At 42.0% G+C, this 130,198-nt stretch overlaps 2 protein-coding genes across 3 annotated transcripts; one reads left to right on the top strand and one right to left on the bottom strand.

Annotated features, from left to right (window-relative positions):
* Nucleotides 1-11,633: 11,633 nt before the first annotated feature.
* Nucleotides 11,634-27,832, top strand: AHCY (adenosylhomocysteinase). Its single transcript, XM_082671227.1, has 10 exons — nucleotides 11,634-11,758; nucleotides 17,141-17,331; nucleotides 18,484-18,559; nucleotides 20,226-20,375; nucleotides 21,367-21,479; nucleotides 21,953-22,160; nucleotides 22,252-22,339; nucleotides 22,440-22,557; nucleotides 23,362-23,556; nucleotides 26,984-27,832. Exons 1-10 carry the CDS (start codon nucleotides 11,731-11,733, stop codon nucleotides 27,113-27,115), a joined length of 1,299 nt encoding a protein of 432 aa, XP_082527353.1. The 5' UTR covers nucleotides 11,634-11,730; the 3' UTR covers nucleotides 27,116-27,832.
* An 11,585-nt stretch (nucleotides 27,833-39,417) lies between these two features.
* Nucleotides 39,418-129,684, bottom strand: ASIP (agouti signaling protein; the record flags this gene model as incomplete). Of its 2 annotated transcripts, XM_082671391.1 has the most annotated exons (6): nucleotides 129,645-129,684; nucleotides 108,421-108,454; nucleotides 106,343-106,377; nucleotides 42,157-42,326; nucleotides 40,851-40,912; nucleotides 39,418-39,594 (listed from the first exon to the last, which is right to left on the bottom strand). In XM_082671391.1, exons 4-6 carry the CDS (start codon nucleotides 42,314-42,316, stop codon nucleotides 39,418-39,420), a joined length of 399 nt encoding a protein of 132 aa, XP_082527517.1. In that variant the 5' UTR covers nucleotides 42,317-42,326; nucleotides 106,343-106,377; nucleotides 108,421-108,454; nucleotides 129,645-129,684. The 2 variants fall into 2 exon arrangements, with proteins under 2 accessions (XP_082527517.1, XP_082527518.1); XM_082671392.1 differs by lacking the exons at nucleotides 106,343-106,377; nucleotides 108,421-108,454; nucleotides 129,645-129,684 and having other exon boundaries at nucleotides 42,157-42,380.
* Between the last annotated feature and the right edge of the window lie 514 nt (nucleotides 129,685-130,198).

Below are 130,198 nucleotides of genomic sequence, written 5' to 3'. Positions count from 1 at the left end.
AGTAGTGCATCCATATTACGGAATACTACTCAGGGGTAAAAAGGACTGAACTATTGACAGATGCAGTAACCCAGATGAATCTCCAGAGAATTATGCTGAGTGGAAAAACCAATCCCAACAGGTCACACAGTGTATGATTCCATTTATATAACATTCTTGAAATGACAAAATTATAGAAATGGACCACAGATTAGTGGTTGCCAGGGGCTCAGAAGGGGGTAGGAATAGGAGAGAAGTGGGTGTGACATGAGGGATTCTTGTGGTAATGGAAATGTTCTGTATCTTGACCGTATCATCGTCAATATCCTGATTGTGATTTTGTACATTGTTTTGCAAGATGTTACCATTGGGGGAAACCAGGTAAAGGGGCCATGGACTCTCTCTCTACTGTTTCTTTTTTTTTTTAAGTATTTTAAAAATTAATTAATCAGTTTGGCTGTGCTGGGTCTTAGTTGTGGCATGTGGGATCTTTGTTGCTGCGTGCAGGATCTTCGTTGCAGCACGCAGGATCTTTTAGTTGCGGCATGCAGGCTCTTCAGTTGTGGCATGCAGACTCTTAATTGTAGCATGCATATAGGATCTAGTTCCCTGACCAGGGATCGATCCTGGGCCCCCTGCATTGGGAGCATGGAGTCTTAAATTTTCAGTGGGAGGTTCTCACTAGGCTTATTCTGGAGCAGGACACTTTTGTTCTGATGATAAAGAAATGTATATTTAAATTATGTATCATTTTCACTTACTAAATTAGCGAAAAAGAAAACAAAAGAAGTCCACCAGGACTTCCCTGGTGGCACAGTGGTTAAGACTCCTTGCTCCCAATGCAGGGGGTCCAGGTTTGATCCCTGGTCAGGGAACTAGATCCCACATGCATGCTGCAACTGAGTTCGAATGCCACAACTAAGGAGCCTACCAGCTGCAACTAAGACCCAGCACAACCAAAAATAAATTTTTAAAAAAGATGGGCTTCCCTGGTAGTGCAGTGGTTAAGAATCTGCCTGCCAACACAGGGGACATGGGTTCGAGCCCTGGTCTGGGAAGATCCCACATGCCGCAGAGCAGCTAAGCCCATGCACCACAACTACCGAGCCTGTACTCTAGAGCCTGCGAGCCACAACTACTGAAGCCTGCACAGCTAGAGACCGTGCTCCACAACAAGAGAAGCCACCGCAATGAGAAGCCCGCACACCGCAAGGAACAGTAGCCCCCGCTCACCACAACTAGAGAAACCCCACACACAGCAACGAAGACCCAACGCAGACAAAAATAAATTACTGTTTTTTAAAAAAGAAAGAAAACAAGGATAATATAAATGATGATGAACATGCAGTGACAAACAGATGACTTTTAGAAAACGACATGGCAATAAAATCAGGAGAATCTTTAAAAATGATTCTGTCCTTTGGTCAAATTACTCTAAATTCTAGGATTTTTTTCCCCAAGGAAATTATCCAAAATATATAGGAAATTCTGCATGAATGAACAACTCATTGTACTTCTAGTAGTGAAAAAATGGAAAACCCCTATTACTCCATGAGAGTGGTGTGACATGTCCACTCTACATGCACTTTTTAAAAAAATTAATGAATTTATTATTTACTTTTGGCTGTGTTGGGTCTTCATTGCTGCCCGCAGGCTTTCTCTAGTTGCAGTGAGCGGGGGCTACTCTTCACTGCGGTGAGCGGACTTCTCGTGGTTTCTCTTGTTGCAGAGCACGGGCTCTAGGCGCACAGGCTTCAGTAGTTGTGGCGCATGGGCTCAGTAGTTGTGGCTTGCGGGCTCTAGAGCTCAGGCTCAGTAGTTGTGGTGCACGGGCTTAGTTGCTCCGCGGCATGTGGGATCTTCCTGGGCCAGGGCTCGAACCCATCTCCCCTGCATTGGCAGGCAGATTCTTAACCACTGCGCCACCAGGAAAGCCCCCTCTATGTGCACTTTTAAAAGATTATCCTCTGGACTTCCCTGGTTGTCCAGCAGTTAGGACTTCACGCTCCCAATGCAGGGGGCCCAGCTTTGATCCCTGGTGGGGGAACTAGATCCTGCATGCCACAACTAAAAGATCCCACAAGTGGCAACTAAGACCTGGCACAGCCAAATAAATAAATGAACACTTAAAAAAAAATTATCCTCAAACACATTCACTTTTCTTGTTGGAGTATAGGTTACATGTGTATGCATTTGTCAAAATTCACCTAGATAATACTTAAGTTCTGTGCATATCACTGTATATAAAATACCCCTCAACTAAAAATGAAAAGAAGGTCACATATTATATGATTGCACTTATATGACACGTCCAGAATAGGTAAACCTATCAAAAACGAAAATACATTGGTTAGTGGTGGCCAGAGGCTGGTGGGAGGCAAGAATAGGAATGGATTGCTAATGGGTAGAGGGTTTCTTTATGGGGTGATGAAATGTTCTGGAATTAGATCATGGTGATGGTTGCACAATCTCGGTGACTATACCAAAACGACTGAACTGTACATTTAAAAATGGTGAATTTTATGCTATGTGAATTATATCTCAAAACAATGGAGGAAAATTATCCTCATATAGTGACATAAAAATTATATGAGTATATTTATGTATATATAAATATATATATTAAAGGTAAAGACGACAAGGAAAAATATAAAAAATACAGTAAGCAGTGACAGCACTGTCGGGGTGGTGGGTGCAGGATTGTGTGGTTCTGTCAGACCCTCCTCTGCCCCACTTCGGATTCTCTCCACCTCACCTGCCTCTCATCCCAGGCCTGCTGGGGAAACCAATTCTGCACAGGCTCCTACTAGTTTCCTGCAGGGCATCCCCGGCTGTGCCTGCCCCAGGCCTGGCCCATACCTTTAGCTCCCCTCCCAAGGTTTCTTGCTCAGGGCATTTGCATGCATCTCCTGGAAGCTCAGGCAGGTTAATGACCTGTGGGGAGACACTTGGACCTGTTGGGGTCGGAAGCTGGTGGATCAATAATTCCCCCTTTTTTCTCTCAAATGATGGTACAGACAATGTATATCTGCGTGAATATCACGGTCTCCAAGTCCCATGGACGCAAAATTCCAGCAGAGCACGATGTATGGATTTCAGCAAGACTCAAAGAGAGCACAAACCAGTACAAACCAGAGCTTGATTTGAACACAGAAAAACCTTAACAACCAAGGGACTCTGCCATGTCTTTCTCATGTTACTCTGTATTAGCCAAACACACTGAAAATGTAGACGGAAAGGAAAGATGGGGAAATCCATAGTTCCTCTTCCTTTTGGTCCTTCCTTACTCACCAGTAAGCTGAGGGCAGAGTGCTGATAAAACGTGCACATATAATGTGCGAATATCAAAAAGTAAAATGAAGTTGTTTTGTTTTTTCCTTGGCACAATGCAGCTTGCAGGATCTTAGTTCCCCCACCGGGGTAAGCACCAAGTCCTAACTTTTGGACCGCCAGGGAAGTCCCAAAGGAAGTTTTTTGTGTGCACTGTTTACTCTTTCTGGTTAGAACAAAACACTTATGCATATACAAGCTATGAAATACAAATTCTGTTATTTTAGTGATTCTACATATGAACTGAATGCTCTTATATTTACCTTTAAAACTGCATTGTAGGGCTTCCCTGGTGGCGCAGTGATTGAGAGTCCGCCTGCCGATGCAGGCGACAAGGGTTCGTGCTCCGGTCCGGGAAGATCCCACATGTCACGGAGCGGCTAGGCCTGTGAGCCACGGCCGCTGAGCCTGAGCGTCCAGAGCCTTTGCTCTGCAACGGGAGAGGCCACAACAGTGAGAGACCCGCATACCACTAAAACAAAACAAAACAAAACAAACAAACAAAAAACTGCATTGTACAATATAAAGATGCATGGTAAAGTTTAAATTAAAATTTTTTCTTTACTTACTGTGACATTAAATAGCAAATAAGAAACATGATAAGTCAGGAGAGAGACTGCGGAAGAGAAGGAAAGCTTCTGTATTTCTGTATTTTAGTACTTTGATGGCACTCTCCCCTCCCCCTAGTGCTTTTTTTTTTTTTTCTTTTTTTTTGGCTGAGCCTTGGGGCTTATCGAATCTTAGTTCCCCAACCAGGGATTGAATCTGGGCCCTTGGCAGTGAGAGCTCGGAGTCCTCACCACTGGACCGCTGGGGAATTCTGCCACCCCAATGCTTTTTGAACAAGGGCCTTGCATTTTCACTTTACACTGGGCATCGCAAATTATGTAGCTAGCTGTGGGTAGCACACATTTCATTCAGTTCCTCAGGTGGTTCCACGGTAAGACAGAGCAGCCCAGAGCGGTGGCTAGCCAAGTGATACAGCTGTCCACCTGGTCATTCTCTGCTCTGCTCCCTCGTCCTCCCTCAGTCTGCACCCCTGGATCACACACCCTAAAGGTCCAAACTTAAACCTACGTTGTGAGTTCTACTTTCTATGAAACTCAGGCTAAGACAGATGCTTTTTTTCCCCGTTCTCTATTTTTCAACTTCTCTATGTTAGAATGAAAAATAAATTTGATTTATTGTCCAAAAGGTAAAATGTAACTACATTCATTCATTCAACCAGTCAATCAGACAACAAATTAAGCATCTACTATGTGCCAGGATGATTTTTTTGTTTTTGTTTTGTTTTTCTTGGCCACGAGGCACGGCATGCAGGATCTTAGTTTCCTGACCAGAGATTGAACCTGTGCCCCCTGCAGTGGAAGACGGGAGTCCTAACCACTGGACCTCCAGGGAATTCCCCAGGATGATTTTCCTGGGAACCCAAGGGATCAAAGTAGGGCTGACAACACTGCTGCAATGGGAAACACAGTGTCTCAGGTTGGAAGGGACTTCAGAAGTCTCAGGTTGGAAGGGCTTCCTTCTCTCCACTGAGTCACAGAAAAAGAATAATAAAGCTACATTTTGGCACACCTGATTTATAGGAAGATCAGTGGCTTCTCATGCAAAGGGTCAGGAAGAACTTTCTAAGCAGAAGGAATAGCATGTGCAAAGGCCTTCGGGCAGCACAAAAAAATCCTTATCTGAAATTGCTTGTTCATTTCTTTATTTTCCACCCCTTGCCCACTAGAATGCAAACTCCATGAGGGCAGGGGCTGTGTCTGGCTTGATCACAGCTGCATTCTCAGAAGCTAGCTCAGTGCCTGGCAGTTAGTAGAACTTGATCAATACCTAATGAATGAATAAATGAAGGACCTCAACTTCTGGTTTTATTAATATTTATATTATTATTTAAAAAAATTAACCAGGGTCTGTGCTGGATCCTGGGGCTAAAGAGAAAGAGTCCCGCCTCCCCGCAAAGATGATATGAAACAATGTGGAAAATACAGTGCTAGAGTTGCATTAGGGATTTTGTGGGAGCACAGAGGAGACATCTATTCTGACCTGGGCGGGGGTGTCAAGGAAGGGCTGGGCTTTAAAGGACAAGTGGGACTTTGACAGGAAGTGTGGGGTCAGGGAGCATCCAGGGAGAAAGGAGAGAATATCAAGGCAGGAAAGAACATGGTGTGGGAGAACCATCCACAAGTTTTGAGTTGCTATAATGTGAACTGTGCTACTGTTGGGGGCAAAGAGACAAGGTGAGGTTCATAGCAGGGACCACACCAAGGAGGGCCTGGAAGGTGCTTGGACCTTCTCCTGAGGCCAGCAATCCCCGAAAGTTTTGTTCAAATGAACTTAAACTACATACATTAGCAAATATGTCCTTAGCTGATATCTCCCAAAGCACGATGTACACTTAGGATGGATTTTTGTCAGTAATTGACACCATTATTCTCACTTGGTCTGTATGTCTGACCTTTGTCTGAGGTCAGTGTCATGTGAGGTAGCAGAGACTTCCTGAGGGAAGGGGGTCCACACCTGGGAGGGGTGGGCAGTGGGGTCCTTACCCCCACCTTTCAGAATTCTGCAGTACACTGTGTGTGTAGTGTGTGCCTCTGTCAGGCTAAGCAAACATAAATATCATGTTACCAGTTTTCCTATATTAGCCCCACAAAATGGACAATTGGCTTCAAAATATTCCTGCAAAGAAATGGCAAGTTCCAGATAATGCTAAAGTCACAACAGCGAACAAACAGAAAAGGGTGAAGCTGACAGTTCTCCTCCTCCTGTGAACTCCTGTCCTTGTCAGTCATGTTGTAAGGAATGTAATAGTATTTGAGAAAAAAAAAACTGATCAAAAAGACACTTTAGAGACCACTGCTTTAGGCAACCGGAAGCCAATGAACAGTTTTAAGCAGGAGGAAAATATAGGCATATTTGTGTTTTCAAAATATCACTCTGGGGAATTCCCTGGCGGTGCAGTGGTTAGGACTCCATGCTTTCACAGCTACGGACCCAGGTTTGATCCCTGGTCCGGCAACTAAGATCCTGCAAGCCACGTGGTATGGCCTATATATATATATATATATATATATATATATATATATATATATATATATATATCACTCTGGCTATAGGGTTGAGGATGAATGGGACACAGCTAGGCTGAATGCTTGAAGACCAGTGAGGAGGCTGGTGCACTGATCCAGCTGGGAGGTGATGAAGGATGGAATTAGGCTGTTGGTCATGGGGAGGGGGAACGGATTTTATAGCTCTCTCTCTCTTTTTTTTTGGTCGCACCGTGGGGCTTATGGGATTTTAGTTCCTCCACCAGGGATTGTACCCTGGCTCTTGGCAGTGAGAGTTTAGAGTCCTAACCACTGGACTGCCAGGTAATTCCCTATAGCTCTATTGATGATGATAAAATGTGCAATTACTTGGTGGAGGGAGGTGCCAGTCAGTCAATCAGATGAAGGACACAAGAGGTAGTAGAACAAGATAAGGGGGCCAATGTCCACCTCTTCCATTTACCGTTGTACTAGAAGTCCAGCCAGTGCAGTAAGGCAAGAAAAAAAAGACAAAACAGTGTCAGGATTGGAAAATAAGAAACAAAATTATCCTTGCTTACAGAGGATATGATTGTGTACATAGTCAACACGAGTATTTAAAAGCAAGTAAGAGGGGCTTCCCTGGTGGCGCAGTGGTTGGGAGTCCGCCTGCTGATGCAGGGGGGCACGGGTTCGTGCCCCGGTCCGGAAGGATCCCATGTGCCGTGTAGAGGCTGGGCCCGTGAGCCTTGGCCGCTGAGCCTGCGCGTCTGGGGGCGGGGCCGCAGCAGTGACAGGCCTGCGAACCGCAAAAAAAAAAAAGCAAGTAAGAGTTCATCAAGGCTGCTGAACAGAAGATCAATCTACTAAAAGCAATTCATTTGTAAACATCTGCCACAAACATCTAAAAAATAAAAAAATTTTAAATAACATAAAAAAACACCTAGAAATCAATCTAACAAAATATATTCAGGATCTTTATAGAGAAAAATAAATAAGTTTGTTTTAAAAATTTATTTATTTTTGGCTGCATTGGGTCTTCGTTGCTGGGTGGGTTTTCTCTAGTTGAAGAGAGCGGGGGCTACTCTTCATTGTGGTGTGCGGGTTTCTCGTTGTGGTGGCTTCTCTTGTTGCAGAGCACGGGCTCTAGGCGCATGGGCTTCAGTAGTTGTAGCACGCAGGCTCAGTAGTTGTGGCGCACGGGTTTAGTTGCTCCGTAGAGTGTGGGATCTTCCCAGATGAGGCTCGAACCTGTGTCCCCTGCATTGGCAGGCGATTCTTAACCACTGTGCCACCAGGGAAGTCCCGAGAAAAATAAATAACTTTATTGAAATACACTAAAGAAGATCTAAATAAATGGAGAGAGAAAAAAACCAAAAACACAAAATAAAATAAATAAGTGCAGAAATGCATGTAAATATATATGTATATAAAAATATATATCAATATATACATCAATATGTACCATGTTAATGTTGATATACTCAATGACATAAAGATGTTAACTCTCCCCCTAAGTAATTTACAGATTAATACAATTTTAGTAAAAATTCAGAAAAGCTTTTTTCCCCCAAAACTTGACAAGGTGACTCTAAAATGTCTAAGACAGTGCAAGATGCTCTTTTTTTTTTTTTTTTTTTTTTTTTGCTATACTGCACGGCTTGCAGAACCTCAGTTTCCTGGTCAGGGATTGAACCCAGGCCACAGCAGTGAAAACCCAGAATCCTAACCACTAAGCCACTGGGGAACTCCCACAAGATACCCCTGAAGAAGAACAAGGTGGGAGGACTTCCCCTACCAAATCAAGATTTATTATAAATCTTTAGTAATTTCAACTAATTTGATTTCCCAATTTCAGATCAATGCGTCAAAATAGAGAGGTAGGAATAACCCGTGGATTTATGGACACTTAATGTATGACAGAGATGGCTCTATAGGTCACTGGGAGAAGGGTGCACTATCCCATAAGTGGTGCTGGGACAAGTGCTTATCCTTATGGGAAAAAAATGAAATAGAATTCCTACCTCACACCACATACATATTTGAACTATAAAACTTTGGGATAACAATATAGGAGAAATTCTTTATGACTTTGGGGTATATAGGTTTTCTAAAACAAGACAAAAACCGCCACTAACACTACGGGCAAAGATTGATAAATTTGACTATATTAAAACTAAGAATTTCTATTTCTCAAAAAACAACAGAGAGAGGGTGAGAACACAAACCACAAACCTGGAGAAGATATTTGCATCACATATAATTAGCAAAGGACTATTATCCAGAATATGTAAAGAATTCCTATTGGGCTTCCCTGGTGGCGCAGTGGTTGAGAATCCGCCTGCCAATGTAGAGGATACGGGTTCGGGCCCTGGTCTGGGAAGATCCCACATGCCACGGAGCAACTAAGCCCGTGTGCCACAACTACTGAGCCTGCGCTCTAGAGCCCGTGAGCCACAACTACTGAGCCCACGTGCCACAACTACTGAAGCCCGTGTGCCTAGAGCCCGTGCTCCACAACAAGAGAAGCTGCCGCAATGAGAAGCCCATGCACCGCAATGAAGAGTAGCCCCTGCTCGCCACAACTAGAGAAATCCTGCGCACAGCAACAAAGACCCAACGCAGCCAAAAATAAAAAATAAATAAATTAAAAAAAAAAAAGAATTCCTATTAGCTGAAAAGAAAAACAAACCACCTAGTTTTAGACAGGCAAAGACATGAATGGAACTTTTACAGACAAAGACTCCCAGATGGGTTATAACATATGAACACATGCTCTACCTCATTAGTCACAGTTGTCAAAGAAATGCAAATTAAAACCACAATGAGAAATCATTTCATACCTGCCAGATTGGAAAAAAAAAAATTGGTATGCTGATAAGGGCATAAAACAAGAGTTTTTATCCACTGCTGGTCAGAGTATAGACTGATGCAACCACTTTAGGAAACAGTTTCATATTACCTAGTTAAGTTGGACATGAGCATATCTGTTCAAGTAATTCAACTCCCAAATTCTATATCTATATATATCTATATCTATATCTGTATCGATCTACACACATACATAAGAATGTTAGAGCAGTATTCTTTGTAGTAGCAAAAAACTGAAACAGGGACTTCCCTGCTGGCACGATGGTTAAGAATTCACCTGCCAATGCAGGGGACACGGGTCCGATCCCTGGTCCGGGAAGATCCCACATGCCGCGGAGCAACTAAGCCCGTGTGCCACAACTACTGAGCCTGCGCACTCCAGGGCCCGCATGTCACAACTACGGAGTCTGCGTGCAGCAGCTACTGAAGTCCACGCACCTAGAGCCTGTGCTCCGCAACAAAAAAACCAACCAAAATGAGAAGTCCGCAAATCACAACAAAGAGTAGCCTCCACTCGCCACAACTGGAGAAAGCCCACACGCAGCAACGAAGACCCAATGCAGCCAAAAGTAAATAAAAAACAAAAAACAAAAAAACCCTGAAACAACCCAATGTCCATCAACAATAGAATGAATAAATAAGTGGATTAAACAGAAATGAAAATAAATGAACCATATCTACAGTATATACATGAATGACTCTCAGAAGCAATGTTGAATGAGAAAGCAACTTGCAGAAGAATATATTCAGTATGATTTCATTTATACAAGGGCAAAACACAGTCAAAACTAAACAGTGTATTATTTAGGAGAGTCATAGAAGTAGTAACATCCATTTTTAAAAAGCAAGGGAATGATAAAGACATTAAACATTAATCACTGTAGTGGTAACTCCAGGGAGAAGGGGCATGTAATTGAGAAGCGAAACAGGCAGTGTCTGGGGTAAGGCAGTGTTTTATTCCATGAACACTGGGATTACCTGGATATAAGTGGTCACAATAGCCATAACTGTGGGTGAGATGGGCCTGGAAGATGGAGCAGAGTAAGAGAAAAAAGGAACATCAACACTTGAAGTCGCTAGTGAAGGATAGGAAGTTGCTTAGGCCAGAGAAGTTACCCTGTGGAGAGTGGGAGGAGAGTCAGGAAAGTGGAGGCCAAGGGCACATTGTGTGCAGCAGTGAGGTGAGTTGGGATGCAGGCTGAGGCACATCCTTTGGATTCAGCCAGGCTCCCTGCTGACCTTGGCTGGAGCAGTTTCAGCAGAGACCTGGGGGTGGAGATCACACAGCTGAGGACTGAGTGGGTAGTGAGAAAGCACAGACACAGAATGGGTCAACTCTGAAAAAGTATGAGAAGGAGAGGAAGGAGATAGCAGCTGGGTGGATGCTAGGGCAGAGGGTTCCTAGAGAGATGTTAAAGAGTCTTCAGGTGGCCGATTAAAACCACAAGGAGATTTGCACACCCATCAGTTTAACAAAAATTTATGTCAGACTGACAAGTGGTGACAGGGATGTGGAACAACAAGCCCTCTCAGACACTGCTGGTGAGAGGATAAACTATTTTGGAAAATAATTTGGCAATATCTAGGAAAGTTAAAAATGTGCCTTCAGCTCATAAACTTCACCCTTAAGTACACTTATGGCCCAGAGACACCAACTCATGGGCACTAAGAGACAATGTTCATTTTTCCATGTATGCAATAATGGCAGACTGACTATACAACCCGAATGCCAGCAAACAGGAGAACAGATAAATTAATCATGGGATGTAGACAATGAAATTCTATACAGAAGCAAAAATGAATACATTCAAAGTCTATGCATGGCTCTTAACAGTAAAAAGCAAACTGCAGAAGGATAAGTACAGTATGGTACCATTGTTTTTTTTTTTTTCAGTATGGTACCATTTATATGAAGGTTTTAAACACAGAAAGAATTCTATGAAGCATTTAATGATTTATACATATGTAGTAAAAGTATAAACACGCACACAAATTTAACTAAACTCAGGATAGTGGGAGGAGGGTGGAAGGTCTAGGATGTGCTAGGAACTTGACATATTGCAACTTAGAATCTGTATGGTAGGTATCATTCTGCCCACTTTACTGAAGAAGAAACTGAGGTTCGGGGAAGTGAACTGGTTGGAATTTCAGTTTCACCCGGTTCTGACATCAGTGTTACTGGTTGAACGAATGAAAGAAAGAACAGCCTCGAGTTAGTTCTCAGGCCTATCCCCATCTCCCTTCGCTGCCCAGGGCGGGAGGTGGAAGGACCGCATGGGAAAAAAACTGCGCTCAGCAGGGACCAAAGTTCACTCCGGCCCCGCCCCCGTGCGTTTGCCCCGCCCCTATGGCTCAGATCCAGCGGGACTCATGAATATGCAAACCAGGGGAAGATATTTAAAGGCGCCGGCGCAACGCGCAGGCCCCTAACCGGCGCCGCCTGCCCCGCTCCAGTCCTCAGCCCGCGGCTCGGCACCCTTCGCTCGTATCCATCACTCCGTGCGGAAACGCCGCCGGCATGTCGGACAAGCTGCCTTACAAAGTCGGTGAGTTCCAGGACGTGCAGTCGGCCGCGTCTGCCCCGCCTCCGCTGGGGGCCTGTTGGGGCGGCTGCCGCGGAGCCGACCCGGGGTGCTCAGAAGGACCCCCTTGAATCGCCGGCACAGCGCGGTCTTGGCCGCGCGAGGCCGTCTGGGGGTTGGAGTTCTCCCGCCGCCGCGAGCGGGTCTTCGGAGGCGGCCGCGGACTATGCGTCCCGGCGTGCCCCGCGAGGCCGGTGCAGCAGCGAGGCCCGCGGTGCAGCGAACTGGCGGCGTGTTCTGCCAGAGCCTCCTGGGGCAGGCGGGCAGCGGGCACCTGGCCACGGCCTGGGACCAGTGGCACCTGCCGGGACCTAGGGGGCCTGGATCCTGCCTCCTGGGCCTGGACCGGCTCCTTGGCTACTTGGTGGTCCCGGGCAAGTGCCCACCCTCTCTGAGCCTCCTACAGGGAAGGCGAGGGCACTGGGGCCCCGAAGGGCACGTGGGGAGAGGCCTGGAGACTAAGCCTGAGGCCGGGCTAGTCCACTTACCAGGGACTTTGGGCTTGTTACTCAACCTTTTGGGGTCACCCACCTGGCCAGAAGGTACAGTCATACAGAGAATCTCGAAGAAATTTTGGAGTGGTTAGAAAAATTCTTCCTGCTGTTCTATGGATTGAAGCTGATACACTGATAGTTAACGTTTATTGGGCGTTTACTGTGGAATGGGCATTGCCTTCTACGTTTATTATAGATTAATTCATTTTATTCTAATGGGTTTTTAGGGAAGGGACTATTACTTTCTCATCTTATGATGGGTTTACTGAAACCCAGGAAAAAAGGTAACTTGCCCACATTTTTACAGCTGGGAGGTGGTGGAGCAGGATATGAACCCAGGCTGTGCCCACCTTTTCACCACTGTATATAAGTGACCACATTTGGAATAACCCTAATGACCTTTCAGCAAAAACCAGTTCAGCCTGGCTAGCAATTTTTAAAGTAAATTCAAGACACCATTCAACCTGGAGAAAAGCATCATTCATGGAGCACTTGCTATGTATCTGGGGATTTACATTTGTTTACAGAATGATCTTTAGAGGTGGACTTTATCTCATGATACAGAGGAAGAAACTGAAGCCCTAACAGGAAGTGACTTGCAAAGACTGTGGAAAATAACAACCTGTCAATAGTAGTTTATCAAGTAGCAGGCCAGAGAAGGTTATTGTCCCTATTGTGTGGATGAAACTGAAGCCCAGAAAGACTAAGTCAAGGTCCAGTGGCAGAACTGGAATGGGGACATGTTACACTGTGGAGAGTTGGATGGGTTAGGGTTGAGGGCTTTGGGTTGTGTGGCAGCAGATAAGGCTGCATTTGGAAGTGGAGAAGCTTGGCTAGGTAGGGTTGGAGGAAGGACGCCTCCATCAGGGAGGGCACAGTGTGCCCGACCTTGCCCATATGGCATCTTCTTTAATCCTCAGGGCTCATAGAAGGTTAGGGATGATTATTCCCACTTTACAGATGAAGAAACTGAGGCTCAGAGAGGGTTTTGCTATTATGCCTCCTAGCTTGTCCTGGGACAGGTGTTACTGCAACCTCTGCAAGTCCTCAGCTCTCCTGGGCACCAAAACCCCCAGTGCCAGAGCTTAGAGTGCCAGACCCTCCTGTGCCCTTGGAGCTGAGGGACCCACGAAAACACCAGGGCTGACACAGCTGTCCTGAGGGCAGTGAAAGAGTTCTTTTTGGCTAGAGGGACAGGTGGTGGCAGAGGGGGTGAAGCTTAGGATAGGACGGGAACCATTGTCCGCTACTGCTGTGTGCCTCCCAGGAGCCTCTGGCTCTAGCCCTCCCTGGCCACCAGTCCTGCCTCTGCCATTGACTGCCTGTGGAACCTGGGGCAAACCCTTCTCTGAGCCTTTCCTCATTGGTAAATGCTGGGAGTTGGACTAGGTTCAGATTTGTTTCTTGTTTGCTAACCCTGTCTCTTGCCAGCCCCTTTCGTGGACCTTCTCTCATTCAGTCCTAACAACAGGTGTGGTCGGTAAACATTTGTGGACCCCTTCTCTGTGCCAGGCCCAGCTGGGCACTAGAGGTACAAGGGTGACTCAAGGATGAGGGTGGGACAGACATGCATACGGATAATATAGTAGTATTGTCTCCATTTTATAAGTGAGGAGATCTGCTCAATTCTCTGTCTCTGTGGCCACCACCCCAGTCCTGGTCTCCCTCCTCAAAGGTGTCCCCGGGTCTCTTGCTCCACAGATACATGCAGCAACCAAAGAGGGCTTTTCGGAAGACAAGTCTGGTCATGATACTCCCCTTAAAACTCTATAGGAATAAAGTCCTGACTCATCATCTTACTCCCTCTACTAGAGTCACCCTGGCACACTCTGTTCCTCCAGCAACAATATACCAAGTTCTTTCCTGTTTCCAGGTTTTTGTTGAGCCCCTGCTGTGTGCCAGGTACTGTATCAGGTGCTTGGGGAGGAGCCTTCCAGGGTAAGAGAGCTGCTTGGTTAAAGCCCTGAGGTGGGAATGAGTTTAGCTCACCCGGAGGTTCATGTGGTTAAGCAACTAGAGAGGGGGAGAAGAGGGTGGAGAGATGGGGGAGAAGGGTGGGCAGTCACCTGGGTAGGACCCTAAAGCCATGTGATGAGTTAGGATTTTATTCATGGTTAAGCGGAAGCCATTGGATGTCGGCTTGTTTTTTACTTGGGCAGAAGAATGGAGGTGATATATTTTAAAATTGAAAAGTTTGTTTCTCTGACTTCTGTGGGGAGAATAGTACGTGGGAGCAGGGAGACCAGTGAGGAGGTGGCTTCAGTGATCCAAGGTGATGAGATGCTGTTGGATTGCTTGTATTTGGGATGTTGAGCCAACTGTGTGCTGATGGGTTGAAAGGGGGTGCAAGGGAGAAAGAGAAATCAAGAAATCGTAAGTTTTGGGCTGGAGCAGCTGGTCGAATGGTGGTTTCATTTCCTAAAATGGGAAGATTTGGGGAGGACAAGTTTGGGGGTGAAGGCAAGGAGTCACGAGGGCTCAAACTTGACACATAATCTAGTTGGGCATCCAAATTGAGATGCTGAATAGGCAGTTGGATTATATGAGTCTCAAGTTCGGGGGAGAAGATTGGGCTGGAGATGAATGTGTGGGAGACATTTCCATAGAAAAGGTATTTCAAGCCATAAAATGGGATGAGCTCATCTGGTAGGAGAGAAGAGGGAGATGATGAATCCCTGAGGGCTTCTAAACTTTAGAGTCTGTAACAGGAAGAGGATCCAGGAAGGTGGTAGGGAAGCCACGGAAAGACAGGCATAGAAGCCAAGCAAAGAAAGGGTTTCAGGAGAGAGTATTTAGTGCTATTCGTGCTGCAGGGAGAAACATGAACATAGGTAGTTGACCATTAGTTATGGGGATTAGGCCTTACAGAGACCTTGAGAAGAGCAGTTTTAGTGGAGTAGTGAAGTCATCAAGGAGGTAAAACAATACGGGATCAGACCCCACAGAGCAGAGACAGCTCTGTCTGTTGTAACAAAGGAATGCCTGGTCCGTAACTACATGTGAGGAGGACTAGTGGATTCCTGGAGGAAGAGTGGCATTGTTCTGAATTCTTCTCGATGAATTGTGAAGTGAGGTCATCAGTTGATGAGGAAAGGTTAGAAGTTTGGAGTGGGAAAGGTGGTAAATTTACTAAGAAGATGTAATAAGATTGCTGGAGTGTCCCTTGAGATTTGTGGTCTTAATAAATGAAACTCTTGGTGTGGTCATCATTTTCCTCCTGCTGGGCTCAATGACGTGGGTGCAGTGGAGGGCTGGGTTTAACCAGGGTGGGAGTTTTGCTGAGGAGTTCTCAGAGAACAAGAGGGTAGAAGGGACAGTGGAATCTAAATTGTGGACCATGTTGAGAACATGAAGGGTGCAGTGAGGGACAGTGATAATTGGTAGGTTAAATGGATTAAAGGTTCTGACCTGACCCGTTGCAGCTTTATTGGAGTTTGGGCTCTAGACAGAGAGTTTTGGAAAGATGGGACATGGCCAGAGTCGGTTGCTTGAAATCAAGATTTCCAAGGGAGAGTATCATGGGTGATGGCCTGCCGAAGTGGGCAGGGGTGGAGTGGGTGTGTGCTGAGGCACAGTGGGAGTAGTCCCTCCCATGGGGGGTATATTGCATCTGTGAAGTTGTTTAGATGTACAGTAGGAAGCAGAGTGACTTAGTTGGTTTTATTATTTCTTACTAAATTCTCTATAGTCCTTTGCCTCCCACCCACCACCCCTTTTGGGTGATTGGCAGGATCTAAGCTCCCCTAAAGATAAAAATCACGAGGAGTTCCAGGCCCCATCCTAGACCTACTGAATTTGATTCCCCAGGGGAGACTTGTAAGCATGCCAGATGACCCTTATCAGGGAAGTTTGCAAACACTGACCTAGGGACTGACCTTGAGAATGGGCTAGTGTGGCAGGGGAGGGAGGGTGAGATTATAAGGGAGAGGAGTAGTATTCATTGTACTATGCCATTTTATATAAGGGACTTGAGCATCTGAGAATTTTGGTGTCCACAGGCGTTCCCGGAACCAATCTGCTGTAGAGACCAAGGGATGACTAATAACATCGAAGCCAGAGAATGTAGATTACTGTCAAAGTCCCAATGATCATGCTAACTGAACCCCAAACTCAGCCGTTAATCCACCAGTTACAGGCAGGGCGGGCCTGGGTAGGTCTCTATGTGGAAGAACACACTTCCTGCAGGTAGGTTGGCTGCTGCTTGCTTGCAAAACAAGGGAGACCTGAACTGCACATGCCCAGTTTATTCCTCCTAAGTTTACTAGACAAGTCACTCCACTTCCCCTGGGGCAGAGAGAGGCCCAGAGTGTTAGTTACACAGATGAGTTTCCTCCATGTGGAGAGAAACATTAGGACTGGAGAAGCATTTTTATATCTTCAAGGAGATCAAGGAGCTGTGCCGAGTCCAAGGTGTTAGATTATATCATTTATGAGTGCTGAAGTCACCAAGAGTGGTGACTAGGAATGTGGAGAGCCAGGAGCTAAAATCTTTAGGGAATGAGGACGTTGGTAGGTGGCAGCAGAAAGGGTAGCAGGAGGTATATATAGGCTGATAGCTATTTTTCAAGGGGGCACTTACCTGTGTTGTAATATTCATGGTCCTGTGTGCTTCTTTGATTAAATGTGTTCTCCCACAAGGCTGTAAGTAAGCTGTGGTTACTGGCAGGGACCATGTCTTTCTTTTTTGACTGCCCTGGCTCCATAAATCCCTGTTGCGTGGGTGAGAGAGTGCAGTGACCAGATTACCCAGTCTAGTGCTTCGAGTCCGCAAGTTGAGGAGTGCTGAGTGGCGGTGCTTTGTGGTTCGTGGGATGAGGTGGCTCACGAACTCCCATCCATCCTGCCCCTACAGCTGACATCGGCCTGGCCGCCTGGGGGCGCAAGGCCCTGGACCTCGCAGAGAATGAGATGCCGGGCCTGATGCGCATGCGGGAGATGTACTCGGCCTCCAAACCACTGAAGGGCGCCCGCATTGCCGGCTGCCTGCACATGACCGTGGAGACAGCTGTCCTCATTGAGACCCTCGTTGCCCTGGGTGCTGAGGTGAGGCCGGCAGCAGCAGTTCTTGTGCAGTGGGGAACTCCAGTCTTGTGCCCCCTCAGGCCCAGCAGGGGGTTCAGCTACAGCCTTGTCACAGTGCCCCCTCACCTCCATTTGTCGTGACTGCTCTGCAGATTTTCTCTCCCTGGGAAGACGGTGTCTGACTGCCCTCAGTTCACATTCTCCTGACTGGGGAGCTCTGATAGGAAAAACTCAAGCCCGGCGTCCTACTGAGTCGTCTAAGGACTGGCTCTCCCAGGCCTTCCTGGGATCATGTGCCTGCCCTTGGCCAATCATGGCTGCTGGAAGGATGGCGCGCTCTGATTGGTTCAGCCTGGGTTATGTGTACCAATGATTGCAGCTCTTCCAACTTCTCTGGGGGCAAGATGTTTCCCAAAGCAGGGGGCAGGGCAGAGCAGAAAAAGTCAGCTACAGAACACACCAGGGTTCAGTCCTTGTACCTCTTCTTTCTTTTCTATACTCACGCTCTTGGCAATCTGATTTTATGGCTTTAAATGCTGTCTATATGGTGATGACTCCCAGTTTTATGTACTAGCCTGGACTTCTCCCTGGAACTCCAGACTTGTATACCCAGCAGCTGATGTATCACTTCAACTTGGAGATCTGATTGACCTCTCAGTCTCAACATGTCCAAAGGAACGCATGATTTCCTTCTCTTCTTGGAGGCTTCCCCGTGTAGGCAGATGCAGACTTCAGCCTTACAGGCCCTCTCAGTTCAGAACCTGGGGTCGTCCCTGACTCCTCTTGCTCTCTTACTCCAACAACGGACCCTGCAGCAATCCTGTCAGCTCAGCCCTCAAAGTACACGCATCATCGCTTCCACTGCTAGAGGTGCATTTCTTGTCTGAACTCTAACAACAGCTTCTGCCCTTGTCTCCTTGCTTCCGTGTGGAGCCTTTTCCCTTCCACACAGCAGAGCCATGTTTTAACATAAGTTGGGTCTTGTCAGTGCTCTGGCTCCCATCCACTCCCATCCACTGGTTGCCATTTGCAACCCAGCCTGAGGTTGCAGAACTGGCTGGATGTAGATCCCGAGCCTCTCGGCCCTAGCTCCAGGGCGTTTTCTTATCCCTGTCCAGTGACCTTGGTCTTCTGAACTGTCTGCGAGCAGCCCTGTTTTGCTGGCTCTTTCAGGTGCGGTGGTCCAGCTGCAATATCTTCTCCACCCAGGACCATGCAGCAGCTGCCATTGCCAAGGCTGGCATTCCAGGTGAGGCCAGCTTGCTGCTGGGGGATGGCTTCATTCCTGCTGATGGCTTCACTGACTTTTACTGCTACAGACTTCCCTGCGGCAGAGGAGAGGCGTCATGGCCACAGAATCCTAGCCTAGTGACCCATTGGAAAGAACTGTTTTGTCCCACTGTCATCTAAAATCCTATTGAAGGCACTTACTTGCCCAGTTCAAGTCATGTGATCAGGAAGGGTGGGATCTAATGATTGGGAACCACATGATGTTGAAGAGGGGAAATCCTCTAAGGGAATGATGTGGGTCTGTTTCCGAAAGAATCAGGGAGGGATACTGGGCATAAAAAAGTCCCAGAGGTCCATTGCGTAGTATCTGATGGTCTAGGGCGCTGGGGAAATACCAGGACCAAAGAGGAAAGACTTTCTCACAAGCTGCTGGGGAAATAGACACAAGTCTGCCTGGGCTTGAGGAGGGCAGTGGTTAGCTCTGATGATGATGAAATAGGACATTCACAGTTCCTTCTAACCAGACACAGGTGGAGAGTAAAGAGTGGGGGAGGACCTCTCCAAAGACTGACCAAGCTTGGAACAGCCTGTCCCCAACTCCTCAGGCTAGTTTGGGCTCCATGGCCCTTTTCTGGGAAAGGTTTTGTTTTTAATACCATTGTCTGCCCCAGTTTGGGGGAGGGGAAGCTGGCCCTGCTTTGGCAGGTATCCTTTGCTCACAGGAGGTTCATGGGAGCCCCACACCTGTGTCTCAGTTGTCCCATATGATGGGAGGAGCCTGGGCTGGCAGTCAGGAGCCCTGGCTTCTTTTTTTTTGGCGGCGCCATGCGGCTTGCGAGATCTTAATTCCCTGACCCTAGGGGCCCAGGGATCAAACCTGGGCCCCTAGCAGTAGAAGTGCAGAGTCCTAACCACGGGTCTGCCCTCGAATTCCCAGGAGCCCTGGGTTCTGATGCCTGCTCAGGAATGCCATGCTGAGTGATCTGGGCACATCTTAGCCCCTCTCTGGGCATCTGTAAGTGATGATGATGGTAATGGCTGCCTCACAGAGTTTCTGTGAGGAAAAATGAGACGGGGCATGAAGCAGTTAGAGTAATGTCTGGCACAGAGAAAGTGCTCCATACGTGGTAGCTGCTGTTAGTAGTTTTTGGCCAGACTTTGCCTAGGATAACCTACCACAGAGGCTGCTGGCCCATCAAGTCCTTTCAGTGCATAATGAATCTTGGATCTTGTCTCGCTTGGGTCCACCTGAGTGTGGCTTCCTGCCCCTGTGCACCTCCATCCTAGCAGTAGGCATTGTGGGTAGGAGCCCTGGTCACTGGGTTGGGGGCCCAGACAGAAGAGGTAGGAAAGGAAATAATTATTTCCAGATACCTATATATGGGGGGGGGTGTCTGTACTTGGTCTCTGTCTCATAATCCATACTATTATAGATGAGGAAACTGAGGCTCAGAGAGGTGAACTGATTTTCCCAAAGTCACACAGCTGGTGAGTGCAGAACCAGGATTTGCACTCAGATTTCTCTGGCTCCAAGTTGTGTTCTTACCATTGCTGAGTCCTCAGAGGTGCTAGAGGTGGCAGGGGATGGGAATTAGGAAGGAGATAGTATTGGCTCTATCCAGGTAGGTCCCTGGAGCAAGTGCCGGTGGGGAGGGCCAGGCCCTGATGTGCCACTCACTCTCCAGTGTACGCCTGGAAGGGTGAAACGGACGAGGAATATCTGTGGTGCATTGAGCAGACGCTGTACTTCAAGGACGGGCCCCTCAACATGATTCTGGACGATGGTGGTGACCTCACCAACCTCATCCACACCAAGTACCCACAGCTCCTGTCAGGTGAGTAGGATGGGTGGGTGGGCTGGGTGCTAGTGGTTTAAACGGGGCCTGCTTGCCCGCATGAAATCAGCAGGCCTGGCAGGACTTCCCAGTGCCTCGAGCAGCAGATTCTGTGGAAGATGGGAGAACAGCAGGCTCCTGCAGGCGTGCTGGGGCCTGGCTTCGGGGCTGGGTGGCTAGGGGAGGCCTGGCTGGCCCAAGGGCATGCCAAGGCCAGGGCTGAGAATAGCTGGGAAGGCGTCAGCTTTGTTAAAAGCAGGTGGAGAGGAAAGTGGGGTAGTGTTGTGAGTGCAAAGGCCCTGAGGCAGGAATGGATAGACAATTCATGAAACACTGAGAAAAGAGTTTGGCTTGATCCTGAGAGTAAAGGGAAGTAATTGGATGGTACTGAAAAGACTTCCCTGCAAATGTACATGTTAAAAATAGCTGCTGTGGGCTTCCCTGGTGGCGCAGTGGTTGCGAGTCCACCTGCCGATGCAGGGGACACGGGTTCGTGCCCCGGTCTGGGAGGATCCCACATGCTGCGGAGCGGCTGGGCCCGTGAGCCATGGCCGCTGAGCCTGCGCGTCCGGAGCCTGTTGCTCCACAACGGGAGAGGCCGCAACAGTGAGAGGCCCGCGTACAGCAAAAAAAAATGGCTGCTGTGTAGAGGATGAGTTGTGGCTGGGACGGGCAAGTGACAATGGTGGCAGGGACTAGGGCAGTGACAGTGCAAGTGATGAGTTCGGGAGTTGTTGGGAGGTAGAATCATTAGGCCTGGTGATGGTGGTGGCTCCTCCCTCATGTTGGCCTAGGTGATTAGGTGGGCTGTGGTGTCCGTTACAGAGATAGGAACCCAGAAGGAGGAGCGGCTTTAGGAGGCAAAGGTAAGGAATTTGGGTGAGTTCAGTTGTGGGCTCTCTGAGGCTCTTGGAGTTTCATCTCAGAGGCCACCCTGTCCCTTGGGCCACTCCTTCCTAGCCTGAAATTCATCCCCTCCTCTCTTGTTCAGGCATCCGAGGCATCTCCGAAGAGACCACAACGGGGGTCCACAACCTGTACAAGATGATGGCCAGCGGGATCCTGAAGGTGCCTGCCATCAATGTCAACGACTCTGTCACCAAGGTGAACCTGTGGGGCAGTGATGGCTCCAGCTGTTGGTTCCCAGAGCAGCTCAGGAGTAGGCCCTGCAGAAAGTCCCCTGGGAAGGCTGCAGGCTAGGGGCTTAGCCCTCATTTGAGGGGGGAAAGGGGTTGTAGACTTAGGGTCATGAGGCAAAGCATTAAAGGCATTAAAGAGCCAAAGAACTGTGCAGTGAGCCTCAGAGCTGGGCATCAAGAGGTTTAACGTGAAGCAGATTCTTTGACCGGACAGTCTCTCGTAGTTGATCCGCAGGAAGCCTTCTGGACTGGCAGAGAAAGGCCAGGGAGAAAGTCGTGGGACTGAGCCGGGCAAGGGGCACATGAGCACATTAGCTGGTGGGGAGAAGTCCCAGGAGGTGATCAGCCCAAGGCCCACCAGGCTGAGATGTTGAGAGCGGGTCTGAGGCCCCAGGGCCTCTCCTGCCCCCGTAGCCGCCTTGCCCCCTCTCCTTTCAGAGCAAGTTTGACAACCTCTATGGCTGCCGGGAGTCCCTCATAGATGGCATCAAGCGGGCCACAGACGTGATGATTGCGGGCAAGGTGGCGGTGGTAGCGGGCTATGGCGACGTGGGCAAGGGCTGTGCCCAGGCCCTCAGGGGCTTCGGGGCCCGTGTCATCATCACGGAGATCGACCCCATCAATGCGCTTCAGGCTGCCATGGAGGGTATGATAGGGTGAAGGTTGGTTGTCAGCCACTGGGGCCAGAGCGGGGGCAAGGCCACCCTGGATGACGCACAGACACTGTCTCTACACAGGCTATGAGGTGACCATCATGGATGAGGCCTGTCAGGAGGGCAACATCTTTGTCACCACCACGGGCTGTATCGACATCATCCTCGGCCGGTAGGCGCCAGGCGGGGGGTCCCAGGGAGTGAAGGAGGGGGCAGGCTTGCGGCTGCTTTTGGTCCCTGACAGTCTGTCACAGGCTGGGGCTCTTCCACAGGCACTTTGAACAGATGAAAGATGACGCCATTGTGTGTAACATCGGACACTTTGACGTGGAGATTGACGTCAAGTGGCTGAACGAGAACGCTGTGGAGAAGGTGAACATCAAGCCCCAGGTGAGAAGCCCCAGCCCTGCCAGCAGGCTTGGTGGATGGAGCACCGAGGGGGGCGTGCTCGTGGGCTGGCCGTCCAGGAAGTCAGATGATGAGGCTCTGGCAACCTGGGCAGTGGGATGGGCGGAAGAGGGACTGGTTTCAGGACTGCTTAAACTGGAATCTTGGAGTGAGGCCAAGGCATCCCCATTTTTAAAGGTCCCAAGATGGTTCTGAAGTGCAGCCAAGGTTGAGTACCACTGCATTCAACTTGTTACTAGGCATGGTGATTGAGAACGTGGGATCTGTCCTCAGACTGTCCAGGCTCATGTTGCAGCCACTTTGTAATGTGTGGCTCTGGACAAAGAACTTAACCCTTTAAACTTCAGTTTCTTTATCTGTGGAATGGGGATAATAGCAGTACTTAATTTACAGGGTTGTTAGTAGGATTAAATGTGATAATTTTATATATATATTGTGTATATATGTATATATGGTTATATGTATGTTCTTAGCCCAGGGCATGTGCCAATAATAATAACATTAGCTAATACGTAGTACTTAAACTAAGTGCCTTGTGCATGTCAGCTCTTTAAATTCTCACAGCAGACCTATGAGGTCTGCCGCTCAGGGTTGCATAACAAATACTGGCTCTTATTAATTGTGTGTGCCAGGCCCTGTGCTGGAGGTTGTTCTGGGGCAGTCCAGGCCCTCTGTGGGCCCTGCTGGAGGTCGGGAGGCCTGCTGGACAGGAGCGTAGGATGAGGATAGGTGTGGACACTGGGAGCTGTGCCCACCAGCCCTTACCGCTGTGCTGCCCACTTGTAGGTGGACCGCTACTTGTTGAAGAATGGGCGCCGCATCATCATTCTGGCCGAGGGCCGGCTGGTCAACCTGGGCTGCGCCATGGGCCACCCCAGCTTCGTGATGAGCAACTCCTTCACCAACCAGGTGCTGGCGCAGATTGAGCTGTGGACCCACCCAGACAAGTATCCCGTTGGGGTCCACTTCCTTCCCAAGAAGGTAGGTTCCTACCTCCACCCCTGGCCAAGGGTCATGTGTCCAGCCCTGGGCTCTCCATGCAGGCCTCACCAGAGTTCATACAGTACTCGCCTCTCTACCCTCTTGAAGATCTTCATAGGGTCCTCCGCAGGGCAGAAATCATTCTCTCCATTTAACAGAGGAGGAAATTGGGGCCCAAAGCAGGGAATAACTCCCAGAGTGGCAGGGCTGGGTGGTGAGAGGAGCATGGGCTTTGGAGTGAGACACACCCAGGTTTGCATCTCACCCTTACCACTTAGAGGCTGTGTAACTGTGCCTCCATTTCCTTATCTGTAAAACGAAGGTGATGGTACCTCCTTAAGGATTGTGAGGATTTCCTTAGATCACAGGTCACAAACCCACATGCCCACAGGGATTGGGCAGGTAAATGGGCTGGGTGGGAACTGACCAAAGAGCACGTGCCCCAGTTGAAGAGGTTGGCTGCCTGTCAGCAACCTGGACCCACTGGACCAGGGCTCCTGACGTTTCAAAGGAAGCTAGATATGAGTATATTTATGTGAAATATTCAGCTTTTAAATATAACCAGGTTGTTTAACTTGGACGTGTTTGTAAGCCGAATGCAGCCTACAGGCTGTGTGATTGTGGCCTTGGAATGGGATGATGCCACTAACACACTGAGCATGGCACCTGACGTGTTGTGAGTGTGTGGTCAGATGAACCATGACAATGAGGTCGTCTGACGTCACATCCAGTGCTTGTCCTAACACCCCCTGCCTCCGCCCTCTCCCACAGATCAGAACACTATGTTTTAGTCCTGGCTTTTTTTTTGCCAGTGTCATGGGTGAACTTGGCTTTGCTACTTTGCCTGACTGGGCCTCAGTTTCCCTCTCAGCTAAATGGTAAGAGTAGCTCTTGCTTCCAGCCCTTGGCTGCTGGAGAGGCTGCAGTGGTGTCTTCATACCACTCCTCCCACCCTTCGAAAAGCTGGTCTGCCAACTGATGAGACGCAGGAAGAGGCTGGGTTGTCTGCCCCTGAGCCAGCCAACTCCTTTCCCCCTAGTCTTCCTCAGGCACTGTCTTGCCTGACCAGGTGTTTTACCTGTAAGGGGCTGTCCTGTCCTGGGCAGCCTGCTAGGTCCCCATGCTGGTTGTCCGGTTAAAAAAGTCTCATTCGACCCCTTATCCGATCTCAGTTGGAGGAAATACGACTGTGAATATAGTGAGAGATTGGGCAGGCCTTTAAAATGAGGCTGGGGTTGGAAGTGAGAGGCAAAGAGCTCACCTCCTACCCCAGCACCTGGCCCCATCCCGTCTTCTTCCTTCATCACTGCCAAGATACGGGTTGGGGACAGGCTTCACATCTCACATGCGAGATGCGGGAGAGGGATTATGTACCTTGGTTAACAATGACAGAGAGAGCAGCCACCATTTCTTAAGGTACTTGCACCAAGCGCTCTTGAATATCACTGATCTCTGTACCAGCTCTGAGAGACCCAGCCTACAGAAGAAGAAACTAATCTTCAGAGGGTGACTTGCCTCCACAGCTGCAAAGTATTGGGCCAAGAGTATGTCCCACCCCTGCCTGTCCAAGTTGTTAACCGTTATGTCCTCCCCAGCAGGGAGAGGGAAGGGTGTTCTCGGCTAGGCCAGGCCAAGAGAAGGGAGAATTCATTGTGTCCTCTGGGCACTGGAGACCTTCATTCTGCCTCCAGAGCTGACGTGGACTTAGGACTTAGGGCTGGGCTCTGCTCCTGCCTTTGCCTGCCCCTCCCCAGTTTCTTCATTTGTTAAATAGAAGAATAAACCCTGGCCTCCTTCTTAAGGGTGTTTGTGAGCCTCTAATGAGACCGTGAGTGTGAAACCACTTGGGAATGTAAAGCTGTCTGGGCTGGGCTGTGGTTAAAGGCTATTGTGCCATTATGGGATGGGACTTGGGGGTAGAAAGAGGCCCCACCCGGAGCTGGATGCTGAGAAAGTGAGAGCCCCGCTTAAGGTTGATCCTTCTCTAAGTACAGCCACTTGCCCTTCTTCTCAGGCCCACTTTATGCATTTCAGCACTGGTCAGACTTAGAAATAGGCCTTATCTAACCCCAGCCTCTGTCCTCCTTGGTTTCTGTTCTGTCTCTTCAAAGCTGCCTTGGAGACGATAACTTGAGACAAGTTATGGGACTTTGGAGCCAGGTGGACCCTGGATTCAAATCCTAGCTCTGTCATTAACTAGCTTTGTGACCTTGGGCAAGTCATTGTACCTTTCTGAGCCTTGATTTCCACATTTGTGAAAGGAGATGGCAATTTTTTTATTAGTCAGGATCCTTTCGGTGGCGAGTGGTAGATAGAAACCCTGTTCAAGCTGGTGTATTAGTTATCTGTTAACCGTATAGCAGTTTAAATACAAAACTTACTGGCTTAAAACAATAAACATTTATTATTTCAGTTTCTGTGGGTTGAGAGTTTGAGAGCAGCTTAATTCATGAGGTTGTAGTCGAGATGTCAGCCGGGGCTGCAGTCATCTGAAGGCTTGACTGGAGCTGGAAGATCTGCTTCACATCACTGTTGGCAGGTGGTTCCTTGCCACATGAGTATCTCCATAGGGCTGCTTAAGTTTCCTCATGAGATGGCAGCTGGCCTCCCCCAGATTCAGGGGGAGAGCAAAGGAGGAAGCTGAAGTGCCTTTTAGGACCCAGTCTCCAAGTCACACACCATCACTTCTGCTTTATTCTATTCATTAGAATTGAGTCACTCAAGGGGTGAGGAATTAGGCTCCACCTCTTTTTTTTTTTTTTTAGGCTCCACCTCTTGAAGGAAGGAGTTTTATGAATTTATAGACAAAGATTTTAAGGACGTATTTTGGAAGGCAGCTATGCTCACCACTATACCACCAGTGCTAAGGATGTATTTTGAAACAAACACAACCAGTGTAATCTAAAAAGGAACTCTATTGGTTCTGTAATGGAGGGGTCTAAGATTCAGACACTGGATCCAGGGATCAGTGGCATCAGAGCTCTTTCTCTGTCTCTTGGCTCTTTTTTCCCCCTACATTCACTTCATTTGTCAAATAGACTTGCCCCTGGTGAGCAGAGACTGATAGCCTCCCTGTTTAGGAATCCTGAAAGCCCCTGTCATGAAAATATGTCCTGTCCATAGATAAATTCCAGAGAAGCATTTTGGTTAGCTGCTTAGGTTGGTGGAGGGTAAGGAAGGAGATGTAATTGATTGTCCCATTAGGGCTGCTTGGAGGGGAGGATGTAGCTTGGTTCCCCCTTGAAGAAGGGGAGCTGAGTAGCCAAAAGCCACACTGGAGGCTGGCTGTGAGGATAGAATGAAGTAATATGCTTAACACTCCGCAGATGTCACAACAGAACAGTTCCTGCCTCTTTTGGCAGCTAGATGCAGGTAAGGGATCCCAGAGCATGGCACTGATTCCAGCTTTTTCTGTGTTTCTCCCCAGCTGGATGAAGCAGTCGCTGAAGCCCACCTGGGCAAGCTGAATGTGAAGCTGACCAAGCTGACTGAGAAGCAGGCCCAGTACTTGGGCATGTCCTGCGATGGCCCCTTCAAACCTGATCACTACCGCTATTGAGAACCAGGCCCGCCCTTTGCCTTCCAGCTGCTGTCCTTGCCTGGGTCCCACCTCTCCTCCCCAAGAGCAAATGGCACCACCTTTGAGATTGGTTTGATAATGTTCCCCATCAACTCCCTGGGGCTAGTCACTCAGTCTTTGGCCTCTGCTGCATCCCTCATACTGTTCCAAGTGTGGCAGGGGGAATTGAGAAGTCCCTCCTCCAGCCCTGGTCATGATCGAGGTACACGGGAGTTACCCACAGGGAGCCATGAGCTCAGGGGTTCTGGAACTGCTCACTCAGTCAGTCCTTCCTTAGGCTGGAAGTTGGCAGTGGTGTTCACAAAGCCCATGCACTTTACCATCCAGGCCCTCACTTGGCCTATGGACTTTTTATACCCATGTTCTTGGTTTACAGGTTCATTTGTTCCTCAGCCCATGACAGATGAGAAGGAGCTATGTCAAAGGGTGTGGAGGAACTGTTGGAATTTGAATGCTCCTGAGAGCCCGGCTTAGTGCTTGGCATTCTCTTAAACCTCAGAACGATGAGGTTGGTACTTTTAGTCCCTATTTTACAGGGGTTGGAATATATTGTTAAGGGATAGCCAAGAAAGGACGAGAGAAGTGACAGCCAGAGGTTGAGAGGGGCCAGAGAAACGTAAAAGTGCATTGTAACTTGATGTTCTCATCACAACTCTGGGTCAAAAAGAGGTTAATTTGGTTTATAATGTTAAAAGAGAGCAAGAAGGTGGGTTAATAAAAATTTTGGTGCCTAAAAGAATTTTGAGCCTTTATTTTATAGATAATCCACTGCCAACAATGTAGGGTGTAAGCCAAGGGGTAATAGTCTGATGTGCTGTAATAGTCTGCTGTGTTGCAGTGTGGGGCGACGGGCTGCAGGCACACCCTTGGGCTTGGAAGACTGGGTAAAATGAAGAGAGAACTCTTGTGTCTTCAGGTGTGTCTTTTGTAAACAGCCTGTTTTTTACCCAACCTAAGAGTCATTTAATAGGTGAGATTAACCTATTTATATTTATTGTAATCTCTGTTTGTATTTATTTCCTCTACCTTATTTTTTTCTGTTCCAATTTATAATATTGTTTCCTCCCCATTTCCACTTGGGCTTGATCCATTGCTCCTGGGGGGACTGTTGTTTATTGAGCACCTCCTGAGTGCTAGGTGCTTTGTAGTTTCATTATTCTCGCAACAAGCTTAGTAATACTATTATCCTAATCTTATGGATGAGAATGGAGACTTACAGAAGTTAAGCGTCTTTCCTAAAGTCCACAGTTACAACTGGCCTCATCATGATTCAAATCACAGGAAGGTGGGTGGGAAATGGGGTGCTCTATTTGCCTAAATTGTCATTTACTGAACCCCTGTTCTGGCCTTGGAAGTCAGAGAAAAACAAGAACCTGCCTGGGAAGGGTAACTAGGGACTATTCTAAGGGTCCTCCACTCATGGAAGGCCTGATGGGGATGCTGGGATGTTTGAGACCTAACCCCAGCCTGCTGGGAATCTCAAGCTAGAAGGAGAAGGCAGGCATACAAACAGATTTGCCATCTCTTGGCACTTCCCTTTCTCTGCTCAGCTTTAGAGTTCAGTGCCTGGCAGCACTGAAAGGCAGGAGGGAAAAGGTGATGCTTGAATTGGATTTTGTTGTTTTGTTTTTTAATATTTTATTATTTTCTTTTTATGTTTTTGGCTGCGTCAGGTCTTACTTGCAGCATTTGGGATCTTTCATTGCAGCACGTGGGCTTCTCTCCAGTTGCATCGCTCGGGCTTCTCTCCAGTTGTAGTACGCAGGTTTTCTCTATCTAGCTGTGGCGCATCCAGAGCGCATGGGCTCTGGGGTTTGCAGCATGCGGGATCTCTAGTTGAGGCACACAAGCTCAGTAGTTGCGGCGCGTGGGCTTAGTTGCCCCGTGGCATGTGGGATCTTAGTTTCCCGATCAGGGATTGAACCTGCATCCCCTGCATTGGAAGGTGGATTCTTTACCACTGGACCACAAGGGAAATCCCTTGAAATGGATTTTGAAAGAACTAAAGATTTTTAATAGGAATTGAAGGCAAGAGCATTTTGGGCAGCAGAACAACTTAAGCAGGAATGAGTTAGGGGGCAGGGAGCTTAATATAGGGGGAGCTATGAGGTAGAGGGCTAGAAAGGTGGCCTGGGAGACAGGAAAGCGAAAGCCCTTGAACACTAGGATGAGACCTTAGTTTTAATCCTTGAGCTGCACAGATCCCTGAAACAACCCTACTTGACTGAACATTCATACTTGTGGCTTGTTTTTGTATTCTCAGCCTCTGGCTATTACCTGGTATTAATTAGCGGAGAGATTCAGAGAGGCCAAATGGCCTGACCTAAGATCACACGGTAAGTGGTGCTGCCTGGACCCCACCTCAGGTTGGTCTGAGTCCTGGGCCAGGCACTTGTGTGAGACAAATGGCGAGTGTTTAAGTGAAGGTTGCCCTACTCAAGGCATGACGTTTTGACAGAAGGTAGTGGGTTGCCGATGGGGCTGTCTTTAGTATTTCTTCCTCCAGAGCTGAGTGAGAGTTGAGTACACAGGAGAACATGAGGAGATGGAGATTGAGGCCAATCCTGCCTCTCAGATCAGCTTTCCCAACCATGAGTCCACAGCATCATGCTTGGCATGCCCTTGGCTGTATCTGGCATTGAAACTCCACTTCTTCTACTATTTGAGTGCAAATGCATCTGAGTGACAGAAAGAAGGGCTTGTTTAGTCTAACTTTTAAAAGCATATGGTGTCAAGCAAAACCCTTGTCGATGGCCTGCGGTCTGATGGGCGTGAAGGGCTGAAAACTAGAGGCTCAATAGACCCTCCCCATGCTTTCTCGGGCTTGGATGCTCATCAACGTGTCCTGCCCAGTTAATTCTCAGCCTTTTTTTCTCCATGCATATAGTTGACGTTGCATTAGGTTACATGAGTGTATGCTATGACTCTGCTGTAAATAATTTTAAAACTTTGGCACTTCAACTATTATTACCAACAAACGACACAGGAACCACCTCTCAACCAATCATGACACCAATGGTCAAAACAGACCGAGATCCACTGCTGCCCACTGCCATTTCTTTTACAGCTAATTGTGTACCAGCCATTGCTCTAAGTAAGCACTTACTTATTCCTCCTGATAACCTTGTAGAGACTTGAATTCCCGTTGCACAGTTCAGAAAACAGGCTTTGAGAGAGTGAGCTGGCTTTTGTACCCAGTAGGACTCTGAGACCAGAATCCCAGCTCCTCTCAGTAGAAAAGGGGGAGACTGCTGTTCATCTGAGCCGGAGAGGTTAAACGCCTCATCCTTCATGGCAGCCACGCTCCCTTCCCTCAAATCTGTCTGCTCCCAGACTCAAGAAATACCTTTCCAGATGTCCCCTCTGTGAGATCCAATGTAGTCCCCCACATCCAGTCCCCTAGGGGTTCTGGTTTCTGTTATCCTGACCTTTTCATTTCCTCTTTGGAGGTGTCCTGCCAGTTCTCAGAACCTTTCATTTTAAAAAAAAAACACCCTCTCCTTTCACATCTGGTCTCAGCCTTACCTCTGATCTCAGATCTGCTAATCTGTCACGCGTTTGACACTGACCAGGTATCCACAATGAAAACTGATGTGTCTACTGTTCCCCCCAACTCCACTCCTGATGCCTGGGCCTCATGGGGAAAGAAGGAATTGGCCAAGGGTCCTATAGTATCTGGTCTAACTGGATTTTTTTTTTCCAGGAAAGTGAGAAGGGAGGTTAAGACCTGGGGGATTTTGTGGAACACTGGACTGGGCTTTGAAGGGAGGAGACCTGGGTCTGCTGTTGACTCACCATGTGACTTTGGGCAAGGACAGAAGTACCTACCTCAGATGGTTGTTTTGAGGGTCAGTGATATAGCATGTATATAAAGAGTTTTGGGGGCTTTTTTTAACATCTTTATTGGAGTATAATTGCTTTACAATGGTGTGTTAGTTTCTGCTTTATAACAAAGTGAATCAGCTATACATATACATATATCCCCATATCTCTTTCCTCTTGCGCCTCCCTTCCTCCCACCCTCCCTATCCCACCCCTCTAGGTGGTCACAAAGCACGAGCTTATCTCCCTGTGCTATGCGGCTGCTTCCCAGTAGCTATTTTACATTTGGTAGTGTATATAAGTGCATGCCACTCTCTCACTTTGTCCCTGCTTACCCTTGCCCCTCCCCGTGTCCTCAAGTCCATACTCTAGTAGGTCTGCGTCTTTATTCCCGTCTTTTCTTCAAGAACCTTGAAGAAAAGTTTCTTTATGACCTTTTTTTTTTTAAATTCCATATATATGTGTTAGCATATGGTATTTGTTTGTCTCTTTCTGACTTACTTCACTCTGTATGACAGACTCTAGGTCCATCCACCTCACTACAAATGACTCAATTTCATTTCTTTTTATGGCTGAGTAATATTCCATTGTATATATGTGCCACATCTTCCTTACCTATTCATCTGTCGATGGACACTTAGGTTGCTTCCATGTCCTGGCTATTGTAAATATACAAACAGTTTTTTTTTTTGTTTTTTTTTTTGCGGTACGCAGGCCTCTCACTGTTGTGGCCTCTCCCGTTGCGGAGCTCAGGCTCCGGATGCGCAGGCTCAGTGGCCATGGCTCACGGGCCCAGCCTCTCTGCGGCATGTGGGATCTTCCCGGACCGGGGCACGAACCCGTGTCCCCTGCATCGGCAGGCGGACTCCCAACCACTGCGCCACCAGGGAAGCCCTATAAAGAGTTTTACGTCAAGTTTTCAGGGCTGTGTCAGGCACCACTGGGTGGGAAGGAGCTGTTTGGAAGGCAGGAAATTTAGGATATTTAGAAAATTAAACAGTACTTTAGAAAAATCTTAGGATCTTAGAACTTGAAGGAACTTAGAGCATCTATAGAGCCAAATCCAGCATCTGTATATGGAGAAATGCGGGCCCAGAGAGTTTAAGTGATGTCCAAAGTCACCCTGCAGATCTAGGTGTCCTGCTTGCCTCTAGGCAAGAGCTCTTTCCTGCATACCAAGGCCCTCTGCCCACCTCCACGTGGCAGGTTATGGTGGGAGGGCCTTGCTAGGCTAGATGTGCTGGAATCCCTTTTCAAGTCTTGTTGGAGACAAGTAATGAGGAGCTTGGAGGGCTTGAGAGCCTGCTTATGTCAGGAGAACTACAAGAGGCAGCAGGCAGGGGTCGGCTCTGCTTTGGGGAGCTGAGGTTTCAGGAAACCTCAGGAATCCAGATTCTTATCCCTGAGACCCACTCAGGACTACCCCAGAGGACAAGGCTAGGAAATCTGCTTGAAGTGATGGAGGCAGCCAGGGGTGCTTATGTGATCAGGCCTTGTCAATCAGCTTCAGTAAGTTCCTCATGGATACACTCTCCAAACTGGCTCAAGGATAGGCACATAGCTCACATAGTTGGTCCAGATTCAACCCCAGGATTTCAGGATTTTTACTAGAAATCTGGTGTGGTGCAATACAGAGAACTGTCCAACAGTGATCCCAGGAGCTTACCCTGGGCTGCCTGCACCCAGTGCGGGCTGCGCTTGGAGCCAGATTCCCTCAGGTCTGCTGGCTTCCTCTCCCTGGCTGGAGGAGTTACAACCTCCGAGGGGTCCCAAAAGACCCCAGGTGCTGGGCAGTGGGCTTTTCCTGACAACTCCATAAATAGTTGGTACCTACATTCACACTGCTAAGTACCCTGATAGTCTGATTGCCCCCACTCACAGTTCTCATACTTGCCTTATTACAAGGGAGAGAAACAGAAGTAGCTGGGAACGTACACCCACAGTATGTCCAACAGAATGCCCTGCCTCAGCATGTCTCTCTGTGGGGAACTTGCTGGCTCTTCTAACTGCTGGCTTGTACAGATCCCCACTAACCCAGTGTCTCGTAAACCTGAGTGTGTCGGGACCACCTGGAGGGCTTGTTAAAACACAGATTGCTGGGCTCACCCCCAGAGCTTCTGATTCAGTAGGCCTGAGATGGGGCCCTATAATTTGCATTTCTAACAAGTTCCCTTGCGACCCCTCCCACCCAGTGCCTGTTGCACAGCAGGTGGCAACTGTAAAAGAGACCCACCTGTCCTGAAAATGGAGAAAAGGTGCCCTCTTCAGTAGGGCTCCCAGGCTTGGCAGGAATGTGAACCTAGAGCTGCTTCTTTGCCCCCATGAGGGGGAAGCCTGCCTGAGGGTGACACCAACATAGAATTGCGAGACAGAGTGACACATTCCAGAGGACCTGAATCTAGCCATGCTTTAGGCTAACTAGATCTACCCACTGGACTGTTTAGTGCTGTGACAACAACAAAGTTCCCTTTTGTTCCTTTAGCCCATTTGAACAGGGTTGCCGTCTCTGGCAATTTCAAGTGTTCTGCTGAGGTGGAGAAGACAGAAATGACACCAGGAGAGAAAATGGGAGAAAACCTTGGGGCTGAGGCTCCTGCAAGGTGTCGGCTCTAGGCAGACAGAATCTCCTTTGCCTGGCTTCCAGTGGCCTGGTGGTTAAGGGCATAGGCTTTGGAATGAGGTGGGCTGGGTGTGAATCCCAGCGCTGAGGTGTGAGGTCCAGGCACAATACCTAGCCTCTCTGAGCCCCAAGTTCCCTTATTTACAATAATTCTTACCTCAAGAAGCAAATTTGGGAGCTTGGGTATCATCCTGGCATGAAGTAGCTGCTCAATCAATAGACATTATTAGCATGATCTTATGATAGTTACAAATCACACAGGCCTCAGGCTGTTAGCAGCAGCTCTGGGTCCCTGGCAAAAGGCAGGCAACAACCTCAGAGGCATCCTGGGGAGAGGCGGAGCATCTCAGGACCCTCCAGAGGCTCTGCACTCGTCTCAGAGCCAGTGCAGGGGGCTCCCTGATTCTGGTTTGGGTGAAATTACTGAGGATTACTTGAGGTGCTCCAGTACAGTTAGACCTTCCTGGGTAGTGGGGGCAGGGAGGTTCTGTTAGACAAAGATCAATTAATTTCAAAATCATTTAAGACTGGGAAACCAAGGCTGCTTTGGGATTTTAAAGGGGTAGCCCTTGGCTGATCACTGAATTCAATGTCCCCTTCCCCTTATCAAATAACCCTCTTTATTTCCCAGCTCCTCAGGGGCTGCACTGTCCTCCCTTCCCCCCCAGGCCCCTTCTCTCTGTTTCTTTTGCAACCTCTGACATGTATACATTATGCAGAATTCCAGATGTTGGTAGACATTGGGATAAATAATGAGAGAAAAAAAGAAAAAAAAAACGCAAAAAACTAAACTTTTCCCCAAAGTCATAAGGCTCTAGTTTTTGATTTGGGGAGGAATCAGCTCATTTAATGGCTTGTAAATGTGATCTTATAAAATTAGGTAATTTAGGAAGGTTTTTATCATTATCATCATTATATTAATTTTTCTTTAGTAGTCATGATTTTATTATTGCTCTGGTAGTCTATGCAGCCACTGGGTCCAGGAATTCCAAAGAGGAGCTCTGAAAGATGTGAAAATCTTCAAGAGTCAAAGGAATGAAGCTATTTGCTGGGCTCCGCAGATAACAAGAAGGCATGATCATCATCGTCATCATCACCATTAGGCGGCGCCACCTCCCAGATTCTACAGCTCCCGTAGCCAGCTGGGAGAGCTGACAATAGCTACTGTCTCGCTGCAAGCCATCAGTATAAAACTCTTTTCTGGAGCGAACATAAACATTTGATGATTTTACTGAGAAAACAGAAGACATTCCTGCCCTACCCCCAGTCCCACAACACACACCCCCTTTGCCTCACAATAAATATACTTCATGCATGGAAGACGAAAGGGAGGAACACGTTTATTCTAGACTAATCTGAAGTTCACTACAGATGGTTTGGCTAATTCAGTTAAAATTAAATTCTTTTCTTTACCTATCCTGTCCCCTTCACACATGGGAATTGTTTTTTGGAGTTAAATTCCTTTATAAAGTTCCTATTGTATGACTGGGAGTAATTTCTTGACAGTGGGTGAAGATGCTACAGCTGTAATTGTTCAAACAGGTGGAGGCACTTAGAGTAAGGATCCAAAGATTGCCAATTAGGTTGGCCTGTGGTCCACAAGCCAGGAAGGGATTTGAGGTCCTGAGGATCTGCTACCCCTCAGGGTAGTGGTGTTTTTTTGTTTGTTTGCGGTACGCAGGCCTCTCACTGTTGCAGCCTCTCCCGTTGCGGAGCACAGGCTCCGGACGCGCAGGCTCAGCGGCCATGGCTCACGGGCCCAGCTGCTCCGCGGCATGTGGGATCCTCCCTGACTGGGGCACGAACCCGTGTCCCCTGAGTCAGCAGGCAGACTCTCAACCACTGCGCCACCAAGGAAGCCCAGGGTAGTGGTTTTTGAATTATATTGCTTCTGTAGAACCATAACTTCAACTTCTGCTTTGAAAAACTTTGAAGCCATTTAAAAGTAATAAAAACATTCATGTTTACATGTGCTAGGCACCAAATTTTAACATGTTGGAGACCACCTGGACTAGATTTTGAAATAAACCTCTTGCTGTTTCTGTTTAACAGGAGACTGTTCTGAGGTCACAGGGTGAGTTGTTAAAACCTTTTTGCAACAACTTCTCTGTGTAAATTAGACCTTTTTCGGTACTGTGCAACCAGAACAAAAGATGGAAACAAACTGGTTGCTGAGGCTGATATGGGAGGGCAACCGTTAATCTCTAATCGCTGATTTCAAATTTTTGTGTGCATCATTACAACCTTATAGTAACTTAAAACTGTTTTAATGTGTATTATATAATGGGGCTCCCCCTTAAGAATTCAACTGAGGAAAGGGTACCTCTCCTAAAAAAAAAAAATGAAAACCATTGCTTCAGATTATGTTGCAGAATTTCTGGTGCCAAAAGTGTCCTCAGAATAAATCCAGAGACCAGCTCTCTCATAGTGGCCAGTCGTGGATTTTGCCCTCCAGTAACTGTATCTTTGTTTTTTTTAAATTGGAGAATTACCCCTCCCACATTATGAACAGACTTTGTGGGACTATCAAGATGGGCCACCCTTTCCTGGGTACCACTTCAGGTCAATCAGATTCCCTCTCTTGGGAATTTGAATTATGAATTGTCCCATGCAAGATCTGAAGTGGTTGGAGGTGACTTATCCCATAGCTTTGCCCTGAAAACGCTGTCCATTGGTTTCTTTGGCCTGGCTCCTTTCACATCCCTCAGGGACCTATTCTTTCTGAGGCCTGTTGTATGGCTTTTCCTTCGATTCTTTGAGGTCTCCAGACCTCTCCAGTAGACTACCGCCACCCTTTATTTGTTTCTTAGGCTAGCCAGAATCGTTTCTGTTGTTTGCAACCAAAACATTCTGACTGATTTTCTCTGAATTTTGCAAATGGGGAAATGGTAGTAGCATCAAGAGGTCAGTGACTTCTTCATGGCCACACTGTGAGAACTTTGGCACAAGTGTAAGGCCATGCTCTACAGGAAGAAATGATCCTAAATCAATATCCACAAAAGTAGAACAAATATATCTAGGACAGAATTCACCTTTGCACTTCGTGTGTGTGTGGGGCAGGGGGGAGAGAAATATGAATAATGGTGTGGGAAATAGGGTGTGTGTGTCCCAGATCTTCACAACTCTGAGTCACAGATGTATTTCAATTCTGGTCACTCAGGCAGGATTTTGCAGAGACCCAGAACCATTCTCTCAGGACCCTAAGGCTTGAGGAGGAATTCTGAAAAGGTGGATGAATCTTAGGCTCTCAAGCTGAAAGGGAACTTGGGCAGATAAATACCTAACCAGGGATCTGAGTCAACAGAAGTAAGAACTGAGAGTCTGAGGGAACAGACCAAACATGCTAACAATGGTTCTTACCTTTAACAAGGGCTGGTGGTCATGGTCCACTGGACCATGAGCTCTGTAAAGAGAGGATTGGACTTGTTCACCACAGTATTCACAGCACCTGGCACAATGCCTGGCACCTAGTACGTGCTCAATACACATTTGCTGAATGAGTGAATGGGTTGGGCTTCCATGCGGTTGTTTGGACTCAGCAGCCTAGTAGTTTTGTCACTAACGGACTGGGTCTTTGGCTTTGCATCTCTGGCCTCACTCATAGGGGGCCAAATGGTGCCTGGTAGGTGAGCAATGTCTGGAAAACACAGGAGCAGCGGCTGCAGTATATTCCCAATATTCTAATGATGACATTTACTCAGCAGCAACTGTGGTACAAGGAACAAAAGGTTATTGCCCTGTGGACATGCAGCCAAATTGACAGAAAACAAAAACAAGCAACTGGTAGCTTTTCTGTGTCTGTGTGTGTATGTTGATTGTTGTGTTAAGGTATAAGAAGCAACACTATTTCAGATTTATAACAAGAACAGCAAGAGTGATTATATCCCATTTTACAGACAAGTAAATAGAAGCCCAGAGAAACACAGACTTTCCCAATGTGCAGAATCGTGTCCCCAGCCTAGCCTGGAGCACCCATCTTTTTGTGTGTGTGCTCCATCTAGGTGGCTTGAGCTCTGTCCAGTCCAGGGTCTGATGTTTGCCTCCTCCATTCCATACTGCTTATGTCACTGCAGGCACAACAAGGGTCTCCAGTTGAGAAAGGTCCTTGGAAAGGAGGGAGTTTTAAAACATTTGAAAGAGGGAAGATTGTAAGTTGACAAGTGCGTCAGGGGAGGTGGCCCCATCTGTGCTGACCCCGGAGCCCCACTGTCCTCACCTCCAAGGACCGAGATACATGGTGGTTACCAGGGCTGAGGCAACTGCTCCGCATTATTCTGTCACATAGCCTCTTTCTAGACTCTTTCTCATGTACAGGCAGGCCTTGTTATTATTATTAAAAAAAATTATCTTCTTACATCACCATCGTTTGCAGTTTCTTCTTTCTTATAGTGATTCCTTGGGGAAGAGCTCCAGCTCTGGGAGACGCTGACAGGTGAAACCTCAGCTTTTCTACTGGCAGGGATACCCTCAGCCAAGCAGGGCAAGTAGGTGATGTCATTTAGAACCCTTTCCTCTCAAGGTGCTGGGAGTTTTCATGTGACTGTGCCCACACAGACCCTGTTCCTACCTTTACCACCTCTCTCCCCAAAACAGCACCTCCCACGGTCCTTCCAGAGATCAAATGCTGCATTTCAGTTTCCCACAGACTCAGAATCTCTTAGAATCTCAGGCAACAGTTTGGGACACTAGGAGACAGGCCCCTGATAATCCAGGACAAAAGTTGCTGCCTACTCACCACACCCAGGCCCACTGCCTCCTTCCTGGCTGACAGAGCTGGGACAGGGAGTGAGGAAGGATTCCTGAACACCTGTTTCCTACTTGGGAGAGCCCAAACTCTAGGTTTTCAGAATTAAAAATGGCTAGGGACCAATGATCAGTGTTCATTTAGCCTGGGAGTGGGAAAACTCAATCAGATTCTCTTTCTAGGGCATTTGAATTATGAATGGTCCCATGCAAGAACTGAAGCTGTTGGAGGTGACTTATCCCATAGTCTTGCCCTGAAAACATTGCCCATTGTTTACTTTGACCTGGCTCCTTTCACATCCCTCAGAATCCTATCCTTTCCGAGGCTTGTTGTATGGCTTTTCCTTTGATTCTTTGAGGTCCTCAGACCCCTCCAGTAGACTACCGCCCTTCTTTATCTGTCTCTTAGGCTAGCCATTTTGGGGGAGCCTCCTAAGTAAGGCTCTAGGGTCCTCAGGCCAGAGCAATGCCCAGTCACAATCAGCCACCCCAATTTGTATCCGCAGACCCCTTAGGACAGACAGCCCAGTGAGACTGTGTATGGAGTTGTAGCCTTTCTTGTTTTGGGGGCGCTGAGGGGAGCTTCTTAGAAGGGGGAAAGGGTGAAACACTGAAAGGTAGTTCCTTAATGGTTCCTTTCTGCCTCCCTGGTTTTGGAGGCAGCTTCGGGTGTTCCCAGGCTTAAAGGAAGGGGGCAGCATTGTCTCTGGCGGCCACACCCAGAGATGGGCTTACCAGGAGGGCAGCCTCAGGGCCAGGTAACCACGTTTCCCCAGGACCAGGAGAGAGCAAGTGCGCAGCCCGCGGAACTTCTGCGGTGAAGGGGACTCGGCGAAGGGAAAAGGATCTTTCGGGTTCTTTAAAGAAACAGCCACACACCTTTCAATAGCCTATATATATTTGGATTTTAGCCCAGCCCAAGCCAAGTCTCCTTGAAGCCCCGCCTCCTAAAAGCTCCGCCCAACGTCAGTAGCTACGCCCACTCCCTGTTTTAGGTAGTCACACCTACTAGAGATTGCCCGCCCCAGAAGGGCCCGTCCGGGGAGCCCCGCCCGTGGAAGCCCCGCCCCACCCCGCCCACCACCCAGAGGCGCGCTCAGCAGGTGGGGTTGAGCACGCGGCAGGAACAGGCGCTGCGGAAGAAGCGGCACTGGCAGAAGGCGCACGGGTCGCAGCAGGCGGGCGCCGGCGGCTTGCAGCTGTCGCGGGTGGCCACGCAGGGGCCGGGCGGCGGGGGCCGGGGCTGTGCCACCTTCTTCATCGAAGCCTTTTTCTGCGGGGAAACGCCGGGTCTGCCCGAGCAGTCCACGTCCGCCCCACTCGTCCTCACCTCTGCCTGGAGACTCCTTGGACTATGGAGGCCCCCGACCAGACATCCCCACCTTCTGCCCACCGCCCGCTCGACTGATGCCCACAGGGCATCCCAGCGGGTCCCCGCCTGCTCCCCCAACAATGCCCCACTTCATCAAAACTTAACTGGCTCCGGCCTGGCCTCTTCTCTCCCTAGGGCATCCCACTCAGCTCCACCGTTTTTAACTACCGTCTCTGTTGTCTTCCCCTTCCAGTGTAGCCACAATCCCTGTCAGTTCTGCCTTCACAATAGATCTGGAGTCTACCCACTGCTTCACTACCGCTGCTACCCTGGGCTAGGCCCCTGTCTGCGGCTTTTGCCCCCTTACAGTCCGACCTCCAGTGCACAAAAGGGACCTCTCAGAAGACCTATGATGGCATTACACTCGGGCTTAAAGCACACCCTCCTCCCCGTTACTTTGGTCCTTGAGGCCCTCTGTGGTTTGGCCCTCCCACCTCTCCCACCGGTCTTTACCACACTGCCTTCTGTGCACCGAACACAAGAAATGAGTTCCTACTGCGGGAGCTTTGAGTTTGCTACTCCCTTTTCTGGGGACATTCTTTGCTGTGCTGTCCAATACAGGCAGCCACCAGTCAGCCATATGTGGCTGCTGAGTACCTGAAATGTGTCTAGTGCAATTGAGGAACTGAGTTTTCAAAAAACAAGGTTTTATTTTCATTTTACTTATTTTTAGGGTTACTTTCTATTTATGTCAAGTGATACTGGTTTTCTATATTGGTTATATAGGTTTTTAAATAACTATATAACCATGATAGAAAAGTTTTAAAATTAAAGTTTTAATTTTAAACAAATATATTAAATAGGTGAAACTCAGATATGGTAAAAGTTGTGGAAATGGTTCTGAAATGACTGAGGTTTGGGAAACATTGCATTCATCCAAAAGAATGAGTTATGGTGAAATTTCAGGCAGGGTGTGAGCTAGTATATAGGAAGATGCTTTTTAGCAGGTAAGCTATTTTGCTCAGTGAACCTTAGCTTTCTGGGCCTCAGCTCCTGGGGGTCTGGTTCAGGGCTTGAGGCCAGGAAGTTTGGGTAGCTTTCAGTTTCTTGTGGGCATGTAGGCCTGGGATATCTTTTATTTAGTTCCTAGCCAGAGCTTGGGGATCCTCTCCCTTTAAGTCCAGTCCCACCCCAACAATGTGAGCTCCCAGGCCTACCTTGGAAGATCTTTTTTTTTCCGCTTCTTTTCTGCTGATCTTTTTGGATTTCTTGTTCTGTGCTTCAAAGAGAGAAGGAGCAAAGCCAGTCTCTGAGGGCCCTGAGCTGCAATGAAGTGGGAGGAGCAGAGGGGGCTCCAGGAAGCCCCAGGGTAGGGGAGAAGATGAAGGGTTGGCTGGATAGATCACATCTTGGGACTTAGGCCAGCAGGTTCTTGTTAGCCTGGCTGCAGACCTGGAGCCAGAGACTGGGAGCAGAGTCCTCTGAGGGAAAGCAAAGGTGGCCCTGGAAAATGGACTCAGTGTCTTGTACATGGATGGACTTGTTTTTCCTGTATCCCTATTTTCCATTTCTCAGAGCTTTGGAGCCAGTCATACCTGATTTGAATCCTGACTCTGCGATATAACAGCTTTGTGGTCTTGAGCAACCTACTTAATCTCCTTAAGACTTGGTTTTCTCATCTGCAAGTAGGATACTGTAATACCTACCTTGAAGAGTTGTCTTGAGGATAAATGAGGTATGTTTATAAAGCAGAAAGTCTGACACACTGAAGGTGATCAATCAATGTTAATGTGCCCCAGTCCCTTCCCTGATATATCTAGAATATCCTCTTTTTGAAGTGAGAGACAAGTCAGCAAGGAATATTAGTTTTGAGCTTAGGTTCTGGAGTTAAACACCTGGGTTTGAATTCTGGCTCTGCCAATTAAGAACTGTGTGTTAGTTACTTAACTTTTCTAAGACTTAATTTACTTAGCTGTGAAATAAAATAGGAATAAAAATAATACTCACTTCACAGTGCCTAGCACAAAATAAGTATATATGTTATTATTATTATTGTCAGATGAAGTCGAGCCAGAAGATCTCCATGCCAGGCTCTAATGCCCCTGATATTTTCTCCCAAGCAGTCATTTTCAATTCTCAACCCTGGCATGAAAGGACTAGTTCATCCCAGACTTGGTTATATTCTGCAGCATTTTCTAAAATTTTTACCATTGATAGGAGTTCCGTGACTCATTAAGTTTCAGAAATGGTAAGTTAAACCAAATTCACCAATTGTCATGACTTTAAGGTTTCTCAGAGCCTCTAACATGCTAAGCTGCGTATTCGATTGGTGGCAGGCAGGGCTTTCCTAAACCAAATGAGTTAAGGGGCACTTTATTCCTCCAGGATTGTTTTGAGGAATGAGCACGAAGGAGCTCTGACCTATGGCAGTAGATCCTGGTATCAGCTTGGGGAGTGTGTTTGACATCCTGCAGTTCTCTTGGGCCAGAGCCTGGAGGCTGGGCCCCAGGCTAGGCTACCTACCCACAATAGAGACAGAAGGGGAATCCAACAGGTTCATGGAAGAATTGCTCCTTAGGCTCCTTTCATCTCTGGGCTTTTCCTCAGGTGCCAGGTGGCTGTAGGCAGTGAGGAAGCACAGGCAGACCAGCAGGGTAGCCAGGAGGAGGCGTGTGACATCCATTCCGGGAGGCCTGAGTGGGACAGAGAAGGCAGTCAGGTGGGCCAGGGGTCCTGGCAAATGGATGTGCCCTCCTGCTTTCTTTGGGCTGGTGCTCTGACCCCATTCCACACCCCAGTGTCCCAGGGGAGCTGGAGGACCAGCAAGGCTTAGGACAGGGAAGGGGAACTGATGAAGGAAGAAGAGAGAAAAGGAGAGATGGGAGAGGAAGAAAGAAAGACAAGAAAGGGAGGGAGGGACTTCTCTGGGGGTGCAGTGGTTAAGAACCTGCCTGCCAATGCAGGGGACATGGGTTCGATCCCTGGTCCGGGAACATCCCACATGCTATGGAGCAACTAAGCCCGTGAGCCACAACTACTGAGCCCGTGAGCCACAACTACTGAAGCCCGCACGCCTAGAGCCTGTGCTCCGCAACAAGAGAAGCCACCACAACGAGAAGGCCGTGCACAGCAATGAAGAGTAGCTCCCACTTGCCCCAACTAGAGAAAGCCCGCGCGCAGCAATGAAGACCCAACACAGCCATAAATAAATAAATAAATAAATAAATAAATAATTTTTTTAAAAAGGGAGGGAGATCGATGTAAGGAGAAAAGGAATGCATTGCAATTGGTCTCTGCCTTCCAGAGGGTGGGGCGCTGGGGTTTTTTAAGTCAGTAGCCCCAGGAGACCCTAGGCTTGGGCAGAGTTGTTGAAAGGTCCCCAGTAAGGCCTCACAGTGGCAGAGGTCTTACTGAAGTGCAGAGAACAAGGCTCATGAGTTAAGACTAAACGAGACGGTGTAGGGATAAATGGCTTTTTTGGACAAGTGTGTAAGTCATTGCATATGCTATATTCCGACATCCAGAGGAAATAAATGCAGATATGGTTTGCGTCAGGAGGATAGGATGGACCTGTTCAAATAGGCTAACTATATTTATCGATTTATTGCTAGCTGGATTTTGATGAACCAGACAGATCCCAGAGCGGATTTCTTCCCATGAATGTCTAGGTTTGGCTTAGTGAGGGCTCACAGCTTCAACAGCATCTTCATCTTCTCTGAGTGTGGAATCCCTACTCCTCACCCACCCTGTGCGTGTTCTTTCTGTTCTGGGAAAAAGCTGAGACTGCTTTGCCAAGGTTCTCTGGCCCTGCCATAAGGCATAGTGGGTGAGAAGAGAATAAAACAATCTGCTCGTGCTGGTCCTGCCCATTCCTGGGCTCAGCCTGGCAATTTCTAGCCTATTCCTCCCAGCCCTCAGATTGCTTAGAGTAAAATTTTCTCCATTTCTGTTACATTCCAGGAGAAGGAGGACCCAAATAGCCAGCCCCCAACCTCATTCTAAACTTCTTAAAGGTAGAGGGGACAGTCCCTTCCTTTTGAAGTTCGTCCTCTACCTCTCTCAGCCCTCACTCCATTTCTTCTGATTCCTTCAGCTCCTTTCATCAATGGGCATTTATTTGCCTATCATGAACTGGCCACCAATTTTCTTTCTCAAAGCCTGGTAGTGAGTCAACAGAATGAGCACTGGGCTCGGAGTCAGGACCTCTGAGTTCTTGTCTTGGCTTAAGCATTAGTAAAGGCGTGACTTTGGACAAATCCATTCTTTTTTTTTCTTTTTAATGGACTCTAATTTTCTTTTTGGTAAAATGAGGGGAGTGGGCTAGGTGAATGGTTTGCATTCATTTAGCAGGGGAGCTCTTTCTTCAAATAAACAATGACTTGAAGAATCCCAATGTATAAAACAGAAAGAGGCAATACAGAGGTTTTTCAAGCAGTTCACATCTTTTTTGTGTGGTGGGACAATACTTCTCCTCAGGCCCTAGAGCCCAAAACATTTTTTGAGGCCCTACGTTTCCCAGCTCCATGCAGTTCCATCTCAGAGGTTTCTAGTCCCTATCAGCAATAGTTAACCCAAACAAACATTTATCAGGAAAGTCTGGGGACTGAGGCATAGTAATTTGCTCCATCCTCTGCTTCTCAGAACTTTGTACTGTTCTCTGTCAAATACTTTATCACATTGTTTGTGTTTGTCTCTCCCACTTGATAAAAAAAAGGTCATGTTTTACTCGTTTTTGTGACCATGAACCTGGCACAGTGACCAGCCCCAAGCAGTAACTTGGACCCTTCTTCCTAGCAGGACTCCCTCTCTCTCTCTCTAATGATGCTGCTGGGCTCTCAGCTTGGAGAGCAATTTCTCCTTCTCTCTTGTTGCCCACACCCAGTCAATCAGTCATTAAGTTCTAGTGATTTTCACTCCCCCCAATTCTCACAACCCTCCCTCCCTTTCCATTCCTTCTGTCCGTGCAGCCTAGTTCCTCCCACTTGGTCTTCCATAAGAGCCTCCTCACTGGCCTCCTCAACTCTAGAACATATAACCAGACTAAGCTTCCTTTTAAATAAAGCCCCATTTCCTTTCATTCATTCATTCATTCATACCTACATTCATTCATCTAGTTAAAAAATATTTGTTAAATACCAACTATGAACCAGTGCTATGCTAGATTCTTGGGTAAAAATAGTGATCAAGGGGCTTCCCTGGTGGCGCAGTGGTTGAGAGTCTGCCTGCCGATGCAGGGGACACGAGTTCGTGCCCCTGTCCGGGAGGATCCCACATGCCGCGGAGCGGCTGGGCCCGTGAGCCATGGCCGCTGAGCCTGCGCGTCCGGAGCCTGTGGTCTGCAACGGGAGAGGCCACAACAGTGAGAGGCCCGCGTACCGCAAAAAAAAAAAAAAAAAGATACACAATGATGCCTCTCCTTACAGAGCTTACATTCTATCAGGGATGACTGACAAGTTAAATAAGTTATTCTAATAAAGCTTGTGCTATGGGAGACCTCAACTAGTGCATGGACTAGGGAAGGTCTCTTGAAGCATGTTGTATTGAAGCTGAAAACAGAGGGCTGATTTGGACTTATCCATGTTGAAGAGGAGAGTGGAGGTGGTGATGGCAGTGTTGCAGACACTGAGAACCATATACATGAAGATCCAAAGGCAAGAGAGGATGGTGCATTTGAGGAACTAGAAAAGATCAGTAAGGTTGGCAAATAAACATAACAGGAGATGGAAGCAGGGGCCAGATCATGATGGGACTTGTAAACCATGGTAAGGAGTTTGAACAATATCTTTTTTTTTTTTTTTTTTAGCGGTACGTGGGCCTCTCACTGTTGTGGCCTCTCCCGCTGCGGAGCACAGACTCCAGACGCGCAGGCTCAGCGGCCATGGCTCACGGGCCCAGCCGCTCCGCGGCATGTGGGATCTTCCCGGACCGGGGCACGAACCCGTGTGCCCTGCATCGGCAGGCGGACTCTCAACGACTGCGCCACCAGGGAAGCCCTGAACAATATCTTAAGGTCGATGGAAAATGAATGAAAAGTTTTGAATAGGGGGAGGGACTTGTTCAGATTTGCATTGTAGAAAGATCCCTCTGACTGGGGTGAGGAGATGGAGGGGACAAGACTGAAAGGAAGGAAAACCAATTAAGAGGCTGCTGCTGGTTCCAAGCATTCTATTCCTCTGCAGGGGTTACCCTGACTACCAAATGAAATACATAATCCATAGCCTCAAAAAGGCACCAGAGCCCTCTCAACCTGCCTTCCACATTCCTTTCCAGCTTTATCTTTTCCTATAGGAAGTATATATCCTAGCCAAGCTTGGCTACTACCTGGTCCCCATACAAAGCTCGTCCTTTACCACTTCTTAAGCCTGACAACTTCTGACCTAAGCACAGTACTTAGCTTGTTATACAAGCATTTATTTACTAACCACTGAGGCGGAATCTGTAGCTGTTAATGACTGCAGTATTCGTTTGCCCTTTCCATATTTCGTGTAGCATTTGTACAGTCTTCAAGCTAAAAATGGTTTTCACGTTTGTAAAGTGTTCTATTAAAAAAACCCAACAGAGACCCTATGTGGTCCACAAAGCATAAAATATTTACTCTCTGGCCTTTCACAGAAAAAGTCTGCTGACCCTGTCTAGATTGTGAGAATTGCGAGGGGCTGTTAGGCAAGCAAGCACGTCACGTCTGCTCTCTCAATATCTACTAACTGATTGAAGTAATTAACTGCTTCTTTGGGTAAAGGTATTGATGATCCTTATTAAAAGACCAATGTGACTTGGGAAAGTTAACTTGTGCCATTACCAACCAATAATACTTGTCATTAATTTATCAGATTTCAGATTCGTTTTAGGACAGGGCTGGGTCCTAATGAGACAAGAGTTAGGATTGGTAAGTTTTGATTATTAGAGGCAGAGGGAAAATATCCATTCTGAGTAGTTATCATAATGTTTTGAAACTTTCTATTACACCATGCTGCCTAGAATTCATAAAGATGCAGTGCAATAACCCCTGGAATACAAATAAGAAATATAATCATTGGAAATCGCAAGATAATATTTTGATTAGTTGCATAAAATTAAATGTGTATTTTTGTATAAGATCAATCTTGTATAAGATTTTATTTTGTATCCCCAATCTCTTCCAAAAGCAATTTTTTTAAAAAAATTTTTTCTTGTTTTTAATTAATTGATTTATTTTTTGGCTGCGTCGGGTCTTTGTTGTGGCACGCGGGATTTTCGTTGAGGGATGCGGGCTTCTCTCTAGTTGTGGAGTGCAGGTTTTCTCTCTCGTTGTGGTGCGGGGGTTCCAGAGTGCGTGGACTTCGTAGTTTGGGACACTCAGGCTCTCTCCTTGAGGCTCATGGGCTTAGTCGCCCTGTGGCATGTGGGATCTTATTTCCCTGACCAGGGATCGAACTCGTGTCCCCTGCATTGGAAGGCGGATTCTTTACCACTGGACCACCAGGGAAGTCCCAAGAGACCATTTTTTTTTTCAAGCAGCAGAGCTCTGGTATCAGTGGGTATTAATTAGAAGGACAAATCAGAAATAAATTCAACTTGAAATGAGAAAAAACAAAAAAGCAAGGAAAGAATGGAGATATGGTGGAATGGGTTGGGGAGAAGCTCTGATTAAGGAAAAGCTCCGATTAAGGCAAGTCACAAAAGTCATGTCATCGATTGAGAGGCATTATATGCAGTTATTCTATTTTTTTGGGGGTTTTCCTTATCACGACTGACATAAAACTAACCAAAAAACATGCTGGGAATTCCTGCAAAGAAGTGAAAGAGTAATTGGGAAATGTGAGTTAGAAAAGGAGTGGCTGGAGTTTGGGGGGAATGAACTGAGACCCAAAGATCACATTCATCACTTCCTCTGAACACCTGATAATGAAGGAATTATCACCATCACAGCAACCAGCAGGCTTAATATAAATAGTAGCCACTGCACAATGGGCAGTGAGGAGATGTCACTAGGTAACATCTCTAGACTAATTAAGGATATAGTGAATTACAGGGCTTAATTATTATTTTTTAATTTTTAAATTAAATTAATTTTTTATACAGCATGTTCTTATTAGTTATCCATTTTATACATATTAGTGTATAAATACACCCCCACCACCACTTTCCCCCCTTGGTGTCCATACATTTGTTCTCTACATCTGTGTCTCTATTTCTGCCCTGCAAACCGGTTCATCTGTACCATTTTTCTGGGTTCCACATATATGCGTTAATATATGATATTTTTCTCTTTCTGACTTACTTCACTCTGTATGACAGTCTCTAGATCCATCCACGTCTCTACAAATGACCAATTTCGTTCCTTTTTATGGCTGAGTAACATTCCATTGTATATATGTACCACATCTTCTTTATCCATTTGTCTGTCGATGGGCATTTAGTTTGCTTCCATGACCTGGCTATTGTAAATAGTGCTGTAATGAACATTGGGGTGCATGTGTCTTTTTGAATTATGGTTTTCTCTGGGTATGTGCCCAGTAGTGGGATTGCTGGGTCATATGGTAATTCTATTTTTAGTTTTTTAAGGAAACTCCATACTGTTCTCCATAGTGGCTGTATCAATTTACATTCCCACCAACAGTGCAAGAAGGTTCCCTTTTCTGCACACCCTCTCCAGCATTTGTTGTTTGTAGATTTTCTGATGATGCCCATTCTAACTGGTGTGAGGTGATACCTCATTGTAGTTTTGATTTGCATTTCCCTAATAATTAGTGATGTTGAGCAGCTTTTCATGTACTTCTTGGCCACCTGTATGTCTTCTTTGGAGAAATGTCTATTTAGTTCTGCCCATTTTTTGATTGGGTTGTTTTTCTTTAAATATTGAGCTGCATGAGCTGTTTATATATTTTGGTGATTAATCCTTTGTCCGTTGATTCATTTGGAAATATTTTCTCCCATTCTGAGGGTTGTCTTTTCATCTTGTTTGTAGTTTCCTTTGCTTTGCAAAAGCTTTTAAGCTTCATTAGGTCCCATTTGTTTATTTTTGTTTTTATCTCCATTACTCTAGGAGGTGGATCAAAAAAGATCTTGCTGTGATTTATGTCAGAGAGTGTTCTTCCTATGTTTTCCTCTAAGAGTTTTATAGTGTCCAGTCTTACATTTAGGTCTCTAATCCATTTTGAGTTTATTTTTGCGTATGGTGTTAGGGAGTGTTCTAATTTCATTCTTTTACATGTAGCTCTCCAGTTCTCCCGTCACCACTTATTGAAGAGACTATCTTTTCTCCATTGTATATCCTTGCCTCCTTTGTCATAGATCAGTTGACCATAGGTGCGTGGGTATATCTCTGGGCTTTCTATCCTGTTCCACTGATCTGTATTTCTGTTTTTGTGCCAATACCATATTGTCTTGATTACTGTAGCTTTGTAGTATAGTCTGAAGTCAGGGAGTCTGATTTCTCCAGCTCTGTTTTTTTCCCTCAAGACTGCTTTGGCTATTCGGGGTCTTTTGTGTCTCCATACAAATTTTAAGATTTTTTGTTCTAGATCTGTAAAAAATGCCACTGGTAATTTGATAGGGATTGCACTGAATCTATAGATTGCTTTGGGTAGTATAGTATAGTCATTTTCACGATATTGATTGTTCCAATCCAAGAACATGGTATATCTCTCCATCTGTTTGTGTCATCTTTGATTTCTTTCATCAGTGTCTTATAGTTTTCTGAGTACAGGTCTTTTGTCTCCCTAGGTAGGCTTATTCCTAGGTCTTTTATTCTTTTTGTTGCAATGGTAAATGGGAGTGTTTCCTTAATTTCTCTTTCAGATTTTTTATCATTAGTGTATAGGAATTCAAGAGATGTCTGTGCATTAATTTTATACCAAATTCATTGATAAGCTCTAGTAGTTTTCTGGTGGCATTTTTAGGATTCTCTATGTATAGTATCATGTCATCTGCAAACAGTGACAGTTTTACTTCTTCTCTTCCATTTTGTATTCTTTTATTTCTTTTTCTTCTCTGATTGCCGTGGCTAGGACTTCCAAAACTATGTTGAATAATAGTGGTGAGAGTGGACATCCTAGTCTTATTCCTGATCTTACAGGAAATGCTTTCAGTGTTTCACCATTGAGAATGATGCTTGCTGTGGGTTTGTCGTATATGGCCTTTATTATGTTGAGGTAGCTTCCCTCTATGACCACTTTCTGGAGAGTTTTTATCATAAATGGGTGTTGAATTTTGTCAAAAGCTTTTTCTGCATCTATTGAGATGATCATATGGTTTTTCTTCTTCAATTTGTTGATATGATGTATCACATTGATTGATTTGCGTATATTGAAGAATCCTTGCATCCCTGGGATAAACCCCACTTGATCATGGTGTATGATCCTTTTAAAGTGTTGTTGGATTCTATTTGCTAGTATTTTGTTGAGGATTTTTGCGTCTATATTCATCAGTGATATTGGTCTGTAATTTTCTTTTTTTGTAGTATCTTTGTCTGGTTTTGGTATCAGGGTGATGGTGGCCTCATAGAATGAGTTTGGGAGTGTTCCTTTGTCTGCAATTTTTTGGAAGAGTTTGAGATGGATGGGTGTTAGCTCTTCTCTAAATGTTTGATAGAATTCACCTGTGAAGCCATCTGGTCCTGGACTTTTGTTTGTTGGAAGATTTTTAATCACAGTTTCAATTTCATTACTTGTGATTGTTCTGTTCATATTTTCTATTTCTTCCTGGTTCAGTCTTGGAAGGTTATACCTTTCTAAGAATTTGTCCATTTCTTCCAGGTTGTCCATTTTATTGGCATAGAGTTGCTTGTAGTAGTCTCTTAGGATGCTTTGTATTTCCGTGGTGTCTGTTGTAACTTTTTCATTTCTAATTTAATTGATTTGAGTCTTCTCCGTCTTTTTCTTGATGAGTCTGGCTAATGGTTTATCAATTTCGTTTATCTTCTCAAAGAACCAGCTTTCAGTTTTATTGATCTTTGCTATTGTTTTCTTTGCTTTTATTTCATTTATTTCTGCTCTGATCTTTATGGTTTCTTTCCTTCTACTAACTTTGGGTTTTGTTTGTTCTTCTTTCTCTAGCTCCTTTAGGTGTAAGGTTAGATTGTTGATTTGAGATTTTTCTTGTTTCTTGAGGTAGGCTTGTATTGCTATAAACTTCCCTCTTGTAACTGCTTTTGCTGCATCCCATGGGTTTTGGATCGTCGTGTTTTCATTGTAATTTGTCTCTAGGTATTTTTTGATTTCCTCTTTGATTTCTTCAGTGATCTCTTGGTCATTTAGTAATGTATTGTTTAGCTTCCATGTGTTTGTGTTTTTTACATTTTTTCCCCTGTAATTGATTTCTAGTCTCATAGCGTTGTGGTCAGAAAAATGCTTGGTATGATTTCAATTTTCTTAAATTTACTGAGGCTTGATTTGTGACCCAAGGTATGATCTATCATGGAGAATGTTCCCTGTGCACTTGAGAAGAAAGTGTAATCTGCTGGTTTTGGATGGAATGTCCCATAAATATCAATTAAATCTATCTGGTCTATTGTGTCATTTAAAGCTTGTGTTTCCTTAATAATTTTCTGTTTGGATGATCTGTCCATCGGTGTAAGTGAGGTGTTAAAATCCCCCACTATTATTGCATTACTGTCGATTTCCTCTTTTATAGTTGTTAGCAGTTGCCTTATGTATTGAGGTGCTCCTATGTTGGGTGCATATATATTTATAATTGTTATATCTTCTTCTTGGATTTATCCCTTGATCATTATGTAGTGTCCTTCCTTGTCTCTTGTAACATTCTTTATTTTAAAGTCTATTTTATATGAGTATTGCTACTCCAGCTTTCTTTTGATTTCCATTTGCATGGAATATCTTTTTCCATCCCCTCACTTTCAGTCTGTATGTGTCCTTAGGTCTGAAGTGGGTCTCTTGTAGACAGCATATATATGGGTCTTGTTTTTGTATCCATTCAGTGACCCTGTGTCTTTTGGTTGGAGCATTTAATCCATTCCCATTTAAGGTAATTATCGATATGTATATTCCTATTACCATTTTCTTAATCGTTATGGGTTTGTTTTGTAGGTCCTTTTCTTCTCTTGTGTTTCCCTCTTAGAGAAGTTCCTTTAGTATTTGTTGTAGAGCTGGTTTGGTGGTGCTGAATTCTCTTAGCTTTTGCTGTCTGTAAAGCTTTTGATTTCTCCTTCGAATCTGAATGAGATCCTTGCTGGGTAGAGTAATCTTGGTTGTAGGTTCTTCCCTTTCATCACTTTAAATATAACATGCCACTCCCTTCTGGCTTGTAGAGTTTCTGCTGAGAAAGCAGCTGTTAACCTTATGGGAGCTCCTACAGGACTTAATTTTAAAAAATAGTTTCCTTTGCTGTGCAAGTAACTCTTAAGAAATAAACTTAAAATACAATTTCTTAGAACCTAAGTAACTTAGTGGAATTATAAAGCTAGACTGAGTCTGGGAAAGGTAAAGTCTCAGTGGAATTAATCTTATTTGTGTATTGGGAGAAGGTAAGAACCAATATTCCTTACACAAATCCTGGGGAGATATGTATATTCTAAATGTAATATATGTCCATAATACCTAGGTGTATTATGATGCTTGGGGTCAGATTTTGTTTTTAGGATTCAGAATTTTAGAAAAACAATATCTTCTATATTAAACCACATATAAGGGCTCTAGAAGCACCCATTAAAAATGTACTGATGCTTCTGTAGCAAAAAGGTATGGATAAACAAACAAAGGATAAACAAAGACTGTGAATTGATTCGCATCAATTCAGGACAGGTTTTTTGCCAAATGAGTTACCAAAGGAAAAAAAAACTTACAGCAGAGTTTTGGGATTTTGCAATTTCAGGTAATGGATTATGGACCTATACAAACCCTCAACATGGGACACACACTCCACCTATTAATACAGGATCATAATGCTGACAACAATGACTACCTGTGCAATTGCTTTTCTCAAGAGTAATTTGTCTTTCCACTCTGTGGTGGTATAGACTGTTCTTTGATCTGTGGTAGCACTGATGACAATTCTTCCTCTTAAACTCATCATCTGCTTTAAGTTACTGCTTAGGACTTAAGATGAGTTTCTCTTCAGTATGCGGATATAAAGAATCCAGAAAGGGGAATCAGGTTACACGGACATACCTGCCAGTTAAGTGGCTGTGTGACCCTTGGCCCATTTGGGCCTGTGCTTTCTCATCTGCAAAATGAGAGGATAGGACTACATGACTCAGTACAGATTACGAGGCGCAGAGTAGAAATTTAATAAAGATTTGTTTAATTAATTAAAGAATTAAAGACCTTTCTATTTTTAAATTCTATGAATCCATAATTTCTGATTCCTGCTTCCTGGACTTTGGGGAGATTAAGCAGTTGCACAAAGGATTTTGTAAAGGCCACTTGTTGTGTATCCTTAAGAGTTGAGGGATTTATAAATGCATGAGTGTGACTGAATCTGATTAAACTCTGGAAAAGAGGGCATGGAAAGTCATGGCTAAATGTAAGTGGTTTATATACCTCAGGAGTGCTGTTGATGTGTGTGTGTGCACGCACATGTGCGCGCACATGAGTACTAATGTGTAAGGGCTCTGACTGAGGGAATACGGGAGACAGCAGTGTCCAGAGCATCTCTGAGTATGGTAAGGTGAGGAGACGGTGTATCAGTATGCAGCGTACACCGAGTGTACACTGTATACAACCCCTTAGCTATGGCACTGGGATAGCCTGATATCTTAATCCTTTAGGGTAAAGGCCTTGATCCTAAAAGCAAAGGAAAGGGTTATAATGTTCCAGTGATGGGGGATGGCTAACCACCTACTGGGACAGAGGTATAGTAAGAGATGAGAACAGAAGAAGAGGTGAAGGCAGCAGTCTTCTTGAAGACAGTGAACAATATTAGCTGCTGACCAAACTAGGTGTAATGAGGTGCAGTCCTGACAGCCTGCCCTGGGCTGTGCTGGTGGCACCTGTGAGGGAAACCAGGGTGTCTGGGCAGCCAGCAAGCTGGCACTGCAGGGGAGGAGACGGGGCTCAGTTGATTGTAATAGTGGCTTCCATCAGTCCTGCCAAGCACCAATGGCTAGGGGTCTGGTGAAACTCAACCCTGTGAAGAAGGAAGCTGCTAGAATCAAAGCAGTGTTGGGTATGCATCCAACATGGAGGAGCAACTCATATAGGCTTGTGGTGACAGAGGCAGATTTTCCTCTGACCAGTCTTTTGGAACAAAACATATACTTGGGAGGAAAGGGAAATTATAGCCGGAGAGAATCTTAACCTAAAATTGTCTGCAAAATTTTGTGCATATGTGCATTTTTCTGGGGAGAAGGTCCATAGCTTTCTCTGGATCTATAAGTGTGTCTCTGGCCCCTAAAAAACTCAGAACCACTCAGCTTCTAGGAGCTAAAATGAAAACTCCTTCTTGGTATATTATGTTCCTGCAACTTGACGGCCTCATCCTGAATCACAGGCACATGAGAGCAGAGGATATTGTCAATATTTTTCTCTGCCCTGGAACACTCTCAAAGCCTATAACTCTTCTGGCTCATCAGCCACAGTTTCTGATATGCCAAAACCTGGGAGAAGTAACACACAATTTTTGTTGTGGTTTAGTTTCCAGCCAAACTAGCTGTACCAAATACTGAGGGTCAGGGCTAGAGAAGAAATATCTCTCATTCATAGTTACCTAGATTCCCCACACCAGATGTTCAGCAGCTGCATAAGGATACCACTGTCTTACACATCTTTCATCCACCTGGGCAGCTGGTGATTCGCATCCACTACAAACGCCTGGCCAGACTGAGCTTAGGAGGCTCCAATGGGGCTACCAGCCCATTCCTTAATGTTCACCCAGGCTTATTAGTGCTGATAACTTCTGGGGTAGCAGGAGAGTGGCAATATGTTTTATCTACTTAGTTTTGTCCTAGAACAGCCAATTAAGCAACAAAAATTTTTTGAATGCTGTGGGAAGCCTTGCCTGACTGTCCCCTCCAGGAGAGTTAATTATTCTCTCCTCCCTAGACACACTGTATTGTAATGATTTGTTCATTTGCCTTGTCTCTTCTAGATTGAAGACTCATTAAGGGCAGAGCCTGTGCCTTATTCATCTCCATGCTCATCCCCTCCCTACTACCCCTAGCCCCAGTGCCTAAGCTCAGCACAAAATAAGCCCTCAGTAAATGTTTCTCTCAATTGAATTAATTTACTAAATGCTCAATATAAATGAATATGGGTATTCCTTGGCAGTCCAGTGGTTAGGACTCCACGCTTGCATTGCAGCAGGTGTGGGTTCCATCCCTGGTTGGGGAACTAGGATCCCACAAGCCACCATGGTGCGGCCAAAAAAAGAAAAAAAAAAAAAAGATGAATAAAGAGTCCCTGCCTTTAGATGGCTTTCAATCCTGCAGGGAAGACAAACAAATAACTAACAAAAAAAATGAGGAGAGAAGTGCTAGAGTTGAGGTACAAGTGAAATAAATGCCTTGGGTAGGCAGAAAAAAGAGGATGGTTAAACTGCACAGGGTCTTGGATGATTTTGTGAGTTATTGTTGAACAAGAACCTCTCTAATTTCCTCAGCCTCCTTCCAATTTTGGGCTGCAGCTCCTGGAGTGCTCAAACATTCTGTGCTGCTCTTGCCAGTTCCTCCCTCTTTCACATGGCTCTATGCAGCATACAGCCTCTGCCTTTCCCCTTTGGCAGTCTCCTTGAATTTCCTGCCCTAGAGAGTGGCTTCCTTTTACAGCCATCAGGCCACTGGTAGCCAGATGTGCATAGCCAAAGCCAATTACTGAGATTTCTATCCTATTTTAATCAATTATTTGGCTAGAGTTTTTCTTAAGAAGCCAAATCTCATACTGGGGAGATCATTAGGTCCTGTATATCCAAACCAGGCTGGTGGCCTGGGTTGGGAAATAGTCAGTGGCCGGAGTCAGGAGTACAGGTGCCAAGTTCCTGATCCTCTCCCAGGGGATAGTTCTAGGTATTTCATTACAATCTCCTAATAAAACAGGGAGACCATTTTCCTTCTCATTCCTATCTCCTAGGATGTAAGTTACAGGTAGGCTACCGAATTTGTGGGGCTCTGTGCAAAATGAAAATGTGGGACCACGTGCTAAAAAATTAAGAATTTCAAGGAGAGCATTAAACTAAGCAAGCATGAGGCCCTCTAAGTGTGAGGCCCTATGCAACTGCTCAAGTGCACACCCATGAAGTCATTTCTGGTTACAAGATTGAGAAAGCTGACACTGATGGTATGACATGGTGGCTGTAAAGAAGTTTGTGAGAAAATAAAGAAGTTTGCGGATTGGGGGAAACATTAAATTACACTCAGCAGTTGCAGCAGTAAGTTATATAATGATGAGACTGCTTCTAGACATCCTCTGCAGCTGTCTTACTAGTGCTCCAGGCATCAGACATCTCAGTGGAGCAGACACCAAAGAATGGACAGGGGTTCTAGACCCAGCCCTGCCAGGAATTCACTGTGGGACTTCTGGCAAGTTACTTTCTCTCTGTGGGCATCTTTTTCTTCACTTGTACAAAAAAGGATTTGGATTAGATGTTTAAGGTCTCTTCTAACTCTGAGTATAAGCAGCTTTTGGCAGGAAAGAGCTCTCTGGAGGAGGCCTCTTTGGTCTTGTCAATTTAGCAAAGCTATAATGTAACTAACCTTAAGCCAGACACCCCCATGCTCTACTCATCTCCAGCCCAAGCACACCTTTCAAATCTTTTGATCACACAATACCTTGCCTAATCTGTTGGTTTTTTCTGTAGATCAAAGAAGTAGAAATGAAGAATAAGTAATTAACAGATGACCAAATCTCTTCCTTAGCTTCCCCTTCAGCAATCTCACAAATTGTGTGAAAAATATATCATCTAAAGAAAGATCACAAGTAGCTGACAAGCCTGCACACTGGGGGAGATGGCGATGAGTCTGATTCCCTATCTCAATGATTAACTGAGATTACTTCCCCTTTTCCCTTTAAAAACTTTCATGGGGCTTCCCTGGTGGCGCAGTGGTTGAGAGTCCGCCTGCCGATGCAGGGGACATGGGTTCGTGCCCCAGTCCGGGAAGATCCCACATGCCGCGGAGCGGCTGGGCCCGTGAGCCATGGCCACTGAGCCTGCGTGTCCGGAGCCTGTGCTCCGCAACGGGAGAGGCCACAACAGTGAGAGGCCCGCATACCGCAAACAAAACAAAACAAAACAAAACTTTCATGGATGAGCAGAATCTTCGGAGTTGATTCCACCTTCTCCCCAGAATGCTGGCTTTCTGATTAAAAGCAACATTTTCTGTTTCTACTAACACTTGCCTCTCGACTATTAATTTTAGAGCAGCAAGCAGCTGGACTTGAGTTCAGTAACACGACTTGGGGTGATTCTAAATGAGCAGCATCCCCTTCAGAGAGGATGTAACACATTCTGTTGAATGTTCCTTTTGATGGTAAGAATTTGCCCTCTGAGAATAAATCTGATTTCTGGAAATAGACAGTGATTTACAGCCAAGTCTGGTAAAGATAGTAATATATGGCCTAAGTCATGAGATTTTATAATTTAAAAATGATTTTAATTTTAAGCTGACACAACCAGAACTGAGATAGCCTGTTGAGTGTTTTTCCTCAAAGCTGTAACATTGAGAGGCCAAAAATTCATTCTAATGCTGCAAGTTGCTTTAAATATCTTTAGAATTCTAGACATTCTAAAGGCAATTTAAAAGTCATACAAGGGGGCTTCCCTGGTGGCGCAGTGGTTGGGAGTCCGCCTGCCGATGCAGGGGGCGCGGGTTCGTGCCCCAGTCTGGGGGGATCCCACGTGCCATGGAGCGAGTGGGCCCGTGAGCCATGGCCGCTGGGCCTGCACGTCCGGAGCCTGTGCTCTGCAACGGGAGAGGCCACAACAGTGAGAGGCCTGCATACCACAAAAAAACACACACAAAAAACCAAAACAGTAAAAGTTATACAAGGATTTCCCTGGTGGTGCAGTGGTTAAGAATCCGCCTGCCAATGCAGGGGACACGGGTTCGAGCCCTGGTCCGGGAAGATCTCACATGCTGTGGAGCAAGTAAGCCCGTGTGCCACAACTACTGAGCCCACATGCCACAACTACCGAAGCCCGCACGCCTAGAGCCCGTGCTCCGCAACAAGAGAAGCCACTGCAATGAGAAGCCCGCACACTGCACCAAAGAGTAGCTCCCCACTCGCTGCAACTAGAGAAAGCCCACATGCAGCAACAAAGACCCAACTCAGCCAAAAATAAATAAATTAAATAAATTTGTAAAAAAAGAAATACATTAAAAAAAATAAAAGTCATACAAGAAAAAGCACCATATAACTTAATAATCACAACTTTTATCTTGGGATGGAAACCTGTTTCAACTGAGATATGCAACCAGATATGCACCCAAAAAGTAATCAAGAGCCTTAAAGAAGCCTCCTTTTAAATTAGTCTCCTTTTTAAAAAAACATATTTAGAGAGGAGAATGTAAAATATTAAACTCACTAGATTTTAGAATTAATGAGAAGAGGGAATTCCCTGGTGGTCCAGTGGTTAGGACTCTGTGCTGTCACTGCTGAGGGTGCAGGTTCTATCCCTGCTGGGGGAATTAAGATCCCGCAAACTGCGAGCCATGGCCAAAAAAGAAAAAACTAAAAGAATTAATGACAAGAGAATAAAACAGGCAGAAAAGGAAAGTAGAGAGGAGAAAGATAAGTAGGGAGGAAAAGACAAAGAAATAGAAGAATTATGAGGATTGGAGCTGGGGGGTAAGGGAAACTCTAACTTTATCTGTAATTGTTTGTTTTTGTGGGCTTTTTTTTGCCACACCCGAGGTGGCTTACAGGATCTCAGTTCTCTGACCAGGGATGGAACCCATGCCCCCTGCAGTGGAAGCGCAGAATCCTAACCACTGGACTGCCAGGGAATTCTCTCTGTAATTTTTTTTAAATAAAAAAGACTTGAAGCAAATATGGTAATAAATATGGATGATTCTGGGTGGAGGTTACATGAAATTTTCCATATTTAAAAACATTCTCACAATATAATAATGGGGAAAAAAAGAAAAGGTAAATTATACTGTGGTCTGGTCTCTGTACCTGGTAGATCATGGCCCTTTGAGATGTTGATTAGTGTTCAGAGCTCTTAGGTCTTTAGACTTTCTAACAGTGAGGCAGTTATTTATAGCCAAGCCAAGATGTTGGTTCCATTTCTCTCTGAATGGGATGTTTCCCTTTAACCAGAATAAAACATATGGTTCATCCAACTCACAAGACCAGGGTTGTGACTTAGTGTTGCTCATCCCTAAGTGGACTCCAGCTTGCCTAGGTCAGGAGAGGAGAGAAGGAAGGAAAAGGTAGCACCATCAGCATCAATCAGAATCAGCCGTTGTCAGACATGGGTTTATGCTTGACCTTCAGCCTTTCTCTCTACAATCATGGGTGGGAAATAGGGAGCAAGTTAGGGGCAGAGTTGTGGACTTGTACTTTCTAGTTTGCAAGTGAGAGCTTCAGTCACCTTGTTTACCTTTTATTTTTTTTTACTTTTGGCCATGCCACATGGCTTGTGGGACTTTTAGTTCCCCGACCAGGGATTGAACCCAGGCCCTTGGCAGTCAGAGCGCAGAGTTCTAACCACTGGATCACCAGGGAATTCCCCATTCACCTTGTTTAGAATGCCATGGCCATTCATCATCTCCTCCAAATCCTATACTTCCCTTCAAAAGCCTGTTTAAGTCTTGCCTCCTCCAGGCCCATTGTTCTGGCCTATTTCTGGACTCTTGTCTTCTGCCAGACAAGAGGGGGCCCTCTACTTGGGGACTGCCTGGACTGTCATCTCTTAAGATTTCTATGGAAAGCCAGTCCCACCCTTTGTTGCTCCAGATCCTTCTACCTGTTGTTCCAGGCCACAGGGTCCAAGATCAACAGTGTCTCCAGTTAATGTTTTTCTTCAGACAACCTCTGTTGGCTAGTCTGAGTTCTTTAGGAAGACAGAGTGGGATAACTCACAAAATAGAATTTAAGCCACATTCTGCCTCAGAATATCTTCCCTGGGCTTCCCTGGTGGCGCAGTGGTTGAGAGCCCGCCTGCCGATGTGGGGGACACGGGTTCATGCCCCAGTCCGGGAAGATCCCACATGCCGCGGAGAGGCTGGGCCTGTGAGCCATGGCCGCTGAGCCTGCGCGTCCGGAGCCTGTGCTCCGCAATGGGAGAGGCCACAACAGTGAGAGGCCCGCGTACCGCAAAACAAAACTAAACAAAACTAAACAAAACAAAAGAAAATCTTCCCTTAACTATCCAGATTCCATAGCATGTCTTATGGGCTATAAGGATCAAGTGCAAATGCTCTCAGTCATGGTTAAGTTGGTAGCAATTAGTGTTACTGGATTAGTTTTCTATTTTCCTATCTAAGGGCAGACCTCTGAGGAGAGGAAAAGAAGGAGAAGTAAAGAAAGAAAGGTCCAGAGAGCTTTGGGGCACTGTGTTAGGAGGGCAGATTCTGCTGAGGGTGGGCATGAGACCCCAAAAGAGAGAAAGAAACTGATGAAAAGGACCTGGAGAAGCCCCCGTCATAAATGTGGCTCACTTCTCAAGATTGGGTCTGAAGAAAGGCACTTCAGGGACTGAGCTCAACATTCTGAGGGATCCTTTATTCAGTCTCATCTATGACATGTGGGGAAAACATTAGAAAGACAAGGCCAACTGAGCATGAGGAATTCACTAACTTCTGAAGTTGTTTTTTCTTGCTCTCTGTCTTTGGTTAACCGAGTTACCAAACTAGGGTAGCTTTGCACAGCAGTTCAGCCCGGATTCTGAACCTCTGGGACTGTTGCTTGCTCAACTGTAAATGTCTCTTAATTGATATCCTGTCTCCACTCTTGTCCTGTTCCAAAAGAGTAGAGTGATTTTTTTTGCGGGGGGAGGGGGAATTAAAATCACATATCACCCCCTGCTTAAAAACTTTAATAGTTTCCCATCGTTCTTGAAATAAGATCACGATTTCTTGTAAGGCCCTGTTGTTACTCTCTCTGACCTCATCTGATAGACTCTCCCTCTCAATCACTAGATTCTAGACATATTGTACTCCTTTCTGTTCCTAAAATATGCTCTTTTCTACCTTGCCCCTAATGTTCATTCCCTGGCCTTGAACTTGATTCTTTTAGTTCTTCCCATGGCTGGATCATTGGCAACCTCTGGATATTTGTACAAATATTACCTCCTCCATAAAAACGTCCTTCCCCAGTATTTATCTATCCCATCATCCTATTTCTTTCATAGCTCTTATCACAATTAACAATTATCTGTGTTTACCTTCGTATTGGCTTTCCTTCTCTTGTAGAATTCAAACTTCCTGAGGGCCGGGACCTTGCTATCATATTCATTTTGCTACTCCCACTACCCAGAGGTACCTGGCACAAAGCAAGGCACTCAGTAAATATTTGGTGAATGAATGAATGAATGAATAGAAAAGAAAACCAGCAACAGAAAATCCTCAGATTTGTTGGTCCCCTTGGGACAACAGGACAGGTGACAAGTCAGATTTGATGGTGACTTAATGTCTTTTCCTTGGCCTTTGTTCTGTCATACTGGGGCTTGGACAACCCTTAAATTTCATTAGCATCCCTTATCTGAGTGCTAGGATATGCTCAGGACTCTGGCTTTTCTTAATATCTTTTATCTTGTATTTGATCGAGAAAGGTAAAAGATATAACCTAATTTGTGGGTAAAAGGGACTGGTAAGGGGGCCTGAGTTGGGGATATAAGAACCATAGGGCTTTAGAACTGGAAGAGAACTTACGGATCATCTTGTCCAGGAAACTTAAACATGGCCATGCATTAGAGTCGTCGGGGGAATATTTTGCCCTTATGCTAACAGTACTTTGTTAAGATATCATTTACATACAGTAAAATGCACCAATTTTAAGTATCCAGCTTGATGAATTTTAACTTTACAAACCTGTGTAACCACCACTCAGCTCAAGGTATAGAACATTTCTTCCACTCCTGAAAGTTCCCTTGTGCCTCTTTCCAGGTAATACCCATTTTTATCTGTCAGAGGTGACGTCTATTCTGACTCCTACCACCGTAGATCAATTTTGCTGGTTTCTGTACTCATATAAATGGACTCATACTGAATGAAATCATTTGCATCTGACTTCTTTTGCTCAACATGTTTTTGAGGTTTCACCCACTTTATTGCATGCATAAGTAGTTTGTTCTTTTTTAAATAGCTGATTAGTATTACATGGTAAACATACCACATTTGTTCATCCCTTTTCTTGCGGAATTTTACCAAATATAAACCCCAAAGCCTGCCCTAAGCCCACTTAATCTGAATTTCCAGGGATGGAGCCTGGGAGACATACTTTCAATAAGCTTCCAGGCAATTGTGATATACAGCCATGTGTGAGGAACACTGATTTTGTCCATTCACTCTGGTTCTACAGAGAAGGAAACTGAGGCTCCAAGGAGGAAAGGGGTTTCCCAAGGAGACACTTGAATCAGTGAGTCAAGACTAGAATCTCTTCCACTGTGCTACTCTTTTCATTGTAAGACAACTCAAACTGCGAATTACTGACAAGGGCAGAGACATGAATCATAATAGCTTCTATTTATTGAGTACCTGCTATATGCCAGGCTCTGCTCTAGGCACGTTATGTACATTTAATCCTTTTAACAATCTATATATCACAGCTGAGGCAACTGAAACCCAGAGCAGCCCAAGGGACAGAGGTAGTAAGTGACAGAGAGAGCAGCAAATCCCAAGTCTTCCAGACTCCAGAGCCACACAAGAAGGTTGGTACCTTTGCGTGAAGTAGAAAAAGGAGGAAAATTACAAACTTCTTGGTTTGGTGGTCTGCCATCCTGGCCCAGTCCAGCTTGCTACAGTAGAAATAAAAACAAAACAGTATTTACCCCATTTCTCAAACCCTGGTTTTAGAATTCCTTCAGTTCTATACACTCAGTGTCTATCAGTGAGAGTTGTTGACTGTCAGATTGACTAAAAATGTGCCAGCTAAAGGAAGGGTGATGTGTTTGCTTAACCACTAGCTCTTCCTCCTTTACTGTCCCTCGGGGTGGGGATTGCAAATGCTGCCAGTGGGTCTGTCAGGGATGTTGTCCACATCTGGAAAGCAAGTTTCCCAAAGTGGAGAGGGCCTTGACTCTTTCATCAGAGTAAACCGACCCTAGCAATCAGAGACTGGAATGAGTCAGAGATACATCTGCTAGTTGAGATGCTGAATCTGGAGTCCTGAGAGTCTGGCACGCTCTGTTTTTCTTTTAAAATTAATTAATTATTTATTTATTTTTGGCTGCATTGGGTCTCCGTTGCTGCGTACGGGCTTTCTCTAGTTGTGGCGAGCGGGGGTTACTCTTCGTTGTGGTGCGCGGCCTTCTCATTGTGGTGGCTTCTCTTTTTGCGCAGCACAGGCTCTAGGCACGTGGGCTCAATAGTTGTGGCTCGCGGACTCTAGAGCACAGGCTCAGTAGTTGTGGCACACAGGCTTAGTTGCTCCACAGCATGTGGGATCTTCCCGGACCAGGGATCGAACCTGTGTCCCCTGCATTGGCAGGCTGATTCTTAATCACTGTGCCACCAGGGAAGTCTGGCACACTCCGTTTTTTGATAATGAGGAAATCTGGGAAGTATAAGGGATGGCTGGCTGAGGAAAGTGGAGACCTCTCTTTTGTTGCTGGTGGGGTTGGGGAAAGTAGGATGGGAATGGATGGCAGGAAGAGAAGAAAGCTTGTGGATACTGACAAAGACTCTCTCCCTGACCAAACTTTAGTTAGGCTCCTCTGAGCCCTCTTCTTAACTAGGCCTTGACTTTGGCCCTCCATTCTGTCTTTGGCTTGCATAGCTCAGGTTTAGCAAGAATGCTGTCAATTTAGTGAGAATCCTCCCACCCTTGATATCTGATCACTCGATATCTAATTAAGTTTCTCATCCCCCACCTCTGATGTACAAACCTGACTTTAGGGAGAATCCTGTTAGGTCAGTTTAGCAAGGATCGCCTTACCCTTGATGTCTCCTCTTAGTAATTTTCCATCCTCTGACCCTCTTACTCTAATCATTGGCTAAAATTTCCTAACTGTCTTTGTTGTATTCTGAATTGAGCCTGATCTTCCTTTCCTATTGCAACATCCCTATTGCAATAGTCTTGAATAAAGTCTTCCTTACCATCTTAACAAACATCAGAATAACTTTTTCATACGATACCAAAACAATTTGATCTCTTGGGCTATATCTATACACAGAGACTGATTTGACTGTTGTGACTGAATTGACTAGTCTAATTCTTATGCCTAACAGATGACAAATTGAATAATATTCTAATGGGTGGTTTGGGTCTTATGTGGACAGCCTGCTTCAGGACTCTTCTTCTGAGGCCAAGAACCATGTGGTAGGCCCAGGCTCTGCCTAAGGGGTTCTGAGTTAGTATTCGAGAGAAGGCCTGATGCTGTGTTCTTCCTCAAGAAGCAAAAGGACACAAATCATTCAGGCAGCTGCATGTCAGTGTGAAATCTGTCGCCCTGTTCTACTGAAACAGGTGTCAAGAGTCCTGGCTTCCCAGATATGCCTTTCCAAAGTATATAAGGAATACAATGCTGGTAGGAGCTGCTAAAATGATTAACCTCCTGACATCATTCCCTTCGGACTGATTTAGTGCTTATCACTCAACAAAGACCTTAGTGGGGACTTTATTGATTTTGGTTTTACTCTCCAGAAATTACTTCTCTCTCTTTTCTTTTCCCCAGTCATCATGCTGTCTTATGGTTTTCTTAATTCCTTTTACTTCCTTTACTTAATTCCTTTTACTTAATTCCTTTTACTTTACCTACAAGTGGCCTGAAGCTGGGTGGATGGTCTGCTACAGCTCTCAACAACTTTCCAGCAGAAGGAAGGGAAGAGGCTTTGATGTCAGAGAAATTTTCTGCAGAAAAGGATCAAGGCAGACCAAAGGAAATACAGCTGAGCAAATCTTAAAACGATGTATGAATTAGACAAACTTTGTGTTTAGACAAAGTAGAACAGGTTCTGAGACAGACACATGTGAAAGTGTTTTTTGGAATGGGTCAAGATCTCTTTTTTTTTTGGCTGCGCTGGGTCTTCGTTGAGGCACGTAGGCTTCTCTAGTTGTGGCATGCGGGTTCCAGAGTGCGCGGGCTCAGTAGTTGTGGTGTGCAGGCTCTCTAGCTGCAGCACGCGTGGGCTTAGTTGCCCGGTGGCATGTGGGATCTTAGTTCCCCGACCAGGAATCGAACCTGCATCCTCTGCATTGGAAGGCGGATTCTCTTTTTTTTTTTTTTGAAGGCAGATTCTTAACCACTGGACCACAAGGGAAGTTCAGGGGTCAAGATCTCTTGATCGCACAAAGGTCCCCAAAATAGCCAAAGAAAACCCAAAGTGAATCCAATGTTGCATCTCTTAAGCCTCCTAGAGCCTCTCCAATGGAAATGGCAGAACAAATGTCCAGTGTTGCTGAAGCAAAACAAACGAATCCACAATTGAAAATATTAACCCGAGCTTTCCTCTAAGGGGCATTAAAATGTGCTGAAATGGGCATCCACTCTGAAAAACCAAACACTTAGAAAGGAAAAGGAAGATTTGCAATAAATGGAAGTTTGGTTGTCTGTTTTTTGCCCTAATAAATACGAAATGAACCAATTCTTCACATGCAGACTGATCCTAAATCCCAAATTCTACTCTGTGAGAGTCATTAGAAATCTGATACTACAAGTGACTTTTATTTATTTATTTATTCATGCATTGGGTCTTCGTTGCTGCGCGAGGGCTTTCTCTAGTTGCGGTGCGCGGGCTTCGCATTGCGGTGGCTTCTTATGCTGCGGAGCACGGGCTCTAGAAGCGGAGGCTTCAGTAGTCGTGGCGCGTGGGTTTAGTTGGTCCACGGCATGTGGGATCTTCCCAGACCAGGGCTTGGGTCCGTGTCCCCTGCATTGGCTGGTGATTCTTAACCACTGCGCCACCAGGGAAGTCCCTACAAGTGACTTTCTGAAGACATTTAAAGAAGTGCTAAAATATGATTCTGGAGTCAGGGCTGAGATTTTTAAAGTACCTCTTTCTATGGAATTTTTTTCTTTTACTGCTAGAAAATGGAAAAAGCAGGGTAAAGAGAAATAAGAAGCTACTAATTAGCGAAAGGTAGATTGCTTTCTTTATGCTAAACTCCTAACTACTCTGACCCACAAAAGTGAAACAAATAAATCTGTTTAGCTTTCCTGAAAATGAAGAAATGAGGGATGATCAACAAGTTCTTTAAACTTTCCAAAGTCGCAGTAGCTTCACTCACTCTGAAAGCAAATTTAAGCTGCCAGCTAGACTCACATGCTTCCCCTCAAAAAATGGAGGCCAAAGGAAATTTCTCACCTTGCAACAGAGGAGGCTTGGGACTTGCTTGTCTGTAATTTCAAGGACAAGAATAAGAAAACAAACAACCATACTACAAAAATTATTTTAAACTTCACTCCATCTCATTGGCAGGAAGATTCTCACTGACCCACAATGAAAAGAAGAAATGTTTCATCATCAGAAAAGTAGTAGTAAACAGAGCAGGTTTTACAAAAGAAGCGAAAGTAAAGGGTAGCATTTATTTTACGTAGGGGATCTCTAGCAACCCAGGTTATTTGAAGAACCCAGAGGAGGAGCCAGGATTTCTGTAGGCAGCAGAAGAAAAGAAAAAAATTTTCTCCTACTTACAGTGCCCTTTATCAGCCTCTCTAAGGGAAGCCAGAGCTGAGCATCTTCCCTGTCCTTACACAGCAGAGGCAAGATGTGTTGCTGTGAGATTTTTAAAAGACCCCGGGAAGTCCCAGTAGCTGGCTTCCCCATCTCATCTCTTTGCTTTCAGCCAAGCAAAGACTGTCTTCATACTCATTCTGGTGGCCACAAGCCTTGTGGTCTAGTCTCCCTATTTTTCTCCCCAGTCTTTGGAATTAGAATTGGTGTTGACACTGAGGTCGCAAGGGCTTGGAAAGGAAGTGGTTGCACTGAGGATACTCATGCACAGGATTTAATGAGACTTTAGTTCAGAATGGATCCCAGGAAAGAGAATGAAACTTTGCCCTAATGAGTTAACCTGGAAAAACAAATCCTGCCAAAGAAGGGCTTAATTCAGCTTCTTTCAGAAATTCTGGGTGGACTAAGGAGTACTCGGTGGAGAAGCTGAACTCTAGGTGGGTAGATTGCTGAGGCCCAGCCTGCCTTATTAGTAAAATCTCTCTGGGAACTTTCAATATTGGTCTCATGATTTTCAAATTTCTACGTAAATTTTCAACAGTTGAAGGGCTGCCCTTCTGCTGACACGGTAAGTTATTAGGCTGTGGTGCTCCTCTTCTCACTCACTTGGGTTTTATTTGAATAAAGTAGAATTTACAAGGTCACAATTTATGACCCCTGGGTGATGTGAAGCTTTGAGACTCTTTAGAGGGGAGCAGCTTAATACAGGGCTAGGCAGCAAGCATTGTTTGTTTTAGTGGGGATGGTGGTGGAAGAATGTGATAGGTAGTGGCATGGTCCTACATTGATTTATCCTTATTTCTAGGGACCAACTTATTTCTGGTGGTTTATGGAGACAGGGGCAATTGGAAAGAGAAGTGAATAAGAAGTCAGAAGATCTGGATTCCTGTTCAGGTTTTTTTACTTTCTTTCTGTGATCCTGGCAAGTTACATGAACTGTCTGAACCCACTATCTCACCTGCCTACCATCCTGGGCTGAAAAGAAGATCAAATGAAATCATGTAGACACCTTGAAAACCGTGAAGCACTCCACAAATGTGAATGCTTTCTAAATTTTAATTCATTGTATGGCCCACCAAGTAAGCTCTTCAGATAAATCAAGAGTTTGAATATGGAATGGGGAGGAGGCAACATCCTGCATCTGATGGAGTTTAGGTGACGGGAATAGAAGGCTATGAAAGATAGAACTAAGTGGGAAAAAAAAAGAAGAAAAAGGAGGGAAAGAAAGTAGAAAAGACATAAAATTCCTGAGAAAGACTTGGCTCTGATGCTGATTGGGCCTTATGACTCTAAAATATAATCCTATTCAAGTATGGAGCAATGGAATATAAATGAGTAATGAACATTATTATTTCCTTAAAAGTAATTAGCCAAAAGGACAAATACAGGTTGTCCAGCAGGCAAAATTATGAGCCTTTGGGGATAAATCAGGAGGTAAAACAGATTGTATGAGAATGGCAGGATGTGGGAAAGGATGGTGGTGAGGATGAAAAGTGCTCTGAAGTCCGGGGACTTGGTTCCTGCCACTGACTCGCAGTAGGCCCTTGAACAAATTACTATCTGGTTGGTTCCCTAATCTATACAGACTGACCTCAAATCCTAAATGAGAGAATTAGACTAAGTGATCTATTAAAAAAATTCCATCTTTGTTACTTTTATGTGACTTTGGACAAGTCACATAAAATGGGATATTCACCCATGTGCTCACCACAGATGTTAATGTTGTCCCCATATTTGCTTCAAAGTTTTAAACAAAGAAATAGAATGCTATAAATATAGCTCTCCATTCATTTCTCCTCCTTCTCCCAGAGGTAAACACTATCCTGAGTTGGTGAGTACCACTCCCATGAATATTTTTATACTTCTAGGTATATGATTTTGTAAAAAAAAACATAGAAATGTTTTGAGGGTTTTAAACATTTACATAAATTGTTACATACCATATGTTTCCTGCTACATCTTGATTTTCAGCAATATCATACTATTGAGAAGTAGTATAGCCTGGTGGTCAAGCTCTAAGATTCCAGGGCAGATAGCCTGGGCTCATACCCTATCTCTACCATTACTAGCTGCATGATCTTGGGTAAATTGCTTAACGTCTCTGAACCTCAGTTTCCCCATATGTAAAGTAGGGATAGTAACATAGAGCTTCTGTGAGAATTAAATAAGTTAAAACATGTAAAGCCCATAGAATAATGCCTGCACGTAGTAACCACTATGTGTTTGCTACTATTATTTGAGATTTATCTATGTGGATACTTAAAGATTTAGTTTGAGATTTATCTATGTAGATAATTATATCTTTAGAAGGATAGATAATTAACTACTATACTACAGTTTTAACTCTAAAATAGTATTTCCTATAGAGGGGGTAGGTAGGTCAGGGGCCATCCTGGATTATAATCTCCTTGTGCACATGTGTAAGCGTTTCTCAAGGGGACCTAGATGATCTCATTTAGGTCTGATCCAGCTCAAAAGAGACCCTGTTATGATCTAATAGGATCAGACTCATTTCTGTCTTTTTAGACCTTCTAGATATGGTCATTTATCAACTAATTATCCATCATTTACTTATTTTAGCTGAAAACCAAGAGAGGAATAAATGGCTAATTTCCTTAGTACTGTTCTGTTTATGTTTGAACTGTCAAGGTTAATTATTTGCTTTAATTATATTTTATGATATCTTGTCTTCATCAAGTCCATGAATGCTCAGAGGTAAGTAAGTCTGCTCATATTCCCATGGAGCATTTGATTTGCTTGTCAGAGACTTAATCAGTATTTCCTTGAACTAACCTTTGTAATCAAAGCATAATGATGACTCCTCACAATAAATTATAAAGAGAACCTCACATTTTTCTAGTTATTCAAAATGAATAAACATTTAAGTTCATTTGGAAATACTGTATTATGACTCTTGATTCTGACTTCAGGCTATAAACATTCTTTTCAAGAGGAATGTTGAACATTCTATTTTCTTTCTGCACCATTCCAACTCTTCAAAGCCAGTGGGGTATGTTGAAAGAAAAGATCATATGCCAGAAAACCTGGGTTTGAACTCAAGCACTGCCATTTATTACCTAGTTGTGTAATTTTGGACTAGTTATTAAATCTCTCTGCATCCCTCATCTGAAAATGGGATGTCTTATAGTGGTATTGTGAGAAATTCATTTAACAAGTACTTATTAAGTACCCATAAACAGCTCCAAGCACAGTGCCAGACACATAATAGCTGCTTAATAAACACTAGTTTCCTTCTTTCTCAAAGTCTGGCGAGGTCTTATAAATATCTTCTAATGCATTCCAAGTGTAGATAATCAAGCTCTCTTTCCAAGAAAATTGACATTTCTGTTAGTTTTGAAGACCCTCATGGTTTTCCCACATTGGGTAGAGTTGAGTTGGGCATCTCTCAAGAGTCCATTGGCTGGTTTTCACAAAAGGGCTATAATATAGGTGACCAGATGACTTCTAATAAGTGTGCGATTTGGGAAGTTCTCCAAGGTCAAGGGGCATGTCACAGGGTTGACATGATCTGATGAGAAGATGCTTGTGAACTCTCTCTAAAAACTCTGAAATGTTGACCTAGTACATGGTATTTCCAGGAAAGATTCTGACTAGGTCACTGGGCTGCCTCATTCAGGTTGCAGTTCCCTGTGTGGGGTGAGCTAGGCATGGACCATGTGGCCTGCCTGGGGTGGTGATGTCGCCCTTTCTGCACCATATCTGGAACTTATTGGAATAGTTTTTCTGGGGCAGAACTGCCTCTGAGGGCCGTACTCATCTCTGCTGATTGGAAGGAAGTGGCTTTGAGAGGTGAGGCCTGAACCATCTTTTCAGAGACAAGAGCCTAGCTCCCTCTGGTGCTATTTAAGAGGCCCCTAACACTTCTATCCAAAAATATCTTCCTTAATGAAATTTTACTTCTATCTGGAATTAGCACCACTCTTTAAGGGTCTTCCAGACACTGTAAAATTATTACCTTGAATTTCAGCTGAATAATGCCCTTGCTTGCTTTCATGCCTTGCTTTCATCATCAGTATGAATCTCTAAACAATGAACAGTTTAACTTAGCCTGTTTTTGAACTTTATCTAAATGGAGTCCCATAACTTTATCTTATGGTACTTGTTTCTTTTGTTTTACCTGTTGATGTGTGAATTTGTGGTTTAGTTACTTTTACTGCTGTATGGTATTCAATTGTGTGAATATCCCACAATTTATTTATCCATATTTTACTAGGATGATCACGTGAGTTGCTCTCAGTGTGGGCCATTAATAACAGTGCTGCTCTGTATATTCTTTTTTTTTTTCTTTTTTGCTCTGAATATTCTCCTGGGCATACATACATTGGTTACTCCATATACTTACTTAGGAATGGAATTGATGGTTTTAAAGTTATATGCATGTTCAACTTAATTAGGTAGTGCCAAACTGTTTTCCACCTTCATTTTACCAATTTAACATTTCTGTCAGGAGTAGATATGAATTGTTCTTGCCCCATTATGTCACCAATATTTGTTTACTTTTTGACCTTAAAAAATTTTGCCCATCTTATATAAAACAGTATTTCATTACGGTGTTAACTTGCATTTTCTTGATTACCAAGAGACTGAGCATTCCCTTCATATTTTTATGGGCATTTGAATTTTCTTTTTCGTGAAATTCCAGTTCATGTCTTCTCCCCATTTTCCCATTGATTGTCTTTTTCTTATTGATTCATAAATAACTTGTGTACTAATCCTTTGTTGGTTATATGTATTGCAAATATTTTCTCCCAGTTTGTGGCTTGCCCTTGTACTCTTTTTATGGTATTTTGGATGAATCAAAATTCTTAATTTTAATGTAGTCAAATTTATTTTTCTTTCTGTATGTTTAAGAAATATTTTCCTATCCCATGGTCATAAATATATTTTTCTATATTGTTTTCTAAAAGTTTTATAGGTTTACCTTTCACATTAAAATCTCTTTAACTTTTGATAGTGTATAATTTCAAACATATATAAAATAGAGAAAATAGCATATTAAACCCCTTTATTCCCTTTACCCAGCATCAAAAATGTTCAAATCAGGGAGTTCCCTGGTGGTCCAGTGGCTAAGACTCCATGCTCCCAATGCAGGGGGACCAGGCTCGATCCCTAGTCAAGGAATTACATCCTGCATACTGCATCTAAGAGCCTGCATGCTGTAACTAAAATGCCTGCATGCCATAACAAAACATACCACATGCTGCAACAAAAGATTCCACATGCCGCAACTAAAGATCCCGCATACTGCAACTAAAAAAAAAGATCCCGCATGCCGCAACTAAGACCCGGTGCAGCCAAATAAATAAATATTAAATTAAAAAGTTCATATCAGGGCCAATCTTGTTTTATCTATACTCCCATACTACATCCACTAGAACATAATATTTCACCCATTAATATTGTAGAATATATTTCTAAACTATAAGAATTACTTTAAAACGTTAACTATGATACTAATATCATACCTAAAATATTAAAAATTTCTTAATATCATCAAATATCTATTGAGTTCCTCATATTTAAATCTTTAGTAAACTTAGAATTCATTTTTGTACATGGCATAAAGTAGAAATTCAGTATAATTTTTTCCTATACATAACAACTGTCCCAGCACAATTTATTTAAAAGCTTATCTTTTTCCTTCCTTTCTGTAATGCTACCTCTGTCATAAATAAAGTTTCCACATATGCTTGAGTTTGTGTCTGGGATTTCTTTTCTGTTTCATTGGTATATTTGTTTTAAGATACTGTCTTAATTATTATAGCATTATAAATCTTGAGATTTGGTAGGGGAAGTCCTTTGACTTTTTCTTTATCAGGAATGTCTTGGCTATTCCTGGTCCTTTGCTCTTCCATATAGAAATTATAGAAACATCTTGTCAAATTTTACACACAGAAAAACTGTTAGGATTTTTATCAAAATTGCATTAAATGTATGTCAATGTGAGGAGATGTCACCTTTACAGGATCTTTTTATGTGAACCTGTCTCTCCATTTATTTAGGTATTCTTCACTGTATTTCAATACAATTTTAAAATTTTCTCCATAGGGCTTCCACAACTTTTGTTAGACTTATTCCTAGGTATTTTTAATTTTTGTTATGATTGTAAATGGTCTCTATATAAATTTTATTTACTAATTGTTGCAACTGACTTTTATAACATGATTTTTACCCATAACTCTTGCTAAATTCTTTTAATTCTAATAATTCACCTAGAGATTCTTTTGGATTTTCTGCAGAGTTGAACATATACCCACAAATAAACACCATTTGCTCCCTCCCTTTCCAATCCTCATACTTTTTTTTTTTTAACATCTTTATTGGAGTATAATTGCTTTACGTTGTTGTGTTAGTTGCTGCTGTATAACAAAGTGAATCAGCTATACGTATACATATATCCCCATATCTCCTCCCTCTTGCATCTCCCTCCCACCCTCCCTACCCACCCCTCTAGGTGGTCACAAAGCACGAGCTGATCTCCCTGTGCTATGCAGGTGTTTCCCACTAGCTATCAATTTTACATTTGGTAGTGTATATATGTCAATGCCACTCTCTCACTTCGTCTCAGCTTACCCTTCCCCCTCCCCGTGTCCTCCAGTCCATTCTTTACATCTGCGTCTTTCCAATCTGTATACTTTTTATTTCTTATTCTTACATTATTGTATTGGCTAGGGTCTTCAGTATAATGTTGAATAAGATGAAGCATTCTTGCTAATCTTTCAACAAAGGGGATACTTTAACATTTCACAATTACTTGTGGTAATAGAGATGCCCTTCATTAGATTAAGGAGGTTCCTTTCTGTTGCCTTTTATTTTATTTTTTTGGCTGTGCAGTGCGGCATGCGGGATCTTAGTTCTGGGACCAGGGATAAAACCCACACCCCATGCAGTCTTAACCACTGGATAGCCAGGGAAGACCCATGCCTTTTTTATTTTATTTTATTTTATTTATTTTTTTAATTTTATTTATTTATTTTTGGCCGTGTTGGGTCTTCGTTTCTGTGCAAGGGCTTTCTCTAGCTGCAGCAAGTGGGGGCCACTCTTCATCGCGGTGTGCAGGCCTCTCACTCTCGCGGCCTCTCTTGTTGTGGAGCACAGGCTCTAGATGCGCCGGCTCAGTAGTTGTGGCTCACGGGCTTAGTTGCTCCACGGCATGTGGGATCTTCCCAGACCAGGGCTCGAACCCGTGTCCCCTGCATTGGCAGGCAGATTCTCAACCACTGCGCCACCAGGGAAGCCCCTTTATTTTATTTTATTTTAAATGATTTATTATTTATTTATATTTATTTATTTATGGCTATGTCAGATCTTAGTTGCGGCATGGGGGATCTTCACTGAGGCATGCGGGATCTTTTGTTGTGGCACGCAGGCTTCTCTCTAGCTGTGGCGTGGGGGTTTTCTCTTCTGTAGTTGTGGCACGTGGGCTCCAGGGCGTGTGGGCTCTGTAGTTGTGGTGCGCAGGTTCCAGAGCACGTGGGCTCTGTAGTTTGGGCATGCGGGCTCTCTTGAGGCGCGCAAGCTTAGCAGTTGTGGCACGCGGGCTTAGTTGCCCTGTGGCATGTGGGATCTTAGTTCCCTGTCCAGGGATCAAACCCGTGTCCTCTGCATTGTAAGACGGATTCTTTACCACTGGACCACCAAGGAATTCCCATGCCTTTTTTATTTTTGAATCATGAACAGATCTTGGATTTTCCTCATCAATTGGTACAATCGTATTGTTTTTCTCCTTTAATCTGTTAATGTGGTGAATTAAATTAATTTATTTTTCATTATTAAATCAACTTTGCATTCCTAGTATAAACCCAACTTGGTCACACAGTACTGTTTTTTCCTGTCTTGTTTTCTTTCACTATGTTTGTTTGGTTTTGGTATCAAAGTTATTCTACCTTCATAAGATGAAATGGGAAGTGTCCCTCCTTAAAAATTAAAAAAAAAAAAATTCTGGAAACTTTGTGTAAGATTGTCTATTCTTTGAAATTTTGGTAGACCTTACTTTCCAGGCTTATCAGAGTGCATCATACAGATTATGGTAAGATTTTAAAATTATGGTCCAATTTCTTTAATGGTCATGGGACAATTCAGATTTTCTATTTCTTCACCAATCAGTTGGAATTTATCTATTTCATATGTTTTCAAATTTGCTGCCTAAATTGTTTATACTATTGTTTGTATCTATTTAATCTCTTCACCACCTATCACATCATCTTTTATCATTTGTAATATTGTTTATTTTTACATTTTCTCTTGTTTACTTAATTAATTTTACCAGTGGTATTTCCAAACCACCAAATTTTGGCTTTGTTGATCTTCTTCATTGGATGTTTGCTTTCTTTTTCATTAATTTCTGATTTTTATTTTCTTTTGCCTTCTTTGAGTTTATTCTTCTATTTTTCCTTTAACATCATATACTGGATGCTTAATTCTTTAATTTTAACACTTTCTTCCCTTTTTTTCCTTTAAGGCTATGAATTTCCCTCTAAACAGTGCTTGGTTGCATCTCAACCATTTAGATACATAGTAGCTTTACTACTGTTCAGTTATAAGTATTTTCTTGTTTCCATTATAATTTTTCTTTTAGACTGTGAGTTAAGAAATTAAGTTTTAAAGTTTATAAATATGTGAGGTTTTTCAGTTTTTCTTTTTATTATTGGTTTCTTTTTAAAAATTTATTTATTTATTTATTTGCTGCATTGGGTCTTCTTTTTCTTTTTAACATCTTTATTGGAGTATAATTATTTTACAATGTTGTGATAGTTTCTGCTGCGTAACAAAGTGAATCAACTATATGTATACATATATCCCCCTATCCCCTCCCTCTTGTGTCTCCCTCCCACTCTCCCTATCCCACTCCTTTAGGTGGTCACAAAGCACTGAGCAGATCTCCCTGTGCTATGCAGCTGCTTCCCACTAGCTAGCTATTTTACATTTGGTAGTGTATATATGTCAATGCTACTCTCTCACTTTGTCCCAGCTTATCCTTCCCCCTCCCCGTGTCCTCAAGTCCATTCTCTATGTCTGTGTCTTTATTCCTATCTTGCCACTAGGTTCATCAGAACCTTTTTTTTTTTTTTAGATTCCATATGTATGTGTTAGCATATGGTATTTGTTTTTTTCTTTCTGACTTACTTCACTCTGAATGACACACTCTAGGTCCATCCACCTCACTACAAATAACTCAATTTCGTTTCTTTTTAAGGCTGAGTAATATTCCATCGTATATATGTGCCACATCTTCTTTATCCATTCGTCTTGTCGACGGACACTTAGGTTGCTTCCATGTCCTGACTATTGTAAACAGCGCTGCACTGACCATTGTGGTACATGTCTCTTTTTTTTGTGTGTGTGTGTTTTGCAGTACGCGGACCTCTCACTGTTGTGGCCTCTCCCGTTGTGGAGCACAGGCTCCTGACACGCAGGATCAGTGGCCATGGCTCATGGGCCCAGCCGCTCCGCGGCATGTGGGATCTTCCCGGACCAGGGCACGAACCCATGTCCCCTGCAATGGCAGGCGGACCCTCAACCACTGCGCCACCAGGGAAACCCCATGTCTCTTTTTGAATTATGGTTTTCTCAGGGTATATGCCCAGTAGTGGGATGGCTGGATCATATGGTAGTTCTATTTTTAGATTTTTAAGGACCCTCCATACTGTTCTCCATAGTGGCTGTATCAATTTACATTTCCACCAACAGTGCAGGAGGGTTCCCTTTTCTCCACACCCTCTCCAGCATTTATTGTTTGTAGATTTTTTTTTTTTTTTTTTTGCCGTATGCGGGCCTCTCACTGTTGTGGCCTCTCCCATTGTGGAGCAAAGACTCCGGACGTGCAGGCTCAGCAGCCATGGCTCACGGGCCCAGCTGCTCCGCGGCATGTGGGATCTTCCCAGACTGGGGCACGAACCCATGTCCCCTGCATCGGCAGGCGGACTCTTAACCACTGCGCCACCAGGGAAACCTCTGTTCGTAGATATTTTTGATGATGGCCATTCTGACAGGTGTGAGGTGATACCTCATTGTGGTTTTGATTTGCATTTCTCTAATGATTAGTGATGTTGAGCATCCTTTCATGTGTTTGTTGGCAATCTGTTTATCTTCTTTGGAGAAATGTCTATTAGGTCTTTTCCCCATTTTTGGATTGGGTCATTTGTTTTTTGATATTGAGCTGCATGAGCTGCTTGTATAGTTTGGAGGTTAATCCTTTGTCAGTTGCTTCATTTGCAAATATTTTCTCCCATTCTGAGGGCTGTCTTTTGGTCTTGTCTATGGTTTCCTTTGCTGTGCAAAAGCTTTGAAGTTTCATTAGGTACCATTTGTTTATTTTTGTTTTTCTTTCCATTTCTCTAGGAGGTGGGTCAAAAAGGATCTTGCTGTGGTATATGTCATAGAGTGTTCTGCCTATGTTTTCCTCTAAGAGTTTTATAGTGTCTGGTCTTACATTTAGGTCTTTAATCCATTTTGAGTTTATTTTTGTGTGCGGTGTTAGGAAGTGTTCTAATTTCATTCTTCTACATGTAGCTGTCCAGTTTTCCCAGCACCATTTTTTGAAGAGGCTGTGTTTTCTCCATTGTATATTCTTGCCTCCTTTATCAAAGATAAACTGACCATATGTGCGTGGGTTTAACGCTGGGCTTTCTATCCTGTTCCATTGATCTATATATCTGTTTTTGTGCCAGTACCATACTGTCTTGATTACTGTAGCTTTGTAGTATAGTCTGAAGTCAGGGAGCCTGATTTCTCCAGCTCCATTTTTCTTTCTCAAGATTGCTTTGACTTTTCGGGGTCTTTTGTGTTTCCATACAAATTGTGACATTTTTTGTTCTGGTTCTATGAGAAATGCCATTGGTAGTTTGATAGGGATTGCATTGCTTTGGGTCTTTGTTGCTGTGTGCAGGCTTTCTCTAGTTGCGGGGAGTGGGGGCTACTCTTTGTTGCGGTGTGTGGGCTTCTCATTTTGGTGGCTTCTCTTGTTGCGGAGCACGGGCTCTAGGTGTGTGGGCTTCAGTAGTTGCAGCATGCGGGCTCAGTACTTGTGGCACACAGGCTTCAGTAGTTGCAGGACATGGGCTCAGTAGTTGGGGCACGCAGGCTCTAGGGCACGTGGGCTTTAGCAGTTGTGGTGTGGGGGCTCAGTAGTTGTGGCTCACGGGATCTAGACTGAAGGCTCAGTAGTTGTGGTGCAGGGGCTTAGTTGCTCTGTGGCATGTGGGATCTCCCTGGACCAGGGCTTGAACCCATGTCCCCTGAATTGGCAGGTGGATTCTTAACCACTGTGCCGCCAGGGAACTCCTATTATTGGTTTCTAACCTAATTGCACTGTGGCTCCAGAATGTGGTCTGTTTGATACTAATCCTTTAAAAATGTGTTTAGGCTCACATTATGGCCTAGCATTTGTTCAGTTTTCATAAATATTCCAAGGGTACTTTAAAAATGTTTTCTGTAGTCGCTAGGTGCAATGTTCTTTTTTTTTTCAGTCCCAAAGAGTGTCCCCTTGATCTCCAACAGCTTAGACATCATTTAAATCACAACAACGGAGAGGCTGTTTTTCCTGATGCCAGGCACTCTTTGGCACTTAACTCTAGAAAGAATATTTCCCAAAGATGGCACCAAGCACCCTTTTGCCAGACATGTTACAGAGTCAATAAAGTCTCATTCAGACCTCACATTTTCTGCCTTAGCACGTATTTACACTTTTTTCCTTTCTATGTTTGCAGATTTCAGACTCTACCCTGCCTCACTCAAGGTCTAGTTCTTTCATCACTCCTCAGTGGCTTTGGAGGAAGCAGATTTTCACAAAAACTTTTGTGGTTATTGTTTTTCAAGGAAACATGTGATAACCAGCACTATGCCTAGTATTAGTAGGTGCACAATAATATTTGTTGAATGGAAAAACTAAAAATACAATACAATGGCAAAACTGAAGCTCGTTTACTGAAAATTGTAATCAAGGCAGAAGATCTCATTTAAATGCTTAATAATTAGAATATAAATTAATACAAATTTAGAACATAATTTACAAATTGCTTAATTATTCTTTTTCCACTGAGAATATCAACTAGCTATCATTCCATCTTTAGTCATAGAATGCACACATGTGTGACACACAGACACAGGATTAATGAGTGACGGCAGATTAAAATGAATATAGTGAAGGCATATCGTGACGTGGGGTTAGATTCTAAAGTCAGTATAGGGACTTCCCTGGTAGTCCAGTGGTTAAGACTCCGTGCTCCCAATGCAGGGGGCCCAGGTTTGATCCCTGGTCAGGGAACTAGATCCTGCACACTGCAACTAAAAGATCCCGCACGCCACAACAAAGATCCTGCGTGCTGCAACTAAGACCTGGCACAGCTAAATAAATAAATATTTTTAAATAAATAAATAAATAAAGTCAGTATATATAAGGAAAATTGCATATAGTCAAAATTGCCCTTGAAACCCCTTAAGAGGATGCCATGTTGTCTTCACATATTTTACACAGCCAGTTTTTCCTCCAATGTTCGAACAGATTGCTGTTACTTCAGTTAAGCACCAGATTGAAGAGTTGGTTTGTATTTAGGGGCCATGATCCTTTAACCATTAGACTCACAGTTAGCTTGGTAAGAAGCTCATCAGAAAGAACTGAGACAGCCTGAGTGCAGCAAAAATAGAAATGAAGTTTTCTCTCTCCTGAGAGCAAGGAAAATAAAGGGAACAGTGAACAGGCTAGAGAAGAAACATAACCTGGCCTGAAACAGTTAATCACTCCTAGTTTTTTTTTTTTTCCAACTGTTATTAATCTGCAGTATCTGTAACTAGATTTGTACTTCACAAAGCTAACCTATTACTCTTCAACACTATGTGAATTACATCCTGCACTCCCTTGTAGCAAATCACCCTTTGTAGCATCTGCATTTCAGAAAAAAGGTCGCAGGTCAATAATCAGAGACAAACGGACCCAATTTTACCCGGCTGCCTGACGCCAGCTGTGACTGTTTTGAAATAATGCAGGAAGAAGAATGCAAGACCTTCACTACTTTGATGGTTATCACATGCCCCGGACTGCGAGCCCCGCATATAAAATCTTCTCCGAGGGAGGGGGACATTGTTATTGAGGCGCTAGCCTGCTGTGTCTTCCCTTCTGTCTGGCAGAAAATTAAAGCCATCTCTCTCTTCCTCCAAAATCTTTGTCTCCGTATATCTGTTTGGCATCGGTGCACAGGGAAGCCAATATTTCCGCAAAAAAAATGGGGGCTCGTCAGGGATCTGCTGTGGGGCAGGCGGCCCGCAGGACCCCTCGGCTTGATCGGAAACTCGGGGATCTCTCTCCACGCCAGCCTCCTTTGAGAGAGCGGAGGGTTGGAGGATATCTCTGAGGCCAGATCGCCAGAGACTCCTTGCTGCAGAACTGTGCCCTGATCCCACCCGGCCCACCGATTGGGCTGTGGAACTCGGAGGCTGCGGCGGAGAACCGGGGAGAGGCTGACCTAAGAGCTGCCAGGCTTCTTTTGCCTTGAGGACAGCTTCTCTTCTCTTGCCCGCGCCGGCCTGGACTTCCACTCTGAGAAAACACTAAATATTGGAGGATCAGAAAGAGGGCGTAGGGAAGTCGCGACACACCCGTCAGCACCTACGTGAGTCTCCCCGAGTGCACTCCGTGACTTTTGACCGTCCCCTTACGGGAACTTCGGTTCCAATTTTGGGATTTCCCAGCAAAGGGAAAATCCTGTTGTGGAATTCTCCCTGCAAAGGGAGATTCTGCTGTAAGGCGCTGCTTTGGGGCAACGGTCCAGGTCGAGTGGGATTTGGAAGTCACGTTTGGGCGGGTCTCCGCCATATGTTTCTCCTTTTTCTTTTTGAACATCCCTTTGCTGTTTTCTTTTACGGTTTATGTTTTATGTGCGACTTCCAGCTGACAAGGTGAACGTTTATGTTTTGATTTGAGCGCGCTAACCTCTAACGTCTGTTACCAACTGCTCGAGTCTAAATGGGAAGCGCTTCCTCTAAGGTTCCACCCCCACCCGGGAACCCTTAGGGAAAATTTTAAATGACAGGTCGACCTATAGCTATGATCCAATGACAAAGAAAAATGGTCTGAAAATGGGTCTCCTACAATTAGATCTTTATTGCCACAGGATGGGAAAAATGGACTGAGGTTCCCTTATGTTCAGGAATTTATGCCCCTTCTCTTATAATCCTGTTCTAGGTGGCTCCATAATCAAAAGCCTGAGGAGTCAGAAAAAAAACAAAACAAAAACAAACAAAAAAAACTACCTCTCCTGACATTCTAAATGATCCTCTTCTAACTTCTCCCAACTCTCGGGGAGGGGGAAAACCAAGCTTCCGCCACTCCTGCAAGTTCCCTCACTCCTTCAGATTCTTCTGATCAAACTAAGACCCCACCTCCCCAGAGGGACAATCCCTGATGGGACAATATTTTATCAGCCAGTCTACCCCTGTTATCAGAGCCAATTTGAGCACTATCTGGTTTAAATTTTAGCTATGAAATCATGACCACAGAAAGAGAAAGATGATTTTTGACAGTATGGCCACAATATTCTTTAGACTGGAGAAAACTGGTTAAAATAAAACTTTTCTTAAAATTGCAAAACCAGTTCTTTTTGCATGTGCAGTTAGAAAAAGCTAGCTGGTTAAAATACTTTTCTTCAAAATTCTGACCCTGAGAGAACAAAAATATGCCTAGGACCAACCTTGAAGTTAACTCTTATCATGTCCTTGAGCTACAAACGTAGCCCACTCTGCCTGAGACTTCAGCCTTGCGTTCATTAGTAGAACTTCAAGCCAAGAGAAAAAAAAAAAAAAAAAAGAGGCAAAGAGATATTTTAAATCTCAAATGGAAACTCTCAGATCTCTCTCTGTCTGGATATATGTGTATGTCTCAGTATGTGCTTTTGTCTTTGGATAGTATTGCTGAGGTTAATTTGTAAATGAGCTCTATTTTTTTTTTTTTTTTTTTTTTATTTTTGCGGTACGCGGGACTCTCACTGTTGTGGCCTCTCCCGTTGCGGAGCACAGGCTCCGGACGGGTAAATTCAGCGGGTCATGGGCTCAGCCGCTCCAGGGCATGTGGAATCCTCCTGGCCCGGGGCACGAACCCGTGTCCCCTGCATCGGCAGGTGGACTCCCAACCACTGCGCCACCAGGGAAGCCCTGTAAATGAGCTCTATTTAACTGGCTTAAAAGTCAGCGCTTACAAATCAAACAATTCTAAATACAAGAAAAATTAAATAAATTTCAGGTTCACGTGAACTGGGAAATATTCAATATTAAATTAGGACCTGGTATTAATGTTTGTTTGTTGATCTAATTAATATAGACATGTCTTTAGAGCCATCAACCTTAAGTATATTACTTTTATTGTGCCTAGGTTTAATATAAACTAAATAAGATCTTATATGTGTTACAAATTTGTCAGCAATGAAAATAACTCGATGTGAAGAAAATTTAAGAAAAAAAATTGCAAATGAGATAAGAGTTTTGGGTGAAATGTTTAGGAATAATTATGTTTTAGGAATATTTTCTTAAGAATGATCTTTCCAGATGTTTGACGACTTGAAAATTTAGAGTTGTGCTAAATTAAGTTAAAGGATGGAAGTTTATTAAATAACCAGGCCATTTCCAAATAAAATAAGATATTAAAACATTAATTATTGAACATTGGCTTCCTTTTACAGAGAAACAAAAGGTTTAGAACTATTAAAAATGTGTTTGGTGCCACACTGAGATACTTTCTATAAGAAAGCACATTCTTCAAAAATTATTATTTGGATGTATGTTTACCAGTCTACAGAGTGCTGATATAAAGGACAATTCATGGTTGCTTAAGGAAAGTAGGATGTGTGTTTTTAGTAAAGAAGGTATGAGGAATGGAATTGCATTTTATTAAGGAAAAAGGAAGTAGATCTGACTTACAGGTGGCTGTTTCTGAATGGAAAAATAAAGTGATGGATACAGAAAGTGATAGAAAAGGTTTGTGGAAAGTGGACACTGAGAAAAGAGTTTTATGCATGGTACAAGTTTTCTTAAGATGTTGAACTGCCATGGATGACAGATTTTAATATTCTTTACCTTTTAAGTGATCAGTTCGATATTCGCCTTTAAAATCTTTTATTGTTACTTTGGCTAAGTGAATAACTATTGTTTCACAGTGATGTATGATCTTATCTGACTGAGTGTTCTAAACTCTTTTGATTTTTTTGATAAAACATCCCAAATCAAATTGTAATGAAGTTTCTTTGACCTCTAGCTAACTTTGGGGTGCTTCAGAGGGCCCCTGAAACATCCCAAAGAGAGATATTACAATAATTAGGTTCATGTGGTATGTTAAAAGTACATGGGGGGCTTCCCTGGTGGCGCAGTGGTTGAGAGTCCGCCTGCCGATGCAGGGGACACAGGCTCGTGCCCCGGTCCGGGAAGATCCCACATACCGCGGAGCGGCTGGGCCCGTGAGCCATGGCCGCTGAGCCTGCGCATCCGGAGCCTGTGCTACGCAACGGGAGAGGCCACAACGGTGAGAGGCCTGCGTCCTGCAAAAAAAAAAAAAAAAAAACGTACATGGGAAGTATTGTCAAATGTGTAATAAATCTTCTTAGGTTATATTTTATGGTAATTATTACTAATATAGGTAGTCTAGAACTTATATGGAATTTCAAAAAAATTCTGATATGTCCTGGTAAACTGTTATCAGTTATAATTCTAGTTATTATCTTGTGTCATGTCACAACAGTAACCAAGTTACCTTGTTAATTACATTATAATCAGAATTTAAACTTGCCTTAAGTCTTTTGTCATTACAGACGCTTAACGGTTTCACTCTGATGCCTTTGCAAAAATTCTTCCTCTTCAAGAAGATTTATAAAAAGGACTTTTGGATAAATACAAGTTTCTGACTTTCAGACCATAATGCTAAACCGGATAAAAAGAAGCTCTCCTCCTCAAGCTACTTATGGTTTACAACAATTTGGTAATTTACACCTATGGGTAAAATTAAAACATTTATCTTTTCTCTCTATCTGCTCCCTCCAGAGACTGGAAACTCCTAGGTCCCCAGCACCTTTATCAGATAAATTAGGAACGCTACCTCACTAACAGGTACAGAAATCTCAAGGTATTTTCGGGACCCTGAAAAAGGAGGAATTCACCTAGATTTGGTAAGCGAAATCTGTGACAAGCCCTTGGTGTGACTTTCCTGAGAGGTCTTCTAATTTAATTTAACTTTTTTTTTTGCGGTACGTGGGCCTCTCACCATTGTGGCCTCTCCCGTTGTGGAGCACAGGCTCCGGACGCGCAGGCTCAGCGGCCATGGCTCACGGGCCCAGCCGCTCTGCGGCATGTGGGATCTTCCCGGACCGGGGCACAAACCTGTGTCCCCTGCATCGGCAGGTGGACTCCCAACCACTGCGCCACGAGGGAAGCCCTGAGAGGTCTTTTAAAAGTTCAGTCTGAAACTCCTTACAGTTTCAGCAAGCAAAAAGCCTATATGATTAATTACAGTTATATAAATCATCAGGCCAAGTTTATTGAGACTAGACTGAAATTTGGTTTCTCTCTCTTAAGAGAACAAAGTTTTCTTGGAATGCTGCTTTAATAACAGACTATATAAATTTATTTGCCTTTAAGTGATTTACACTTACTTTTAAAATCTTTTGTTACTTTGGTAAAGTAAATAAGTATTATTTCACAGTGATCTATGAAGATTATGGCACATGTAGATAAAGTTCATTATGCTTCTACAAAAATTAACCCCTCATTGTCAGACTTTTCCCATCCTGATGTCCTTAAAACATGACAGTCTACTCCTAAATCAGGGAATTTAAAATGGGTAAACAATAGCTGTAAATCAAACAGTCAGGGCTATGGAAAATCCAAGACAGCTGCTTGGCTTTTTGTGCTCCCTGACAAACCTCGTTTTTTATTTGATGGGATAAAGCCTTCCGGGTTTTTCAGGGTTAATGCCCTCACAATGAAGAAAAAAAATTATGTTTTACTGAATATTAAATTCTAGTTTTGTTAATTAAGGTGTTTACTAAGACTCACTTCCCAGATAGTTCCTTGCTGTTATGTTATATTGCTAAAAAGTTTAATTGAATTATTAAAGGACACATTCTAAGTTTGTTTCTAAAGCTTATCTCAGTAATCTATTTTTGGATGAAGATCAGATGCCCACTGACCTACAACCAGGGGATTATACATACTGGAAAAGACATAATTTAAAGGACTATCTCCAAACTGTATGGAAGGATCATTATCAGGTACTCTTTTTTTGTTTTTTTGTTTTTGTGGTACGTGGGCCTCTCACTGTTGTGGCCTCCCTCGTTGCGGAGCACGGGCTCCGGATGCGCAGGCTCAGCGGCCATGGCTTACGGGCCTAGCCGCTCCGTGGCACGTGGGATCTTCCCAGAGGGGGCATGAACCTGTGTCCCCTGCATCAGCAGGTGGACTCTCAACCACTGCGCCACCAGGGAAGCCCCCTTATCAGGTACTCTTAACTAGCTCATACACAGTAAAACTAAAGGGGATTATCTCTTGGATTAATTTCCACTCACAAAGGGCCCCTGCACTGGACTGGCCTATAGGGAGGATTGCTGACCTCAAAATCACCTTAAAACAACGCTCAAACAGAGAAGAAACTACACTCACACCAGGATGAGAAAAAGACAACATCAGAAGTAAACAGCCTACCAAAGATCCTGGACCTGACTCATCTGCTCATTTATAATGTTTTCTTGACTTCTTGGACCTTTGCGTATGTATCAAATGTTTTTCTATCATAGGCATGATCCTATGCTAGTTTTAAAAATCAATCCAATTGTTGGGTTTGTGGCCAGTTACCTATGTCTAGTACTTCTGGGTTACCTGAGTGGATTTATCCACTCCATGGCTCTAATTGGTTGACTCTTAGGAAATCTATCTTAAAAGGAAAATTATACTCATGTTCAGGCCACTATTGATATTACTGGATGAGATCCCCTCACCTGACCAATTAATAACACCTGCTCTGACCCTTACCATAAATATGAATTTTCCTCTATTACTCAAAGTTCAATCAGAGCAACAAGCAACATTTCAGCCAAGGAATAAAACCTCCCACAATTATGGGATGGATTTATATAATTAACACCACGCTATGGTAACTTAAGGTTAAAGGCTCCTCTGTGCTGGGAACAATTAAATCATACTAAGGATAATCAGTCTAGTAACACTAGGAAACTGGGCTGAGTACCTTACAGACAATGCCAAAATATAATTTCCCTGAAGAATAGGGATTGGTACAGAACAGACTAACACGACCTGGGATATACCAGGCTGTACCTAATGGAACTTCTTGGCTTAATTCTTACTTATGACTTTATTAATACTGCCAGCTATGCTATTTGTATTTTGCCTATTTCAAAAAAAAAAAGATTGTTTCTTACATTACCAAAAGTGTAACTGAGCCTCTGATAAAATGATGATATATAGTTCCATATGAGATCAATGATTGCAATAGTCTAACTCTAGATATGAGAAGAAGCAACAAGAGGGAATATTGTCCTGGACCATAAGAGACTAGGAAGACAGATGTCCAGAGACTTTTGGATACAAGTAAAGGCCTAGTCCAGTAACAGCACATGGAGTGGCCTATCAGCAAAATCTTTGCCAGACCTGGGAATGAGCATTCCTAGCACCATGGGACAAAATGGTCATGAAATGCCCCAAACCATGGTTGAAATTATGACCAAAAAGGGGCCCTGCTGACTGAAAACTGACACTTGCCGTCTACTTCTACAAGGATTAAATCATGAGCTGCTGTAGCTGGTGACCTTCAACACCCGCTACAAGGAGTTCAGGGTGGAGATCTGAAATGAGGCACTCTATGCTCTGGGAAAAATTGACAGGACAGGCCTTCAGATAGTTAAATACATTCAGGAGAAGATTTTACGAGCCCCAATTCTTGCATCTTCTCATACCTAGAGAAACACTGACATCATTAATGGTGACACTATGGTGTGATTTTAGGCAAGTTCTTTTATTGCTAAGAACTTGAGTTTTCTGAGCTGTGTTAGATTTGGGATGCCACCAGCCATTCTCAAAACAATGTCTGTTGGCAGCTGGTAACTGCAACCTTACTTCTTAAAGGTCTCCTCTTGTAACTATTACACTTTTAGATGATAAAATTGCTTTAGATCATATATTAACAAAAAGAGAAAACACATATGTAGTGACCAATAGCTCCCATTACTTATATGTTAATATCACATCAAAGGTTAAAACCTACTTTGATGAAACTAGATAACCAGCTACCTGGCTACAATTCTCCCCAAAGTGCCAGGCCTAGACTGGGTTTCAGGCTTATTCTCCTAAAAAGAAATGAGATCTATTTTGTCTATTAACATTTAGGTTGTCGCTCCTCCAAATACTTCTAACAGGGTCTGTTACACCTACATCAATCACACTGGGCTAATAGAAGAGGACATAAAATTATATATATGAACACACCAAATGGCTCCATTCCTTTAGACAGGGTAACCCAAGCACTGACTCTATCTAGATCAGGATCAAAATTACTACCAAAGGGAACATGGCTTTTAATCCTGCTTGGGACCCTGGCTATAATAATTCTTTTACTAATCTTTGGCTTCTGTTTTTTTAAACTACTTGTTAAGTTCTGTCTCTTCCAGATTACAATAGGTTCACATCAAGATAATGATGATGCAAAGATTCCAGCCATTTCTCAGAACAGATCCTGCCAAAACAACAACAGAAGGTACCCTGGGGCCCTTAATCAGACAGGGTGAGAGCTCTGTGACCCCAACTAGGTAGGGTCTACGAGCCCGTTGCCAGCCTAAAGAAGCTACAGAAGACAGACTGTCGTCCCTCATCCTCCCAATAAAGATTTCTTGGGGGTCATGTCTCTCAGGGGGGATTTGAAATATGAGATAGATGGGCCCCTGGGCCGGACAGCTGGTGTTTGTCAAGTGGAGCAAAACTGCAGTTCTGTCCTCAGCCAGACATGAATGACGCCTGTTTCCTTTCCTCTGTTGATATGGAGGGGATGAACTAGCAGTGGGGAATTTGTTGCAGCAAAAATAGAAATGAAGTTTTCCCTCTCCTGAGAACAAGGAAAATAAAGGGAACAGTAAACAGGCTAGAGAAGAAACATAACCTGGCCTGAAAGAGTTAATCACTCCTAGTTTTTGTGTTTTTTTAACTATTACTAATCTATAGTGTCTGTAACTAGATTTGTACTTCACAAAGCTGACCTATTACTCTTTATTTTTTTCACATCTTTATTGGAGTATAATTGCTTTACAATGTTGTGTTTTTTTCTGCTGCATAACAAAGTGAATCAGCTATATGTATGCATATATCCCCCTATCCCCTCCCTCTTGCACCTCACTCCCACCCTCCCTATCCCACCCCTCTAGATGGTCACAAAGCACCGAGCTGATCTCCCTGTGCTATGCAGTTGCTTCCCACTAGCTATTTTACATTTGGTAGTGTATATATGTCAATGCTGCTCTCTCACTTCCCGTGTCCTCAAGTCCATTCTCTGAGTCTGCGTCTAGAGGCAGGACAGGAATAACCTATTACTCTTTAACACTATGTGAATTACATCCTGCATTCCCTTGCAGCAAATCACCCCTTGTAGCATTTGCATTTCAGAAAAAAGGTCGCAGGCCAATAACCAGAGACAAACGGACCCAATCACCCGGCTGCCTGACGCCAGCTGTGACGGTTTTGAAATAATGAAGGAAGAAGAAGAATGCAAGACCTTCACTTCTTTGATCCTTATCATATACCCGGGACTGTGAGCCCCGCATATAAAATCTTCTCCGATTCCCAAAGGAGGGAAGGACACAGTTATTGAGGCGCTAGCCTGCTGCGTCTTCCCTTCTGTCTGGCAGAAAAATAAAGCCATCTCTCTTCCTCCAAAATCTCTGTCTCCGTACTTCTGTTCGGCATCGGTGCACAGGGAAGCCAATATTACAGCAAAATGAGGAGATAGCAAATTCCTCCTTCCCATTAACACTCATAATAACAGTATTGAGTGGAACAATGGAGAAATCCCCAGCACTATTTAAGTCCCTCCGTCTCTTCCTTCTTTCCTTCCTTTTTGCTTGCAGTATGAAGGAGTTTCTAGGTTCTCTGTAAAGAGGCATCTTCAGGCATCTTTAACAGCCTTTTTATGATACAAAGTCTTAACTCAAAAGAATGGATCTTGAGTGACAGCATGTCTGACACTAGGGCAGGTAATGAACTAAGCAATTTTTGGACTGGGTTGACTTTCCTGAAGGTCTAAAATCACACAAAGCAAACATCTAGGTTCTCAATGAGTTTCAGTATATTAATTCATTCAATTTCAACAAATTAAAATATTTTTTGAGCTTCTATTTTGTGTCAAGCATCACGGGCACTCAAGATACTATAGTAAACAATTCAGACAATTGACCACTGAGGTGATTGTTCAATCCTTTTGGCAATTTCTGCTTAATCCTTTACTACTCTGTAAACCCCTCTTTTCTTACATTGCTCAAAGTGAAGGGAAAATGAGTTAATAGCAGTGTAAGTGATATAAATAGCAGTCCAAGACTCAGGTTACCATCTTATAATCCTTACTTATTAGCTTTCTTACCCTCTAGAAAGATCTGGATATGGCCTAGCCAGCAGTAATAATAATAACAGCTACCAAATAGTGATTTCTTACCATGTGCCAGCCCCTGTGCTAAGTACTTTATATATCTTATCTCAATTAACTCTCACAATGACCTTATAAACTAGGAATTATTCTCATTTAATAGTTGAGAAGACAGAGGCACAGAGCAGTTAAATGACTTGTTTTGAACTATTTGAATATACTGCCTCTCAAATTTCCCTTACACCACACAGGGGAAAAGATAGTTGTTAAATGCATTATAGGTGTGCAGCCCAGGGAAAAATAGGCAAAATAAGTTATAGAAGATAAAAGAATATAGAACATTACAGATTTTAGAAGATTTTTTCCTGATTTCAGGGAGCACATCTCCCATCCTCCTAAGATGAGTCAAGGAAATATTTCAACGAAGAACTAGGAATAGAGGGGTTCAGTGTCACCCTGAGGTCAGACTGCAAGTCAGGGCTGAGATTCAAGCCCCCCAGTACTGAAGTGGCAGTCACTCTTCTCTCCCTCTCAGAGGACCCCAATTCTGCCCCAATTTCCCATTTCTTCATTTCTACCCAATGCCCCCATAGCCATTCTATGAACTCCAGAGGCATCACAGAGACCCCAGTCTGATTTTCTCCAGCAAACAATGGGACAGAGTTTGCGGAACTTGCCTTAGAGCCTCTGTAATCTTGGGTTTAGGAGAGTTTGGGTTGAAAGTGGGAGCAAGAGAAAAATTCCACTTCCAGTTATGAAAAAATCTTTAGGGAAAGGTTTTATGACATCTCAGGGACAACTGGAATGAGGGGCCATCTATCTGAGGCACAGCCCATTTGACAGACTTCCACCACAGACATTTCCTTGTTTTTACAGAATTAACTGGCTCATGAATTGTTGAAAGATTCAATGCTGTATAACGAATAATAGGAACAAATACTACCACTGGGTTTCATGGGTATTATGAACTTATTGGAGATGCCAAAAGGCACTGTGGTTTAACTCTACTGTTTACTATTTGAATTCCTATAGTAGTTGCACAATGAGATGGAATTAGCCTCAAGTAGTTTTGCCTGGTTGTTGCCTTTTTTGTTACCTATTTAACAAACCTTCTGACCCCGTAAACTGGGTTAGGACTCCCCAGTATATATTCTCACAGCAACCTGTACTTTTCTTTCTTAGAGTGAATAAAATTATAATTATTTGTGTGATGTGTTCAGTGCCTGTATTTCTCTTCTATAATGTAAGCTCCACGAGGGAAGGCATTTAAATACATTGTTTGCCACTGTATCCCTAGGTCCTCGTGCAGGGCCTGGCCCCAGAGATGCTCAATTAATATCCAGTGAGAAGTGAATGAATTCGTGATCTGAGAATCACAGAATTAAGAACTGAGCGGGGGGCTTCTCTGGTGGCACAGTGGTTGAGAATCTGCCTGCTAATGCAGGGGACACGGGTTCGAGCCCGGTCTGGGAGGATCCCACATGCCATGGAGCAACTAGGCCCGTGAGCCACAACTACTGAGCCTGCGTGTCTGGAGCCTGTGCTCCGTAACAAGATAGGCCGTGATAGTGAGAGGCCTGCGCACTGCGATGAAGAGTGGCCCCCGCTTGCCACAACTAGAGAAAGCCCTTGCACAGAAACGAAGACCCAACACAGCAAAAATAAATTAATAAACTCCTACCCCCAACATCTTAAAAAAGAAAATTACATGATATGTAAATAAAATGAACTATAGGTAGGTGTTACAATAAAACAGCACAACACAAAAAACAGTGGGTTCCCCAAGCTCAGCATTCCTCTCATGTAAAACATTTCACCATGTTTGCAGACAAGCATCTGGGTCCTCTGTGTTGCCCCTGTTGAATCTGAGGGCAAGGGGAACTGATGCAAAAGGCTGATGCTTATGCTGCTTGCTGTTTGGTGAGTAATAAATTACTTTGACCCAAGAGTCTCATGTCTCTATCAGCACCCACAAAACAACAATAAGCTAACTTATCAACTTATAAGTAGGTTAAAATCAAATCCTAGATCTGACGTGCATGAGAGTTCAATTTGCTCCATGTCCTCACCAACACTTGATATGATCAGTCTTTTTAATTTTAGAAATTCTAAAGTGGTATCTCACTTTGGTTTTAATTTGTGTTTCTCTAATTAGCTTATTTTCATCTATATATTTCCTTTGATAAAGTGTCTGTTAAACTATTTTGCCTATTTAAAAATTGAGCTGTTTGTTTTCTTATATATCCCATTATATTCTGGAAACAAGTCCTTTGACAGGTAAGTTATTTGTAAATAATTTCTCCCAGTCAGAGGCTTGGATTTTCATTGTCTCTAACAGTGTATTTTGAAGAGTAGAAGTTCTTAATTTTGATAAAGTCTAATTTACTAATTTTTTCTTTTGTACGTTGTGCTTTTCATGTTATATTTAAGAAATCTTTTCTTAACTTCAGGTCACAAAACTTTCTCCTATGTTTTATTTTAAACGTTCTATTGTTTATCTCACCATACAGCAAGATTTTACACTTATGTCTACAATTCATTTCAAATTAATTTTTGTATATGGTGTGAGGTTATTGGTTGGAGTTCATAAAATGAACTCCAAATGGTTCATAACCATTTGCTTATGGTTATCTAATTGTTCCAGCACTAGCACCATTTACTGAAAAGACTATACTTTGTAACTGTTGGAAATCAATTGACCATATATGTGTGAATCTATTCCTGGACTCTCTATTTTGAACTATTGACTTATTTGTCTTATTCTAATGCTACACTTTGTTGATTACTTTCCAAGTCTTAAAGTCAGGGAGAGTAAGTCCTCAAACTTTGTTCCTCTTTTCAAAGTGTGTTGGCTATTCTATTCTATGTTCTTTGTATTTCCACATGAATTTTAAAATAAGCTTGTCAATTTCTAAAGTAAACTCCTGGGATTCTGATTGAGGTTGTGTTGGATCAATATGAAGATAATTGATATTTAACAGTACTGAGTCTTCCAATCCATGAACATGGTATATCTCTACTTATTTAGAGTTTCTTTAATTTCTCTCAGTAATGTCTTATAGTTTCAGTATATAGATCTTGTATAGATTTATCACAAATAATTTAATATTTTTGATGCTATTATAAATGATTTTTTTTACATTTCAATTTCTATTGCCTCTGCTATTATATAAAAATTCAATTGATTTTTGTATATTGATCTTGAATGTTTCAACCTTGCTAAAACTAGCAGTTCTAGCAGACTTTTTGAGGATTTCATTGGATTTTCTACATAAACAATCATGTCTTCTTCAAATAAATACAGTTTTAATATTTCATTTCCAAACTGGGTGAATTTTATTTCTTTTCCTTGCCTTACTGCATTGGCTAAAACCACCAGTACAGTGTTGAATAAAAGATGTAAGAACAGATTCCCTTGCCTTGTTCCTTATCATAGAAAGAGACATTCAGTCTTTAATCATTAAATATAACATGAGCTGTAGGTTTTTGTATATGCCCTTTATCAGATTGATGAAGTTCTTTTCTATTCTAGATTGCTAAGATTTTTAAAAAATCAGAAATGGATGTTGGATTTTTTCATATGCTTTTTAATGCATTTATTGAAACAATCATATAGGGTTTTTTTTTAGTCTGTAAAAATGGTAAATTACATTGTTTTGAATGTTTAAGCAAACCTTGCATTCCTGAGATAAATCTCACTTGGGTCATAATGTATTATCCTTTTTATTGCATTGTTGGATTTGAATTGCTAAAATTTTGTAAAGAATTTTACAGCTATATTCATTAGGTATATTGGTCTTTAGTTTTCTTTTTTTGTAATGCCTTTGATTTTGGTTTGAGAGTAATTCTAGCTTCACAGAATGAGTTGGCATACATTCTCTTCTTTTTCAATTTTCTGGAAGAGTTAGTGTGGAATTGGTATTATTTCTTCCTTATATCTTTAGTAGAATTTACCAGTGAAGTCATTTGGGCCTGAAATTTTCTTTGTGGGAAGGGTTTTAACTATAAATTCAATGTCTTTAATAGATTTGGTAATATTGTTATATGATTTTGTTCTTGAGTGAACTTTCAGTTTTTGTCTTCCAAGGAATTTGTCTATTTCATCTAAATTGCTGATTTATTAAAAAAATAAATTGTTGATTTATTGGTATTCCCTCATCCTTTCAATATCTGTAGACTCTAGTGATATCTCTCTCTAATTTCTAACTTGGTAATTTAGGTCTTCCTTCTTTTTTTCCTAATCAGTCTGGCTACAGGTTTATCAATTTTATTGAACTTTTCAAATAACCAACTTTTATTTTCCTTTATTTTCTCTATTGTTTTTTCTCTTTTCTGTTCCATTAGTTTATGTTTTAATCTTTATTATTTCCTCTTTTCCTCAATTTTATTATTTCCTTTCTTTGGGTTTCATTTGCTTTTTTTTTTCTAGTTCTTTAAGGTGATTTAAGAAATCTTTCCTTTTCTAATATAAGAATTTAGCAGTATAAGTTTCCAAGTACTGCTTTATTGGCATCTCATAAATTTTATTCAGTTCAAATATTTTACAACATTTCTTTTGATTTCTTCTTTGACTTATGGATTATCTATAAGTGTGTTATTTAGTTTCCAAATACTTGAGCATTTTTCAGAGACCTTTCTGTTATTTATTTCTGATTTAATTACACTGTGGTCAAAGGGCATATCTTGTGTAACTTAAAATTTATTGAGACTTATTTTATGTTCTGGAATATTGTCAATCATGACAAACATTCTCTTCTTAAAAAGAATGTGTATTCTGCTATTGTTGGATGGATTCGTCTATAATTACCAGTTAGGTCAAATACCAGTTGATAGTATTATTCAAGTCTTCTATATCCTTACTGACGTTTTTCTGTTTGTTCTATGGATTATTAATATAGGGATGTTGAAATCTCTTACTATAATTGTGGATTTGCCTCTTTCTCCTTGCAAGCCTATCAGTTTTTTATTTCATGTATTTGGGAACTCTGTTGATAGGTGTATAAACGTTTAGGATTGTTAAATCCTCTTGATGAATTGGTCTCTTTATCATTATCCCTAGTAATATTCTTTGCCTTGTAATCTACTTTATTTGACATTAATAGAGCCATTTCAGCTTTCTTTTGATTAGTGCTAGTATAACATTTTCCCATTCCTTTACTTTTAACTTATTTGTGGTTTTGTATTTATAGTGAGCTTCCTGGAGGCAGTTTGCAGTTGGGTCTTGCTTTTCTATCCAGTCTGACAATGTCTACCTTAATACTGATATTTAGACCATTTAATAATCATTAATGTGATTACTTATATGACTGAGTTTAAATCTACCATCTTGTTCTTTGTTTTCTATTTATCTCATGTGTTCTTTGTTTCCCTTTTCTGTTTACTTTTGGATTGAGTATTTTTTATTTTATATCCTTTATTGGCTTATTAGTTATAACTTTATTATGTTTTTTTAGTAGCTGCTTTAGAGTTAAGAGTATATACATCTTTAATTATCACACTCTACCTTGAAGTGATATTATACCACTTCACATGTAGTATAAGAAACTTAAGGACTTCCCTGGTGGCACAGTGGTTAAGAATCCACCTGCCAATGCAGGGACATGGGTTCTAGCCCTGGTCCAGGAAGATCCCACATGCTGTGGAGCAACTAAGCCTGTGCACTACAACTACTGAGCCTGCGCTCTAGAGTCCATGAGCCACAACTACTGAGCCCATGTGCCACAACTACTGAAGCCTGTGTGCCTAAATCCCATGCTCTGCCACAAGAGAAGCCACCGCAATGAGAAGTCCGTGCACTGCAATGAAGAGTAGCCCCCACTCTCTGCAACTAGAGAAAGCCCATGCGCAGCAGCAAAGACCCAACACAGCCCCCAAAAAAATAAATTTAAATTTTAAAAAAAGATTTAAAAAAATAATAAATTTATTTAAAAAAAAAAAGGACCTTATATCTGTATACTTCCATTTCTCCTTTCTGGACTTTGTGCCATTGAGTCATACATTTTACTTCTACACATGTTCTAAAGCACACAAAACATTGTTATTATATTTGCTTTAAAATGTTGAACTGTTATGTGTATTTTACTACAATAAAAAAATGGGAAAAAAGTTGAACTATCTTTAAAAGGATTTAAATAATAAAAAATAATTTTTTTCTATCTACCCATGTAGTTGCCATTTCTGATACTCTCCTTTCTTTGTGTATAGAATGTACAAAGTTTCCATTTGGTGTTATTTTTCTTCTGCCTGAAGAATTTCTTTAAGATTTCTTGTGGTATAGTTCTGTTGGTGATTCTTTCAACTTTTTAATCTGAAAAAAATCTTTCTTTCACCTTCATTTTTGAAAGATATTTTTGTTGGGTATAGAATTCTAGGTTGTCAGGGGACTTTTTTTCTTTCAGCACTTTAAACATGTCTTCTCCACTGTCTTCTGATTTTCATTATACCCAACAAGAAATCTGATATTGTTTAGGTTTGTTGAATTTCTTGGCTCTATGGGTTTATAGTTTTCATCACTATTAGAAAAGATTCATCCATTATTTTTTCAAATATTTTTTTCTGATTCTCCCTTCCTTCAATTTTCAGGAATTCCAATTACACATATATAAGATTGCTTAAAATTGTCCCAGAGTTCACTGATAATCTGTATACAGGCATAACTTGGAGATACTGAAGGTTCAGTTCCAGACCACTGAAATAAAGTGAATATCGCTATAAAGTGATTCACACAAATTTTTTGGTTTCTCAGTGCATATATGTTTACACTATGCTGTAGTCTATAAAGTATCCAATAGTATTATGTCTAAAAAAATGTACACACCTTAATTTAAAAATAATGCTGTTGGAAAAATGGCGCCAATTGACTTGCTCAATGCAGGGTTGCTACAAACCTTCAATTTGTAAAAAATGCAATTTGTAAAAAACAGCAAGTGCAGTAAAATGAGGTATGCCTGTATGTATATTTTTTCAGTCATTTTTCTCTGTTTCATTTTTTATTTCTGTGTCTTCAAGTTAACTGATCTCTTCTGCAACAACTAATATGCCATTAATCTCATCCAGTATCTTTTTCATCTCTATAAATTTGAGTTGGGTCTTTTTTTATATCTTCCATGTCTCCACTTATCATGGTCAATCCTTTCTTTAGCTTCTTGTACATAAGGCATAAGGTAACAACAACTATTTTAATGTCCTTGCTACTAATTCTATCATATGTATCTTTTCTGGGTTGGTTTCTATTGATTGATTTTTGTCCAAATTATAGGTTCATATTTTCCTGCTTCTTTGAATGTGTGGTAAATTTTGTTTGGATGGCCAGACATTGCAAATTTTACCTTGTTGGGTGATGTATATTTTTGTATTCCTGTAAATATTCTTGAGCTTTGTTTTGGGTACTTGGAAACATTTTTATTCTTTCTGGTCTTGATATTAAGCTTTGTTAGGCTGGACCACAGCAATCTTTAGTCTGGGACTAATTTTTTCCCAGTATTAAGGCAAAACCCTTCTGAGTACTCGTCCTGATGCCATGTGAATTATGAGATTTTTCCACGGTGAATGGTAGAAGAGGTACTCATTCCAGCCCTGTGTGATATTGGTTTTTTTCCCCACTAATCTTTTTCAGTGGTTCTCTCCCCAGCCTTGGGTAGTTTCTTCATATTCTGCTGTATACTCTAGGAGGGATCTTCTGAAGATTTCTGGAGTTCTTTCTCTGTGCAGCAATTTCCTCTCTGAAACTCTGCCCCAAAAGCTGTATATGCCTTGACCTCTAAAGATTCCCAGCATTGTCTCTCCTCAACTCAAGGAGATTGCCAGTTTGCCTGGTTTCCCCCTCATTGCAGCATGGCCTGGAAAATTTTCAGTAGTTTAGCTAAGAAAATTGTAAGTATCATTTGTTTTCCATCTTTCAGGGATCACTGCCTTTCATAACCTGGTATCCGTTGAAACCATTTTTTTCAAGTATTTTATTCCTTTTTTAAGTTGCTTTAGGTGTAAATTCAGTCCCAGTTATCCCATCTTGGTTGGTCGTGTTCATTCTATTTGAGGTAACAAAATTAAGGCACTGAACAGAACTATGCTGTGGTCTTAACCATCTGTGAGAGTCAAGTATATACTATAGTAAACTTACAGTATTAACTGTTGTAAATTTACAGTATTATACCTCTTAGGGTAAGTAATTAAGTGTCAAAAGCATGCTTTTGGAGTTAAAGTCAGACAACTTGGGTCTAAATTCTATCTTTATCATTAACTAGCTATGTAACCATAGATAGGCAATTTTAGCCCTGTGGGCTTCAGTTTTCTTATCTGTAAAATGAGAATATTAATATCTATATACTAGAGTTGTTGTGAGCATTAATTGAAATAACTAATACAAAATGTCTATCCTAATGGCTGGTACATAGTAAAATCTCAATAAATGGTAGCTGTTATTACCAAACTTACCTACTAGTACCATTAGTTTCTGCATGGGTATTCAAATTTAGTAAACTATAAGCCAAGTGAGGACACTGCTCTTTTATTGCAAAGCTGTCACTTGTTTTAAAATTAAATTTTGTGCTACTGTATAGCACAGGGAACTCTACTCAATACTCTGCAATTACCTATATGGGAAAAGAATCTAAAAAAAGAGTGGATATATGTATATGTACAACTGATTCACTTTACTGCACAGAAGAAATTAATACAACATTATAAATCAACTATACTCCAATAAAAATTTTTTTTAATTAAATTTTGTGGCTTTCTTGGATGGCACTGTCTTGCAGACAATGTACGATTAAGTTTTTAATAGCACTTCCTGATTAAACCTAATTTACATTAATAATGGTCCAAGAAAATGCACTAGCTAATTAATGTAAATTACGTACATAACAGACAGGTAAAGTGTTTTTGCCAATATGATCAGTTGACATATGAGACACATGTTCTAAAATAGTTGTAGATCTAGTTACTAAATAAAGATTTAAAAACCAGTGGTGTTTGTATATACCAACAATAATGACTTAAAAACTATGAAAATGGCAAAATAAAAATATCTAATTCATGGCAGAAAGAATTACAAAAATAATTAGGCAATTATGCAATTATGCATTTAAGCAATTATAAGGATGTATACGAAAAAAGCTATAAGCTCTACTGAGAGATATGAGAAAAAACTTGAAAAAGTGGAAAGACAAGCTATTTTCCTTGAGGTAAGAATTATTATGGTTAAAAAATTTCCCCCAGATTAATGTATAAATTGAACATAATCGCCATCTGAATCCCAATGCAATTTTATTTTAGTTTTTTGTAAATTGCCTCTGAAGTTCATTTGAGAAAAACAGTGAGAATAACCAAGAAAATATTGAAAGGGAATTCTCTGGAGGTCCAGTGGTTAGGACTCGGCCCTCTCACTGCCAGGCGCCTGGGTCCGAACGCTGGTCGGGGAACTAAGATCCCGCAAGCCACGTGGCGTGGCCAAAAAATAAGAAAATATTGAAAAAGAAGGATAATAAGGGGAACACATCCTATGAGATATTAAAAAGTATTATAAAGCTATATTAATTTTAATTGTGGGGTACTAGAACCAGAAAGGTCAGTAGGACCAAATTAAGTCTGAGAAAATAAACTCATATAAGAATTTTCTATGTAACAAAGATGACTGTATTTCATGAAGCCTAGTGGAAGTGCTGTGGGAGGTATAAAGATGGAAAAGTTGCAGTTTCCAATCTAAAAGGAAGGTTGAGATGAGCACAACTTTTAATACAAAAGAAAAAGTGTTAAGGGGCATATAATTAAGGAACTATATAAATTCAAAGGCAGGAGAAAAGTCTTGGTCAGGTCTGCCAAGCCTTGAATGTTGGACCTTGTTTTGTGTCCCAAAGATTGTCAGCCCACCCTGGTTGTGCAATTTCAACCAGAGTTAGGCCAATGTGGGTGCCATAGAGGCTACTCTACCACACTGGTAAGTCATTTCATTAGAGTGGCCTCAGAAGTCCTGGTGGGGCAATCCCAAGAGTCCTCTTTGGTTGTCTTGCTTGATTTTCTCAAGCAAGTCCATTCTGCTAGACCCCTGAATCTGGGCATCCCCTTCCTTTTTTTAAACTCCAGTCTCTACAGGGTCATTTAAGCAAATGTCTGCATGTTTTTGATTCATTACTATGTTACGATGATTATTCTTAAAAACCTTTTGACGTCTACAAGTCTTTAGACTCACTCAATAAGGCCTGTCTGAGCCAGTGTCCTGGAACCTGAGTATCTCCTTCTCCTTCACAGCCAGTGGAGCAGAATAACTTTGATGGGATAGAATGGTCTAGCACTCCTGAGGCTCCGTGTGGTGAAGTCACATGGATCTGGAGACGGCATACCTGCAGATACCAGCCCAGTCCTCCCTGAGCAGGTAGCTTATCTTTCTCTAAATGTTTCTCAAAGGGTCTCCTGAGCATCTTTTTCATTAGCATCACCTTAAGAAGCTTGGTAAAGATTCCTGGGCCCCACTTCAGACCCACAAGTCAGGACCTCAGAATCTAGTTCCTTAAAACTTGTTTTTCACAAGCTTCTCTGCGTGCAAAGCCTTCTAAAATGACCCCTGCTCTGTCTTTAGCTTTGGAGTTGCTCAATCTGATAAATAGTGCCCTCGAAACCATGGTTCTCAGAGACTTTACCCGTTTTTCAAAAAGGTACTTCAGGGAATTCCCTGGCGGTCCAGTGGGCTTTCACTGCCGAGCGTGTGGGTTCGGGTTCAGTCCCTGGGTGGGGAACTAAGATCCCACAAGCCAAGAGGTGTGGTACCCCCTCCCCCAAAAAGAGGTACTTCACAAACCCTGAGCCCTAAACCTCACTGGAAGACACCTAAGGCCTGGGCTACTTACTAGCCACAGATCATAGCAGTTATAACCTCATCATCAGTCTGCAGCCTTTTTTTTCATTTCCTTTCTTCTCTGTAGCCTACCATTCCTAACCCAACTTCTTTTAGGATTTGTAGCCTGTAACTAGGCATTTCCTAAGGTTTAAAAACTGATATCCTGGAGGTATGGATTCTCTATATCCTCAAGCTCTGTCCATTCTTTCTTTAAAATGTGCCCTGCTCCTTTCCTCCCATTCTTTCTGCCATACCCTAGAGACCCTTATTACCAGAATTAGGCTCACACACAGCCTCTTGTTAGTCTGTATAATACCAGTCTTCCCTCTCTCAAATCTCTCCCACCCACTTTTTTCCCCCTCACCTGCTCAAAAGCCTAAAAGGACTCTTGATATTAAAACATATCAAGTCTAAACTCCTCTGTTTGTTTTCTAGGCCCTTTACAACCTATCCCATTTTGCTTATTAGACTTTATTTCCCACTATTCTAGATATGATTTCCACTTACTGCCCACGAACATGTACTGCTCATTTCAACTCATGGGCCACATTCATCTCAGTGTTCCCAGAATGTGGTATAGAAGGCAGGGTAGGGATTCACAAAATGTGAGTCGATAGACTCAATAGTTGGCATTTGTTTCCCTTTCAGTGTCCTCCCTTTTTATATTTAAATCCCATAAATCCTTCAAGTCTTACACTCTGCTTGAAGACTTCCCCAGTTTCTCCAGCTCTTATGACCTCCTTATTTTTTGGGAAAAAGAATCAAAGAAAAGATGGGAAGGAAGGTAGGAAGGAAAGAAAGGAAAGAGGGAGGAAGGGAGGGAGGAAGAAAAACTCCCCATAACAAGAGTGGGCTTTAGGAGTTACAAAAGCAAAGGTAAGAGAAGGAAAAGTTTGTAGTCTGATAGCTCCCACTCTGAAGTTATTGAGGGAACAGCTCAGTCATGGAATATTCATTGACTTTCTGTAGTGCCATATCATCTGTATCATTCTGTTCAGAACACATATACTGTCAGTGCTGCTTGCTAAGTGTTTCAGATGCATTAATTCTGCCTCCCCCATGTTAGTTCAAGAGTCATTTCTTCCGTCTTCCCTGAACCCCTATATTGAGCTAAATGTCCCCTTTCCATGCTCCTGTGACATCCTGTGCTTACTTTTAACTCAATATCTTATATTGAAAGTGCCTGTTTGTGAGTCTGACTCACCCTTAGACTGTGAGTTACATGAGAGAAGGTCCAGGCTTACTTGTCTTTGTATTCTCTGTGCCTTTTATAGGTATGTGTACATTCTGTACATGTAGATGCAGCATAAATGACATCTGAAGTAACTAGGCTGTAAGCTTTGGAGAGTGAGGACCATGTGTTCTACTTCTTGCCTTTATGTTCTGAATCACCAGTTCAGTGCTTAGGTGTTCAGAAAAAGCTTGTTAATGCTAATAGTTCTGTGCTCTGTTCCTCTCACTGTTCACATATGATGTTACCCTTGCCCATAAAATCCTAGTAACTGAGCATTTAGTAAGTGCTCAATAGACTCTTATTCACTGAAACTGATGCTGATGGTCACCGTGAGAGAGAAATAATAAACAAAGTCATAAATTATGCTTCTATTTAGAAACTCTATTGCAGACTCTAATTGTTTAAATAAGAAATTCTGCCTCTTTTTCATACTTTCAGAGAATAGGCTTTGGAGCCAGGCAAAATTAGATTTGAATCTTGGCTCTGCAAGTACACTGACTAGTTGACATTTGTTAGGGCCTTTTGGGGCCTTAAATTAAAAATGGGGATAACATACCTATTCTGTAGGATCATATGAGGATTGAATGTGATAATATATGTAAGATGTCCTAGCACCATACTTGGCACATAATAGGCATCAGCTAAAGTCAGCTCTTGCTTCTTGATCCTGTCCTTCCTCAAGAGGGCAAGAGGTATTGTATAGCACAGGGAACTATATTCAATATCTTGTAATAAGCCATAATGTAAAAGAAAAAAACCCCACAAATAACAAATGTTGGAGAGGATGTGGAGCAAAGGGAACCCTTGTAAACTGTTGGTGGGAATGTAACTTGGTGCAGCCACTGTGGAAAACAGTATGGAGATTTCTCAAAAAACTGAAAATAGAACTACCATATGACTTAGCAATTCTACTTCTGGGTATATATCTGAAAAAAAAACCCAAAACACTAATTTGCCCCCCCAGTGTTCATAACAGCATTATTTATGATTGCCAAGATATGGAAGCAACCTAAGAGTCCATCAGCAGATGAATGGATAAGTAAGATGTGGTATATGTATATAATGGAATACTACTCAGCCATAAAAAAGAATTAAATTTTGTCATTTGCAACAACATGGATGGATTTGGAGTGTATTATGCTAAGTGAAATAAGTCAGACAAAGAGAGACAAATAAATACTGTATGATACCACTTATACGTGGAATCTAAAAAATAAACTAGTGAATGTAACAAAAAAGAAACAGACTTGTTGATAGAGAACAAATTAGTGATTACCAGTGGAAGGAAGGGGGGTGGGGCACTACAGGGGTAGGGGGCTAAGAGGTACAAACTACTATGTATAAAATAAATAAGCTACAAGGATATATTGTACAACATACGGAATATAGGCAATATTTTCTAATAACTATAAAAAAAAGAGGGTAAGAGGGTCATCTGAGTCACCTCTTTCCACATAGTATCCAGTGGATTATATGGTATTATCTAGTTTAGCCTGAGGTTAAGCTTCCTGTTCTCACCATACCTGTTCTACAGAAGCTATCAGTCTATGTCTATATACCTTTGAGTGTGTAAAATGCATGTACTTGGGAGCATGTGTATGGAAATCTATACAGCTGCTGATGTGTGTACATCTGTGTACAAGAGCCATAGGCTTCTAGCTATCCTCACATTTGATTTGAGAAACTTCAGAGGCTTAAATTAAAATTTTTGAATAGGGCACATTCTCCTTTCCTTTTGCTGCTTTCACCTCCACCAACCTGATTTCCCCTGTTAAGTGACAGCATAGTGAGAAGTACCTGGGATTAAGCTAGAGTGAGCAGATTCCACTATCAGCATCTAAAAGCAAATAGGAAGAATGCTCACTAGTATTATCCAGCTATAAAACTCACATGTTGCTATAGCTCAGTAATGAAAAAATGTTGAATGGGTAATACCACTTTGCTTCAGTGGGGCTGGATGAAGGTGATAAGCAAAGGTATATTACCTCTAACTTCCCAATTATGGGTGGAAATAGGGGAGTGGAAAATTTATATGACACACCAAGTATCCTTGGTGAGCAGCTCCAAACATCACATTCTGTTTGTGGCCTCTCTCATTCTGGTCTGAGGGCCTGTGGTATTTTCCTGCCTAAAATGCTGAAGCAAACGCCCATGCTAACAATTTCCACCACTCTAGGTAATTGCCAATTATCTCCATAATCGTTAGGAAAGTCTGAAAATATTTTCCAAAACCAAGTTAACTTTAATTAACTTGTATTTTAAAAAAATACATCAGAGTTCCTGTTCTGGCAAAGGCTGACTAATTAAGCTTTACAGACACACCCCTTGCTGAGAACAATTAGAAAAGTTGGACAAATTATTATTTTTAAAACACCAATTTGAAGGCATAGAAGAGTTACCAAAGCAGTGAGAATTTGCTGATCCAAGATCTGAAAGAAAAGAGAAGCCAAAAAAGGTGAGCCTGGTGTTTGGGGAAACTTTACCCTGAAGGTAATTGCTGACTCTGTAAACAAAAACAGCACGGAAAAGCTGAAAAGAGCTTTCAGCAATCTCCCAGTCAGGAATGTCAAGAAAAAAAATTGTAGTAAAGAGCCTGAAAAGGAGGAAGGGCCCTGGTAAACACCCAGGCTTCGGACTGGGACCAAGAAGCACTTCACCCTTGGAGTAAGGATGAACTGGAAATAGACCAGTCCTCAGAAGGACTGAAGCCCAGCTTTGAATTTCTCAGACATTTATTAGATAAAGGTATTCATCCTATAGGCCATCTGCTTGACAAAAACAAAGTTTTCTCCCTCTCTCTGGAGGGAGTTCTAGATTTACCATAAAGCTACATCAAACTTACAATAAATGTACACAGAAGTAGATTGATAACAAGAATCGAGTCCAGAAATAGACCCAGACTTATACAGTCAATTGATTATCAACTAAGACACCAAATAAGATCAATGGGGAAATGAAAGTCTATTTAACAAATTATGCTGAAACTGGATATCTCGTGGAATGGTAATTCTGATCCTTACTGCACTCCATACACAAAAATTAATTCAAGATGGATCACAGACCTAAATGTAAAAGTTAGAATGATAAAGCTCTAGAAGAAAATCTTTGTAACCATGGAATAGGCAAAGCTTTTTTAGGCATAACATAAAATGTACTAAACATAAAAGTAAAAATTGAAATACTGGACTTCAAGAAAATTAAAATATTTTCCCATCAAAAGGAAGCATTTTGAAAATTAATAAGCAAGCAACAGACTGAGAAAAAATATTCCAATATACATATGTGGCAAAGACTTGTGTCTATAACATATGAAGAACTCCTACAGAAGAATTCTGGGAAGATGGTAAAGGAGCATAAGGAAACTACCTCCCCACCTAGACAACAATTGTGCTGACAGAATCTGTCTAATGCAACTATTTAGGAACTTTAGAGTCTATTGAAGGCTTCCAACTTCTAGAGGAAGGCTTAGACAGTAAATTGTGGTTAATTTGGCTTTTAGCATAGTATCAGCTACCTGTGGCAGGCAGCTGTGTGCGTGTTTGTGGAGGGAGCTTGCACACAGCTTTCAGGAATGAGGCTGGGCAAAAAGTATCCCATCCTCCAAATATTGGGATGCGTGCTCTGATTGCTGATTGTTGCTTCTGGTCACAGAGGTGTAGACAAAGAGGCAGGTGGCCAATATTGTTGCACCTCCCCACATTGTTGGAAGCCCCTCTCTCTCCAGTTAAAGTAACTTCCATGCAATTTAAGGAGTTAGCATCCTTTTCCCCCTAATTTTTCTTTTTCCCTTTTTGGGAGCCGGACATTAAAGAGTAGGACATTCAAAAACAACTGCATAAGGAAAAATTAGAAATTGACTATGCATGCCCACAGAAAGGCTTAGAAAAGGACTGAGAAGACCTTAAGTTTACACGTCAGGCTGATCCTGGGCAAAGAGACAGCCTACAACAATTAAAAACAAAACAAAATAGTAACGATGACAAAAACAGCAAACCCTGGGGTAGAGGAAGAATCAGATTTCCAGAGATACCACGTTATTAAATGCAAATGTCTGATTTAAGAAAAATCACAAGGCACACAAAGAAATACGAAAATATGGCTATTCAAAAGAAAAAAAACTCAACAGAAACTGTTCCTAAAAACGACCTGATGGCAGATATACTAGGCAAAGACTTTAAAAGAACCATCTTAAAGATGCTTGAAGAACTAAGGGAAAATGTGGGTAAAGTGAAAAAAATGATGTATGAGCAAAATAGAAATGTCCATACAGAGACAGAAAACCTAAGATGAAATCAAAAAGAAATTCTGGAGCTGAAAAGTACAATAATGGAAAAAAGTTTGTAATTCTAGTTTTTGTTTTCTAGATTATTTGAGACATTTAAAAAATAATTGTTAGTCTAAAAGATAGTATTATTGTAAATTTGCACTGAAACTTCATTTTTTGTTTTCTACATAATTTCAGATACTGATTAATTTAAAAGAATTACTAGTTTATGCTTTTGGGTACACAATGTATAAAGACATAATTTTGTGATGTCAACAATCAAGAGGAGTGGGATGGAGGTGTAAAGGGGCAGAGTGTTTGTATGTTATTGAAATTAAGCTGGTACAAATTTAAATTAGAGAGTTATAACTTTAGGATGTTAAATGTAATCTCCATGATAGCTACAAAAAACCAGCTATAGAATATACCCAAAAATAATGAGAAAGGAATGTAAATATTTCACTATAAAAATATCAACTAAATACAAAAGGAGACAGTAATGGAGACAGGAAATGAGGGACAAAAAAGCAACAAGCCATACAGAAAACAAATAGCAAAATGACAGCATTAAGTCTTTCCTTATCAGTAAGTACTTGAAATGTAAATGAATTAAACTCTCCAATAAAAGTACAGAGACTGGTAGAATGGATAAAATCATATGATCCAACTATATGCCATGTACAAGAGACTCATGCTAGATCCAAATAGACAAAAAGATTGAAGGTGAAAAGATGAGAAAAGGTATTCCATGCACAGGGACTTCCCTGGTGGTCCAGTGGTTAAGACTCTGTGCTTCCACTGCAGGGGAAGTGGGTTTGATCTCTGGTCAGGGAACTAAGATCCCACATGCCACACAGTGTGGCCAAAAAAAAAAAAGGTACTCCATGCAAACAGTAACCAAAAAAGAGCAGGAGTGGCTATACTAATATCAGACAAAATAGACTTTAAAACAAAAACGGTTACAAGAGACAAGGATGACATTATATATTAATAAAAGCTTTAGTACAGCAAGAAGATACAAGTTATAAGCATTTACTCACCTAATAACAGATCATCAAAATATATGAAGCAAAACCTGACAGAATTGAAGGGAGAAATGGACATAAAAATAATAGCTGAAGACTTTAATATACCACACTCAATAATGGATAAAACAACCAGACAGGAGATAAATAAGGAAATAGAAGACTTAATGCTAAGCCAATTAGATCTAACAGACATATACAGAATACTCTATCCAAAAACAAAAGCATAGATATTCTTCTCAAGTGCACATGGGACATTTTCCAGGAGAGTCCATATGTTAGGTCACAAATTAAGTCTCAAGAGATTTAAAAAGATAGATATCTTACAAAGTATATTCTCCAACCACAACAGGATAAAGTTAGAAATAATAACACAAGTAAAACTGGAAAATTAACAAATTTTTGGAAATTAAACAACACACTTAAACAATGAATGGATCAAAGAAGAAATCACCAGGGAAATTATAAAATATTTAGAGAATGAAAACAAAAATGCAACATACAAAAACTTATGGGATGCAATGAAAGCAGGGATGATGGGGAAATGTATAGCTATAAACACTTACATCAAAAATCAAAAAAGATCTCAAATCACAATTTAACTTTACATGTAAAAAACTAGAAAAAGAAGAACAAACTAAACTCAAAGCTAGCAGGAGGAAATAGATAGTAAAGAGTATAGCAGAGATAAATGAAATAGAAAACAGACAAGATAGAGACAATCAGTGAAAACAAAAGTTAGTTCTTCCAAAATATCAACAAAACTGACAAACTTTTAGCTAGAGAGACTAAGAAAAAAGAAGGAAAGACTCAACTTATTAAAATCAGAAATGAAAGTGGGGCTATTACTATCAATCCTACAGAAATAAAAAGATTTTAAGAGAGTACTATGAACAATTTTACACCAACAAATTGAATAACCTAGATGAAATGGACAAACTCCTAGAAACACAAAATCTACAAAGAGTAAATCACAAAGAAATAGTAAATCTGAATAGACTTATAACTAGTAAGTAGATTGAATCAGTAATAAGAAGTCTCCCAGAAACAAAAGCCCTGGACCTGACAGCTTCACTGGTGAAATCTACTAAACATTTAAGAATACCAATCCTTCTCAAACCTTTCCAAAACATCGAAGAGGAGGAAATACGTCCTGACTCATAGTGCCAGACAAAGACCCTACAAGAAAAGAAAACTACAGACCAATATATCTTATGAACACTGATGCAAAAATCCTCACCAAAATACTAGCAACTGAATTCAGCAGTATATTAAAAGGATTATATGCCATGACAAAGTGGGAGTTATTTCTGGAATGCAAGGATTGTTCAATATACAAAAATCAATGTTTTACACCATATTAACAGAATGAAGGGGAAAAAACCCAAAACTCATGATCACCTCAATTGATACAGAAAAAGCATTTGATAAAACTCAACACCGTTTTATGATAAAAATACTCAAAAAGCTAGGACTAGAAGGAGACTGCCTCAACACAATAACAGCCATGTATGAAAAACCCACAGCAAACATCATACTCAATGGTGAAACAATGAAAGCTATTCCTCTAAGATCAGAAACAAGATAAGGATGCCCACTTTCACCACTTCTATTGAATGTAGTACTGGAAATTCTAGCTAGAACCATAGGCAAGAAAAAGAAATAGTTATCCAAAGTGGAAAGGAAGAAGTTAAATTATCTCTACCTGCAGAAGACATAATCTTATATGTAGAACACCCTAAGGATTCTACACAAAAGAACTGTTAGGGGGACTTCCCTGGTGGTCCAGTGGTAAAGAATCCACCTTCCAATGCAGGGAATGCAGGTTTGATCCTTGGTCGGGGAACTAAGATCCCACATGTCACGGGGCAACTAAGCCCATGTGCCACAACTATTGAGCTCACACGCCTCAATGAGAGAACCCAGGTGCTGCAAACTACAGAACCCACATGCTCTGGAGCCTTCACGCCACAACTAGAGAGAGAAAACCCGCATGCCACAACTCAAGAGAAGTCCGTGTGCTGCAACTAGAGAGAAGCCTGAGTGCCACAACGAAGAGACTGCACACTGTAACGAGAAAAGATCCAACATACCTCAACGAAGATCCCGTGTGCCACAACTAAAGACCTGATGCAGCCAAAAAAAAAAAAAAAAGGAAAATAAATAAATATTTAAAAAAAGAACTGTTAGAACTAATACATGATTCAGCAAAGTAGAAAGATAAAAAATCAACACACAAAACTAAGTTGCATTTCTAGACACTAAAAATGAATAATCTGAAAAAGAAATTACAAAAACAATTCCATTTACAATAGCATCAAGAAGAATAAATAGCATCAAAAAGAATACTCACTTGTGCAAAGAAAACTACAAAACATTGCTGAAAGAAATTAAATAAATGGCAACACATCCCATGTTCATGGATTGGAAGACTTTATATTGCTAAGATGTCAATACTACCCAAAGCACTCTACTGATTCAATGCAGTTCCTATCAAAATCCCAAAAACATTTTTTGCAGAAATAAAAAAAGCATCCTAAAACTCATATGGATTATCAAGAGACTCAAATAGCCAAAACAATCTTGAAAAAGAAGAAAAAAGCTGGAGGACCCATACTTGCTAACTTCAAAACTTACTATAAAGATACAGTAATCAAAACAGTGTGGTACTGGCACAAAGATGGACATATAAAACAATGATAGAATAGAGAGCTCAGAAATATACCTTCACATATATGATATTTGATTTTTGACAATGGTGTCAAGACCATTCCATGGGGAAATAGTCTTTTCAACAAATGGTGCTGGGAAAACTGGATATCCACAATGCAAAAGAATGAAGTTGGACCTTTCCGAACACCATATACAAAAATTAACTAAAACTGAATCAAAGACTAACTGTGAAGACCTAAAACTATAAAACTCTTAGAAGAAAGCAGGGAAAAAAGCTTCATGGTATTGGATTTGGTAATGATTTCTTGGATATGACACGAAAAATATAGGCAACAAGAGAAAAAACAGACAAAATGGACTTCATAAAATTAAAAGATTTTGTGTATCAAAAGCCAATATCAACAGAGTAATAAGGCAACCTGCAGAATGGGAGAAAATATTTGCAAATCATATGTCTATTAAAAGATTAATATCTAGAATATAGGGAGAACTCCTAAAACTCAACAACAACAACAACAAATTAAAAAATGGGCAACAGATTTGAATAGTCATTTCCTCAAAGAAGATATATAAATGGGCAATAAGCACATGAAAAGGTGCTCACCACTAATCATTAGGGAAATAAAAATCAAAACTATAGTGAGATAGTTCACACCCATTAGGATGGCTACTATTAAAAACAGAAAATAACAAGTGCTGGAAAGAATGTGGGTAAATTGGAACACTGTGCACTATTGGTGGGAATGTAAAATGGTACAGCCACTGTGTAAAACAGTGTGGTGGTTCCTCAAAAAATTAAAAATAGAATTTCCATAGGATTCAACAATTTCACTTGTGAACATGTACCCAAAAGAAGTGAAGGTAGAGTCTCAAAGAGGTATTTGTACTCCATAGCAGCATTGTTCACAACAGCTAAATTATGGAGGCAACCCAAGTGTTCATCAACAGATTAATGGATAAGTTAAAGGTGATATATACATAAAAATGAATTATTTGACATTTAAAAGGAAGGAAATTCTGATCTAAGCTACAACATGGATGAACCTTGAGGACATTATGTTCAGTGAAATAAGCCAGTCACAAAAAGACAAATATTGTATAATTCCACGTATATGAGGTACTGAGAGTAGTCAAAACCACAGAGACAGAAGTAGGATGATGGTTGCCAGGGGTTTGGATGAGGTGCAATGTGGAGTTATCATTTAATGGGTATAGAGTTTCACTGTTTACAAGATGAAAAGATTTATGGAGATGGATATTGGAAATGGTTTCACAGCATTATGAATGTATTTAACATCATTGAACTATATACTTAAAAATGGATAAGCTGGTAAATCTTTTTAAAAATATATTTATTAATTTTATTTATTTATTTTCTTTATTTTTTTGGCTGTGTTGGGTCTTAGTTGCAGCACGTGGAATCTTTGTTGAGGCATGTGGGATCCTTTCGGTGTGGCATGTGGGCTCTTTGTTGCGGCACACGGGCTTCTCTCTAGTTGTGGCATGCAGGTTTTTCTCTCTTTAGTTGTGGCACGCAGACTCCAGGGCACGTGGGTTCTGTAGTTGTGGCATGCGGGCTCCAGGGTGCATAGGCTCTGTAGTTTGTAGCATGTAGGCTGTCTCAAGATATGCGAGTTCATTAGTTGTGGCATGCAGGCTTAGTTGTCCCGCAGCACATGGGATCTTAGTTCCCTGACCAAGGATCAAACCTGCACCCCATGCATTGGAAGGCAGATTCTTTACCACTGGAACACTGGGGAAGTCCCAAGCTGGTAAATCTTATGTTATATGTATTTTACCACAAAAAAATTAGGGGGAGGGACTTCCCTGGTGGCTCAGTGGTTAAGAATCCTCCTGCCAATGCAGGGGACATGGGTTCAATCCCTGTTCCTGGAAGATCCCACATGCTGTGGAGCAACTAAGCCCATTCACCACAACTACTGAGCCTGCATGCCACAACTACTGAAGCCTGCTCACCTAGAGCCCGTGCTCTGCAACAAGAGAAGCCACTGCAGGGAGAAGCCCATGCACGGTAACAAAGAGTAGCCCCCACTTGCCACAACTAGAGAAAGCCCGTGCACAGCAACGAAGACCCAATGCAGCCAAAAAAAAAAAAAAAAAAAAAAAAAAATTAGGGGGATAAAAGGAAATTAGTGGTTGCCTAGGGCTGGAAGTAGCAGAAGTAGGAATAACTGCAGATGGATATGAGGAAACTTTTTGGTGATAGAAAAGTTCTAATGGTTGCACAATTATTTAAATTTGGTGAAAATCATTGAATCACTTATAATTGGTGAATTCCATAGTATGTAAATTATATCTCAATTTAAAAAAAGAATTACGTGGAGATACAAGATGATGAGATATATAGAAAAGAGTGTAAGAGACATATGGGACATACTAAAAGGTTGTAATGCTAGTAGGTTAGAAGTGAGATAATGGGGCAAAAGCACTATTTGAGAATATTGAGTATTTTCTAAAGTTTTTATCTTTATATTTTTGATATCTTTATCCAGACACAGATTCAAGAAATATCCCAAGGCCTAAGCAGAATAAATTTACACCAAGGCTAATTATAGTAAATCTGTTAAAAACCAAAGACCAAGAGAAAAATCTTAAAATTAGAATGAGAAAAAACTCAATTTACTTGCAAAAGACCAAAACTAAGACTGACAGCTGACTTCTCAAGGAAACAGAAGCCAGAAAACAATGCGAAAATATCTTCAAAATGAAATAAAATGACTGTCAAGTTAGAATTCTACACTCAGCAAAATGATTTTTGAGAAATGAAGATGGAAATACAGTTTCAGAAAAAGAAAAACTGCAAAATTTGTCACCAGTAGACTCACACTAAAACAAACGCTAAAGGGCTTCCCTGGTGGTGCAGTGGTTGAGAGTGCACCTGCCGATGCAGGGGACATGGGTTTGTGCCCCAGTCCTGGAAGATCCCACATGCCGCGGAGCGGCTGGGCCTGTGAGCCATGGCCGCTGAGCCTGTGCATCCGGAGCCTGTGCTCCGCAACAGGAGAGGCCACAACAGTGAGAGGCCCGCGTACTGCAAAAAAAAAAAAAAAAAAAAAAAAGAAACGCTAAAAAGGTATTTTTCAGGTGGAAGGAAAAAGGAAAAGCACAAAACTGAGAAGAAAAATACAGAGCAACATAAAGTTAAAGACAATGGGTAAATTTAATACTGATTGTATAAAACAATGGCAATGACAATAACAAAATACAAATAAAATTTATATAAAACTATATTTGAAGTATAAATTTTAAAATATATAATTAAAATATATGGCCCTGAGAACACAAAAGGGGTGTATGTGTGTGTGTGTGTGTGTGTTGGATAATTGAACTTAAAGTGTTTTTAGATCCTTACATTGTCTGGGAGATAGAAAAGTTCCTATTTGATTCATGATACTCATAGGGTACTGTAGGGTACTCATTTAAAAAAAGAATAAAAACCTGCTAGGGTGGGGTGGTGGTCCATACAACTGGGCCCCACAGGACACTTCCTACATAAAGACACTCCATTAAGAACACGAGATGTAGCTGATTTACCTAATACATAGAAACAAACACAGAGAATTGGGCAAAATGAGAAAACAAAAGAATATTTTCCAAACAAAAGAACAAGACAAACCTCAGAAAAGAAAATGGAGTAAAATGGAGATAAAGTGACCTTCCAGATAAAGAATTCAAAGTAACGATATAAAGATGCTCATTGAACTTAGGAAAAGAATGGAGGAACACAATGAGAACTTCAACAGGAAGAGAAAATATAAAGAAGAACCAATCAGAGCTGAAGAATACAATAACTGAAACGAAAATCATACTAGAGGGAACCAACAGCAGATTAGATTATGCAGAAGAATGGATCAGTGATCTGGATGACAGGGTAGTGGAAATCACCCAACAGACCAGCAGAAAGAAAAAAGAAACAACAACAACAAAAAATGAGGATAGTTTAAGGGACCTCTAGGACAACATCAAGCATACTAACATTCACATTATAGGGGTCGCAGAAGGAGAAGCAAGAGAGAAAGGGACAGGAAACCTATTTGAAGAGATAATGGCTGAAAACTTCCTGACATTGCAAAGAAAACAAACACCCAACTCCAGGAATCACAAAGAGTCCCAAACAATGACCCCAAAGAGAAACACACCAAGACACATTATAACTAAAATGTCAAAAGTAAAAGATAAAGAGAGAATTAAAAGCAGCAAGAGAAAAACAACTAGTTAAATACAAGGGAGTCCCCATAAGCCTACCAGGTGACTTTTCAGCAGAAACTTTACAGGCCAGAGGGAGTAGCAAACATATTCAAAGTGCTGAAAGGAAAAAACTTACAACCAGCAATACTCTACTTGGCAAGGTTATCATTCAGAATTGATGGAGAGACAAAGAGCTTCCCAGACAAGCAAAAGTAAAGGAGTTTATCACCACTAAACTGAACTTATAAGAAATATTAAAGGGACTTCTTTAAACAGAAAAGAAAGGTCATAACTAGAAATACGAAAATTATGAAAGAAAAAAATCTCACCAATAAAGGCAAACATATAGTAAATGTCGTGGATCAACAACCTGCATAGCTAGTATGAAGGCTAAAAGACAAAACTAGTAAAATCATATATATCTACAATAATTAGTAAAGGTATACACACAAAAAGATGTAAAATATGAAGTTAAAAACATAAAGTGTCAGGGGGAGATGTTAAAATGTAGTGTTTTTAGAGTGCACTCAAACTTAAGTGACCATCAACCTAAAATAGACTGCTAAATACATAGGTTGTTATATAAGAACCTCATGGTAACCATGAGCCAAAAACCAATGAAGAACACACAAAATATAAAGAGAAAGAAATATAAATGTAACACTAAAGAAAGGAATCAAATCATAAGGGGAGAGAGCAAGAGAAAAAGAAAGGAATAGAGATCAATAAAAATTACCAGAAAACAATTTAAAAAATGGCAATAAGTATATACCTATCAATAATTAATTTAAATGTAAATGGACTATACGTTCCACTCAAAAGACACAGGGTGGCTGAATGGATAAAAAAACAACCGCCACAAAAAAAAAAAAAAACCGCCACATATATGCTGCCTAGAAGAGACTCACTTCAGATCTAAAGACACACACACTAAAAGTGAGGGGACAGAAAAATATATTCCATGCAAATGGAAACAAAAAAGAAAGCTTGGGTAGCAATATTTATAACAGGCAAAATAGACTTTAAAACAAAGACTGTAACAAGAGATAAAGAAGGGCATTACATAATGATAAAGGAATCACTCCAAAAAGAAGATATAGCACTTGTAAATATATATGCACCAACATAGGAGCACCTAAATACATAAAGCAAATATTAGCAGACATAAAGGAAGGAATTGACAGGAATTCAATAATGGTAGGGGACTTTAACACCCCACTTACATCAGAGGATAGATCATCCAGAAAGAAAAACAGTAAGGAAACTTTGGCCTTAAACTACACTTTATACCAATGAACCTAGTAGATATATAAAGAATATTCCATCCAAAAACTGCAGAACACACATTCTTTTCAAATGCACATGAAACATACTCCAGGATAGATCACATGTTAGGCCACAAAACAAGTCTCAATAAATTAAGGAAGACTGAAATCCTATCAACCATCATTTCTTTTCTTTTCTTTTTTTTTTTTGGCGGTACGCGGGCCTCTCACTGTTGTGGCCTCTCCCGTTGAGGAGCACAGGCTCCGGACGCGCAGGCTCAGTGACCATGGCTCACGGGCCTAGCCGCTCCGTAGCACATGGGATCTTCCCAGACCGGGGCACGAACCCGTGTCCCCTGCATCGGCAGGCAGACTCTCAACAACTGCGCCACCAGGGAAGCCCTCAATCATCATTCCTGACCACAACAGTATGTGACTAGAAATCGATTACAAGAAAAAAAACTAGAAGAAACACAAACACATGGAGTCTAAACAACATGGTACTAAACAGCCAATGGATCACTGAAGAAATCGAAGAGAACAAAAACGCTGCAGACAAATAATAATGGAAACGCAATACTGCAAAATCTATGGAACACAGCAAAGGCAGTTCAAAGTGGGAAGTTTATAGTGATACATGCCCATGTCAGGAAACAAGAAAAATCTCAAATAAACAATCTAACCTTACACCTAAAAGAACAATAAAAAGAACAACCCCACCACCACCAAAGTTAGTAGAAGGAAGGAAATAATAAAGATCATAGTGGAAATAAATGAAATAGAGGCAAAAACTAGAAAAGATTAATGAAACTAAGAGCTAGTTCTTTGAAAAGTTAAACAAAATTGATAAATCTTTAGTCAGAATCATCAAGAAAAAAAAGAGAATGGGCTCAAATAAGTAAATAAATCAGAAATGAAAGAGGATAATTTACAACTGACATCACAGAAGTACAAAGGATCATAAGAGATTACTATGAACAATTATATGACAACAAATTGGACAACCTAGAAGTAATGGATAAATTCCTAGAAACATATCTTCCCAAGACTGAATCAGAAGAAACAGAAAATCTGAACAGACATTACTAGCAATTAAATTGATTCAGTAATAAAAAAACTTCCAACAAACAAAATAACACACAGCTTCACAGGTGAATTCTACCAAGCATTTAAAGAAGAGTTAATACCTATCTTTCTCAAACTATTCCAAAATTGATGAGGAAGGAATGCTGCTAAACTCATCCTATAAGGTCAGCATTACCCTGATACCAAAACCAGACAAAACATCACAAAAAAGGGAAATTACAGGTCATATCCCTGATGAATATAGGTGCAAAAACACTCAACAAAATGCAGGAAAACTGAATTCAACCATACATTAAAAGGATCATACACCATTATCTAGTGGAATTTATCCCAGAAGAGCAAGGATGGTTTGATATCTGCAAATCAATCAATGTGCTACACCACATTAACAAAACAAAAGATAAAAATCATATGATCCTCTTAAAAATGGAGAAAACCTTCTGACAAAATTCAACATCCATATATTATAAAAATTCTCAACAAAGTGGATATAGAGGGAACATACCTCAACATAATAAAGGCCATATATGACAAACCCATAGCTAACATCATACTCAATGGTGAAAAGCAGAAATCATTTCCTCTAAGATCAGGAACAAGACAAAGATGCCCACTCTTGTCACTTTTATTCAACCACACTATTGGAGTTTCTAGCCACAGCAATCAGATAAGAATAAGGAATAAAGGACATCCAAATTGGAAAGGAAGAAGTAAAACTGTCACTGTTTTCATATGACATGATACTATATATAGGAAACCCTAAAGACTCCACCAAAAATTGCTAGCACTAATAAATAAATTCAGTAAAGTTGCAGGATACAAAATTAATACACAGAGATCTGTTGAGTTTCTACACACTAATAACTATCTATCAGAAAGAGAAATTAAGAAAACAATCCCATTTATGGTTTCATCAAAAAGAATAAAATACTTAGGAATAAATTTAACCAAGCAGGTGAAAGACCTGTATTCTGAAATCTATAAGACACTGAGGGAGGAAATTGAAGACAACACAAATAAATGGAAAGATACACCATGCTCATGAATTTGAATAATTAATTGTTAAAATATCCATACTACCCAAAGTGATCTACAGATTCAATGCAATCCTTATCAAAATACCAATGGAATTTTTCATAGAACTAGAACAAATAATTCTAAAATTTGTATGAATCATGAAAGATCCTGAATAGCCAAAGCAATCTGAGAAAGAAGAACGAAGCTGGAGGTATCAAGGTCCCTGATTTCAGACTATACTACAAAGCTATAGCAATCAAAACACTATGGTACTGGCACAAAAACAGATACATATATCAATGGTAGAGAATAGAGAGCCCAGAAATAAATCCATACTTATATGGTCAATTAATCTATGACAAAGGAGGCAAGAATATACAATGGGGAAAAGACAGCTTCTTCAATAAATGGTGTTGGAAAACTGGACAGCTACACGCAAAAGAATCAAACTGGACCATTTTCTTACACCATATACAAAAATAAATTCAAAATGGATTAAAGGCTTACCTGAAATCATAAACCTCCTAGAAGAAAACACAGGTAGTGAACTCTTTGACACTGGTCTTAGTAATACTTTTCTTGGATCTGTTTCCTCAGGCAAGGAGAACAAAAGCAAAAATAAACAAATGAGACTACAACAAACTAATAAGCTTTTGCACTGCAAAGGAAACTTTCAACAAAGCAAAAAGGCAGCCTACTGAATGGGAGAAGATATTTGCAAACAGTATATCTGATAAGGGGTTAATATTCAAAATATACAAAAGACTCATACCACTCAAAAAAGAAAAAACAATTAAAATATGGTCAGAGGACCTGAATAGACATTTTTCCAAAGAAGACATACAGATGACCAACAGATACATGAAAAGATGCTCAACATCACTAATCATCAAGGAAATGGAAATCAAAACTGATGAAATACCTCTCACCTGTCAGAATCACTATCATCAAAAAGACAACGGGGGGACTTTCAAGATGACGGAGGAGTAAGACGTGAAGATCACTTTCCTCCCCAAAAATACATCAAAAATACATCTGTATGTGGAACAACTCCTACAGAACACCTACTGAACGCTGGCAGAAGACATCAGATTTCACAAAAGGCAAGAAAATCCCCATGTACTTGGGTAGGGCAAAAGAAAAAAGAAAAAACAGACAAAATAGGGATGGGACCTGCACCTCTGGGAGGGAGCTGTGAAGAAGGAAAAGTTTTCACACACTAGGAAGACCCTTCACTGGTGGAGACAGAGGGTGGGCGGGAGGGGAAGCTTCGGAGCCACAGAGGAGAGCACAGCAACAGGGGTGCAGAGGGCAAAGCGAAGAGATTCCCCCACAGAGGATTGGTGCCGACCAGCACTCACCAGCCTGAGAGGCTTGTCTGCTCACCCACCAGGGCGGCTGGTGGCTGGGAGCTGAGGCTCGGGCTTCAGAGGTCATATCCCAGGGAGAGAACTGGGATTGGCTGTGTGAACACAGCCTGAAGGGGGCTAGTGGGCCACTGCTAGCTGGGAGGGAGTCCGGGAAAATGTCTGGACCTGCCTAAGAGGCAAATGACCATTGTTTCGGGGTGCACGAGGGGAGGGGATTCCTTCCCTGTCTGCCCACAGAAGGCAGAGCACCACCTAAATGAGCTCCAGAGATGGGTGCAAGCCATGCCTATCAGCTTGGACCCCAGAGACGGGCATGAAAGGCTAATGCTGCTGCTGCAGCCACCAAGAATCCTGTGTGCAAGCACAGGTCACTCTCCACAGCCCCCCAGGAGCCTGTGCAGCTCGCCACTGCCAGGGTTCCATGATCCAGGGACAAGTTCTCTGGGAGAACACACGGTGCACCTTAGGTTGTTGCAACATCACGCTGGCCTCTGCCACTGCAGGCTTGCCCCGCATTCCAATTATAACTACTGTACCCCTCCCTCTCCCTGGCCTGAGTGAGCCAGAGCCCCCTAGTCAGCTGCTCCTTTAACCCTGTCCTGTCTGGGTGGGAACAGATGCCTGAGAGTGACCTACACACAGAGGTGGAGCCAAAACCAAAGCTGAACCCCAAGAGCTGTGTGAACAAAGAAGAGAAAAGGAAATCTCTCCCAGCAGCCTCAGGAGCAGCAGGTTAAATCCCCACAATCAACTTGATGTACCCTGCATTTGTGGAATAACTGAATAGACAACGAATCACCACAAAATTGAGGTGGTGGACTTTGGGAGCAATTGAAGTCTTGGGGTCTGCTGTCTATGACTGATTTGTTTCTGACTTTTATGTTTATCTTAGTATAGTTTTTAGCACTTGTTATCATTGGTGGATTTGTTTATTGGTTTGGTTGCTCTCTTCTTTTATTATTATTTTTTATTTTAATAATTTTTTTTCTTTCTTTTTTTTTTTCCCTTTCCTTCTGAGCCGTGTGGCTAACAGGGTATTGGTGCTCCAGCCTGGTGTCAGGCCTGAGCCTCTGAGGAGGGAGAGCTGAGTTCAGGACATTGGACCACCAGAGACTTCCCAGCCCCACATAATATCAATCTGTGAGAGCTCTCCCAGAGACCTCTATCTCAACACTAAGACCCAGCTCCACCCAACGGCCAGCAAGCCCTGGTGCTGGTCGCCCAGTGCCAATCAACTAGCAAGACAAGAGCACAACCCCAACCATTAGCAGAGAGCTGGCTAAAATCATACTAAGTTCACAGACACCCCAAAACACATCACCAGACGTGGCCCTGCCCACCAAAAAGACAAGATCCAGCCCCACCCACTAGAACACAGGCACCAGTCCCCTCCACCAAGAAACCTACACAACACACTGGACCAACCTCACCCACTGGGGGCAGACACCAAAAACAACGGGAACGGCAAACCTGCAGTCTGCAAAAAGGAGACCCCAAACACAGTAAGTTAAACAAAATGAGACAATAGAGAAATATGCAGCAGATGAAGGAGCAAGGTAAAAACCCACCAGACCAAACAAATGAAGAGGAAATAGGCAGCCTACCTGAAAAATAATTCAGAGTAATAATAGTAAACATGATCCAAAATCTTGGAAATAGAATGGAGAAAACACAAGAAACATTTAACAAGGACCTAGAAGAACTAAAGAGCAAACAAACAATGATGAACAAAACAATAAATGAAATTTAAAATTCTCTAGAAGGAATCAATAGCAGAATAACTGAGGCAGAAGAATGGAAAAGTGACCTGAAGATAAAATAGCGGAAATAACTGCTGTGGAGCAGAATAAAGAAAAAAGAATGAAAAGAATTGAGGACAGTCTCAGAGACCTCTGGGACAATATTAAATGCACCAACATCTGAATTATAGGGGTCCTAGAAGAAGAAGAGAAAAAGAAAGGGTCTGAGAAAATATTTGAGGAGATTATAGTTGAAAACTTCCCTAACGTGGGAAAGGAAATAGTCAATCAAGTCCAGGAAGCGCAGAGAGTCCCATACAGGATAAATCCAAGGAGAAGCATGCCAAGACACACATTAATCAAACTATCAAAAATTAAATACAAAGAAAAAGTATTAAAAGCAGCAAGGGAAAAGCAACAAATAATATACAAGAGAATCCCCATAAGGTTAATAGCTGATCTTTCAGCAGAAACTCTGCAAGCCAGAAGGGAGTGGCAGGACATATTTAAAGTGATGAAAGGGAAGAACCTACAACCAAGATTACTCTACCCAGCAAGGATCTCATTCAGATTCGACAGAGAAATTAAAACCTTTACAGACAAGCAAAAGTTAAGAGAATTCAGCACTACCAAACCAGCTTTACAATAAATACTAAAGGAACTTCTCTAGGCAGGAAACACAAGAGAAGGAAAAGACCTACAAAAACAAACACAAAACAATTAAGAAAATGGTAATAGGAACATACATATCAATAATTACCTAAATGTAAATGGATTAAATGCTCCAACCAAAAGACTGGCTGAATGGATACAAAAGTAAGACCTGTATATGTGTTGTCTACAAGAGACCCACTTCAGACCTAGGGACACATAGAGACTGAAAGTGAAGGGGTGGAAAAAGATATTCTATGCAGGGCTTCCCTGGTGGCACAGTGGTTGAGAGTCCGCCTGCCGATGCAGGGGACATGGGTTTGTGTCCCGGTCCGGGAAGATCCCACACGCCACGGAGCAGCTAGGCCTGTGAGCCATGGCTGCTGAGCCTGTGCGTCTGGAGCCTGTGCTCCACAATGGGAGAGGCCACAGCAGTGAAAGGCCTACGTAACGCAAAAAAAAAAAAAAAAAAAAGATATTCTATGCAAATGGAAATCAAAAGAATGCTGGAGTAGCAATTCTCATATCAGACAAAATAGACTTTAAAATACAGACTATTACAAGAGACAAAGAAGGACACTACATAATGAGCAAGGGATCAATCCAAGAAGAAGATATAACAATTGTAAATATTTATGCACCCAACATAGGAGCACCTCAATACATAAGGTAAATGTTAACAGCCATAAAAGGGGAAATTGACAGGAACACAATAATAGTAGGGGACTTTAACATCCCACTTTCACCAATGGACAGATCACCCAAAATGAAAATAAATAAGGAAACACAAACTTTAAATGACACATTAGACAAGATGGACTTCATTGATATTTATAGGACATTCCATCCAAAAACAACAGAATACACTGTCTTCTCAAGTGCTCATGGAACATTCTCCAGGATAGATCATATCTTGGGTCACAAATCAAGCCTTGGTAAATTTAAGAACACTGAAATCATATTAAGTATCTTTTCCAACCACAACGCTATGAGAATAGATATCAATTACAGGAAAAAAACTGTAAAAAATACAAACACATGGAGGCTAAACAATACACTACTAAATAACCAAGATATCATTGAAGAAATCAAAGAGGAAATCAACAAATACCTAGAAACAAATGACAATGAAAACATGATGACCCAAAACCTACGGGATGCAGCAAAAGCAGTTCTAAGAAGGGAAGTTTATAGCTATACAAGCCTACCTCAAGAAATAGGAAATATCTCAAATAAACAACCTAACCTTACACCTAAAACAATTAGAGAAAGAAGAACCAACAAACCCCAAAGTTAGCAGGAGGAAAGAAATCATAACGATCAGATCAGAAAGAAGTGAAAAAGAAATGAAGGAAACAATAGCGAAGATCAATAAAATTAAAAGGTGGTGCTTTGAGAAGATAAACAAAATTGATAAACCATTAGCCAGACTCAACAAGAAAAAAAGGAAGAAGATTCAAATCAACAGAATTAGAAACGAAAAAGAAGTAACAACTAACACTGCAGAAATAAAAGGATCATGAGAGATTACTGCAAGCAACTATATGACAATAAAATGGACAACCTGGATGAAATAGACAAATTCTTAGAAAAGCACAACCTGCCAAGACTGAACAAGGAAGAAATAGAAAATATAAATAGACCAATCACAAGCACTGAAATTGAAACTGTGATTAAAATCTTCTAACAAACAAAAGCCCAGGACCAGATGGCTTCACAGGTGAATTCTATCAAACATTTAGAGAAGCGCTAACACCGACCTTCTCAAACTCTTGCAAACTATAGCAGGAGGAACACTCCCAAACTCATTCTACGAGGCCACCATCACCCTGATACCAAAACCAGATAAAGTTGTCACAAAAAAAGAAAATTACATGCCAATATCACTGATGGACATGGATGCAAAAATCCTGAATAAAATACTAGCAAACAGAATCCAACAGCACATTAAAAGGATCATACACCATGATCAGGTGGGGTTTATCCCAGGAATGAAAGAATTCTTCAATATACACAAATCAATCAATGTGATACACCATATTAACAAACTGAAGGATAAAAACCATATGACAATCTCAATAGATGCAGAAAAAGCTTTCGACAAAATTCAATACCCATTCATGACAAAAACTCTCCAGAAAGTAGGCATAGAGGGAACCTACCTCAACACAATAAAGGCCATATATGACAAACCCACTGCAAACATCATTCTCAATGGTGAAAAACTGAAACCATTTCCTCTAAGATCAAGAAGAAGACAAGGTTGCCCACTCTCACCACTGTTATTCAACATAGTTTTGGAAGTTGTAGCCATGGCAATCAGAGAAGGAAAAGAAGAAGTAAAGCTGTCACTCTTTACAGATGACATGATACTATACATAGAGAATCCTAAAGATGCTACCAGAAAACTACTAGAGCTAATCAATGAATCTGGTAAAGTAGCAGGATACAAAATTAATGCACAGAAATCTCTTACATTCCTATACACTAATGATGAAAAATCTGAGAGAGAAATTAAGGAAACACTCTCATTTACCACTGCAACACAAAGAATGAAATACCTAGGAATAAACCTACCTAAGGAAACAAAGACCTGTATAAAGAAAACTATAAGACACTGATGAAAGAAATTAAAGATGATACAAAAAGGTGGAGAGATATACCATGTTCTTGGATTGGAAGAATCAACATTGTGAAAATGACTATACACCAAAGTCAATCTACAGATTCAATGCAATCCCCATCAAACTACCAATGGCATTTTCCACAGAACCAGAACAAAAAATTTCACAATTTGTATGGAAACACAAAAGACCCCAAAAAGGCAAAGCAACCTTAAGAAAGAAAAACGGAGCTGGAAGAATCAGGCTCCCTGACTTTAGACTATACTACAAAGCTACAGTAATCAAGACAGTATGGTACTGGCAGTAAAACAGAAATATAGATCAATGGAACAGGACAGAAAGCCCAGAGATAAACCCATGCACATATGGTCAGCTTCTCTTTGATAAAGGAGACAAGAATACACAGTGGAGAAAAGACAGTCTCTTCAATAAGTGGTGCTGGGAAAACTGGACAGCTACATGTAAAAGAATGAAATTAGAACACTTCCTAACACTGTATACAAAAGTAAACTCAAAATGGATTAAAGACCTAAACCTAAGGCCAGACACTATCAAACTCTTAGAGGAAAACATAGGCAGAGCACTCTATCACATAAATCATAGCAAGATCCTTTTTGATCCACCTTCTAGAGAAATGGAAATAAAAACAAAAATAAACAAATGGGATCTAATGAAACTTAAAGCCTTTTGCAGATCAAAGGAAACTATAAACAAGAGGAAAAGACAACACTCAGATTGGGAGAAAATATTTGCAAACAAAGCAACTGACAAAGGATTAATCTCCAAAATATACAAGCAGCTCATGCAGCTCAATATCAAAAAAACAAACAACCCAATCCAAAAATGGGCAGAAGACCTAAATAGACATTTCTCCAAAGAAGATATACCGATTGCCAACAAACACATGCAAGGATGCTCAACATCACTAATCATTAGAGAAATGCAAATCAAAACTACAATGAGGTATCACCTCACACTAGTCAGAATGGCCATCATCAAAAAAAATCTACAAACAATAAATGCTGGAGAGGGTGTGGAGAAAAGGGAACCCTCTTGCACTGTTGGTGGGAATGTAAATTGATACAGCCACTATGGAGAACAGTATGCAGGTTCCTTAAAAAACTAAAAATAGAACTACTATATGATCCAGCAATCCCACTACTGGGCATACACGCTGAGAAAATCATAATTCAAAAAGAGACATGTACCACAATGGTCAGTGCAGCACTGTTTACAATAGTCAGGACATGGAAGCAACCTAAGTGTCCCTTGACAGATGAATGGATAAAGAAGGTGTACCACACATATACAATGGAATATTACTCAGCCATAAAAAGAAACGAAATTGAACTATTTGTAATGAGGTGGATGGACCTAGAGTCTGTCATGCAGAGTGAAGTAAGGCAGAAAGAGAAAAACAAATACCGTATGCTAACACATATATATGGAATCTAAAAAAAAAAATGTTTCTGATGAACCTAGTGGCAGGACAGGAATAAAGATGCAGATGTAGAGAATGGACTTGAGGACATGGGGAGGGGGAAGGGTAAACTGGGACAAAGTGAGAGAGTAGCATTGATATATACACTACAAAATGTAAAATAGCTAGTGGTAAGAAGCTGCATAGCACAGGGAGATCAGCTCGGTGCTCTGTGACCACCTAGAGGGGTGGGATAGGGAGGGTGGGAGGCAGATGCAAGAGGAAGGAGATATGGGGATATATGTAGACATTTAGCTGATTCACTTTGTTATACAGAAGAAACTAACACAACATTGTAAAGCAATTATATTCCAATAAAGATGTTAAAAAAAATAAAGCAAAAAAAGACAACAGATAACAATAATTGGTGAGGATGTTGAGAAAAGTGAACCTTTGTGGACTGTTAGTGCAAATATCAATTGGTACAGCCACTATGGGAAATAGTATGGAGGTCCCTCGAAAAATTAAAAATAGAACTACCATATGATCTAGCAATTCCACTTCTGGGTGGAAAACAAAAGGAAACGAACCCACTAAATTGAAACTCGTGTGAATAATATATGTTCAGTACAATAATGTTCATTGCAGCAATACTTACGACAGCCAAGCTGTGGAAGCATTCTAAATATCCACTGATATATGAATGGATAAAGAATATGTGGTATATATACACAATGGAATATCATGAACTATAAACAAGAATGAAATCTCGCCATTTGCCACAACATGCCACAACTTACGCTAAGTGAAATAAGTTGGAATGAAAAAGACAAATACCATATGTTTTCACTTACGTGTGGAATCTTAAAAAACAAAACAAACAAAACAAAACAGAAATAGACATAGATACAGAGAACAAACTGTATCAGAAAACAGAGAACAAACTGATTGCCAGAGGGGACAGGTATAGGGTGTTGGGTGAAATAGGTGAAGGAGATTAAGAGGGACAAAATTCCAGTTATAAAATAAATAAGTCACAAGATGTAATATACAGTATAAGAAATATAGTCAATAATACTGTAATATCTTTGTACGGTGACAGATGGTTATTAGACCTATCATGATGATCATTTCATAATGTATTTAAATGTCAAATCACTATGTTGTACACCTGAAACTAACATAATATTGTATGTCAACTATACTTCAATAAATAAATAAATAAAATTTATGTGGAAATGCAGAAGTTCAAGAATAGCCAAGACCTCTTGGGGAAGACCAGAAACATGAAAAACTTATTCTATTATGTATTAAGTCTCATTATAGTAGCTACAGTATTTGACACAGCATGGAATTGGCACAAAGACGAACTAATAGATAGATAGAAAAAGAATGGACATCCCAGAACCAGATTCACATATATTGGTAAATTATAAAAGGAATTGACAGTCTTTTCAGTACACGATCCTGGGTCAACTGGATATCCATATGGAAGAAAAAAAGGAGACATGACCTTATAGCATATCTTAAAATCAATTCCAGGTGGACAACGTTGTCAGACTACATTGCCACTAGCTATATTTAATTAAATTAATTAAAGGAAATAAAATTTAAAATTCAGTGCAACAGACATACTGGCCACATTTCAAGTACTCAATAGCTGCATCATATTGGCTGTCATATTGGACAGCACAGATAGAGAATAGTTCCATCATTGCAGAAAGTTCTATTGGAGAGCACTATTCTAAAAGAAATTATAGGAGAATATCTTTATGACTTAAGTAGGAAAAAATTTCTTAAACAGAAGTTTTAAAAAAGATGCTAACCATAAAAGAAAAGCTTGAAAAATCCAATTCAATTAATTTTAATTTAAATTAGGAACTCCTTTTCAACAAATAACACTAGAAAGACTATAATGCAAGCCACAGAATAGAATAAGAGCCAGGTTTAGGGTGAGGCAAGTGAGGTGCTAAGCTTGGACACAATTTTTAAAGGGGCACCAAAAAAACCCCTCAGTAATCAAAACAAATAAGACATTATGCAATATTTTTAAAAAGCAGAGTTAATTTTTAAAAATCCATGATGAGCAAAATGTCATAATTTTAAATAAAGATAGGTATCAGTATTTCTGAGTTTTCCTTTGCCTCAGGCTCCAATATGATTTGACAGCATTGTGGGAAATGATATTTGCAACATGTACACAACAATGTCCATAATATTTAAAGAACACTTATAGATCAATAAAAATGTCAGACAACCCGACAGAAGAATAGGTTCAAGACCTGAAAGTTATTTCACAAAACAGTATATCCAAATGTCCGATAAATATGTTAAAACGTGCTCAACTTCATTAGTCATCAAGGAAATATAAATTAAAATAAAAAAGCATTCCACTACTCTCCCACCAAAATGGCTAAATGTAAAAGACAGACAATACCAAGTGTTGAGGAGAAATCTCAGACATGGCTGGTGGGAGTGTAAAATGATGCAACTAATTTGGAAAAATGGCAGTATCTCTTAAAGCAGAACTCACACGTCCCATAATTCAGCAGTTCCATTTCTAGATATACCCAATAGAAATGCATTCATATGTTCAGCAAAAAACTGTTCATAAATGTTCCTAATAGAACTGTTCATAATAGTCCCCAACTGGAAACAACCTAAATGTCCATCAATAAGGCAATGGATAAATAAATTGCGGTATATAAATTCATGAAATATTATAGAGCAATGAAAATAAAATATTACTACATGTAGGAATTCCCTAGCGGTCCAGTGGTTAGCACTCTACCCTTTCACTGCAGGGGGCAAAGAGTTCAATCCCTGGTCGGGGAACTAAGATCCCACAAGCCGCGTGGTGCAGCCAAAAAACAACAACAAAAAAACCAACCAAACAAACAAAAAAACCCAAAAAAACCCCAAAATATTACTACATGCAATAACATAACTGAATCTTACAAACATAATATTAAGCAAAGGAAGTCACACATCAAAGTATATACACACATACATAAACCCTCAAACAGGCAAAACTTGATTATGGTGTTAGAAGTCAGGTTAGTGGTTGCCCTTGGGAAGAAAGGGACTTAAAGAGGGCATGAGGGGGTTCTGGGTACTGGTAATGTCCTATTTCTAGATCTAGGTTTAGGTTTCCTGGGTGTGTTTATGTGGTGAAAATTCGTCAAGTTGAAGGTTTTTTTGTCTAATAGAAACAGAAAAACTTTCAATAACAACTTTACTTAAAAGAAAATAAAAGTGTGTCCAGACCATTCAGGATCCCAGTGAAGAGGGAGATCAAGATTTTAAAAATTAAGTAATCAAATGACAAAGTCAGCTGTCACAACTGTCTCCCTCTGACCCCACTCCCTCTCCCCTAGCTAAGGCAGATACTTTCAGCTTTCATCTTATCCACAAGTAGGGGAAGCTGGTCTTTGTCTTCCCATTTTATGCACGGAAAGATGGCTGCCCTGAGCGGGTCAATGACTAGATTAAGGCCTCACAGGCTGTTAGAAGTAGATGCAGGACTAGAAACTGGTCTCCTAATTCCTATTCCTGAGCTTTGTGCACCAGGGCCTGCTGCTCCTGTGAATCAGGTCACCTGACCACACCGAAGCTCTAATCCGTGAATGCCTTCACTAGGGTCCAGTGAATTTTTCTCTGCGTCCCTAACTTACAGTGATGCTAAGGATGGGGATGGCCTCCTAATTTATTTCACAGTTGAACTAACTTAAAGCAGATACCTAGTCAGTCATCACTGTATACGCTTCTCTGGAAGCAAATGTCAAAGGGTGCAACTACAGGACACAAGGAGGCAATTTTAAATGACCACTTTTCCCTCTTCTAAAAGTCCAATTACTGACTGTATTGAATGAGGCCTGATGGCACTTGAGAGCAGAACAAACCAAGGAAAGAGTGAAACACATGGGATACTGTCTGCAGTGACTATTTCTAAACAAATGAAAGAGTCACACTTCTCATCTTTTAAATAAGATTTAAATTGTGGTTTTAGAATGTTTTGAATTTAGTACTTTTGCTCCAAGCTGATTCTTCTTAAAAACACCTGAATATAAAGAAAGAATCTGTAAGCACGGGTTTCGGGAACAGATGTAGACAGAACTGGTGTCTGTCTAGCAGGCAATTTGTGGCTGTGTCCTACCTGTGCGCAGGCCATGAGAAGGGCTTATGGACCTCTCCCCCACTGCAATGCCCCCATTCGTCTTCTTTTTTCTCAAGAGAGCTGCCTTTTGAGCAAATGCAGACCTCTAGGAGATCTAAGGACTACTTTGGCCCCAAGACCCAGCTGCATAGGTATTCAAATTGGATACAGACTTTAGTTTTACAGTTCTTTCCAATTTTCTCCCCAAAATCTGAATAAATGTTCCCTACCCAACTGAAGTCAGTTTTCTCTCAAGCCATGATCTATGTCTTTGTGCACATTCTCCCTGAACTATATTCTTTCTTATGTCAATCAAAGATGACGCTCTGCTACCCTCCACCATCCCCCAACCCCAACACATACACCGACATCTGATCTTTTTGGTTTCTATTTTCTATTTCTCTTCTGTAATAGCTCTTCTCTCTTTTTGACTAGTGTCCTGGCTCTTTTGTCCAACTTTGAACACTTGGGCTCCTTTGCTTCCTCCTGCTGGACTGTAACTGCATCTTTGCTAGAATGCTTACCCATATGTAGAAGTGCTTGGAAGAGAGAAAGATTCATGGCGTAACCGAAAGATGGCAAGTTTTATGTTATTTTAACTTTTGATAATCCTTCAGACTGTCTTGAAGAACCAGAAATAGCCCTTTCCCAGATTGCATTCCAACCCCGAGCCACTTACACAAAATGAGGCTTACTGCACTAGACAGTAAAACCGCCAATTAAAATAATTGTCTTGAATTGCGTTATATATTTCCTTATATCCTTGAATATTCTCAGGGCTCCAAAGCAATTGAATCTGGTATGTGGTTTCCTAGACCCACAAGTCTATTTTTCAAAGCCTCAACCTAAGAGAGACTGAAACCAGACACTTCAACCACAATTTACTTCTTTTGAGGTAAAGATTGGTCTCCTTTCTACATCTGTCTGACAGGATGTTTGGGTGACCAAATCAAAAGGCTATAATGATCCCTCCATTCCTGCTAATTACCTTTGCATGGGGCCATCCTGCTGAGGGTCATGCCCAGAATGAAGCCATCAGTGTCAGTGCCCCGATCCTTAATGAGATCCCTGTGGTTTAAGCAGAGCAGATGCAGACACATGCCCTACCTTCAACATGAGTGAGAGTCTTTTCCTGCATTTTCAGAGCAGTTTGACCAAAGGAACTATTGTAACTTCATGCTTCCAGCGTATGGTTCCATTTCTCCCTGGATTTGTTCTTCATATTATCTGTGTTGTCGGTTCATTGCAACATGGCTGCTCCCTCCACGAAGGTTCTTCTTTCCTACACGTACGTCAATAGAGCTCTGCATTTTGGTACAGTGAAAGGCACAAACCTGCAGGCTTCTCTTCTCTGGTACTATATCAGGTAACTGTACACAAGGCGTGGGCAAGGGCCGGCTGCGTTTACAATAATTTGGGTGCTCAGATATAGGAAAATTCACACCCGAATAAGAAACTGTGATTACGAAACTTCAATTAGTGGAATGTACCAGGCAAAAATCATTTAGGCACCGAGGGCTTGGGGAAATTTTTACTATAGAAGAAACAAACAAAGTAGAAGAAAATGAGGAAGAGGAAGGAGGGGAGAGAAAGGAAAAAGAGGAAGAAAAAGAGAAGAAGAAATTGAGCTCACAGATATCATACTAAGCATAGATATCGCA

The sequence above is a fragment of the Grampus griseus genome, assembly GCF_964374135.1.
Source record: "Grampus griseus genome assembly, chromosome: 14".
NCBI lineage: Eukaryota > Metazoa > Chordata > Mammalia > Artiodactyla > Delphinidae > Grampus > Grampus griseus.
This window is presented reverse-complemented; position numbering and strand designations above follow the sequence as displayed.

Coding starts and splice junctions, on each gene's coding strand:
- AHCY (XM_082671227.1), top strand. CDS start 11,731: ATGTCGGACAAGCTGCCTTACAAAGTCG. Junction 17,332..18,483: donor TCGTTGCCCTGGGTGCTGAG/GTGAGGCCGGCA, acceptor TGGCTCTTTCAG/GTGCGGTGGTCCAGCTGCAA. Junction 20,376..21,366: donor GTACCCACAGCTCCTGTCAG/GTGAGTAGGATG, acceptor TCTCTTGTTCAG/GCATCCGAGGCATCTCCGAA.